General features: G+C 41.2%; 1 protein-coding gene, 1 long non-coding RNA gene and 1 other non-coding gene across 5 annotated transcripts; 1 reads left to right on the top strand and 2 right to left on the bottom strand.

Annotated features, from left to right (window-relative positions):
• Positions 1 to 66,938: 66,938 nt before the first annotated feature.
• LOC141012205 (uncharacterized) lies at positions 66,939 to 68,198 on the bottom strand. The gene is made up of 3 exons (XR_012180372.1): positions 68,160 to 68,198; positions 67,374 to 67,436; positions 66,939 to 67,288 (listed from the first exon to the last, which is right to left on the bottom strand). It is a non-coding gene; the product is annotated as an uncharacterized lncRNA (long non-coding RNA).
• A 5,488-nt stretch (positions 68,199 to 73,686) lies between these two features.
• trnag-ucc (transfer RNA glycine (anticodon UCC)) lies at positions 73,687 to 73,758 on the top strand. Its single transcript has one exon. It is a non-coding gene; the product is annotated as a tRNA-Gly (tRNA).
• Positions 73,759 to 78,897: 5,139 nt separating this feature from the next.
• On the bottom strand, positions 78,898 to 142,565 carry LOC141012146 (uncharacterized). Of its 3 annotated transcripts, XM_073485550.1 has the most exons (9): positions 142,362 to 142,565; positions 139,821 to 139,973; positions 134,109 to 134,826; positions 133,704 to 133,845; positions 132,217 to 132,389; positions 125,464 to 125,580; positions 125,064 to 125,269; positions 95,725 to 95,794; positions 80,716 to 80,785 (listed from the first exon to the last, which is right to left on the bottom strand). In XM_073485550.1, the coding sequence occupies exons 2-9, from the start codon at positions 139,863 to 139,865 to the stop codon at positions 80,760 to 80,762; spliced, it is 1,497 nt and encodes a 498-aa protein (XP_073341651.1). In that variant the 5' UTR covers positions 139,866 to 139,973; positions 142,362 to 142,565; the 3' UTR covers positions 80,716 to 80,759. The 3 variants fall into 3 exon arrangements, with proteins under 3 accessions (XP_073341649.1, XP_073341650.1, XP_073341651.1); XM_073485548.1 differs by lacking the exon at positions 95,725 to 95,794 and having other exon boundaries at positions 78,898 to 80,785; positions 125,046 to 125,269; XM_073485549.1 differs by lacking the exon at positions 95,725 to 95,794 and having other exon boundaries at positions 78,898 to 80,785.
• Between the last annotated feature and the right edge of the window lie 1,614 nt (positions 142,566 to 144,179).

Raw genomic sequence — 144,179 nt, 5'->3', positions numbered from 1 at the left:
TCACAGTGGAACAATCATGACCAACTGTGATGTCACAGTGGAACAATCATGACCAACTGAGATGTTAGTGGATCGAACAGTGCAGATTTGATGCCACAGTGAAACCACAAAACCCAATGTGATGTCACAGTGGAACAATTATAACCAACTGTGATGTCAGAGTGCATCAAATAATGCAGCTTTGATGTCACAGTGGAACAATTATAACCAACTGTGAGGTCACAGTGTAACGATCATAACCAACTGAGATGTTACAGTGTCTCAAACAGTGCAGCTTTGATTTCACAGTGAAACCACAAAACCCAATGTGATGTCACACTGGAACAATCACAACCAACTGTGATGTCAGAGTGGTTCAAACAGTGCAGCTTTGATGTCTCAGTGGAACAACATAACCAACTCTGATGTCACAGTGGAAAAATCATAACCAACTGTGATGTCATTGTGGAACAATTATAGCCAACTGTGATGTCACAGTGGATCGAACAGTGCAGCTTTGATGTCACAATGGATCGAACAGTACAGCTTTGATGTCACAGTGGAACAATCAGTGCAGCTTTGATGTCACAGTGGAATATTCATAACCAACTGCAATTTCACAGTGGATCAAACAGTGCAGCTTTGATGTCACAGTGGAACAATCCTAACCAACTGTGAGGTCACAGTGTAACAATCATGACCAACTGTCATGTCACAGTGGAACAATCATGACCAACTAAGATGTTAGTGTATCGAACAGTGCAGATTTGATGCCACAGTGAAACCACAAAACCCAATGTGATGTCACAGTGGAACAATTATAACCAACTGTGATGTCAGAGTGCATCAAATAATGCAGCTTTGATGTCACAGTGGAACAATTATAACCAAATGTGAGGTCACAGTGGAACGATCATAACCAACTGAGATGTTACAGTGTCTCAAACAGTGCAGCTTTGATTCCACAGTGAAACCACAAAACCCAATGTGATGTCACACTGGAACAATCATGACCAACTGTGATGTAAGAGTGGATCAAACAGTGCAGCTTTGATATCACAGTGGAACAACATGACCAACTATGATGTCACAGTGGACCAAAAAATGCAGCTTTGATGTCACAGTTGAACAATCACAACCAACTGTGATGTCACGGTGGAACAATAACAACCAACTGTGATGTTACAGTGGATCAAACAGTGCAGATTTGATGTCTCAGTGGAACAACATAACCAACTGTGATGTCACAGTGGAACAATCCTAACCAACTGGGAGGTCACAGTTGAAAAATCATGACCAACTGAGATGTTAGTGGATCAAACAGTGCAGCGTTGATGTCAGAGTGGATCAAACAGTGCAGCTTTGATGTCACAGTGAAAACACAAAATCCAATGTGATGTCACCTTGGAACAATCATAACCAACTGTGATGTCACAGTGGAACAATCATAACCAACTGAGATGTTACAGTGTCTTGAACAGTGCAGCTTTGATGTCACAGTTTAGCGAACAGTGCAGCTTTGATGTCACAGTGAAACCTCAAAACCCAATGTGATGTCACACTGGAACAATCATAACCAAATGTGATGTCAGAGTGGATCAAACAGTGCAGCTTTGATATCACAGTGGAACAACATGACCAACTGTGAGGTCACAGTGGAACAATCAGAACCAACTGAGATGTTACACTGTCTCGAACAGTGCAGCTTTGATTTCACAGTGAAACCACAAAACCCAATGTGATGTCACACTGGAACAATCACAACCAACTGTGATGTCAGAGTGGTTCAAACAGTGCAGCTTTGATGTCTCAGTGGAACAACATAACCAACTCTGATGTCACAGTGGAAAAATCATAACCAACTGTGATGTCATTGTGGGACAATTATAGCCAACTGTGATGTCACAGTGGATCGAACAGTGCAGCTTTGATGTCACAATGGATCGAACAGTACAGCTTTGATGTCACAGTGGAACAATCAGTGCAGCTTTGATGTCACAGTGGAATATTCATAACCAACTGCAATTTCACAGTGGATCAAACAGTGCAGCTTTGATGTCACAGTGGAACAATCCTAACCAACTATGATGTCACAGTGGAACAATCATAACCAACTGTGATGTCACAGTAAACCAACCAGTGAAGCTTTGATGTCACAGTTGAACAATCATAACCAACTGTGATGTCAGAGTGGATCAAACAGTGCAGCTTTGATGTCTCAGTGAATCGAACAGTGCAGCTCTGATGTCACAGTGGATCCAACAGTACAGCTTTGATGTCACAGTGGAACGACATAACCAACTGTGATGTCATAGTGGATCAAACAGTGCAGCTTTGATGTCACAGTGGAACAATCCTAACCAACTGTGAGGTCACAGTGGAACAATCATGACCAACTGTGATGTCACAGTGGAACAATCATGACCAACTGAGATGTTAGTGGATCGAACAGTGCAGATTTGATGCCACAGTGAAACCACAAAACCCAATGTGATGTCACAGTGGAACAATTATAACCAACTGTGATGTCAGAGTGCATCAAATAATGCAGCTTTGATGTCACAGTGGAACAATTATAACCAACTGTGAGGTCACAGTGTAACGATCATAACCAACTGAGATGTTACAGTGTCTCAAACAGTGCAGCTTTGATTTCACAGTGAAACCACAAAACCCAATGTGATGTCACACTGGAACAATCATAACCAACTGTGATGTCAGAGTGGAACAAACAGTGCAGCTTTGATATCACAGTGGAACAACATGACCAACTATGATGTCACAGTGGACCAAACAATGCAGCTTTGATGTCACAGTTGAACAATCATAACCAACTGTGATGTCACGGTGGAACAATAACAACCAACTGTGATGTCACAGTGGATCGAACAGTGGAGCTTTGATGTCACAATGGATCGAACAGTACAGCTTTGATGTCACAGTAGAACAAACAATGCAGCTTTGATCTCACAGTGGAAAAATCCTAACCAACTGTGAGGTCACAGTGGAACAATCAGTGCAGCTTTGATGTCACAGTGGAACATTCATAACCAACTGCGATTTCACAGTGGATCAAACAGTGCAGCTTTGATGTCACAGTGGAACAATCCTAACCAACTATGATGTCACAGTGGAACAATCATAACCAACTGTGATGTCACAGTAAACCAAACAGTGAAGCTTTGATGTCACAGTTGAACAATCATAACCAACTGTGATGTCAGAGTGGATCAAACAGTGCAGCTTTGATGTCTCAGTGAATCGAACAGTGCAGCTCTGATGTCACAGTGGATCCAACAGTACAGCTTTGATGTCACAGTGGAACGACATAACCAACTGTGATGTCATAGTGGATCAAACAGTGCAGCTTTAATGTCAAAGTGGAACAATCCTAACCAACTGTGAGGTCAGAGTGGAACAATTCTAACCAACTGTGAGGTCACAGTGGAACAATCAGAACCAACTGAGATGTTACACTGTCTCGAACAGTGCAGCTTTGATTTCATAGTGAAACCACAAAACCCAATGTGATGTCACACTGGAACAATCACAACCAACTGTGATGTCAGAGTGGATCAAACAGTGCAGCTTTGATATCACAGTGGAACAACATGACCAACTATGATGTCACAGTGGAACAATCCGAACCAACTGTGAGGTCACAGTGGAACAATTATAACCAACTGTGAGGTCACAGTGTAACGATCATAACCAACTGAGATGTTACAGTGTCTCAAACAGTGCAGCTTTGATTTCACAGTGAAACCACAAAACCCAATGTGATGTCACATTGGAACAATCATAACCAACTGTGATGTCAGAGTGGAACAAACAGTGCAGCTTTGATATCACAGTGGAACAACATGACCAACTATGATGTCACAGTGGACCAAACAATGCAGCTTTGATGTCACAGTTGAACAATCATAACCAACTGTGATGTCACGGTGGAACAATAACAACCAACTGTGATGTTACAGTGGATCAAACAGTGCAGCTTTGATGTCTCAGTGGAACAACACAACCAACTGTGATGTCACAGTGGAACAATCATAACCAGCTTTGATGTCACAGTGGAACGACATAACCAACTGTGATGTCATAGTGGATCAAACAGTGCAGCTTTAATGTCACAGTGGGACAATCCTAACCAACTGTGAGGTCAGAGTGGAAAAATTCTAACCAACTGTGAGGTCACAGTGGAACAATCAGAACCAACTGAGATGTTACACTGTCTCGAACAGTGCAGCTTTGATTTCACAGTGAAACCACAAAACCCAATGTGATGTCACACTGGAACAATCACAACCAACTGTGATGTCAGAGTGGATCAAACAGTGCAGCTTTGATGTCACAGTGGAACAATCCTAACCAACTGTGAGGTCACAGTGTAACAATCATGACCAACTGTGATGTCACAGTGGAACAATCATGACCAACTGAGATGTTAGTGGATCGAACAGTGCAGATTTGATGCCACAGTGAAACCACAAAACCCAATGTGATGTCACAGTGGAACAATTATAACCAACCGTGATGTCAGAGTGCATCAAATAATGCAGCTTTGATGTCACAGTGGAACAATTATAACCAACTGTGAGGTCACAGTGTAACGATCATAACCAACTGAGATGTTACAGTGTCTCAAACAGTGCAGCTTTGATTTCACAGTGAAACCACAAAACCCAATGTGATGTCACACTGGAACAATCATAACCAACTGTGATGTCAGAGTGGATCAAACAGTGCAGCTTTGATATCACAGTGGAACAACATGACCAACTATGATGTCACAGTGGACCAAACAATGCAGCTTTGATGTCACAGTTGAACAATCATAACCAACTGTGATGTCACGGTGGAACAATAACAACCAACTGTGATGTCACAGTGGATCGAACAGTGCAGCTTTGATGTCACAATGGATCGAACAGTACAGCTTTGATGTCACAGTAGAACAAACAATGCAGCTTTGATCTCACAGTGGAAAAATCCTAACCAACTGTGAGGTCACAGTGGAACAATCAGTGCAGCTTTGATGTCACAGTGGAACATTCATAACCAACTGCGATTTCACAGTGGATCAAACAGTGCAGCTTTGATGTCACAGTGGAACAATCCTAACCAACTATGATGTCACAGTGGAACAATCATAACCAACTGTGATGTCACAGTAAACCAAACAGTGAAGCTTTGATGTCACAGTTGAACAATCATAACCAACTGTGATGTCAGAGTGGATCAAACAGTGCAGCTTTGATGTCTCAGTGAATCGAACAGTGCAGCTCTGATGTCACAGTGGATCCAACAGTACAGCTTTGATGTCACAGTGGAACGACATAACCAACTGTGATGTCATAGTGGATCAAACAGTGCAGCTTTAATGTCACAGTGGAACAATCCTAACCAACTGTGAGGTCAGAGTGGAACAATTCTAACCAACTGTGAGGTCACAGTGGAACAATCAGAACCAACTGAGATGTTACACTGTCTCGAACAGTGCAGCTTTGATTTCATAGTGAAACCACAAAACCCAATGTGATGTCACACTGGAACAATCACAACCAACTGTGATGTCAGAGTGGATCAAACAGTGCAGCTTTGATATCACAGTGGAACAACATGACCAACTATGATGTCACAGTGGAACAATCCGAACCAACTGTGAGGTCACAGTGGAACAATCATGACCAACTGTGATGTCACAGTGGAACAATCATGACCAACTGAGATGTTAGTGGATCGAACAGTGCAGATTTGATGCCACAGTGAAACCACAAAACCCAATGTGATGTCACAGTGGAACAATTATAACCAACTGTGATGTCAGAGTGCATCAAATAATGCAGCTTTAATGTCACAGTGGGACAATCCTAACCAACTGTGAGGTCAGAGTGGAACAATTATAACCAACTGTGATGTCACGGTGGAACAATAACAACCAACTGTGATGTTACAGTGGATCAAACAGTGCAGCTTTGATGTCTCAGTGGAACAACATAACCAACTCTGATGTCACAGTGGAACAATCATAACCAACTGTGATGTCATTGTGGAACAATTATAGCCAACTGTGATGTCACAGTGGATCGAACAGTGGAGCTTTGATGTCACAATGGATCGAACAGTACAGCTTTGATGTCACAGTAGAACAAACAATGCAGCTTTGATCTCACAGTGGAAAAATCCTAACCAACTGTGAGGTCACAGTGGAACAATCAGTGCAGCTTTGATGTCACAGTGGAACATTCATAACCAACTGCGATTTCACAGTGGATCAAACAGTGCAGCTTTGATGTCACAGTGGAACAATCCTAACCAACTATGATGTCACAGTGGAACAATCATAACCAACTGTGATGTCACAGTAAACCAAACAGTGAAGCTTTGATGTCACAGTTGAACAATCATAACCAACTGTGATGTCAGAGTGGATCAAACAGTGCAGCTTTGATGTCTCAGTGAATCGAACAGTGCAGCTCTGATGTCACAGTGGATCCAACAGTACAGCTTTGATGTCACAGTGGAACGACATAACCAACTGTGATGTCATAGTGGATCAAACAGTGCAGCTTTAATGTCACAGTGGAACAATCCTAACCAACTGTGAGGTCAGAGTGGAACAATTCTAACCAACTGTGAGGTCACAGTGGAACAATCAGAACCAACTGAGATGTTACACTGTCTCGAACAGTGCAGCTTTGATTTCACAGTGAAACCACAAAACCCAATGTGATGTCACACTGGAACAATCACAACCAACTGTGATGTCAGAGTGGATCAAACAGTGCAGCTTTGATGTCACAGTGGAACAATCCTAACCAACTGTGAGGTCACAGTGTAACAATCATGACCAACTGTGATGTCACAGTGGAACAATCATGACCAACTGAGATGTTAGTGGATCGAACAGTGCAGATTTGATGTCACAGTGAAACCACAAAACCCAATGTGATGTCACCTTGGAACAATCATAACCAACTGTGATGTCACAGTGGAACAATCATAACGAACTGACATCTTACAGTGTCTTGAACAGTGCAGCTTTGATGTCACAGTTTAGCGAACAGTGCAGCTTTGATGTCACAGTGAAACCTCAAAACCCAATGTGATGTCACACTGGAACAATCATAACCAACTGTGATGTCAGAGTGGATCAAACAGTGCAGCTTTGATATCACAGTGGAACAACATGACCAACTTTGATGTCACAGTGGACCAAACAATGCAGCTTTGATGTCACAGTTGAACAATCCTAACCAACTATGATGTCACAGTGGAACAATCATAACCAACTGTGATGTCACAGTAAACCAAACAGTGAAGCTTTGATGTCACGGTTGAACAATCATAACCAACTGTGATGGCAGTGTGGATCAAACAGTGCAGCTTTGATGTCTCAGTGAATCGAACAATGCAGCTTTGATGTCACAGTGGATCCAACAGTACATCTTTGATGTCACAGTGGAACGACATAACCAACTGTCATGTCATAGTGGATCAAACAGTGCAGCTTTAATGTCACAGTGGAACAATCCTAACCAACTGTGAGGTCAGAGTGGAACAATTCTAACCAACTGTGAGGTCACAGTGGAACAATCAGAACCAACTGAGATGTTACACTGTCTCGAACAGTGCAGCTTTGATTTCATAGTGAAACCACAAAACCCAATGTGATGTCACACTGGAACAATCACAACCAACTGTGATGTCAGAGTGGATCAAACAGTGCAGCTTTGATATCACAGTGGAACAACATGACCAACTATGATGTCACAGTGGAACAATCCGAACCAACTGTGAGGTCACAGTGGAACAATCATGACCAACTGTGATGTCACAGTGGAACAATCATGACCAACTGAGATGTTAGTGGATCGAACAGTGCAGATTTGATGCCACAGTGAAACCACAAAACCCAATGTGATGTCACAGTGGAACAATTATAACCAACTGTGATGTCAGAGTGCATCAAATAATGCAGCTTTAATGTCACAGTGGGACAATCCTAACCAACTGTGAGGTCAGAGTGGAACAATTATAACCAACTGTGAGGTCACAGTGTAACGATCATAACCAACTGAGATGTTACAGTGTCTCAAACAGTGCAGCTTTGATTTCACAGTGAAACCACAAAACCCAATGTGATGTCACATTGGAACAATCATAACCAACTGTGATGTCAGAGTGGAACAAACAGTGCAGCTTTGATATCACAGTGGAACAACATGACCAACTATGATGTCACAGTGGACCAAACAATGCAGCTTTGATGTCACAGTTGAACAATCATAACCAACTGTGATGTCACGGTGGAACAATAACAACCAACTGTGATGTTACAGTGGATCAAACAGTGCAGCTTTGATGTCTCAGTGGAACAACACAACCAACTGTGATGTCACAGTGGAACAATCATAACCAGCTTTGATGTCACAGTGGAACGACATAACCAACTGTGATGTCATAGTGGATCAAACAGTGCAGCTTTAATGTCACAGTGGGACAATCCTAACCAACTGTGAGGTCAGATTGGAACAATTCTAACCAACTGTGAGGTCACAGTGGAACAATCAGAACCAACTGAGATGTTACACTGTCTCGAACAGTGCAGCTTTGATTTCACAGTGAAACCACAAAACCCAATGTGATGTCACACTGGAACAATCACAACCAACTGTGATGTCAGAGTGGATCAAACAGTGCAGCTTTGATGTCACAGTGGAACAATCCTAACCAACTGTGAGGTCAGAGTGGAACAATTATAACCAACTGTGAGGTCACAGTGTAACGATCATAACCAACTGAGATGTTACAGTGTCTCAAACAGTGCAGCTTTGATTTCACAGTGAAACCACAAAACCCAATGTGATGTCACATTGGAACAATCATAACCAACTGTGATGTCAGAGTGGAACAAACAGTGCAGCTTTGATATCACAGTGGAACAACATGACCAACTATGATGTCACAGTGGACCAAACAATGCAGCTTTGATGTCACAGTTGAACAATCATAACCAACTGTGATGTCATTGTGGAACAATTATAGCCAACTGTGATGTCACAGTGGATCGAACAGTGGAGCTTTGATGTCACAATGGATCGAACAGTACAGCTTTGATGTCACAGTAGAACAAACAATGCAGCTTTGATCTCACAGTGGAAAAATCCTAACCAACTGTGAGGTCACAGTGGAACAATCAGTGCAGCTTTGATGTCACAGTGGAACATTCATAACCAACTGCGATTTCACAGTGGATCAAACAGTGCAGCTTTGATGTCACAGTGGAACAATCCTAACCAACTATGATGTCACAGTGGAACAATCATAACCAACTGTGATGTCACAGTAAACCAAACAGTGAAGCTTTGATGTCACAGTTGAACAATCATAACCAACTGTGATGTCAGAGTGGATCAAACAGTGCAGCTTTGATGTCTCAGTGAATCGAACAGTGCAGCTCTGATGTCACAGTGGATCCAACAGTACAGCTTTGATGTCACAGTGGAACGACATAACCAACTGTGATGTCATAGTGGATCAAACAGTGCAGCTTTAATGTCACAGTGGGACAATCCTAACCAACTGTGAGGTCAGATTGGAACAATTCTAACCAACTGTGAGGTCACAGTGGAACAATCAGAACCAACTGAGATGTTACACTGTCTCGAACAGTGCAGCTTTGATTTCACAGTGAAACCACAAAACCCAATGTGATGTCACACTGGAACAATCACAACCAACTGTGATGTCAGAGTGGATCAAACAGTGCAGCTTTGATGTCACAGTGGAACAATCCTAACCAACTGTGAGGTCACAGTGTAACAATCATGACCAACTGTGATGTCACAGTGGAACAATCATGACCAACTGAGATGTTAGTGGATCGAACAGTGCAGATTTGATGCCACAGTGAAACCACAAAACCCAATGTGATGTCACAGTGGAACAATTATAACCAACCGTGATGTCAGAGTGCATCAAATAATGCAGCTTTGATGTCACAGTGGAACAATTATAACCAACTGTGAGGTCACAGTGTAACGATCATAACCAACTGAGATGTTACAGTGTCTCAAACAGTGCAGCTTTGATTTCACAGTGAAACCACAAAACCCAATGTGATGTCACACTGGAACAATCATAACCAACTGTGATGTCAGAGTGGACCAAACAATGCAGCTTTGATGTCACAGTTGAACAATCATAACCAACTGTGATGTCACGGTGGAACAATAACAACCAACTGTGATGTCACAGTGGATCGAACAGTGGAGCTTTGATGTCACAATGGATCGAACAGTACAGCTTTGATGTCACAGTAGAACAAACAATGCAGCTTTGATCTCACAGTGGAAAAATCCTAACCAACTGTGAGGTCACAGTGGAACAATCAGTGCAGCTTTGATGTCACAGTGGAACATTCATAACGAACTGCGATTTCACAGTGGATCAAACAGTGCAGCTTTGATGTCACAGTGGAACAATCCTAACCAACTATGATGTCACAGTGGAACAATCATAACCAACTGTGATGTCACAGTAAACCAAACAGTGAAGCTTTGATGTCACAGTTGAACAATCATAACCAACTGTGATGTCAGAGTGGATCAAACAGTGCAGCTTTGATGTCTCAGTGAATCGAACAGTGCAGCTCTGATGTCACAGTGGATCCAACAGTACAGCTTTGATGTCACAGTGGAACGACATAACCAACTGTGATGTCAGAGTGGATCAAACAGTGCAGCTTTGATATCACAGTGGAACAACATGACCAACTTTGATGTCACAGTGGACCAAACAATGCAGCTTTGATGTCACAGTTGAACAATCCTAACCAACTATGATGTCACAGTGGAACAATCATAACCAACTGTGATGTCACAGTAAACCAAACAGTGAAGCTTTGATGTCACGGTTGAACAATCATAACCAACTGTGATGGCAGTGTGGATCAAACAGTGCAGCTTTGATGTCTCAGTGAATCGAACAATGCAGCTTTGATGTCACAGTGGATCCAACAGTACATCTTTGATGTCACAGTGGAACGACATAACCAACTGTCATGTCATAGTGGATCAAACAGTGCAGCTTTAATGTCACAGTGGAACAATCCTAACCAACTGTGAGGTCAGAGTGGAACAATTCTAACCAACTGTGAGGTCACAGTGGAACAATCAGAACCAACTGAGATGTTACACTGTCTCGAACAGTGCAGCTTTGATTTCATAGTGAAACCACAAAACCCAATGTGATGTCACACTGGAACAATCACAACCAACTGTGATGTCAGAGTGGATCAAACAGTGCAGCTTTGATATCACAGTGGAACAACATGACCAACTATGATGTCACAGTGGAACAATCCGAACCAACTGTGAGGTCACAGTGGAACAATCATGACCAACTGTGATGTCACAGTGGAACAATCATGACCAACTGAGATGTTAGTGGATCGAACAGTGCAGATTTGATGCCACAGTGAAACCACAAAACCCAATGTGATGTCACAGTGGAACAATTATAACCAACTGTGATGTCAGAGTGCATCAAATAATGCAGCTTTAATGTCACAGTGGGACAATCCTAACCAACTGTGAGGTCAGAGTGGAACAATTATAACCAACTGTGAGGTCACAGTGTAACGATCATAACCAACTGAGATGTTACAGTGTCTCAAACAGTGCAGCTTTGATTTCACAGTGAAACCACAAAACCCAATGTGATGTCACATTGGAACAATCATAACCAACTGTGATGTCAGAGTGGAACAAACAGTGCAGCTTTGATATCACAGTGGAACAACATGACCAACTATGATGTCACAGTGGACCAAACAATGCAGCTTTGATGTCACAGTTGAACAATCATAACCAACTGTGATGTCACGGTGGAACAATAACAACCAACTGTGATGTTACAGTGGATCAAACAGTGCAGCTTTGATGTCTCAGTGGAACAACACAACCAACTGTGATGTCACAGTGGAACAATCATAACCAGCTTTGATGTCACAGTGGAACGACATAACCAACTGTGATGTCATAGTGGATCAAACAGTGCAGCTTTAATGTCACAGTGGGACAATCCTAACCAACTGTGAGGTCAGATTGGAACAATTCTAACCAACTGTGAGGTCACAGTGGAACAATCAGAACCAACTGAGATGTTACACTGTCTCGAACAGTGCAGCTTTGATTTCACAGTGAAACCACAAAACCCAATGTGATGTCACACTGGAACAATCACAACCAACTGTGATGTCAGAGTGGATCAAACAGTGCAGCTTTGATGTCACAGTGGAACAATCCTAACCAACTGTGAGGTCAGAGTGGAACAATTATAACCAACTGTGAGGTCACAGTGTAACGATCATAACCAACTGAGATGTTACAGTGTCTCAAACAGTGCAGCTTTGATTTCACAGTGAAACCACAAAACCCAATGTGATGTCACATTGGAACAATCATAACCAACTGTGATGTCAGAGTGGAACAAACAGTGCAGCTTTGATATCACAGTGGAACAACATGACCAACTATGATGTCACAGTGGACCAAACAATGCAGCTTTGATGTCACAGTTGAACAATCATAACCAACTGTGATGTCATTGTGGAACAATTATAGCCAACTGTGATGTCACAGTGGATCGAACAGTGGAGCTTTGATGTCACAATGGATCGAACAGTACAGCTTTGATGTCACAGTAGAACAAACAATGCAGCTTTGATCTCACAGTGGAAAAATCCTAACCAACTGTGAGGTCACAGTGGAACAATCAGTGCAGCTTTGATGTCACAGTGGAACATTCATAACCAACTGCGATTTCACAGTGGATCAAACAGTGCAGCTTTGATGTCACAGTGGAACAATCCTAACCAACTATGATGTCACAGTGGAACAATCATAACCAACTGTGATGTCACAGTAAACCAAACAGTGAAGCTTTGATGTCACAGTTGAACAATCATAACCAACTGTGATGTCAGAGTGGATCAAACAGTGCAGCTTTGATGTCTCAGTGAATCGAACAGTGCAGCTCTGATGTCACAGTGGATCCAACAGTACAGCTTTGATGTCACAGTGGAACGACATAACCAACTGTGATGTCATAGTGGATCAAACAGTGCAGCTTTAATGTCACAGTGGGACAATCCTAACCAACTGTGAGGTCAGATTGGAACAATTCTAACCAACTGTGAGGTCACAGTGGAACAATCAGAACCAACTGAGATGTTACACTGTCTCGAACAGTGCAGCTTTGATTTCACAGTGAAACCACAAAACCCAATGTGATGTCACACTGGAACAATCACAACCAACTGTGATGTCAGAGTGGATCAAACAGTGCAGCTTTGATGTCACAGTGGAACAATCCTAACCAACTGTGAGGTCACAGTGTAACAATCATGACCAACTGTGATGTCACAGTGGAACAATCATGACCAACTGAGATGTTAGTGGATCGAACAGTGCAGATTTGATGCCACAGTGAAACCACAAAACCCAATGTGATGTCACAGTGGAACAATTATAACCAACCGTGATGTCAGAGTGCATCAAATAATGCAGCTTTGATGTCACAGTGGAACAATTATAACCAACTGTGAGGTCACAGTGTAACGATCATAACCAACTGAGATGTTACAGTGTCTCAAACAGTGCAGCTTTGATTTCACAGTGAAACCACAAAACCCAATGTGATGTCACACTGGAACAATCATAACCAACTGTGATGTCAGAGTGGACCAAACAATGCAGCTTTGATGTCACAGTTGAACAATCATAACCAACTGTGATGTCACGGTGGAACAATAACAACCAACTGTGATGTCACAGTGGATCGAACAGTGGAGCTTTGATGTCACAATGGATCGAACAGTACAGCTTTGATGTCACAGTAGAACAAACAATGCAGCTTTGATCTCACAGTGGAAAAATCCTAACCAACTGTGAGGTCACAGTGGAACAATCAGTGCAGCTTTGATGTCACAGTGGAACATTCATAACGAACTGCGATTTCACAGTGGATCAAACAGTGCAGCTTTGATGTCACAGTGGAACAATCCTAACCAACTATGATGTCACAGTGGAACAATCATAACCAACTGTGATGTCACAGTAAACCAAACAGTGAAGCTTTGATGTCACAGTTGAACAATCATAACCAACTGTGATGTCAGAGTGGATCAAACAGTGCAGCTTTGATGTCTCAGTGAATCGAACAGTGCAGCTCTGATGTCACAGTGGATCCAACAGTACAGCTTTGATGTCACAGTGGAACGACATAACCAACTGTGATGTCAGAGTGGATCAAACAGTGCAGCTTTGATATCACAGTGGAACAACATGACCAACTTTGATGTCACAGTGGACCAAACAATGCAGCTTTGATGTCACAGTTGAACAATCCTAACCAACTATGATGTCACAGTGGAACAATCATAACCAACTGTGATGTCACAGTAAACCAAACAGTGAAGCTTTGATGTCACGGTTGAACAATCATAACCAACTGTGATGGCAGTGTGGATCAAACAGTGCAGCTTTGATGTCTCAGTGAATCGAACAATGCAGCTTTGATGTCACAGTGGATCCAACAGTACATCTTTGATGTCACAGTGGAACGACATAACCAACTGTCATGTCATAGTGGATCAAACAGTGCAGCTTTAATGTCACAGTGGAACAATCCTAACCAACTGTGAGGTCAGAGTGGAACAATTCTAACCAACTGTGAGGTCACAGTGGAACAATCAGAACCAACTGAGATGTTACACTGTCTCGAACAGTGCAGCTTTGATTTCATAGTGAAACCACAAAACCCAATGTGATGTCACACTGGAACAATCACAACCAACTGTGATGTCAGAGTGGATCAAACAGTGCAGCTTTGATATCACAGTGGAACAACATGACCAACTATGATGTCACAGTGGAACAATCCGAACCAACTGTGAGGTCACAGTGGAACAATCATGACCAACTGTGATGTCACAGTGGAACAATCATGACCAACTGAGATGTTAGTGGATCGAACAGTGCAGATTTGATGCCACAGTGAAACCACAAAACCCAATGTGATGTCACAGTGGAACAATTATAACCAACTGTGATGTCAGAGTGCATCAAATAATGCAGCTTTAATGTCACAGTGGGACAATCCTAACCAACTGTGAGGTCAGAGTGGAACAATTATAACCAACTGTGAGGTCACAGTGTAACGATCATAACCAACTGAGATGTTACAGTGTCTCAAACAGTGCAGCTTTGATTTCACAGTGAAACCACAAAACCCAATGTGATGTCACATTGGAACAATCATAACCAACTGTGATGTCAGAGTGGAACAAACAGTGCAGCTTTGATATCACAGTGGAACAACATGACCAACTATGATGTCACAGTGGACCAAACAATGCAGCTTTGATGTCACAGTTGAACAATCATAACCAACTGTGATGTCACGGTGGAACAATAACAACCAACTGTGATGTTACAGTGGATCAAACAGTGCAGCTTTGATGTCTCAGTGGAACAACACAACCAACTGTGATGTCACAGTGGAACAATCATAACCAGCTTTGATGTCACAGTGGAACGACATAACCAACTGTGATGTCATAGTGGATCAAACAGTGCAGCTTTAATGTCACAGTGGGACAATCCTAACCAACTGTGAGGTCAGATTGGAACAATTCTAACCAACTGTGAGGTCACAGTGGAACAATCAGAACCAACTGAGATGTTACACTGTCTCGAACAGTGCAGCTTTGATTTCACAGTGAAACCACAAAACCCAATGTGATGTCACACTGGAACAATCACAACCAACTGTGATGTCAGAGTGGATCAAACAGTGCAGCTTTGATGTCACAGTGGAACAATCCTAACCAACTGTGAGGTCACAGTGTAACAATCATGACCAACTGTGATGTCACAGTGGAACAATCATGACCAACTGAGATGTTAGTGGATCGAACAGTGCAGATTTGATGCCACAGTGAAACCACAAAACCCAATGTGATGTCACAGTGGAACAATTATAACCAACCGTGATGTCAGAGTGCATCAAATAATGCAGCTTTGATGTCACAGTGGAACAATTATAACCAACTGTGAGGTCACAGTGTAACGATCATAACCAACTGAGATGTTACAGTGTCTCAAACAGTGCAGCTTTGATTTCACAGTGAAACCACAAAACCCAATGTGATGTCACACTGGAACAATCATAACCAACTGTGATGTCAGAGTGGACCAAACAATGCAGCTTTGATGTCACAGTTGAACAATCATAACCAACTGTGATGTCACGGTGGAACAATAACAACCAACTGTGATGTCACAGTGGATCGAACAGTGGAGCTTTGATGTCACAATGGATCGAACAGTACAGCTTTGATGTCACAGTAGAACAAACAATGCAGCTTTGATCTCACAGTGGAAAAATCCTAACCAACTGTGAGGTCACAGTGGAACAATCAGTGCAGCTTTGATGTCACAGTGGAACATTCATAACCAACTGCGATTTCACAGTGGATCAAACAGTGCAGCTTTGATGTCACAGTGGAACAATCCTAACCAACTATGATGTCACAGTGGAACAATCATAACCAACTGTGATGTCACAGTAAACCAAACAGTGAAGCTTTGATGTCACAGTTGAACAATCATAACCAACTGTGATGTCAGAGTGGATCAAACAGTGCAGCTTTGATGTCTCAGTGAATCGAACAGTGCAGCTCTGATGTCACAGTGGATCCAACAGTACAGCTTTGATGTCACAGTGGAACGACATAACCAACTGTGATGTCATAGTGGATCAAACAGTGCAGCTTTAATGTCACAGTGGAACAATCCTAACCAACTGTGAGGTCAGAGTGGAACAATTCTAACCAACTGTGAGGTCACAGTGGAACAATCAGAACCAACTGAGATGTTACACTGTCTCGAACAGTGCAGCTTTGATTTCATAGTGAAACCACAAAACCCAATGTGATGTCACACTGGAACAATCACAACCAACTGTGATGTCAGAGTGGATCAAACAGTGCAGCTTTGATATCACAGTGGAACAACATGACCAACTATGATGTCACAGTGGAACAATCCGAACCAACTGTGAGGTCACAGTGGAACAATCATGACCAACTGTGATGTCACAGTGGAACAATCATGACCAACTGAGGTGTTAGTGGATCGAACAGTGCAGATTTGATGCCACAGTGAAACCACAAAACCCAATGTGATGTCACAGTGGAACAATTATAACCAACTGTGATGTCAGAGTGCATCAAATAATGCAGCTTTAATGTCACAGTGGGACAATCCTAACCAACTGTGAGGTCAGAGTGGAACAATTATAACCAACTGTGATGTCACGGTGGAACAATAACAACCAACTGTGATGTTACAGTGGATCAAACAGTGCAGCTTTGATGTCTCAGTGGAACAACATAACCAACTCTGATGTCACAGTGGAACAATCATAACCAACTGTGATGTCATTGTGGAACAATTATAGCCAACTGTGATGTCACAGTGGATCGAACAGTGGAGCTTTGATGTCACAATGGATCGAACAGTACAGCTTTGATGTCACAGTAGAACAAACAATGCAGCTTTGATCTCACAGTGGAAAAATCCTAACCAACTGTGAGGTCACAGTGGAACAATCAGTGCAGCTTTGATGTCACAGTGGAACATTCATAACCAACTGCGATTTCACAGTGGATCAAACAGTGCAGCTTTGATGTCACAGTGGAACAATCCTAACCAACTATGATGTCACAGTGGAACAATCATAACCAACTGTGATGTCACAGTAAACCAAACAGTGAAGCTTTGATGTCACAGTTGAACAATCATAACCAACTGTGATGTCAGAGTGGATCAAACAGTGCAGCTTTGATGTCTCAGTGAATCGAACAGTGCAGCTCTGATGTCACAGTGGATCCAACAGTACAGCTTTGATGTCACAGTGGAACGACATAACCAACTGTGATGTCATAGTGGATCAAACAGTGCAGCTTTAATGTCACAGTGGAACAATCCTAACCAACTGTGAGGTCAGAGTGGAACAATTCTAACCAACTGTGAGGTCACAGTGGAACAATCAGAACCAACTGAGATGTTACACTGTCTCGAACAGTGCAGCTTTGATTTCACAGTGAAACCACAAAACCCAATGTGATGTCACACTGGAACAATCACAACCAACTGTGATGTCAGAGTGGATCAAACAGTGCAGCTTTGATGTCACAGTGGAACAATCCTAACCAACTGTGAGGTCACAGTGTAACAATCATGACCAACTGTGATGTCACAGTGGAACAATCATGACCAACTGAGATGTTAGTGGATCGAACAGTGCAGATTTGATGCCACAGTGAAACCACAAAACCCAATGTGATGTCACAGTGGAACAATTATAACCAACCGTGATGTCAGAGTGCATCAAATAATGCAGCTTTGATGTCACAGTGGAACAATTATAACCAACTGTGAGGTCACAGTGTAACGATCATAACCAACTGAGATGTTACAGTGTCTCAAACAGTGCAGCTTTGATTTCACAGTGAAACCACAAAACCCAATGTGATGTCACACTGGAACAATCATAACCAACTGTGATGTCAGAGTGGATCAAACAGTGCAGCTTTGATATCACAGTGGAACAACATGACCAACTATGATGTCACAGTGGACCAAACAATGCAGCTTTGATGTCACAGTTGAACAATCATAACCAACTGTGATGTCACGGTGGAACAATAACAACCAACTGTGATGTCACAGTGGATCGAACAGTGCAGCTTTGATGTCACAATGGATCGAACAGTACAGCTTTGATGTCACAGTAGAACAAACAATGCAGCTTTGATCTCACAGTGGAAAAATCCTAACCAACTGTGAGGTCACAGTGGAACAATCAGTGCAGCTTTGATGTCACAGTGGAACATTCATAACCAACTGCGATTTCACAGTGGATCAAACAGTGCAGCTTTGATGTCACAGTGGAACAATCCTAACCAACTATGATGTCACAGTGGAACAATCATAACCAACTGTGATGTCACAGTAAACCAAACAGTGAAGCTTTGATGTCACAGTTGAACAATCATAACCAACTGTGATGTCAGAGTGGATCAAACAGTGCAGCTTTGATGTCTCAGTGAATCGAACAGTGCAGCTCTGATGTCACAGTGGATCCAACAGTACAGCTTTGATGTCACAGTGGAACGACATAACCAACTGTGATGTCATAGTGGATCAAACAGTGCAGCTTTAATGTCACAGTGGAACAATCCTAACCAACTGTGAGGTCAGAGTGGAACAATTCTAACCAACTGTGAGGTCACAGTGGAACAATCAGAACCAACTGAGATGTTACACTGTCTCGAACAGTGCAGCTTTGATTTCATAGTGAAACCACAAAACCCAATGTGATGTCACACTGGAACAATCACAACCAACTGTGATGTCAGAGTGGATCAAACAGTGCAGCTTTGATATCACAGTGGAACAACATGACCAACTATGATGTCACAGTGGAACAATCCGAACCAACTGTGAGGTCACAGTGGAACAATCATGACCAACTGTGATGTCACAGTGGAACAATCATGACCAACTGAGATGTTAGTGGATCGAACAGTGCAGATTTGATGCCACAGTGAAACCAGAAAACCCAATGTGATGTCACAGTGGAACAATTATAACCAACTGTGATGTCAGAGTGCATCAAATAATGCAGCTTTAATGTCACAGTGGGACAATCCTAACCAACTGTGAGGTCAGAGTGGAACAATTATAACCAACTGTGATGTCACGGTGGAACAATAACAACCAACTGTGATGTTACAGTGGATCAAACAGTGCAGCTTTGATGTCTCAGTGGAACAACATAACCAACTCTGATGTCACAGTGGAACAATCATAACCAACTGTGATGTCATTGTGGAACAATTATAGCCAACTGTGATGTCACAGAGGATCGAACAGTGGAGCTTTGATGTCACAATGGATCGAACAGTACAGCTTTGATGTCACAGTAGAACAAACAATGCAGCTTTGATCTCACAGTGGAAAAATCCTAACCAACTGTGAGGTCACAGTGGAACAATCAGTGCAGCTTTGATGTCACAGTGGAACATTCATAACCAACTGCGATTTCACAGTGGATCAAACAGTGCAGCTTTGATGTCACAGTGGAACAATCCTAACCAACTATGATGTCACAGTGGAACAATCATAACCAACTGTGATGTCACAGTAAACCAAACAGTGAAGCTTTGATGTCACAGTTGAACAATCATAACCAACTGTGATGTCAGAGTGGATCAAACAGTGCAGCTTTGATGTCTCAGTGAATCGAACAGTGCAGCTCTGATGTCACAGTGGATCCAACAGTACAGCTTTGATGTCACAGTGGAACGACATAACCAACTGTGATGTCATAGTGGATCAAACAGTGCAGCTTTAATGTCACAGTGGAACAATCCTAACCAACTGTGAGGTCAGAGTGGAACAATTCTAACCAACTGTGAGGTCACAGTGGAACAATCAGAACCAACTGAGATGTTACACTGTCTCGAACAGTGCAGCTTTGATTTCACAGTGAAACCACAAAACCCAATGTGATGTCACACTGGAACAATCACAACCAACTGTGATGTCAGAGTGGATCAAACAGTGCAGCTTTGATGTCACAGTGGAACAATCCTAACCAACTGTGAGGTCACAGTGTAACAATCATGACCAACTGTGATGTCACAGTGGAACAATCATGACCAACTGAGATGTTAGTGGATCGAACAGTGCAGATTTGATGCCACAGTGAAACCACAAAACCCAATGTGATGTCACCTTGGAACAATCATAACCAACTGTGATGTCACAGTGGAACAATCATAACGAACTGACATCTTACAGTGTCTTGAACAGTGCAGCTTTGATGTCACAGTTTAGCGAACAGTGCAGCTTTGATGTCACAGTGAAACCTCAAAACCCAATGTGATGTCACACTGGAACAATCATAACCAACTGTGATGTCAGAGTGGATCAAACAGTGCAGCTTTGATATCACAGTGGAACAACATGACCAACTTTGATGTCACAGTGGACCAAACAATGCAGCTTTGATGTCACAGTTGAACAATCCTAACCAACTATGATGTCACAGTGGAACAATCATAACCAACTGTGATGTCACAGTAAACCAAACAGTGAAGCTTTGATGTCACGGTTGAACAATCATAACCAACTGTGATGGCAGTGTGGATCAAACAGTGCAGCTTTGATGTCTCAGTGAATCGAACAATGCAGCTTTGATGTCACAGTGGATCCAACAGTACATCTTTGATGTCACAGTGGAACGACATAACCAACTGTCATGTCATAGTGGATCAAACAGTGCAGCTTTAATGTCACAGTGGAACAATCCTAACCAACTGTGAGGTCAGAGTGGAACAATTCTAACCAACTGTGAGGTCACAGTGGAACAATCAGAACCAACTGAGATGTTACACTGTCTCGAACAGTGCAGCTTTGATTTCATAGTGAAACCACAAAACCCAATGTGATGTCACACTGGAACAATCACAACCAACTGTGATGTCAGAGTGGATCAAACAGTGCAGCTTTGATATCACAGTGGAACAACATGACCAACTATGATGTCACAGTGGAACAATCCGAACCAACTGTGAGGTCACAGTGGAACAATCATGACCAACTGTGATGTCACAGTGGAACAATCATGACCAACTGAGATGTTAGTGGATCGAACAGTGCAGATTTGATGCCACAGTGAAACCACAAAACCCAATGTGATGTCACAGTGGAACAATTATAACCAACTGTGATGTCAGAGTGCATCAAATAATGCAGCTTTAATGTCACAGTGGGACAATCCTAACCAACTGTGAGGTCAGAGTGGAACAATTATAACCAACTGTGAGGTCACAGTGTAACGATCATAACCAACTGAGATGTTACAGTGTCTCAAACAGTGCAGCTTTGATTTCACAGTGAAACCACAAAACCCAATGTGATGTCACATTGGAACAATCATAACCAACTGTGATGTCAGAGTGGAACAAACAGTGCAGCTTTGATATCACAGTGGAACAACATGACCAACTATGATGTCACAGTGGACCAAACAATGCAGCTTTGATGTCACAGTTGAACAATCATAACCAACTGTGATGTCATTGTGGAACAATTATAGCCAACTGTGATGTCACAGTGGATCGAACAGTGGAGCTTTGATGTCACAATGGATCGAACAGTACAGCTTTGATGTCACAGTAGAACAAACAATGCAGCTTTGATCTCACAGTGGAAAAATCCTAACCAACTGTGAGGTCACAGTGGAACAATCAGTGCAGCTTTGATGTCACAGTGGAACATTCATAACCAACTGCGATTTCACAGTGGATCAAACAGTGCAGCTTTGATGTCACAGTGGAACAATCCTAACCAACTATGATGTCACAGTGGAACAATCATAACCAACTGTGATGTCACAGTAAACCAAACAGTGAAGCTTTGATGTCACAGTTGAACAATCATAACCAACTGTGATGTCAGAGTGGATCAAACAGTGCAGCTTTGATGTCTCAGTGAATCGAACAGTGCAGCTCTGATGTCACAGTGGATCCAACAGTACAGCTTTGATGTCACAGTGGAACGACATAACCAACTGTGATGTCATAGTGGATCAAACAGTGCAGCTTTAATGTCACAGTGGGACAATCCTAACCAACTGTGAGGTCAGATTGGAACAATTCTAACCAACTGTGAGGTCACAGTGGAACAATCAGAACCAACTGAGATGTTACACTGTCTCGAACAGTGCAGCTTTGATTTCACAGTGAAACCACAAAACCCAATGTGATGTCACACTGGAACAATCACAACCAACTGTGATGTCAGAGTGGATCAAACAGTGCAGCTTTGATGTCACAGTGGAACAATCCTAACCAACTGTGAGGTCACAGTGTAACAATCATGACCAACTGTGATGTCACAGTGGAACAATCATGACCAACTGAGATGTTAGTGGATCGAACAGTGCAGATTTGATGCCACAGTGAAACCACAAAACCCAATGTGATGTCACAGTGGAACAATTATAACCAACCGTGATGTCAGAGTGCATCAAATAATGCAGCTTTGATGTCACAGTGGAACAATTATAACCAACTGTGAGGTCACAGTGTAACGATCATAACCAACTGAGATGTTACAGTGTCTCAAACAGTGCAGCTTTGATTTCACAGTGAAACCACAAAACCCAATGTGATGTCACACTGGAACAATCATAACCAACTGTGATGTCAGAGTGGACCAAACAATGCAGCTTTGATGTCACAGTTGAACAATCATAACCAACTGTGATGTCACGGTGGAACAATAACAACCAACTGTGATGTCACAGTGGATCGAACAGTGGAGCTTTGATGTCACAATGGATCGAACAGTACAGCTTTGATGTCACAGTAGAACAAACAATGCAGCTTTGATCTCACAGTGGAAAAATCCTAACCAACTGTGAGGTCACAGTGGAACAATCAGTGCAGCTTTGATGTCACAGTGGAACATTCATAACCAACTGCGATTTCACAGTGGATCAAACAGTGCAGCTTTGATGTCACAGTGGAACAATCCTAACCAACTATGATGTCACAGTGGAACAATCATAACCAACTGTGATGTCACAGTAAACCAAACAGTGAAGCTTTGATGTCACAGTTGAACAATCATAACCAACTGTGATGTCAGAGTGGATCAAACAGTGCAGCTTTGATGTCTCAGTGAATCGAACAGTGCAGCTCTGATGTCACAGTGGATCCAACAGTACAGCTTTGATGTCACAGTGGAACGACATAACCAACTGTGATGTCAGAGTGGATCAAACAGTGCAGCTTTGATATCACAGTGGAACAACATGACCAACTTTGATGTCACAGTGGACCAAACAATGCAGCTTTGATGTCACAGTTGAACAATCCTAACCAACTATGATGTCACAGTGGAACAATCATAACCAACTGTGATGTCACAGTAAACCAAACAGTGAAGCTTTGATGTCACGGTTGAACAATCATAACCAACTGTGATGGCAGTGTGGATCAAACAGTGCAGCTTTGATGTCTCAGTGAATCGAACAATGCAGCTTTGATGTCACAGTGGATCCAACAGTACATCTTTGATGTCACAGTGGAACGACATAACCAACTGTCATGTCATAGTGGATCAAACAGTGCAGCTTTAATGTCACAGTGGAACAATCCTAACCAACTGTGAGGTCAGAGTGGAACAATTCTAACCAACTGTGAGGTCACAGTGGAACAATCAGAACCAACTGAGATGTTACACTGTCTCGAACAGTGCAGCTTTGATTTCATAGTGAAACCACAAAACCCAATGTGATGTCACACTGGAACAATCACAACCAACTGTGATGTCAGAGTGGATCAAACAGTGCAGCTTTGATATCACAGTGGAACAACATGACCAACTATGATGTCACAGTGGAACAATCCGAACCAACTGTGAGGTCACAGTGGAACAATCATGACCAACTGTGATGTCACAGTGGAACAATCATGACCAACTGAGATGTTAGTGGATCGAACAGTGCAGATTTGATGCCACAGTGAAACCACAAAACCCAATGTGATGTCACAGTGGAACAATTATAACCAACTGTGATGTCAGAGTGCATCAAATAATGCAGCTTTAATGTCACAGTGGGACAATCCTAACCAACTGTGAGGTCAGAGTGGAACAATTATAACCAACTGTGAGGTCACAGTGTAACGATCATAACCAACTGAGATGTTACAGTGTCTCAAACAGTGCAGCTTTGATTTCACAGTGAAACCACAAAACCCAATGTGATGTCACATTGGAACAATCATAACCAACTGTGATGTCAGAGTGGAACAAACAGTGCAGCTTTGATATCACAGTGGAACAACATGACCAACTATGATGTCACAGTGGACCAAACAATGCAGCTTTGATGTCACAGTTGAACAATCATAACCAACTGTGATGTCACGGTGGAACAATAACAACCAACTGTGATGTTACAGTGGATCAAACAGTGCAGCTTTGATGTCTCAGTGGAACAACACAACCAACTGTGATGTCACAGTGGAACAATCATAACCAGCTTTGATGTCACAGTGGAACGACATAACCAACTGTGATGTCATAGTGGATCAAACAGTGCAGCTTTAATGTCACAGTGGGACAATCCTAACCAACTGTGAGGTCAGATTGGAACAATTCTAACCAACTGTGAGGTCACAGTGGAACAATCAGAACCAACTGAGATGTTACACTGTCTCGAACAGTGCAGCTTTGATTTCACAGTGAAACCACAAAACCCAATGTGATGTCACACTGGAACAATCACAACCAACTGTGATGTCAGAGTGGATCAAACAGTGCAGCTTTGATGTCACAGTGGAACAATCCTAACCAACTGTGAGGTCACAGTGTAACAATCATGACCAACTGTGATGTCACAGTGGAACAATCATGACCAACTGAGATGTTAGTGGATCGAACAGTGCAGATTTGATGCCACAGTGAAACCACAAAACCCAATGTGATGTCACAGTGGAACAATTATAACCAACCGTGATGTCAGAGTGCATCAAATAATGCAGCTTTGATGTCACAGTGGAACAATTATAACCAACTGTGAGGTCACAGTGTAACGATCATAACCAACTGAGATGTTACAGTGTCTCAAACAGTGCAGCTTTGATTTCACAGTGAAACCACAAAACCCAATGTGATGTCACACTGGAACAATCATAACCAACTGTGATGTCAGAGTGGACCAAACAATGCAGCTTTGATGTCACAGTTGAACAATCATAACCAACTGTGATGTCACGGTGGAACAATAACAACCAACTGTGATGTCACAGTGGATCGAACAGTGGAGCTTTGATGTCACAATGGATCGAACAGTACAGCTTTGATGTCACAGTAGAACAAACAATGCAGCTTTGATCTCACAGTGGAAAAATCCTAACCAACTGTGAGGTCACAGTGGAACAATCAGTGCAGCTTTGATGTCACAGTGGAACATTCATAACCAACTGCGATTTCACAGTGGATCAAACAGTGCAGCTTTGATGTCACAGTGGAACAATCCTAACCAACTATGATGTCACAGTGGAACAATCATAACCAACTGTGATGTCACAGTAAACCAAACAGTGAAGCTTTGATGTCACAGTTGAACAATCATAACCAACTGTGATGTCAGAGTGGATCAAACAGTGCAGCTTTGATGTCTCAGTGAATCGAACAGTGCAGCTCTGATGTCACAGTGGATCCAACAGTACAGCTTTGATGTCACAGTGGAACGACATAACCAACTGTGATGTCATAGTGGATCAAACAGTGCAGCTTTAATGTCACAGTGGAACAATCCTAACCAACTGTGAGGTCAGAGTGGAACAATTCTAACCAACTGTGAGGTCACAGTGGAACAATCAGAACCAACTGAGATGTTACACTGTCTCGAACAGTGCAGCTTTGATTTCATAGTGAAACCACAAAACCCAATGTGATGTCACACTGGAACAATCACAACCAACTGTGATGTCAGAGTGGATCAAACAGTGCAGCTTTGATATCACAGTGGAACAACATGACCAACTATGATGTCACAGTGGAACAATCCGAACCAACTGTGAGGTCACAGTGGAACAATCATGACCAACTGTGATGTCACAGTGGAACAATCATGACCAACTGAGGTGTTAGTGGATCGAACAGTGCAGATTTGATGCCACAGTGAAACCACAAAACCCAATGTGATGTCACAGTGGAACAATTATAACCAACTGTGATGTCAGAGTGCATCAAATAATGCAGCTTTAATGTCACAGTGGGACAATCCTAACCAACTGTGAGGTCAGAGTGGAACAATTATAACCAACTGTGATGTCACGGTGGAACAATAACAACCAACTGTGATGTTACAGTGGATCAAACAGTGCAGCTTTGATGTCTCAGTGGAACAACATAACCAACTCTGATGTCACAGTGGAACAATCATAACCAACTGTGATGTCATTGTGGAACAATTATAGCCAACTGTGATGTCACAGTGGATCGAACAGTGGAGCTTTGATGTCACAATGGATCGAACAGTACAGCTTTGATGTCACAGTAGAACAAACAATGCAGCTTTGATCTCACAGTGGAAAAATCCTAACCAACTGTGAGGTCACAGTGGAACAATCAGTGCAGCTTTGATGTCACAGTGGAACATTCATAACCAACTGCGATTTCACAGTGGATCAAACAGTGCAGCTTTGATGTCACAGTGGAACAATCCTAACCAACTATGATGTCACAGTGGAACAATCATAACCAACTGTGATGTCACAGTAAACCAAACAGTGAAGCTTTGATGTCACAGTTGAACAATCATAACCAACTGTGATGTCAGAGTGGATCAAACAGTGCAGCTTTGATGTCTCAGTGAATCGAACAGTGCAGCTCTGATGTCACAGTGGATCCAACAGTACAGCTTTGATGTCACAGTGGAACGACATAACCAACTGTGATGTCATAGTGGATCAAACAGTGCAGCTTTAATGTCACAGTGGAACAATCCTAACCAACTGTGAGGTCAGAGTGGAACAATTCTAACCAACTGTGAGGTCACAGTGGAACAATCAGAACCAACTGAGATGTTACACTGTCTCGAACAGTGCAGCTTTGATTTCACAGTGAAACCACAAAACCCAATGTGATGTCACACTGGAACAATCACAACCAACTGTGATGTCAGAGTGGATCAAACAGTGCAGCTTTGATGTCACAGTGGAACAATCCTAACCAACTGTGAGGTCACAGTGTAACAATCATGACCAACTGTGATGTCACAGTGGAACAATCATGACCAACTGAGATGTTAGTGGATCGAACAGTGCAGATTTGATGCCACAGTGAAACCACAAAACCCAATGTGATGTCACAGTGGAACAATTATAACCAACCGTGATGTCAGAGTGCATCAAATAATGCAGCTTTGATGTCACAGTGGAACAATTATAACCAACTGTGAGGTCACAGTGTAACGATCATAACCAACTGAGATGTTACAGTGTCTCAAACAGTGCAGCTTTGATTTCACAGTGAAACCACAAAACCCAATGTGATGTCACACTGGAACAATCATAACCAACTGTGATGTCAGAGTGGATCAAACAGTGCAGCTTTGATATCACAGTGGAACAACATGACCAACTATGATGTCACAGTGGACCAAACAATGCAGCTTTGATGTCACAGTTGAACAATCATAACCAACTGTGATGTCACGGTGGAACAATAACAACCAACTGTGATGTCACAGTGGATCGAACAGTGCAGCTTTGATGTCACAATGGATCGAACAGTACAGCTTTGATGTCACAGTAGAACAAACAATGCAGCTTTGATCTCACAGTGGAAAAATCCTAACCAACTGTGAGGTCACAGTGGAACAATCAGTGCAGCTTTGATGTCACAGTGGAACATTCATAACCAACTGCGATTTCACAGTGGATCAAACAGTGCAGCTTTGATGTCACAGTGGAACAATCCTAACCAACTATGATGTCACAGTGGAACAATCATAACCAACTGTGATGTCACAGTAAACCAAACAGTGAAGCTTTGATGTCACAGTTGAACAATCATAACCAACTGTGATGTCAGAGTGGATCAAACAGTGCAGCTTTGATGTCTCAGTGAATCGAACAGTGCAGCTCTGATGTCACAGTGGATCCAACAGTACAGCTTTGATGTCACAGTGGAACGACATAACCAACTGTGATGTCATAGTGGATCAAACAGTGCAGCTTTAATGTCACAGTGGAACAATCCTAACCAACTGTGAGGTCAGAGTGGAACAATTCTAACCAACTGTGAGGTCACAGTGGAACAATCAGAACCAACTGAGATGTTACACTGTCTCGAACAGTGCAGCTTTGATTTCATAGTGAAACCACAAAACCCAATGTGATGTCACACTGGAACAATCACAACCAACTGTGATGTCAGAGTGGATCAAACAGTGCAGCTTTGATATCACAGTGGAACAACATGACCAACTATGATGTCACAGTGGAACAATCCGAACCAACTGTGAGGTCACAGTGGAACAATCATGACCAACTGTGATGTCACAGTGGAACAATCATGACCAACTGAGATGTTAGTGGATCGAACAGTGCAGATTTGATGCCACAGTGAAACCAGAAAACCCAATGTGATGTCACAGTGGAACAATTATAACCAACTGTGATGTCAGAGTGCATCAAATAATGCAGCTTTAATGTCACAGTGGGACAATCCTAACCAACTGTGAGGTCAGAGTGGAACAATTATAACCAACTGTGATGTCACGGTGGAACAATAACAACCAACTGTGATGTTACAGTGGATCAAACAGTGCAGCTTTGATGTCTCAGTGGAACAACATAACCAACTCTGATGTCACAGTGGAACAATCATAACCAACTGTGATGTCATTGTGGAACAATTATAGCCAACTGTGATGTCACAGTGGATCGAACAGTGGAGCTTTGATGTCACAATGGATCGAACAGTACAGCTTTGATGTCACAGTAGAACAAACAATGCAGCTTTGATCTCACAGTGGAAAAATCCTAACCAACTGTGAGGTCACAGTGGAACAATCAGTGCAGCTTTGATGTCACAGTGGAACATTCATAACCAACTGCGATTTCACAGTGGATCAAACAGTGCAGCTTTGATGTCACAGTGGAACAATCCTAACCAACTATGATGTCACAGTGGAACAATCATAACCAACTGTGATGTCACAGTAAACCAAACAGTGAAGCTTTGATGTCACAGTTGAACAATCATAACCAACTGTGATGTCAGAGTGGATCAAACAGTGCAGCTTTGATGTCTCAGTGAATCGAACAGTGCAGCTCTGATGTCACAGTGGATCCAACAGTACAGCTTTGATGTCACAGTGGAACGACATAACCAACTGTGATGTCATAGTGGATCAAACAGTGCAGCTTTAATGTCACAGTGGAACAATCCTAACCAACTGTGAGGTCAGAGTGGAACAATTCTAACCAACTGTGAGGTCACAGTGGAACAATCAGAACCAACTGAGATGTTACACTGTCTCGAACAGTGCAGCTTTGATTTCACAGTGAAACCACAAAACCCAATGTGATGTCACACTGGAACAATCACAACCAACTGTGATGTCAGAGTGGATCAAACAGTGCAGCTTTGATGTCACAGTGGAACAATCCTAACCAACTGTGAGGTCACAGTGTAACAATCATGACCAACTGTGATGTCACAGTGGAACAATCATGACCAACTGAGATGTTAGTGGATCGAACAGTGCAGATTTGATGCCACAGTGAAACCACAAAACCCAATGTGATGTCACCTTGGAACAATCATAACCAACTGTGATGTCACAGTGGAACAATCATAACGAACTGACATCTTACAGTGTCTTGAACAGTGCAGCTTTGATGTCACAGTTTAGCGAACAGTGCAGCTTTGATGTCACAGTGAAACCTCAAAACCCAATGTGATGTCACACTGGAACAATCATAACCAACTGTGATGTCAGAGTGGATCAAACAGTGCAGCTTTGATATCACAGTGGAACAACATGACCAACTTTGATGTCACAGTGGACCAAACAATGCAGCTTTGATGTCACAGTTGAACAATCCTAACCAACTATGATGTCACAGTGGAACAATCATAACCAACTGTGATGTCACAGTAAACCAAACAGTGAAGCTTTGATGTCACGGTTGAACAATCATAACCAACTGTGATGGCAGTGTGGATCAAACAGTGCAGCTTTGATGTCTCAGTGAATCGAACAATGCAGCTTTGATGTCACAGTGGATCCAACAGTACATCTTTGATGTCACAGTGGAACGACATAACCAACTGTCATGTCATAGTGGATCAAACAGTGCAGCTTTAATGTCACAGTGGAACAATCCTAACCAACTGTGAGGTCAGAGTGGAACAATTCTAACCAACTGTGAGGTCACAGTGGAACAATCAGAACCAACTGAGATGTTACACTGTCTCGAACAGTGCAGCTTTGATTTCATAGTGAAACCACAAAACCCAATGTGATGTCACACTGGAACAATCACAACCAACTGTGATGTCAGAGTGGATCAAACAGTGCAGCTTTGATATCACAGTGGAACAACATGACCAACTATGATGTCACAGTGGAACAATCCGAACCAACTGTGAGGTCACAGTGGAACAATCATGACCAACTGTGATGTCACAGTGGAACAATCATGACCAACTGAGATGTTAGTGGATCGAACAGTGCAGATTTGATGCCACAGTGAAACCACAAAACCCAATGTGATGTCACAGTGGAACAATTATAACCAACTGTGATGTCAGAGTGCATCAAATAATGCAGCTTTAATGTCACAGTGGGACAATCCTAACCAACTGTGAGGTCAGAGTGGAACAATTATAACCAACTGTGAGGTCACAGTGTAACGATCATAACCAACTGAGATGTTACAGTGTCTCAAACAGTGCAGCTTTGATTTCACAGTGAAACCACAAAACCCAATGTGATGTCACATTGGAACAATCATAACCAACTGTGATGTCAGAGTGGAACAAACAGTGCAGCTTTGATATCACAGTGGAACAACATGACCAACTATGATGTCACAGTGGACCAAACAATGCAGCTTTGATGTCACAGTTGAACAATCATAACCAACTGTGATGTCATTGTGGAACAATTATAGCCAACTGTGATGTCACAGTGGATCGAACAGTGGAGCTTTGATGTCACAATGGATCGAACAGTACAGCTTTGATGTCACAGTAGAACAAACAATGCAGCTTTGATCTCACAGTGGAAAAATCCTAACCAACTGTGAGGTCACAGTGGAACAATCAGTGCAGCTTTGATGTCACAGTGGAACATTCATAACCAACTGCGATTTCACAGTGGATCAAACAGTGCAGCTTTGATGTCACAGTGGAACAATCCTAACCAACTATGATGTCACAGTGGAACAATCATAACCAACTGTGATGTCACAGTAAACCAAACAGTGAAGCTTTGATGTCACAGTTGAACAATCATAACCAACTGTGATGTCAGAGTGGATCAAACAGTGCAGCTTTGATGTCTCAGTGAATCGAACAGTGCAGCTCTGATGTCACAGTGGATCCAACAGTACAGCTTTGATGTCACAGTGGAACGACATAACCAACTGTGATGTCATAGTGGATCAAACAGTGCAGCTTTAATGTCACAGTGGAACAATCCTAACCAACTGTGAGGTCAGAGTGGAACAATTCTAACCAACTGTGAGGTCACAGTGGAACAATCAGAACCAACTGAGATGTTACACTGTCTCGAACAGTGCAGCTTTGATTTCACAGTGAAACCACAAAACCCAATGTGATGTCACACTGGAACAATCACAACCAACTGTGATGTCAGAGTGGATCAAACAGTGCAGCTTTGATGTCACAGTGGAACAATCCTAACCAACTGTGAGGTCACAGTGTAACAATCATGACCAACTGTGATGTCACAGTGGAACAATCATGACCAACTGAGATGTTAGTGGATCGAACAGTGCAGATTTGATGCCACAGTGAAACCACAAAACCCAATGTGATGTCACCTTGGAACAATCATAACCAACTGTGATGTCACAGTGGAACAATCATAACGAACTGACATCTTACAGTGTCTTGAACAGTGCAGCTTTGATGTCACAGTTTAGCGAACAGTGCAGCTTTGATGTCACAGTGAAACCTCAAAACCCAATGTGATGTCACACTGGAACAATCATAACCAACTGTGATGTCAGAGTGGATCAAACAGTGTAGCTTTGATATCACAGTGGAACAACATGACCAACTTTGATGTCACAGTGGACCAAACAATGCAGCTTTGATGTCACAGTTGAACAATCCTAACCAACTATGATGTCACAGTGGAACAATCATAACCAACTGTGATGTCACAGTAAACCAAACAGTGAAGCTTTGATGTCACGGTTGAACAATCATAACCAACTGTGATGGCAGAGTGGATCAAACAGTGCAGCTTTGATGTCTCAGTGAATCGAACAATGCAGCTTTGATGTCACAGTGGATCCAACAGTACAGCTTTGATGTCACAGTGGAACGACATAACCAACTGTGATGTCATAATGGATCAAACAGTGCAGCTTTAATGTCACAGTGGAACAATCCTAACCAACTGTGAGGTCACAGTGGAACAATTCTAACCAACTGTGAGGTCACAGTGGAACAATCAGAACCAACTGAGATGTTACACTGTCTCGAACAGTGCAGCTTTGATTTCACAGTGAAACCACAAAACCCAATGTGATGTCACACTGGAACAATCACAACCAACTGTGATGTCAGAGTGGATCAAACAGTGCAGCTTTGATGTCACAGTGGAACAATCCTAACCAACTGTGAGGTCACAGTGTAACAATCATGACCAACTGTGATGTCACAGTGGAACAATCATGACCAACTAAGATGTTAGTGGATCGAACAGTGCAGATTTGATGCCACAGTGAAACCACAAAACCCAATGTGATGTCACAGTGGAACAATTATAACCAACTGTGATGTCAGAGTGCATCAAATAATGCAGCTTTGATGTCACAGTGGAACAATTATAACCAAATGTGAGGTCACAGTGGAACGATCATAAGCAACTGAGATGTTACAGTGTCTCAAACAGTGCAGCTTTGATTTCACAGTGAAACCACAAAACCCAATGTGATGTCACACTGGAACAATCATGACCAACTGTGATGTAAGAGTGGATCAAACAGTGCAGCTTTGATATCACAGTGGAACAACATGACCAACTATGATGTCACAGTGGACCAAAAAATGCAGCTTTGATGTCACAGTTGAACAATCACAACCAACTGTGATGTCACGGTGGAACAATAACAACCAACTGTGATGTTACAGTGGATCAAACAGTGCAGCTTTGATGTCTCAGTGGGACAACATAACCAACTGTGATGTCACAGTGGAACAATCATAACCAACTGTGATGTAAGAGTGGATCAAACAGTGCAGCTTTGATGTCTCAGTGGATCGAACAGTACAGCTTTGATGTCACAGTGGAACAATCCTAACCAACTGGGAGGTCACAGTTGAAAAATCATGACCAACTGAGATGTTAGTGGATCAAACAATGCAGCGTTGATGTCAGAGTGGATCAAACAGTGCAGCTTTGATGTCACAGTGAAAACACAAAATCCAATGTGATGTCACCTTGGAACAATCATAACCAACTGTGATGTCACAGTGGAACAATCATAACGAACTGAGATCTTACAGTGTCTTGAACAGTGCAGCTTTGATGTCACAGTTTAGCGAACAGTGCAGCTTTGATGTCACAGTGGAACGACATAACCAACTGTGATGTCATAGTGGATCAAACAGTGCAGCTTTAATGTCACAGTGGGACAATCCTAACCAACTGTGAGGTCAGAGTGGAACAATTCTAACCAACTGTGAGGTCACAGTGGAACAATCAGAACCAACTGAGATATTACACTGTCTCGAACAGTGCAGCTTTGAATTCACAGTGAAACCACAAAACCCAATGTGATGTCACACTGGAACAATCACAACCAACTGTGATGTCAGAGTGGATCAAACAGTGCAGCTTTGATGTCACAGTGGAACAATCCTAACCAACTGTGAGGTCACAGTGTAACAATCATGACCAACTGAGATGTTAGTGGATCGAACAGTGCAGATTTGATGCCACAGTGAAACCACAAAACCCAATGTGATGTCACAGTGGAACAATTATAACCAACTGTGATGTCAGAGTGCATCAAATAATGCAGCTTTGATGTCACAGTGGAACAATTATAACCAACTGTGAGGTCACAGTGTAACGATCATAACCAACTGAGATGTTACAGTGTCTCAAACAGTGCAGCTTTGATTTCACAGTGAAACCACAAAACCCAATGTGATGTCACACTGGAACAATCATAACCAACTGTGATGTCAGAGTGGAACAAACAGTGCAGCTTTGATATCACAGTGGAACAACATGACCAACTATGATGTCACAGTGGACCAAACAATGCAGCTTTGATGTCACAGTTGAACAATCATAACCAACTGTGATGTCACGGTGGAACAATAACAACCAACTGTGATGTTACAGTGGATCAAACAGTGCAGCTTTGATGTCTCAGTGGAACAACATAACCAACTCTGATGTCACAGTGGAACAATCACAACCAGCTTTGATGTCACAGTGGAACGACATAACCAACTGTGATGTCATAGTGGATCAAACAGTGCAGCTTTAATGTCACAGTGGAACAATCCTAACCAACTGTGATGTCAGAGTGGAACAAACAGTGCAGCTTTGATATCACAGTGGAACAACATGACCAACTATGATGTCACAGTGGAACAATCATAACCAACTCTGATGTCACAGTGGAACAATCATAACCAACTGTGAGGTCACAGTTGAAAAATCATGACCAACTGAGATGTTAGTGGATCAAACAGTGCAGCGTTGATGTCAGAGTGGATCAAACAGTGCAGCTTTGATGTCACAGTGAAAACACAAAATCCAATGTGATGTCACCTTGGAACAATCATAACCAACTGTGATGTCACAGTGGAACAATCATAACCAACTGAGATGTTACAGTGTCTTGAACAGTGCAGCTTTGATGTCACAGTTTAGCGAACAGTGCAGCTTTGATGTCACAGTGAAACCTCAAAACCCAATGTGATGTCACACTGGAACAATCATAACCAACTGTGATGTCAGAGTGGATCAAACAGTGCAGCTTTGATATCACAGTGGAACAACATGACCAACTTTGATGTCACAGTGGACCAAACAATGCAGCTTTGATGTCACAGTTGAACAATCCTAACCAACTATGATGTCACAGTGGAACAATCATAACCAACTGTGATGTCACAGTAAACCAAACAGTGAAGCTTTGATGTCACAGTTGAACAATCATAACCAACTGTGATGGCACAGTGGATCAAACAGTGCAGCTTTGATGTCTCAGTGGATCAAACAGTGCAGCTTTAATGTCACAGTGGAACAATCCTAACCAACTGTGAGGTCAGAGTGGAACAATTCTAACCAACTGTGAGGTCACAGTGGAACAATCAGAACCAACTGAGATGTTACACTGTCTCGAACAGTGCAGCTTTGATTTCACAGTGAAACCACAAAACCCAATGTGATGTCACACTGGAACAATCATAACCAACTGTGATGTCAGAGTGGATCAAACAGTGCAGCTTTGATGTCTCAGTGAATCGAACAGTGCAGCTTTGATGTTACAGTGGACCAAACAGTGCAACTTTGATGTCACAGTGGAACAATCATAACCAACTGTGATGTCAGAGTGCATCAAATAATGCAGCTTTTATGTCACAGTGGAACAATCATAACCAACTGTGATGTCAGAGTGCATCAAATAATGCAGCTTTTATGTCACAGTGGAACAATCCTAACCAACTGTGAGGTCACAGTGGAACAATCATAACCAACTGAGATGTTAGTGGATCGAACAGTACAGCTTTGATGTGACAGTGGATCGAACAGTGCAGCTTTGATGTCACAGTGGATCAAACACTGCAGCTTTGACGTCACAGCGAAACCACAAAACCCAATGTGATGTCACAGTGGAACAATCATAACCAAGTGTGATGTCAGAGTGGATCAAACAGTGCAGCTTTGATATCACAGTGGAACAACATGACCAACTATGATGTCACAGTGGACCAAACAGTGCAGCTTTGATGTCACGGTGGAACAATCCTAACCAACTGTGATGTCAGAGTGCATCAAATAATGCAGCTTTTATGTCACAGTGGAACAATCATAACCAACTGTGATGTCACGGTGGATCAAATAATGAAGCTTTGATTTCACAGTGGAACAATCCTAAGCAACTGTGAGGTCACAGTGGAACAATCGTAACCAACTGAGATGTTAGTGGATCGAACAGTACAGCTTTGATGTGACAGTGGATCGAACAGTGCAGCTTTGATGTCACAGTGGATCGAACACTGCAGCTTTGACTTCACAGTGAAACCACAAAACCCAATGTGATGTCACAGTGGAACAATCATAACCAACTGTGATGTCACAGTGGATCAAATAATGCAGCTTTGATGTCACAGTGGACCAATCCTAACCAACTGTGATGTCACAGTGGATCAAACTGTGCAGCTTTGATGTCACAGTGGATCGAACAGTACAGCTTTGATGTCACAGTGGAACAACATAACCAACTGTGATGTCGCAGTGGATCATACAATGCAGTTTTGATATACACTGTAGAAATACAAAGTAGCAATACACATCACATAGTAGAAATACACAGGACACAGTAGAAATACACAGTAGAAATACAAATCACACAGTAGAAAAACACAGTAGCAATACACATTACACAATAGAATTACACAGCACACAGTAGAAATACACAATAGAAATACACATCATACAGTAGAAATATACTGTAGAAATACACATCACACAGCAGAAATACACTGTAGAAATACAGAGCACACAGTAGAAATACACAGTAGAAATACACATCACACAGTAGAAATACACTGTAGAATTACAAATTAGCAATACACATCACACAGTAGAAATACACAGCACACAGTTGAAAGACACAGTAGAAATACACAGTAGAAATACACATCACAGTAGAAATACACATCACAATAGAAATACACAGTAGAACTACACACCAAACAGTACAAATACACTAGAAATACAGAGCACACAGTAGAAATATACATCACACAGTAGAAGTACGCTGTAGAAATACACATCACTGATGCTAATGCTATGCAGGGTTGAGGTGAAGTCTGAATAAGTGAGTCTTGAGTCTTTTGCAAAAGATGGCGAGTGACTCTGCTGTCCTGACATTGGTCAGGAGTTCGTTCCACCACTGAGGTGCCAGAACAGAGAAGAGTCGGGCTTTTGCTGGGCGGTCTTTGTTTGCTCTTAGCAATGGTGGTACCAGCGGGCCAGCTGATGTAGTAGAGCGAAGTGCTCGCGCAGGGGCGTGTGATCTGATCACTGTTTGGAGGTAGATGGGTGCAGTTCGGTTGACGGCACCATGGTCTTGAATCTGATGCGGGCCGCGACAGGAAGCCAGTGGAGGTCACGGAGGAGGGGGGTCACATGGGAGAGTTTGGGTAGATTGAAAATGAGGCACGCTGCAGCGTTCTGGATATGTTGCATAACAGTGGTAAGAGAATCCATGTGATGTGATTGCAGAGCCTAGCGATCTAGTGTATAGTGAAAACAGAAGCGGTACTAGTACTGAGCCTTAAGGGACACCAGTTTCCAGGGAGCAGGGTTTGGACAAGGAGCCATTCCACATGACCTGAAAGGTGCATTCTGTCAGGTATGATGCAAGCCAGGTTAAAGCAGGGTCCAGCGATGACAAGTTCAGCCAGAGTGGAGAGGAGGATTTGGTAGTTGACTGTCAAACGCAGAGGATAAGTCGAGGAGGATGAGGACTGACGAGTGGGACGAGGCTCTGGCGGCCCAGAGCGACTCAGTCACTGTGAGGAGGGCCGTCTCAGTGGAGTGAGCAGTCCTGAAGCCTGACTGATTAGGCTCAAGGAGGTCGTTTTGCGAAAGGTAGGAAGAAGGTTGGTTGTAGACGGCACGTTCCAGGGTTTTAGAGAGAAATGAGCGAAGAGATACAGGTCTGTAGTTTCGGATGTCAGCGGAGTCTAGGAGTGGCTCTACTGTAGCTGTCTTGAAAGGAGCTGGAATATAGCCAGAAGTGAGGGAGGAGTTGACCAGGGTGGTGAGGTAAGGCAAGATGTTGTGTGAGATGTTTTGGAGAAGAGAGGAGGGAATCGTGTCGAGGGAACAGGTGGTGGCCTGGTTAGACGTAACTAGTGTGTGAACATCTTCAGAGGAGAGGGGGCTGAAGCAGGTAAGGTTGTTATAGGTGAGGGTTGGGGGAGGTGCATTCTGGTAGGGCGTAGGAGTAAATGAGGAGCTGATGTCTTTTACTTTTTTAGCAAAGTAACTTGCAAAGTCATTAGCAGTGAGGGAGGATGGAGGGGGAGTGGTAGGAGGGGTGAGGAGCGAAGAGAATATGGAGAATAGTTTCCTGGGGTTGGAGGCAGAGGAGTTGATCTTAGACAGGTAGAAGGCAGATTTGGCTGCTGAAACAGTTGATGAGAAGTCAGACAGGAAGTGGTGGTAGTGAGCAAGGTCATCAGGATGATGAGATTTTCTCCATTTTCTCTCTGCCGCTCGTAGCACCGTAGCACTGTTTGTCTCGGGGAGTGTGAGAATGAGTAGGCGGCTGAGAGGGCAGTGTTTTCTGGAGTGATCCAGGTCTCCGTGAGGGCCAGGAAGTGGAGGGTCTGCAGGGAGGCATAGGCTGAAATGGTGTCTGCCTTCTTGACTACAGACTGGCAGTTCCATAGCCCTCCTAGTACTTCAACTTCAGTACCGGTGGAGAATGTTGGGTAGCAGAGATTGGCTGGGTTACAGCCTCCAGCAATGGGTCTCCGGTGAAATCTCCTCCGGTTAGATGTCCTGACAGGGAGGGCATGGGACCAATGGCTGCGAATGGTGGTGGAAAGTGGGTTACTTAGACTTCCTCGACAGACTCCCACAAAGAGACTCCCTAAGTCTTCATTCGACTGTCCTGACGCTGTAGTGACTAGCCTTTATGGGCTAGATTTGCCTCATGCAGACTTAGCTCCGCCCAACAATTAAGGCTATTCAACACACCTGGCTAGACAGAAACTCACTTGATAGCTACTTAGCTTCAATGTACTTGCAACAACTGACACAAAGTATCTACACAAAAGTAAATATTACAACTAACTTTCTTCACAGAATGCCTATACACTGAGTCTACAAGTTCTCTTTACTCACCAGTAGCAGTTCAGTTTCATTCAGCTGGACAAAATGTATCGACAACATCAAGCTAACAGAGTTACCAACATGTACAGCAACTTGCTCTACATACATTTCAATCATCCAACATCTCAAACACTAGTTGTTGTCGTCGGGAACTTATCTCTACATGTACAGCTAATAAAACACACTTTTGTCCATAAAATCAATAGTATTTTGGCGGCGCTCTGCACAACACAACCTACCACGGGTTCAGTAACAGCAGACTGTTGACTAATTACGGGGTGCATCCGTGAAGTTGAAAAAAGAAAAAAAGAAAGAAGTAGAGAAATACACATAACAAAAGTGGGGCTGGACCGTGGGATAACCATGAAACAAAAACACATCAGGTACCAACAACGCCATACAAAGAGGAGGGGGGAAAAAATTAATAAATTTTGCCAAGTGTATAGTACTGCTCAGATCACTGATACTAAGTATTCCAGTCATAAGACTATCCCTGAAGAATTAGAATGAGAAAGGGTTGCAAAGCCTTTCGACACCCATAGGAAAACATGCCCACCTACATGTAAAGTCTCTCAAATATCACATTATTAAGAAGTACCATCAGTCACCACCTGAATACACATTACCACAAGTCACACATCAGTGTCCATATTCAGATAGAATAAAAAACAAAAAATTAGATCCCCTCAAAATATAAGAAACTCAAATACATGCACTCCTGCACAAAGGCATTGCACAATATAACCATTAGCGACCAGCAAGAACTTTCTGGTGCATGTTTCAAATAAGCCTTACTACAGGTCTGACAGCTCTCCCATACCTCGTTCTCACACCCAGCGTTGTGTCACTGAAAAGGTTACGCCCTGTCCCTGTCGTGACTACAGAACCTGCATTGGAAGACAGCATGTCAACTGGAGGTGTGGGGACAGTAGGGTTGGGGTCAGTCAGTTCTGCAGAACAGTCATTGTCCACAGTCGGGTCAGAGGGCCCGGACTGGTCAGGTTTGTCAACAGCCCCCACCAAGTCATCAACGGCATCATCAGCTGCAGCAGTCAACTGGTCTCCAGCGGACTCCAGAGACTGGGAGCTGAGAGAACCATGAAACAGTCCTGTCCTCAGGTCCAGAGTCAGGCAGCATAGAAGGACCCTCAGTGTCCACATCCAGTACAGACTCATCCACGTCACTGGTAGAGGAACCACAGTCCTCTGGTTCAGTTGGTACAGGTAGGAAATTCACAGGCATGGTAAGATTCCTGTGAACCACTCTCGTGGTCTGTTGCACAGTTCCTGAGTCTGAAGGTATGAGTGTTCTCATCCTTCTCCACAACAGTATAGAGGTGTCCCTCCCAGCGATCAGCAAGTTTCCTCCGGCCTCTTTCTCCCTTGTTAGCCAGAACGACTCTGTCTCCAACAGCCACAGGTGCACCTTTCAGCCTGCAATTGTAAAGGTCAGTTTGCCTCTCCTGCTGTTTCGTGGTTGAGATCTTGGCAATCCTGATAGCATCTGCCAAATCACGCCTGAGACACTGTACATAGGCATCATAGTCCACCACTTGATCATCCAAAAGCACTGACCCATTATGTCCACAGACAACCTGGGGGTTCTGCCAAACATGAGTTGAAAAGGAGCAAAGCCCGTGGTTTTGTGTACTGTGGCATTATAGGAGAAGGTGAGAGATCTCAGCAGCTGGGGCCACCGTTGCTTGGCCTTAGGTGGAAGGGCTCTGATCATATTTCCAAGGGTGCGATTGAATCTTTCCACTGCTCCGTTGCCCATGGAGTGGTAAGGAGTCGTATGAGATTTCCACCCACAACCTGGAGCATCTCTGCAATCAGACTGCTCTCAAAGTTCGCCCCCTGATTGGAGTGCACTCGCTCGGGAAAGCCGTAGACACAAAAGAAATTGTTCCAGAGCTGCTGAGCAACAGCCTTAGCTGACTGATTAGGACAGAGGTAGGCCTGAGCCAACTTTCTTTAGGTGGTCCTTAGCTGACCAGAAATCAATGCAAACCAACGCAAGAGGTCTAGAGGACTTAACACTCTCGAGTGGCGCTCTGGCCTCAGGCTCATGGGATTTGCTGAACACACAGCTACGGCAGCGCCTCACATACTCTCTGATATCCCCTTCCATCCCATGCCAATAGAATCGCTGCCTGGCCAGGTAGAGTGTCCTCCTCTGCCCTTGATGACCAGCCTCGTCATGGACTCCTTTGAGAACTTTCTCTTTTACAGCAGACGGTACAACATACTGGTAAGTCTTTCTCTTCATCACAGCATCCTTAGAAGTGCGATATAGCACACCTGTTTTGACGGTGAGCTTGTCCCAGTGTCTGAGGAGCCGCAGAGCATCAACCGGTTCATGTGGACGTTCTTGTCTTGATGGTCTTCGTTGTCGTTCCACAAAGTGAAGAACCCGACTCAAGCAGGGATCAGCACGCTGCTTAGCCATTAGCTCATCTCTAGGCAGAGGGCGGACATCAGACAGGTCAGGTGGCTGAATGGACTGAATGAGCTGAGGCAAGTGGAAGGCATGAGGAGGTGGGCACTCGCAATCCAAGGACTGACCCAGGACAGCAGACACTGCCTGTGCGGAGATAGAATGACCACAAGGAACTGCCACGTTTCCGGAGGCTACAGCAGACGGTTGGTGCAGCTGCAGCCGGCGCACTGGATCACAACACAGACGGAAAGTGTCCTGGACACAGCCAGGGTCTAAGGCACTTGCTTCCTCCAGGAGTGCACCATAAGGAACTTTTGTGAGACCATGAAGCACACTTGGCTGCACAAATGGTTCACGGCTGAGAGCGTCCGCCACCACATTTTTAGGGCCAGGGATGTACCTGATTTCAAAGTCGTATGGGGCCAACTTCAACACCCATCTCTGCTCACAGCCATCAAGTTTTGGCTTAGTGAGGACGTGCCAAAGGGGGTTGTTGTCGGTCCACACAGTAAACGGGTGACCCCTTAGCCAATGGCTGAATTTATCACAAACAGCCCACTTTAGCGCAAGGAATTGAATGTTCATTTCTCTACCATAAGCCGTCTCCAAAGGCGTTTCAGACAATTTGGCAGTTCATCCAACCGGCCTCACAACCGCAGACCATGTGTAACCACACCAGCCCAGGACCTCCACATCCAGCATGTTCACCTCCAAGATCGTCTGAGACCAGCCACCCGGAAAGCTGCTGCAACAATTGGTTTGCATAACCAAAGAATTTCTGCACAAACTGTCAGAAACCGTCCCAGGGAAGCTCATCTGCATACTCGTCGTCCTCATCGGGGTCTCAACCTGACTGCAGTTCGTCGTCGTAACCGACTTGAGTGGGCAAATGCTCACATTTGATGGCGTTTGGCACGTTGGAGAGGTGTTCTCGTCACAGATGAATCCTGGTTTTCACTGTTCAGGGCAGATGGCAGACAGCATGTGTGGCATCGTGTGGGTGAGCGGTTTGCTGATGTCAACGTTGTGGATCGAGTGGCCCATGGTGGCAGTGGGGTTATGGTATGGGCAGGCGTATGTTATGGACAACGAACACAGGTGCATTTTATTGATGGCATTTTGAATGCACAGAGATACCGTGACGAGATCCTGAGGCACATTGTTGTGCCATTCATCCACAACCATCACCTCATGTTGCAGCATGATAATGCACGGCCCCATGTTGCAAGGATCTGTACACAATTCCTGGAAGCTGAAAACATCCCAGTTCTTGCATGGCCAGCATACTCACCGACCATGTCACCTATGTGCGCTCTAGATCGGCGTATACGACAGCGTGTTCCAGTTCCTGCCAATATCCAGCAACTTCACACAGCCATTGAAGAGGAGTGGATCAACATTCCACAGGCCACAATCAACAACCTGATCAACTCTATGTGAAGGAGATGTGTTGCACTGCGCGAGGCAAATGGTGGTCACACCAGATACTGACTGGTTTTCTGACCCCACAGTAGAAATATACATCACATGGTAGAAAGACACAGTAGAAATACAGAGCACAAATAAGACATACACTCTAGGAATACAGAGCAGAAATACAGAAATACACAGCACACAGTATAAATACAAATCACACAGTTGAAATACACATCACAGTAGAAATACACATCACACAGTAGAAATACACTGTACAAATACAGAGCATACAATAGAAATACACATCGCACAGCAGACATACACAGTAGAAATACACATCACAGTAGAAATACACAGTACATAGTTGAAATACATTGTAGAAATACACAGACAGTAGAAATACAGAAATACACAACACACAGTATAAATACAAATCTCACAGTTGAGATATACATCACACAGTAGAAATAGACAGTAGAAATACACATCACACAGTAGAAATACACTGTAGAAATACAGAGCACACAGTAGAAACACACATCACACAGCAGAAATACACAGTACATAGTTGAAATACACTGTAGAAATACATACAGTAGAAATACAGTAGAAATACACAGTACATAGTAGAAATACAATGTAAAAATATGCATCACGCAGAAATATACTGTAGAATACACATCACACAGTAGAAATACACTGTAGAAATACACATCACACAGTAGAAATACACAGTAGAAATACACAGTACATAGTAGAAATACAATGTAAAAATATGCATCACACAGTAGAAATACACAGTAGAAATACACAGCACACAGTAGGAATACACAGTAGAAATATACATCACACAGTAGGAAAACACAGAAATATACATCACACGGTAGAAAGACAGTAGAAATACAGAGCACAAATAAGACATACACTCTAGGAATACAGAGCACACAGCAGAAATACACATTACACAGCAGAAATACAGAAATACACAGCACACAGTATAAATACAAATCACACAGTTGAAATACACATCACAGTAGAAATACACTGTAGAAATACAGAGCACACAGTAGAAATACATATCGCACGGCAGAAATACACAATAGAAATACACATCACAGTAGAAATACACAGTACATAGTTGAAATACATTGTAGAAATACACAGACAGTAAAAATACAGAAATACACAACACACAGTATAAATACAAATCACACAGTTGGGATATATATCACACAGTAGAAATACACATCACACAGTAGAAATACACTGTAGAAATACACATCACACAGTAGAAATACACAGTAGAAATACACAGCACACAGTAGAAATACACATCACACAGTAGGAAAACACAGTAGAAATATACATCACACGGTAGAAAGACACAGTAGAAATACAGAGCACAAATAAGACATACACTCTAGGAATACAGAGCACACAGCAGAAATACACATTACACAGCAGAAATACAGAAATACACAGCACACAGTATAAATACACATCACAGTAGAAATACACAGCACACAGTAGGAATACACAGTATAAATACACATCACACAGTACGAAAACAGAAATATACATCACATGGTAGAAAGACACAGTAGAAATACAGAAATACACAGCACACAGTATAAATACAAATCACACAGTTGAAATACACATCGCAGTAGAAATACACAGTAGAAATACACATCACACAGTAGAAATACACTGTAGAAATACAGAGCACACAGTAGAAACACACATCGCACAGCAGAAATACACAGTAGAAATACACATCACAGTAGAAATACACAGTACATAGTTGAAATACATTGTAGAAATACACAGACAGTAGAAATACAGAAATACACAACACACAGTATAAATTCAAATCACACAGTTGAGATATACATCACACAGTAGAAATACACAGTAGAAATACACATCACACAGTAGAAAAACACAGTAGCAATACACATCACACAATAGAATTACACAGCACACAGTAGAAATACACAATAGAAATACACATCATACAGTAGAAATACACTGTAGAAATACAGAGCACACAGTAGAAATACACAGTAGAAATACACATCACACAGTAGAAATACACTGTAGAATTACAAATTAGAAATACACATCGCACAGCAGAAATACACAGTAGAAATACACATCACAGTAGAAATACACAGTACATAGTTGAGATACATTGTAGAAATACACAGACAGTAGAAATACAGAAATAGACAACACACAGTATAAATTCAAATGGGTATGTGACGTGACATGGCAATTTTGCTGTCTTCAGTGTCAAACATGTATATATTAAAATATATTTGTCAAAAACCCTCTTAATATTGTGCAGAAGATTATGCTTTATGTGAACATACTCAACATTAAAACAGTTCATCACTCATTTTTTCAGAATTTTCAACCAAACACAACAAAACTCATGTGGTGTGACTGTCCGACACTCGTTTCTCAAAGTAAGAACTTGAATAAAGCTAAGAAAAATAAATGCAAAAATTCTCAAAACAATACAGAAAAATAATACAGATGTCTAATTGTGAGCCTACTCTTTTCAAAGTCCAAGCATAATGTTTTGAGTCAGTTCTGATCAAAAAGATTTTGTCACACAAATCAAAATCACATGGTGTGACACTATTTTGGGATAATTCAACGGGCAACTGTTTTGACATCCTTGGGAATGAGAGGTCCTTCTTCAGCAAGGTTGTTCAGTACTATTAATACCAGACCATGACAGGTTTCTGAGGTGAGTTATCATTTTTATGTTTTCAATAAGTCAGATTTTGTTGGCACTCTGACAAAAGTCCCACTTCCAGATGTCTTTTGGTGTGACACATTTTTCATAGAAATGCAAAAGAAATTGTATTTTTTTGTCATAATAACATGTAAATCTATGTTGCTTTGTTATAGCTAGCATCTTGTTAGGATGTTAATGTGTAGCTACAAGACTCAAGGTTGTGCTAAGTGCAGAAAACATAATATGGTGTGACACTTTATCATATGGTGTGACATGTCTGCCTGTCAGGCCATATGATTTTGATTGTCACACTATATGATACGAATTGTAATTTCCTGCAGATATAACAATAAATAACAAAGTCTAATGTATGTTTTGTCCTTTTAAACATTTGTTTGCATCCATCATCACATAAAAGCTGTAATTATCCACAATAGATTGTGTTTAGTTTAGTTTTATTTGGTGATACAGATTTCTAGTTGATCAGACAGACACAGCAGACCCCTTCACAGAAACCTTAGAATGCTGTTTAAGTCTAAACAATGTTTTGTCTTCGTCTTAAACCATACATTCCCTTTTCTTTTGTCAGCTTGAGGCAAATAATGACAGCCTGCGAGGAGAGAGGAGTTGCTGAGGCAAAGAAAAGAAAACGACAACGGTCTTTTTCCATTCGCTGACCAATAGGAAGGTCTGAGGGAGGATTTTAGAGGGTGCCTTCATTGTTGATTCAAAAGGCCTTGGGGCAGATTTCTTGAAGCCTGGCAATACATGATATCTAAAATATCATTGGACTAGAACACTGTAGGCAGTGCAACTAAGAGGAACGCAGTTATGAAATGCAGAGAATCTCATCTCATCTCAACCCTAATTAATATTTCCTGCCATATGAGTGATCAGTACTCACCAATAGGTAGGTTAATACATGTTTTGCATTGACACATGGCGACATGATCATATGGTGTGACACTATATCATGTGGTGTGACATTCCAAATTGCGAAAATAACATACCTTTATTAATGATAAAATGTGAAAATGTTCATGGAATACATAGAAAATAGTACGAGCAAGAGTCACAAATATTTTTATAATTTTATGGCAAGGTTTGTCACAATAAATAGAAAATACGTTGAAAGACTGACGACTTAGGTCTCACATTGAGCAATGATTTAGAAAATAATACACAAATTTATTTAATTTTCACAAAACTATAATGGATCACAGTTTAGTTATGATAAAGGACTTTGATAAAGTGAGTAACTTAAGAAAGGTATGATCCATTTTCATTTTATATTCAATTCTTTTCATGTCACACCATATGACGATTTTAGGCACTAATGCAACAAATTGTCACATAACTTCTGATTCCAATTGAAAATCTAAAAACAACATATGTTTCTATACAGATGAGAGTTAGTGGAACAAAAGTCAATCATTTTTATGCCTGTTATTTGAAGTTTTTGAAAAAACACTTTTTTCTGGTGTATATGTCACTGACCCATATACATCACACATTAGAAATACACATCACACAGTAGAAATACACTGTAGAAATACAGAGCACACAGTAGAAATACACATCGCACAGCAGAAATACACAGTAGAAATACACATCACATAGTTGAAATACACAGACAGTAGAAATACAGAAATACACAACACACAATATAAATACGAATTACACAGTTGAGATATACATCACACAGTAGAAATACACAGTAGAAATACACATCACACAGCAGAAATACACAGTAGAAATGCACACAGTAGAAATACACAGTACATAGTTGAAATACATTGTAGAAAATACACAGACAGTAGAAATACAGAAATACACTTCATCAGTTAACATGTTTACAGGGGACCACATTTTGCATAAATTAGCAGATATTAGCATACTTCACACATTTTCATATGTGACAAATGGGGACCCATTTTTACATAACATGGCAAATTATGTACTTTCTAATCAAGTCAATTCCCCAGGATATTGCATTTGCATAGAAATTAATAACTTCTGTTAAAGTTCAAATTTTGGAATGGTTAGATGTTGATGCTGACCATTGTTCTGGCCTCTTTAGCCATGACTCAGTGACCACCAAAACTCACAATGTCATCACTAATGCAAGACACAGAACCCTGTAGTGTAGTCTCACAATATAACATAAGTAATGTTAGGATCACATCACTCTGGTCAGGTTATGTCCTTTAGTTTATCATTAAGTAAGCGAGCTACTAGCCGTGGGATGTGAACAAATACCTTATTATTACAAACATGGAGTACAACCACATTTGATAATACTTTGTTTAGCAGCACCTAGATTCATGCAGAATGCCTGACATTAGATTTTAATTTAATTTTTAAAAAGATTAGGAACCACTATGCCATTGTTTTGGGGTACTAAAGGTGATTATTAAGGGGTGGATAATGTTACAATTTTACACTATAAGCCAAGCAACATAATGTAAGTACCTATGCTATGTTGTATCTATGCAATGAAGGTGCAAACAGGATAATTATATTAGCAGTCATACTAGAGGCATTGTTCTCACTTTTCTGATTGGGTTATTGTCTGAACATGTTGTCTGGGGTAATTTCAGTGCTAAGACTTGAGTAGTGAATTATTGTTCAGACATTGTTGCCCAACCCATATATGCCATACAAACACTAAAATCTGCCTAAAAAGGTATTGAGTAAGCAAATCTACGTTCTGATCAGAAAGACAATTTATAAGACCAGAAAAGGGACCTCGTTACTTAACAGATTTTTTTGCACACAAGTAGAAAATATCCATAAATAGCAAGAAACTTATGTAACTTCAAGCACACTTTCTGTTGATATTTGGGGCACATTCTCTGTATGCGTTTGTTTATCATTTACAAAGGGTATTACTTAAGCCAGGTCATACAACAATGAAAGCAAATCATATTACATCCATACAGGATTAGTAATACACAGCTGTTAGCTGGTGGTTGTTTGACAGATATACCACTTCTTCCCCCAAAAGCCAAACACATCTTAAATCACAGCCAAACCAGTAGAGCTATCAGTCAACTGTGCTGTTACTTAAATGGGGGATGGACGTGTGAGATTCACAACGGTGTCAAGTCATTTGATGTGGCTGCAGAAGCACTTCTAATAAGCATGAAAGAGGAGGATATCACATCAATACACAAGATTAGCAAGACGGGTGAGGTCATTCAGACATTAAACTCATTTGGTCAAATGCTCTAGTTGGATGAGCTTATGACAGCATGTCATGGCACTGTAAAAAAAGATGGTGTTGTGAAACTGGAAGCATGCCCATTAAAGTAAGAATCCATTGGCCATTTTAAACCTCATTTTGGGGCAAAGTCACAGAACTTTAAGTGGTTTTCATCAGAATTGACTGAAAAAACAAAATTATTATTATTAGTTTTTTCTACTACATGCAGTTTTAATGTCCAATGACCACTGGAAGTGGAACTGGAAGTGGCTCTCTCCACATTCATTTAAATATGAGCAGGGTATTGTTAGCCCAACATAGCTGCCATGGGGCTTTGACAAGATGGCTGCCAAGTGGTAAGGCCTGCCTGAAAGGACCTTACTCAGGCAGCAAACATGTAGCATCACCCTTTTATATTTACAAGGATTTAAATGTAATTAATTTTTATGATTACCAGTTATATATTTTTTAGTTCTCCAAGAAATCAAACTCGAATTGCACAACTTAATGTTTTTAATGAATCCAGGTGAAATTGCTGAAGTTGTTTGATGAGTTGGGACTGAGACTCAAATCAACTTCTCTTACAAATAGCACATTTAAACTAAAATGGTGCAATAAATGAAACATTGAATGTTAACAATGCAAAATGTTTAAACTGCTTTGCAAATAAACAAAAACTAACCAAAACATTAACATTCAAAAAATGGTGCATTTGTTTTTAACTTAAAGAACTTTCAAGTAAGTTGATTTGCTTACAATTCTATTTTTAAACATAGGAAAATAATTTAACATTCAACAACTTCAGGAACATCAGTGTTTTGCTGAGAAATCAGACTTTAGGGAAAAAACAATGCTTCAGTGCCAGCCTTTTCATTGTATTCTCCATACTATTTAAGCTGAATTTTCCTTTCGAGGGTCGTAATGCGGTTATAAACATAAAATTTCAAGTTCTGCCAATTCCGACTCTTCAGAGCTTCTGGTTCAACCCTTAAACATTTCTCGCATTCACTCTTTGATGGTACAATACCAGAATGGATGAATTGATTCATTTGCCTCACTACTGCCTTCACTTCTGCTGGCTGCCAGGGTGTTCTTTTACCTGTAAGTGAGGACAAAAACAAATGTTTAAATAAAAGTAAATTGAAGGAGCTACAGTTCCTATAAGTTGTAAGTCTTGTATCAGTATATGTATACCTACATCTATAGTAAAAGTGAAATTATGAGGCTGTTCAGACCTGGTATTACCATATGTCCTAAGTGATCTGATATAAACAGCTCTGTCTGTCAGTTCACAACTGACAACTGTCAGTTCACAACTGACATTAACATGCGACCACTTGTGATCAGATCTCACTTTACTGCTCTATATGCAGATTAACACCTACATCACCAAATCACAAATAATTTGTCAGAGACAGTGTTTCACAAAGTTTCTCCCAATTCAACAATTCACAAAATTGAGCATTTTTTTGAGGGAGTCTGGGGACTTTCTCCATGGGTGAGAAGCCTACATTGGTTACTGTTTACTGTATTTGTAATATTTGACATGTTCACCGTCAATACAATGTTGTATGGTAATGGCAAGATGGTAATTTGAGGGGCAGAGGTTGCATTAGACTTTGTCAGTGTCCGCCATTTTGGTGAACAAGGTCCTTAAATATCATAATATAGTTTTGTGGTCATTTGATATACGAGGTAAAAAAACAAAACTTCAGAAAAGTGACCACATGTCCTTAAATTCTGTCAGTTGATTTGATAAACCTGATAGATATTCCATTTCAAACACCATTTCTCTTTGTACAAATGGCGGCAGCAGTAGTGCCCCACTGTTGAAATTTAACCGCCGCTGCTATGGAGAGGAGAGGAGGAGAGGGGAGAGTGTATAGAGGGCTGTGTTTTACCTCTGACATTTATTCTATTAATTATTTTGCATTATGGACGCTTCATATCAGCCCTCTACAGAGGACATCAGTTGAACAGGCGGTCCTTCAATCTGGTCCGGGACACATGTGCTTACACAGTGCTAAAAGAACATGGTCACTTGTGACCAAGACCACCTCTGACTGTGGTCTGCGTCACCAAATCCTGAGGCATTCACAACTGTACTTGGAGCTGTCCACTTATGAACAGGTCACTCACAACAAATAATACCAGGCCTGAGCAGCTCGTTTGTTTTAGTGCTGCATCACTAGACTAACGAGCAGCTTCTTTCCACAGGCTGTGAGACTCCTCAATTCATTCTCAACTCCACCATGAAAAATAGTTTCCATTTTATGACTAATCTAACCAGATAACGGAAATTCTGACCTGATGACCAGCATTAAAAATGATTATAATAATGTAAAAAGGTAGAATGTCACTGTTGTAGTTGGTTGAGGAGAAGCTGATTTTGAAATATTTTGTTTAGGACAGCAACCAATGGTTATTTTCATTCTGAATTCACCTGCTGGTTGTTTTCTCCATTAATCCTTCGGCTCACTGTGACCACAGTTCTCAATATTTTCACCGATCAGAGGCCAAAGTGACACCTTCACAATGTTTGTTTAGCCCAAACAACAGTCCAAACCTCAACATTATTACAAATACATTGAAATGATTTAAAGGAAACACAGCAAATGTTATACCAGCTGTAAATGATTTTACAGGAAAAATAACTGAAACCACTATCAAAATTGTTATCAATTAATTTTCTGTCAATCAACTGATTAATCAACTATAAGCAATATATGTAAACACTGCTGAATACTTGAATTTATAACAAACCATATTGTATAAGGCCTTCATTTATTTTTGTGCAAAAAAAAAAAAAAATTTCAGTGTAACTGGTAATAACTATAGCTGTCAGATAAATGTAGTGGAGTAACAAGTGCAATATTTGCTTCTAAGATGTAGTAGAGTGGAACTTTAAAAGTAGCATGAAAGGAAAAGGCTCAATTTAAGTACAAGTACCTCAAACTTGTAATTAAATACATTACTTGACCAAATGTACTAGGGTGCCACCAGACTGAGGCATGCAAAGATGGTACCATCTTTTTTAAAATTTATTTTACACACCCAAATCTACTGATGTGACTCCACATAAATGAAAAAAATGCTTCAAAATTCACCTTTGGAAGAAGGTTTCACGGCACCGACTCCAGATGCTCCGTCCTCTGCTGATGGTTGTTTGCGTCTCTTGTGTATTGGTGGGACGTTCTCCCCCTCATCAGCTGCAATAGTTTCCTCTGCTGATGGTTCTATGAAATACAAAATATTTTTAGTCAGACAATACTTCAATTGCGCTGTAACAATGAGGACCATAAAAACAATTGTGTCAAAAAATTTCAGTGCTATAAAAGATTCAAGTTTTAAAATTCTGTATTTGTATTCATCATTTGCAAATACTTTTGAAGTTCTTTCTTCTTCACTGTCACAGAATTATATCCAGTATTTACCTGAAATAAAGGTTCAGTTAAACCTCTCTTTTAAACACTTTAATCTATTGAAGCTCACAGGAACTCAAGCTCTTACTTAGGCAGAGGTGTTAATGTTGCCTACAAAAAGGCATGTACACGTAGATGCTGCACTGACTGCTTCGGCTCATTACTGCAATACATCAATTTCGCCACCATATTAGACTGGGCAAGACTGGCCTGTAAATGGATATAAGTAAATGGCAGAGCTGAGTTTTTTATGATTAAAAAGCACTATAACATTTGAATTTCTCAACTAATTTCAATGAGCCATTTTTATATTGAACGGTTTATTACTACTCTTTTTTTACTACTCTCAAAACCAGTTGAGAAATTAGAATGCTATAGCGCTTTTCACCCAGAAAAACAACAGTTCCCTTGTTTATTTGTATTCGTGTACAGGCGAGTCTTGCCAGGTCAAATATGGCCGCGACGTTGAGGTACAATCCAGCAGCCAATGCAGTGTCCATATTTCTATATCTATGGTTGAGGAGGTGGGCGTAGTAATCTGATCTTTTACTTTTACTTTACCTATACTTAAAGTAAAATAAATATCACACTAAAAATAATCTGATACAAGGAAATATCTTTCACTGCAAATGTTACTGAAGAATTTAAGCAGAATCGGGATAATGTAATTAAAATATTGTCAGTAAAAGTAATGGTTGCAGTAAACTATCCCAGGTTGTGACTGTTTTACCTGATCATCAACAGTGCTACTGCACCACCAAACTCAGGGTTGAAAAGATGGTAGGAATCTTTTGTTTATTTTCAAACGCTTTTCATCTACTGATGTTGTGTAAAAATTCACCTTTGCAAGAAGGTCTCACATCACCATTTCCAGAATATGCGACATCCTCTGCTGATGGTTGTTTGCGTTTCTTGCGTGTTGGTGGGATGTTATCCCCTTCATTAGTTGCAACATTTTCTCCTGCTGAAATACATAATTTAGTCTGACATGTTTTTCAGTTGTGCTGTAACAATGCTGACCATAAAAAGTGTCAAAACATTTCAGTGCCATAAAAGATTAAAGTTTTAAATTCTATATTTGTGTTAATTTGCAAATGCATTTGAACGTTGTTAGGAAATGTACCATAAAAAAAGACATCTCTAATATGAATAAGACAAAAACAAATTGTACAACGACCTACTTAAAAACTAAGTAACACATACCATCAACAGAAGGTGAATGGTTTCCTTCCTCTCTGCACCCATCTTCATCATCACTACCCAGAACTTTGTCTGCAGGAGACATACCAAGCTTATAAATCTGGTCAAACAAAAAGAATGGTAGACAAAGGAAAATGGAAATCAAACACACCATTTGGATCTATTGTGACTTCATCCAAATTCTTGCCTTGGAACTCAACCAATCTTCCCTGCTCAAGTGCCATCAAAATTTTAGTGATCTTCGCGAGTTGCAGCGTCTTCTCAGGGAGTCGATACAACTCACGATGTAGTCTGATGTTGTGGCCAAGAAAGTTGGCCAGTTGGTCCATCTCCGTGTCTGTCATGTTCAGGACTGTTGAATGGGTCGTAGCACGCTTTCGCAGTTTGGTTGATGGCAATGCCTTGGGACACTTTGCACCACATGCATTTGCAAAGCCACAGATGCAGTCTGAACCACGGAAATGTGACATAGCTGCAGGTCTCACAAACATGTAACAATTGTCTTTAAGAACCCCGCAAGCCTCTCTCTGCTGAACAAGGATGTCCAATACATAGTTGCCTCTGTGACGAATATATTCTAGCTGTTGTTTTCTCTCTTTGGATCCCTTTGGAAAGCTAAGAGCTCTTGACACATCCATTTTATCTTGGTGTGCACTTTCAAGATGCCTTGCAATTTTGGCATATGGCTTACTGCAATAGACACAGAAGTGTTTCTTATCGTAGACTCTTTTGCCATTTTTTTTTTTTTGGAAAGCACCAACAACTACGCTGCCATTGGGGTCCTGACTTGAGCAGGGTTCTTCTTCAATAGTGATGACAGATGCAATGTAGTTAATGTCCAAGTCAGGTGTTCTGCTGCCACATATGGTGGGACTCTCCATACCACAGTCATCCGTACATCATAAAGAAAGTATTTTCTTTGTTTGGGATCATGGCTTTCATCACTGTCTTCAGAATCCGAGTTGGGATCTGGCACATATTCTTCCTCACTGTCTGACGTAGTATCATATAGTTCCGAAAACACGAGTGACATTGTAAGTCATTATACTGTAAGCAATCCAACAATAATTACGAAACCATTTTGAATAAGAACAGCTTTTAACATTTTACACTTAAATCTGACTTGAATCATTTAAAAAATTAGCACATTGAAAAATAGCGAAAACAAGATTTTAGATTTAGAATTCACATAAAAAAGGTAAAACAAAGAAAGATTGTTTTGTGTACTGAAAGGCAGAGAGACAAAAAAAGCAATCAATTCTCAATTTAAACTCAGAGCTTGACAGTGTTGGAAAAATATACCTTTAAATCATGAAATATGAAAAGCAATTGGTCAATTTGATGTAAACACTCAATAATATTCATTTCCTTAAGGACATAGCTCTAAAGATAAATACATGCCTACACACCAGACTTCAGAGGAAAACAATCACCCAATTCTACTGCATTTTTTCCTACAATTACTTCAGCTATTGTGTGCTGTCACACATCTTGGAAACAAGACGCTTACTGGGGATATTTCACACACCACGTTGTCATCATCTATGGGGACCAGTTGTCGCCAGGTCATCAGAAACCTCACATTAAGTTTGTACTCGTAGACCAGAGTAAAAGTGCACTGTGGGGACGTCGTGAATGTCCCCGATTAGAGCAATATTTCTGCCCAAGGAAAATGTCTATTAAAGTTCAGATCCGTCTTACATGTCCCTTAATCATCTGCCTTCTGGGTGCAGTAGATTAAACTGTTTGGCTGGCCTGATTCACAAAAGATTTCCCTCATAATTACCTTACTTGTTGCATTTACTTGGTTAAAGATAACAAAAGAAGACTCACAGAGACTCCAGAAGTTAACATCAACTATGAACGTACCTGTTGATAAGTGTCCTGTGGACAGGAAGCGTCAGTTATCTCCGTCTCTGTCACGACCGCATGGTGGGAGCCCGTGACAGAAGGAACATCCCTTGTGGTTGTGGTCATCTGCAATGATTTGATGGAAGAAATAATCAAAAATATGTTAAGCAATTGGTCAATTTGATGTAAACACTCAATAATATTCAATTAGAGTAATACATTTCCTTAAGGACATAGCTCTAAAGATAAATACATGCCTACACACCAGACTTCAGAGGAAAACAATCACCCAATTCTACTGTATTTTTTCCTACAATTACTTCAGCTATTGTGTGCTGTCACACATCTTGGAAACTAGAAGCTTAGTGGGGACATTTCACACACCATGTTGTCATCATCTATGGGGACCAGTTGTCTCCAGGTCATCAGAAACCTCACACAAAGTTTGTACTCGTACACCAGAGTAATAGTGCACTGTGGGGACGTCGTGAATGTCCCCGATTAGAGCAATATTTCTACCCAAGGAAAATGTCTATTAAAGTTCAGACCCTTCTTACATGTCCCTTAATCATCTGCCTTCTGGGTGCAGTAGATTAAACTGTTTGGCTGGCCTGATTCACGATAGATTTCCCTCATAATTACCTTACTTGTTGCATTTACTTGCTTAAAGATAACAACAGCATTAAAAGAAGACTCACAGAGACTCCAGAAGTTAACATCAACTATGAACGTACCTGTTGATAAGTGTCCTGTGGACAGGAAGCGTCAGTTATCTCTGTCTCTGTCTCTGTCACAACCGCATGGTGGGAGCCCGTGACAGGAGGAACATCCCTTGTGGTTGTGGTCATCTGCAATGATTTGATGGAAGAAATAATCAAAAACATGTTAAGCCATTGGTCAATTTGATGTAAACACTCAATAATATTCAATAAGAGTAATACATTTCCTTAAGGACATAGCTCTAAAGATAAATACATGTCTACACACCAGATTTCAGAGGAAAACAAACATCCAATTCTACTGTATTTTTTCCTACAATTACTTCAGCTATTGTGTGCTGTCACACATCTTGAAAACAAGAAGCTTAGTGGGGAAAATATTACAGAAATGAAAATAGTCTCCTACAGGTCCTATACAATTATGTGTTTTACTTTTGATTTCAAAATGTATTTCATTTACATTGCAGGATCACATTAGCAGATGACAAAATGGCAATCACTGATTGTGCAAGCCTGTATGTCAAATTTAACAAGTATATAACTATAAAGCATTATAGTTAAGGTTTAACTGAAAATCTTACCACCTAGTTTTCTTCTATGATATATAGATATATATTCTCTGAATTGTATTTCCACTGGCATGATTTAGGTTACACGTCCACTACGTTCTTAATTAATATTCCAAGCAAAACCTGGCTTGCTACACTGTTTAATAACTATAACCAACCAACATTAAAATCGTTTGAAATGAACTGCGCCTTGTCTGGAAAGCATGGCTCTAAAACCTTCGCCCGCTTCAATCTGGTTGGATTATCGTCGCCCACATTTAGCAAGTGCTAATTTATGATACACCTGTGTTCGGCTAGCGACCTTTAAACAAGAAAGCCGACAGTTTTAGTAAATAAATAAATGGCTACACAACGCATCAAACTGTCATGTCATTACGCTACGGTATATTTCAAGAAAATACTTAATACTTACTGAACACGCCGCTTGTTATACCCTGTTTCATCGACTTCAGCGGTGGCACGGAGCTGTTGCTGTGGCACAGAGCTGTTACACTGCCAGTTGTATGATAGTCCAGTTCCTGTTAGATTTCACATTAAAAGCTTACCGGCGGAAGTCACAATGTAATGGCGATTTAATGAAGGGAATGTGCTACTCAGCAAATTAAACGGGTTTCCTAGTCTGGTCTGTCACAAATCATTTTGCATAAGAGCAGATATTGATATCTCATATCTCAATTAACATATTTGTTTTCCTCTTTTCACTGCTTTTAGAAATGGAATCATGGACAATATAGAAAATATATACAAAACAAAAAATATACAAAAAAACAACAACTCTTCAATGTCAAAGTGAGAACAGATCTACAAATTGAGGTAAATTAATTAAATATATATAATGTAAAATTAGTGACTGCATAAGTATTCGCCCCTTAAAGTCAGTATTTAGTAGATGCGCCTTTGGCCTCAATCACATCAGAGTCTGTGTGTGTGGATAGATCTTAATCAGGCCTGCACATCTGGACACTGCAATTTTACTCCATTCTTCTTTGCAAAACTGCTCAAGCTCTGTCAGGTTGAACAGGGATCGGGTGTGAACAGCCCTTTTTAAGTCCAGCCACAAATTCTCTATTGGATTGAGGTCTGGGCTTTGACTGGGCCACTCCAAACCATTCAACTTGTTGTCTTTAAACCATTTCTGTGTAGCTTTGGCTGTTTGCTTCGGGTCGTTGTCTTGCTGGAAAATAAATCTTCTCCCATGTAGTAGTTGCGGACTGCATCAGAATGTCCTCCAGGATTTCCCTATATTTTGCTGCATTCATTAAACCCTCTACCTTTACAAGTCTTGCAGGTCCTGCTGCTGAGAAGTATCCCCACAGCATGATGCTGCCACCACAATGCTTCACAGCGGGGATGGTATGTTTGTGGTGATGTTCAGTGTTTGGTGTCGGCAAAACATAGACCCAGTCTGATAGCTAAAAAGCATCATTTTGGTCTCATCAGACCAAAGAAACTTCTTCCAGTTCACCTTGGAGTCTCCCACATGCCTTTGGCTGAACACTAGTTGAGATTTAATGAGCTTTCTTCAACAGTGGCTTTCTCTTTGCCACTCTACAATAAAGCTTTGACTGATGAAGAACCCGGGCAACAGTTGTTGTATACCAAATTTTCAGCTTTCCCCCATTTCTGAAAATGTTTTGTTTTGTATATTTTTTGTATATAAGAGGAAAACATCCAAGGGGGTGAATAATTTATACATGTATACAAATATATATACAGTATATATATACACACACACACACAAACATATATATATACACACAAACAAATATATATATATATATTTTTATGTGCACAAACAAAAGATCAAAAAACAAAATATAAAGGATTCATTTTACCACATTCTCTCAGACAGTAGTCAATAACCGTTATGTTAAAGGAGCAGCAATTTACGTAATATTTGCTCTGTTTATTTTTGTAGTTTAAAGAAATCCCTTCACATGCATAGCAATCTGTAACAATGAGCTGACACTAGCTTTCTGGAAAAATTTAATAAATAAAACTTAAACACACTGTCAGTAAAATATTGTTGATTTGGCCATTTATTTAGCCTCTGTAGTTAGCCAGAGCTAATTAGCTATATTATGCAAGATAATTATAACTTGTTAACTTCATCAGTGAGTTGACCACTTGTTATATATCAGATGAAAAAATTCACCTCACCTTGTGGTCTTTGTCACTCCTCTGTGCTCATCTAGCATTTACCACCGCATGAGTCGGCATTGTGTTGGTCTGTAAGAGGCTCTGTCAACGATTGACATTTCATACAGTTTTTAAGCCACATTTCACTTTACACTGCTTAGATCCTGATGGTTTTACCAACAAGTTTTGACAGAGTGTACTATTAGTCTGGTGGCTAGGCTTAACCCAGTCACTTTTGACAAGGATTTTAAGCAGCGGAGACCAGGGATGGTTGAAACAAAGGGACTGTTATGTTTTGAGGTATGTTAAGGAGGACCCAAGTGCAGAAACACACACAGGTACACACAGGAAGCAGTATTGGGGGAAACAAAGGGCAAGCTTTTAATAAACAAGCTGAACTACAAAGAGAAAAATACAGAAAAAGTCAAAGTCAGGTCGGGGGGAGACCAGGAGGTCAGGGTGACGATCAGGAGGCCTGCGGCACCTGGGAACTGGCAGGCCCTGGAGCAGACAGGAGACTAGCCGGCTGATGGCTAGCAAACACTGAAACTGCTGGATGGCTAACAAGCTGAGATTCTCCACCTCTGAAATCAATTCTGCGGCGCTCGGACCCTCCCTCAACCAGGGCCTACAAAACAGTTCTCCCTCAAACACAGCTTTGGCCTGTAGCATTAGCGCCATGTCCATCCTGCCATTCAATGCAGCCTACAACTTGTCTCCAATGTCTAAAAATTGTGCGCTGATGTTGTCTGCTGGGTCCATTATGGTCAGATCGTTCTGTTATGTTTTGAGGTATGTTAAGGAGGACCCAAGTGCAGACACACACAGGCACACCCCAGGTTGTGTTACAATCTAACCGGGCAGTGGGGTAGGTTGTAAAAATGGCACTCCTTGCATTTGACATCAAATAATGAATTCTGTGATATAGTTGGAGAAGTTGAAAACATTGCTATTTGTAGTAGACAAATGAGGGTACTTTGTGTCAAAATTTGACCACAAACATGCTGCAAGTTATAGGAGCTGAGACAAAAAGTGTTACAACCATCCCTGGTCTCCCCTACTTTTACCTCTGAATTTTACCCATTAATCACCATTGCCTTCTCTCTATCCTGTATGTTTCCTGGAGATACTGAGGCGATGGTGTGGACACCTCAGCTTGACTGTCAGCACCAGCTAGCAGCTAAACAGAGCTAGCAAACTGGCTAGCTGGTTTACCCCTGCTGTAGCTGCTGGCTGTCCAGGTTATCCGCCTGAGAGACTGCATCCTTTCCCGCTGACATCCAAATGGATCGTCCAGAACTGTTCAGGGCTTAAGGCTTACCATTCAGGGTCTGATTAATAAACTACTTTACCGTTAGTCAATCTGACCTAGCTTTTCCTGCAGGTGAGCTGCTAAATAATTTTAATAAATCATGCTCCACCATATTAGATACATATTACCCCATTCAAAAGCAAAAAATCTAGTTGCCTCTCAATGTCTTGGATCAATAAAAATATGTGAGAGCTTAAGCGAAAATGTTGCAAGGTCTGATTGGTGTGGAGAGAATAAAAACTGACAGTTCATCTGGATATGCTCAGGTCTCTTTTGTGAACAAAACACAATCCAACCCCAGAATGTTGGTCAACATTGTGAGCAGTGTCATGGATCCTGCTACGGGTGGGATTTTGGATGCCACCCCTCAGAAATGCAAATCATTTCTTTCTTTCTTCACTCAAAAAATCATCAATATTCGACAGTGCATCTCTCCCCCAGATTCCCCAATCATAGTCAAGAAGCCATGTTCATTCTCACCCTGTTCATTTGATCCTATTTTGTTAACCTCTCTAACTGATCTGGTAATGAAGATCAAATCCTGTCATTTAGATATTATCCCTGTAAAAAATTTATTTATTTATTTATTTATTTATTTATTTATTTATTTAACCACAGTTAGCCCCTTTATTTAAAAATGTTAAACTGCTATCATCAGAATCTGTTCCTGAATTTTTTTAAGACTGCTCTGGTTCAACCACTTTTAGAAAGACCATCTTTTGAGTTCTCTGATCTTAATAATTTTAGACCCAGTCTAAGCTCCCAATTTTAGCTAAGGTTTTAGAAAAGATTGTAGCAGATCAACTGCATGCTTTTATCAATGAAAACAACATTTTTGAGAAATTTCAGACCAGTTTCGGGAAAAATTACAGCACTGAAACTGCACTTCTTAAAGCTCTGGTCTACGATTTGAAAGGTTTGAAAAAAGCATCCCCCCCCCACACACACACCCCTCCCCTCTGTGCTCCTTAATCTCCTCCCCTCCGACGTCATATCGCTCTCCGCTCGGAGCCTCCCACGACACACACACCATCTTTAGGAACAACAAACCGGGTAACGAGTAACGATGTCGCATTCAACAGGTGAAGTTATTACAATGCATGTTGAAACTAATGTAAATCTTGCAAGTCATTACAATGTCCACAGCTAAGCTCCACAGCCAAGTTAGCATAACGTCATTAGCATGTTATAGCTACGTTACAGCTACGTAATAAGTTAATATTTATCATCAGCTAAGTTAGCTCTGGTTCTGGGATAACAAGGAGAAAGCTAACAAGAGACCAAGAGACTAACAGATGCTGCCATTAGCTTTAATCATAACGATCGCTTTCACATTGTGGCTGAAAACTAAACCTGCATGAGCCTCGGACCAGCTGTGTGCGTCCCAGCTGTTGTCTGAGTAGCACCACGACACAAATGTGCCTGTAAACTGTAATCTCTTGTTTATGATCGATAAGACACACAAATACACACATCGTAATGCGTATATGATAATCCATCATATTGATTTAGCAAAGGCTTTGTTGAAAACAAATGGACAAGACCGGGAGGAGGGTTAGCAAAACAGTTGAGTAGTGACCGGGTGAGAGGTACATCCGGACAGGATGATTGAAACCCCAACCTGAAGCGGAGGGTTTCATTTACTTTTCACTTGCTGCTTCATTTAGCTGCCACGAGCAAATAAATAGGCTGATTTGGTGTAAACGTGATAGCAATGTTAGCTTGTTGTTAGCTTACAATGCTAACATAGAGGCTAACGTCTCCGTCGAACAAATAAACAAGTATTGACAATACTGCAGAGACAGAAATTGTCTCGACACCGTCTAATAACACAGAAAAAAACTAACGGCAGCTTTCACAGTCATAAGCCAGCATCGGCATGAAAGTTATCTGTGTCACATCATCCACAATAAAGATGAAAGATTACCTGTTCAACAGAAACTCCGCTGTATCAGCATCGGGTCCATATCTTCACGGACCTTTCGCCACCGTTCAAATGATGACCCAATGTTTATTTGGGTTTGAGCCCTCTTTATTTCACATCTCCACTTTGTGTCTTTTCAGTGCCAGACTTTCACTTTCTTTGACTCTTTGTCGGTGGGGCAAGCAGAGGCTGCTGAACTGCTCAGGGCAAAACAAACCTCTTGTCTGCTTGTAGTTTCAAATGCGGAAGTGGGTCGGGACCAGACGTGAGCAGGAGCAGGAGAGTGAGCGAGGGGATTGGATGGGAAAATTGATCCAATAGGAGCCATCTATTGGTCAATTTCTTTGCAGTTTTGCAGGCGCTAGAGAGAATGGATTTATTTGGTTCCTTTTACTCTTCACATTGTGTAGGTCGTACTATAGGGCCATAACCACCATCTAAATAATGTTATATAATATAATAATAATGATAAATCTTTCAAATCATAGACCATAGCTTTAAGCTTTTAAATGACTTGTTGCCATCAAACAATGCTGGCTATAAATCCAGAGTTGTCCTCCTAGATTTAGATGCTGCATTTGACACTATTGACCATGACATCCTTTTGGACAGTCTCCCAACCTTGATGGTTCTCAATGACACGGCTCTTTAGTGGTTTAGGTCATGTCTAAATGACAGACATAGGTATTGCTGATGCCAGGTCCGGTGCAACAGATGCCTATTGTGGGGTCAGTGCTCAGTCCAATCCTTTTTTCAATTTATATGCTCCCTCGGCCACTGCATACACAGACATAATATCAATTTCCATTTGACAACACATATGACACTGACATCTTTTTAAGCTGCGATCCAATAAATAACTATCAGAACCTACTGAATTGGCCCCATGACATCCATAAGTGGATGTCACGTAATTTCCTTCAGCTTATTGCTGATAAGACAGAGCTATTCGTCATAGGATAGTGCAAACTTTCAAATATCAAACAGTCCCACTCAATAACTCCACATTACACAAGTCTCTGAATGATTTTTTTTTTATCAAACCCTCAGTTTAGACAAACATGTCCATTCAGTAGTCCAATCTGACTTCCACCATCTCAAATATTTCTAGGATCAGATAATTCCTCTCTAACAAACATCTAGAAACTGTTATTCATACATTCATAACCAGTCATTTAGATTATTGCAATTGCTCTGGCATTAGTAAAAATTCACTCTCCCATCTCCAGTTCATTGTAAACTCTGCAGCCAGAATCTTTACTCAGACTAGAGTAAATGACCACATCACAGCAATCCTGGTTTCCCCTACACTGGTTACCTGCAGGGCCGGCCCTGGGCTTAGGCAGTATAGGCGAATGCTAAGGGCGCCGTCATCCATGGGGGGCGCCGCAAACGGGGGGAGAAAAAATAATAATAATAATAATAATAATACTATTTTTTACCAGCGCTATTACTTATATTATTTCGAAATATTATATAAGCCCACAGCAACATAACTTCATAGCAAAGCCTATTAAATAATGGAGAGGCCTTTCTTCTGGGTTCCTGGCTCGTTGCACTCTACCTGCCCTCTGTGAGGGTGGGGGGCCGGGTCGAGAGGCGAGCTGCTGAATCCGACCCGACCGTAACCCAAGAGAGACGTTTATTGATACTGTAGCGGAACTACTATGTCCAAAAGACTGAAACCATCCGGTGCCCAGGGAAGGAAAAGAAGGAAAGCAGAGGAAGAAACACGTGAAAAGAAAGAGGTACAGTAACGTCAATGTGATGAAGTGAATGAATATAATAGTTTAATGATGGTAGTTACCGTTGTTGGAGCAGAGTGTTAGCTTGCTAGCTTACTTCGGACGATAGTAGCATTGTTTAATAATCAGTAAATAGCTGAGTTGACGTAAGTTAATGTTACTCCACCTTAAATTCATCATTTGGGCATTTGGGCATTTGGAAAGTTAATGTTAGGCCTGTTCAGGTGCTATTTTAACCTGTTGGCTGTGTTTCCCTGCTTGTATGTCAGTTAAAATGCTATTAGTTTTCCATCCCCTTTATAAGTAATAGGTCAGTTGTAAGACTTTGGTTTATTGTGTCACAGTTTGTGTTTGTTAAAGTTTACATCAGTGTTAAAGTGCAGTTAAAGTGTATTACTGTTAATACTCCATACCTTAGCTTTCCCATATCATTCATAGGCTACATATATATATATATAGCTATATATAAGTTTCACTGCACTTTACTTTAGTCTATATTAGTCTTATGTACAGCACACACCAAGCATCTGTTTTTTATTAAAATGTAACATCCAGTGGTCACATATACTTCTCTTCTCTCTTCAGATGCACTTTTAAAATATTTCACCACCACCCCCAATGACACAGCATCAGGTGCTCCTGTCCTCTACCTCAGCACAGCAGAGTGACACAGCATCAGGACTAAAAGCTGCACCAGTAGACCTGCTGACTGGCCATCTCTTCTAACTGACAAAGTAAGAAAGGAGTTAGTTCACAGAGGACCATTTCAAATAAAAAACAGTTACACATTTCCCAAAAACAAAGATGGGAGAAAGTGTCCACATGACTTTTTTTACCAGAGTCTTAGTCAGTGGGGAAGAAATCAAAAGAAGCTGGCTGATGTACTCAAAAAGAATGACAGCTTGCACTGCTTCTGTTGCAAAAGGTTTCCTCCCAAAGAATACAGACTGTTTTTATTTTGTATGTAAATAGAATATTCTTTAATATGTTTGTGCAATACCTTATTTATGTTATATTTTTAATTTATCACTTGAGTCTTTCTTCAGTTTTTATTTGGTGTGATATTTTTGACTTAAAAGAAATAAAATCTTGAATACATACATGTAGTTTCTGTGTGAGTGTATGAAAATTGATTGTGAAATTGACTGCGATGCAAGGGGGCGCCAGCCAAAATCTTGCCTAGGGCACCAAATTGGTCAGGGCCGGCACTGGTTACCTGTTTCTTTTAGAATTGATTTTTAGATTGTATTGATTACTAACAAAGCCATGTGGGGCCTTGCTAAACCATCTTTATTTACCTTATCGCCCTATGTTGCTATGTTTAACTCACAAAGGCCAAGAGGTCCTGGCTGCAGACCTCCACTGTGAGGTCGCTACCGCCGCAGGCTCCACTCTCAGGCCGCCTCCACTGTCAGGACAGGAAATGCACGGGATACATTTCAAAATAAAATCGCGAATGCACTTCCGGTTGAATCGTTTTCCTCACAAATGCATTAATTAGTAAACAATATGACGTAAAATCTATTAATTCCTTGCCTATAATATAAATCGTTATATCGTATTTATATAGTAAACTTTTTTGTTTGTCGTTTTTGGTCCGTGTTTTCCTTTTATGTTGCGCATGAGCCCCAACGTGGGCATTTTGATTTATTCTGTCCAAATGTAGGACAAAAAGCCAGACTAATATACACTGCACTGCGTAATTTTACAACCTAGTCATTACGAAAAACAAACGGTGGGTGATATGACTCGGGGCTCAATAGTCTATTTGCAGCCGACTACAAAGCTGAGGATCTTGAAAAGAGAAGGTCAAATAGTTGATAAATGAAAACAATGGAGGGCAGGAATAAAATTGCTCAGTGCACAAATTGTCTTTTAAGTTATTACTCATATTCATAAGCCAACATCTCATAAGATGTCATTGGCCTATACATTTTATTGTGCACTATACAGTACTTAACTGACTTTTTATCATTTAACTTTGACTTTATTGCACTGATCTTTTTCTATATATTTTTTCAATTTTTTTTCCTGTTGTATTATTCTGTATTTTTATTCTTTACCACCATAAATTTCATGTTTGGTTCTATGTCTATGCTAATTATGTTCTTGTTCTGCTGGAACACCCAAGTAGCTACCACTAAATACTACCCTTACTCTTGATCTCTACAGTATAATCCAAGTGAATTATTAAGTGATCCATGAGACAAACAAAAAACACACCAAGTCACAACATGAATAAATGTTCTGTAGCCCTTTATTCTTTATTCTAACACAAACTCACTCATCTGTGTGACATTCACAATAGGCCAAATAATTTCTTCTGTCCATTATTTCTTCGCAGAATTTCCACATGTCCTCAGTATTGTAAAACGTGAACTTGAAGGGCTCCAGGATTGTTTCCTTTTCATGCTCATCCACCTCTTCTTTCCACACCCTCCCATATTGCAGAGCAGCCTCAGCCTGTTTCTCCTCCCCCAAGCACAGAACATCAGGCAGGTCCACTTAAGCAGACAACAGTTGTCTGTTGGCCTCAACCCACTCTGCTGCATGTCTGCAATCGTGAAGAATGCGATCTTCAACCGAGTCCTATGGAAAAGACAGAAAGAAAGATGTCTGTACATAGCTGCTGCACCAACAGTATCTGACCAATAGATACTGTGAAAAAGCTTACCCCTTCCACTGGTGTGTCCACATCGGCAGGTCTGACTGAGACCTCAGCCTGCTGCTCTTCTTCCTGAAAATATATAGATAAGCAAAATGATCAGTTGTAATATTCAAAACACAAGCTCCAAAAAGAAGAAAAAGAAAAGATCCCATCAGTCAGTCTGGAGGTCAGAGGGCCCTTCTCAGACGTCACTCTAAATGTGTATTTCCTTCCTCAGTATCAAAAATAAAAGTACTGATGGTGCAGAAGCTACTTCTCAGTAATTTCAGTTACTATTTGTTTTGTTTATATACTGTAGTATACAACAGAGGTGGACAAATAAAAAAGTAAAAATGTGCCATGTAGTCCTGCCACATTTTGATTCCACTTGTGCACTTAAACAGGTGATATCACTAATTAGCTAGTCGACCTCTGGCAAAACATCATGGTGTGTTGCATCGTGTTGGCAGCTTGGCTGTCTCACATATCACGTTTGTGAGTTCAGAAAGACACGTTTTCAACTTTGTGACGATGCCCAGTTAATGCAAGGAGAGTTTACAAAAATGTTTTATAACGTTACATACAAACAAATGCGAACAGTTACTTTAGGTTATGCACCATACAGTTAATAATCCCTGATAATTTACGGTGTTGATGCTAACCGCCATTAGTGAAAGTTAACTTTGACGTTATCTAACTAATTTGCATCATTAATGACTTCTATAACGTTATTATTTTACGGCACCTATATTGACGAAGAACACAAGAAACCATGCATTTACTTTCTGTGGATAATAAAAATCAGCAAGTCACCGCTACTCGGAACACATGCTCACTCGCTGGTCTCTCTCGAATGAAAATGCAGGTGAAATCCAGATTTAAATGTCGTCACTTCCCGTCCTGACAGTGGAGGTGTCCTGACAGTGGAGCCTGCACCGGAAGCGACTTCACAGTGGAGGCCTGCAGCCAGGTGCCTCTCCACAAAGGTGATTAAGCCTTTGCAGTTAGAGCTCTACCACTTTGGAACGACCTGAACGGCCTGCAGAGATCAGGGCTGCAAAATCAGTCTCATCTTTTAAATCACTTAAGAAACCCCACTTTTCAGTGATTTTATCTTCTTTATTATTGCATGTTCTACTGTCTTACGTGTATTCTGTTTTTATTGCTTTTCACTTCTTGTATTCACCTTTGTTAAGCATTTGTGACAGTGTTTTGAAAGGTGAATACAAATGAAGTTTATTAGGGCCCGAGCAGGGAACCTGCAAGGACCCTATTGTTTTTGTAGTGATTATTATTAGGGCCCGAGCAGGGAACCTGCAAGGACCCTATTGTTTTTCGAATGATTCTTATTAGGGCCCGAGCACGAATCTCGTGTGAGGACCTATTGAAACTGTAAGGATTCTTATTATTATTATTAGGGCCCGAGCAGGAAACATGCGAGGTCCCTATTGTTTTTCGAATGATTCTTTTTTTTTTTTTTGTTATTTGTTTTTCTTTGTCGCAAATGATCGCATTTTTCACTGCCTGAACATACCCCAAAACTCACCAAACTTGGAATATAGATCAGACCTGGCGAAAAATTTTGTAATCTGCTGTCAATGTGAATTTTCACCACTAGGTGGCGTTATAATCAAGGAAAGTGCGTTTTGCCTTATAACTCCCACATACTTTGTTGCACATTCAAAAACCTTATATCCACGCGTTCTGTGAATCTTGCTGAATCTCCTGATATAGGCCACGCCCATTTCCGCCTACCGTTTTTTTTCGCTAGCTCACAAAATGTCGCAAACCTACTTTTTGGAAACTCCTCCCAGGCAATTTCACCAATTTGCACGAAACTTTGCACACATCATGTGTGGACCCTCCTGACAAAAAGTTATTAAAAGAATTTTGATATGCCAAAGAATACTCAAGTTATAAAATAACGACTTCCTGTAGATTAGGGTCAAAACAGGAAGTGTTGCATATCTCCACAATGGTGTGTCCAAATGACATGACGCTCAGGATCCTACTTCCCCATGAGCTCCTAAGGCTCTGCACAAAATATTGGCACCAGTGTGCTTTCATTCCAGGTACATTTGCATCAAGACACACTGTATTGTATGTCTTTTTTTATGTTCTTTTCTATGTTATGACAGATAATGTGTTGTAATTATTCAAAATAACACAATTACCACTGTCGGGTATTCATATGTATTCACTTTACAATAATGGTTGACTGAACAGAGTATTTTGTTTCTTAGGCTGGCAATGCAATGCAGTGCACATGCAAATGTACATGCTGGAGGGAGCATCAAGGTGGAACATGGGCCAGGCCAAGGAGGCAGTAGCTGTGGAGGGGGCCTCAACCCTCAGAACCTTCGATGTCCAATTGATGTCTCACCTCAACAACATGAGCCAGCGGGTCCTTGGTTGTGCTCTGGTTCCAGAGTTCACCCCACCCGGGAAACCTACTGGTAAGAGAGATCTCAGAGCAACACTGGTAGACCAGAGTATTACATCCCCTCCTCCTCTTCTTCTTAGGCACCCCCCTACTCAGAGGACGTGCATTTCTTGGGTGCGAAGATTGTGCTATAAATGTAGGAGATGGATGTGCGTATGTATGTCCTTTTTTCCTTCTTTGTGTTTATACTGGTTACAGGGGAGCGCATTGCTGTGGAGTATCTATTGGCCCAGAGCAACAGAGGTGACCTGCTTGCTCCAAAGCAGATGCCTGAAATCCCCTCACAGGTGCTTGAGGAGGACGAGGATGAGCCAGATGCCACTGTGTGCATGCCAGGTGATCTTGGGGCTGGTGATCCCAGGGATGAGGCTGAGCCGGACGCTGCTCTCTGCCAGTCAGCTGAGCTTGGGGCTGGTGATCCCGATCCTCCAAGTGCTGTGGAAGACCAGGTGTTGTTGGAGGGTGACACTGAACCCGGACCCCTCGTCACAGAGGTCAATAACACTTTCTGTAACACCTTACTCAAAAACACAATATTTAACTAAGTAAATCTGGTTACATTTTAATAAGATAAATGAATGTAAAATTAGCATTGCTAATAAGAAAAAAGAGTGTAAATTTTTTGCTTGTTTTTTCTTTTTCTCCCTCATCACTTTTCAGACCAGCCAATGTGACTCGAGAGGCGTTGCGGGATGGGAGGCAGTTGATGCCCTAGCAGCCTACCTAGTTGGCTTGAACCGGACAATCATGGCCTTGTCAGCCAAGGAGGAGGCGGACATAGTCCACTTGTACACAGCTCTCCATGCCATGGACAAAGCACCTTCAAGGTACAAAATAGTAATTATTTTGTACACCATAATTAAACAAACATTCCATGGAATGAATGAAGCATGTGGATGTCTCTTTCGGCGTTTAGGTACACCCAGAAGGCTAAGAAGAAGGGACGTGCGTCAGGAGGACCGTGGAGAGCACCCGGGAAGCCGAGTGGCTCTGCCCCTGGACAGCAGGCGGCGGAGAGGTGCTTGACCACAATTTTCTATCAGTTTGGTTCAATACAAATCATTGAAGAGAGAGACAGCACATTTTATTACAATCCCTATTGACATTGTCACCTGGTTCTTCATGACTTTACATCCTTGTTCACAGTCCAGATTATATCATCTTTCTCTCCCACAGACTTTACATGACTCACGGCCAAGTAGCCCAGGACCCTGAATTACACAGGGTCAGTGAGTGTGTTTGCCTCAGACTTGCCAAAGAGTTTGAGCAAGCACGTAACAGGCCAAAGGACACAAAGGGCAAAACCATGCCCATCCCTCAGTCCATTGTCTGCGTCTACAGCCACATCAGACAGCTGCTGGAGGACAACAGGGTTGTCCTGGACCAGACCAACTTGGTTCTGGTGCCGGTTAACAACACCACTGTCTCTTCATGGTGTGTGTTATTTCGTTTACCTTTCCCATACAGTCAAGTCAGTATATAAAGATTTAACATCAAGAAAAACCTCCACCTGCATGCTTGTTACCTTAGGGGGATAGGTTCACATGTATAAAATAATGAATGTTTGTCTTGTAGGCTGCTTAGGAGGGACAAGAGGAAGGACAGGGACATGCTGCTTCAAGGCACTGTGCTCCCCAAACAGCTGCACCTGGCCAAGGAGTCTCTCCCTGCAGTTAACACCCTTCCGGCTGCCCCTATGCAGCATGCACAGGAAGTGATGACATTTGAGGAGCCTGAAAACCATGAGGGGGAAGCTTTTCCCCGTCAGCGCGCTCTGGCGGCAAACAGGCCTGTGTTCTATCCGCTATTCCCACCTCCCCCATTCCCTCCACAATTCCAGCAGGCTCCTCTTTACCATCAAGCTCCTCTTTACCACCAAGCTCCGCCGTTCCAGCCTGGTCCTCCGTTCCAGCCAGCTCCTCCTTTGCAGCAAGCTCCTCCTTTGCAGCAAGCTCCTCCGTTGCAGCAAGCGTGCCTTCCACCTCAGCCAAGGCAACGTGCCTGGAGACTCCATAATGCTGCCCAGGAAGATGAGGAGCTAGTGGCTAGGGGCGAACCACCAAGGAAAAGGCTGGCAAAGGAGCACTACCACTACACCTGCAAGGTGTGTGGCCAGGAGAAAAATAAAAGGACTGGACACACCCAGCTGAAGGGGCGGTGGTACTGTCCAGCCTCAGGACTGACCCTGGATCAGTGGAGTAACAGTTTATAACAGTCATTTTTAATTTGTTACCAGCTGTTACCGGCGCGTAATGTCAGCAAATGCTGGTATTGTTTTCAGTTCGAGTGTCTGTTATTTTGGAAAAAAGTGGTTCTGACGACATACGACTCTGCTGTCTGTCTGTCTGTCTGTCTGTCTGTCTGTCTGTCTCTCTGTTGTCTGTCTGTCAGTTTCTATGTTGACTACCTGTCTGTCTGTCTGTCTCTCTGTTGTCTGTCTGTCAGTCTCTCTGTTGACTACCTGTCTGTCTGTCTGTTGTCTGTCTGTCTCTCTGCTGTCTGTCTCTGTCTGTCTGTTGTCTGTCTGTCTCTCTGCTGTCTGTTGTCTGTCTGTCTGTCTGTTTTCTCTTACTGTGTGGTGAAATGTTACAATGTTACAATGTAACAATAAAGTTTAATAATTGTATCTGAGCCAAGAACAGCCTTCACATTTTTATTTAATTTCCTCTTGAAAAACAGGACGACAGTGAGTGTCAATCATTGAATAAACTAAAGCCAGGATTACTTGCAGAATCATTTTACATTTATTCACAAAACCCAACACTCTTTGTCTCAACCAAAGATTTTTGAAAAGTAGTTTCTTTGCTCAATTTGGAATTTGTTTTATTCACTTGTGCTGCACAGATGTACTGAGCTAGTCTCTCAAATAATTGAGTTTACCAAAAAAAGGAGGGGAAACATGATGGGAGAGTTATTTACATTTACAGTTATACACCGTTAATACATTGTTTTCGTGCATGCTGCCACCTACAGTAGGCTTTAGGAATGTCCAAAGCGCTGTGGTAGATTGGGATGTTGCCACAGCACAGGTTCGAATCCCACAAGAGACATGAAAATTAAAGTGATGATAAACCTTGCAATAAGTGCAGAAGTGTGTGTAAACAATGTTGAGAAGATAAGAGAGTAGAGGAAAAAATGGATATAGTGTACATTTTCCTCCTTTTTCCTCCTTTTCCTTGCCCCTCTTTCCCCCCCCTCCTTCTTCTCTCTTTTCTTTTTGCCCCCTACCGGGCAGTCCCTTTTGCCCCATTTGCCCCATTTTTGGCCGAGTGGTTAAGGCGATGGAGAAATCCATTGGGTTCTCCCCGCGCAGGTTCAAATCCTGCCAACAACGCCACACTGTTTTGAACAGTCGACGTCAATTTGCACAGCTTACTACAAATTGTCACCGCAGAGCTGCGAAAAAATGCAAGTTTCTGCATGGGAGAGGCAGCGCAAATAGAGTTCATCCTTGACCGAAAATGTGGTGGAATGTACAATGTTAGTAAATTGTTACCCTTAAGCAGTTTGACTGAATTCCTTGTGGGTACAATCTTTACTGACTAAATCCAATTGTGTGTTTATCTTTGGAGATTAGAATCTGTTGAGAAAATGGGAAATACTTTTATGTACCCAATGTTCTAAGCAGAACAATGTTCTGTAGCAAGCACTTATGTTTACATGAATGCACAAGGAAACACAGGGCTGGGAAAGTGCTGCTCTGTTCACAAAGACACATTGTTTGGTGTGAAGCTTGTATGATGTCTTGTATGAAGCCAAAATGATCTTCAGTCTGTACTGTGTTACAGTAAGGTGCAGTACAAGTTCTACTCATTAAGGTAAACCACATCATTGTTTTTTCTTCAAACCCAAATTTCTCATGCTGATGTTCTTGGGAAAATCTCCTCCTCCCCAACAGCGATGGTGGTATAGTGGTGAGCATAGCTGCCTTCCAAGCAGTTGACCTGGGTCCGATTCCCAACCATCGCAGAGGCTCTCTTCCACTTGACAGTATTTGTGCTGTGGTGTGAAAATGTTATCGCAGTCTTTACTGCTGTAGTGGCAAGCCCAGCTGTCTTCCAAGCATTTGACAAAGCTTTGATTCCTGGCCATCTAAACTGTTTTGTTTTTTTCTGTTGCTTTGGGATGTAACCCTGTTGCATATCATTCTAACCTCCAGCGTGACATCCCATTGGGATGTGTCCAGTCCATTGTGACGTCACAGTTGGATGTGTTCCGTCTTTGGTGACATCACAATCGGGCCTGTGAAGTCAATGTGTTCAAACTAATGTGACATCACTCTTTCATTGGCTAGGTCCACTTTGTTGCAATAAGTTTTGTAAAGACTCGTCATCAGAATTTACAATCTTTTTCAACAAACACGTCGTTCACCAAACTTGATATGCTCGTTTCAATTTCTCAGGTCACTATTTGAAAGCTGGGAAGGGGGGTGCAGCGCAGTGGTAGAGCATGTGCTTTGCATGTATGAGGTCCGGGGTTCAATCCCCGGCATCTCCAACAAGTCCTGTCATTGCGCTAGTACTGTCAGTTAAGTTTGAGGCTACTCAGTCTACACGCTGGAAGAATTGGAGCACCACTGGAATGGGTGACAGAGACATGCTAATTAGAACCTTGCTGTCAGCAGTATCGTTTCACACATTCAAGGACCACAAAGCATGTTCTGTTTCTTTGACTATTTGCCTGAGGGGCACAGAAAATGACAAACACTTCCAAGAATGAGAAAGGGGGCAAACATATATGCTGGTAGTTAATCCCAAGGTCTGGGTTGGGATTGGCGGTATACGCCAGTCCTAACTAAAGAGTACAACTGCCCTGACAAATATGGCTGAATGAAAGATATCACTTTCTGTGAATGTGTTTGTCAGATTAAATGGTAGTGAATTGCACAAGAAAATTGTTCAGGCTACACATTTTTAGTACCTAGACAACAGTTTCTCATTGGGCCAGTTGTTGTTGCCTGCTTGACCTTTACTATCATCATCATCATCATTATTATCATATTATTATTATCAAATTAATCAAGGAGTATGGTCTAGACCTGCTCTATTTTGAAAGTGTCATGACTTTCGTTGTGAAATAAAGATGGACTGATTGATTGATCGATTGATTGGTTGGAACTAACTAGTAACTAGTAACTACAGCTGACACATAAATGTAGTGGGTTAAAAGTTGGGTTAATTTACCCAAGTCATCTTAGCCATCATCACACAGCTGCCCTGAGAGATTTGGCAGGAGCTGCCACTGAGTGCTGGGCAGTTTTTCAAACAACATGTAACCAAGTTACTTTATAAGATCTGTAATTCCTCCAGTTATGTTGACATGGTAAAATCATTCAACAATGAGGCAGAAACCTCAGAATAAAGTCTTGCAATATACACACTTCTCACAAGTGTACATTAAGTGACAGAGAGATATGAAGACATCATGGACAACTTTTATCTTGATTGTTATTACTTCTTCCTAATTTTGGATCAGACTCCTGCTCAAACATGTACATTGTTGAAGTATTTGGTTGAGAAGCAGTTATCGTAGTAACATATATATATATATATCAATATGTATATGTGTATGTATCTATAGATGATGATTATGAAAGCGAAATGGAACAGTAGCGCTGCACACACATCCAATGTGTCCAGCCTGCTACACTGCTCTGTCAAACTCACTGTGTTCTTTACAGTCAGCTCCCCCTGCTGGTCTATAAGGTGCCTCTGCGCCTCCAGGCCTTGGGTCAGCCTCCTCAATATCATACGGCTTGAAAATCTAAATGTCAAATGCAAAGAAGGCAAAACCGTTATGTTGTGATTCCCTTTTTACCCATTTAGGCTTTTGAATGTTAAATTTGACTTTTTTTCATTATTACTTTATATTTATCATTTATTATTATTTTACTTTTTAAAATTTGCTTTTTCAATTTACTTTTTATTTTCAAGATTAATCGAGGCCTGATTATTCCTAGGATAGTAATACTTTAATACATTTTAATTCAATCTCTTGTCATTTTCGAACTGGACTTTTAATTTGAATTATGACAAGTTATCTTCCATAGCAGAGCAGTGTGAGCATATGCAGTTCCAGAACTGAGGAATGTCAAAGTGTGACATTGATTAATGCACTTTACTACTTATAGTTAGTAAACGCATTGGTTATAAATAACTGCTGTAAGTTATTTATTACTGAAAGTTGTTTAACTTGTGTTGGCCATAAATGTTGCCAGTGACCTGTGATTTGGAGTGACAAAATATATTGTATAGACTGAATAATGGGCGGAGTATTATTAACTCAACTACTTATTTAAAGCCCCTGTGTGTAGAAATACCATGTGATTTCTGCAAATAACATTTATTTTGTTTGAAAAAAGGAGCATCAACTGCCCTTTCCCAGCAGTCCTCCTTTTTTCGGACTCCCCAGAGTAATTTTCTTTTCTAACACGTAAGGGCTTTGCTGTGAGAAAATGTGCAGTATTAATGATTGTATTTAATCATTTTATTTAATACAGTCATAATATTTTACCACTCTTCTATTCAATCTCTCCAACATCTACTTATGAGCAAACTAATAGTACCTAATAGTCCACGATATCAGTGTGAGGAAATATACAAATTACAGTCATTTATCATACATTATGATGACCATGTTAACAGTGAAGGTCAAACCACATTACCAGCATATATTGGTGTTTTTCTTTTTTGTGTGTGTCAATCACCAACCTCACAAACCACATCCTTCTATTTCTACAAAAGTAAATCACGCTACAATTCTGTTGTTGTTGTCTTATTGAGGCCCTTACAATCCTTTGTTGCCTATTAACATTATTGTGCGTTAATAAGACTATTCAAGTATTAATAACAACATTATGAACGTTTTGTTGGATTAGAAGACATTTAAGCACTTTTACTTAAATGATCAACTTATAGACTGCTGAGAATAAAAAAATATATTAGTATTTTTCTTATGATTTTTTATAATAACATTACAACGTCATTTATTGAGTCTTACTGTTAGAGTTGGGTACAGTTCACATTTGAACACATACTAACACTGGTAATGGTGCCTGGAATTCAGTACCAGTACCCAGTGGTTCATTTTCTCACTGTAATAACAAAAATGTAATTTCAGTTGTAAAAATGTAAGTCAGCAGTTCATCCTTGAGTCCAACTCATTGGACACTTCCTCCAAATTTGGAATTATTCCCTCAAGGCATCTCTGAGATATCGGGTTCATGAGAATGGGATGCCATGAGGTCACAGTGACCTTGACCTTTGACCGCCAAGATCTAACTACTTCATCCTTGAGTCCAGGTGGACATTTGTTCAAAGTGTGAAGAAATTCCCTCAATGGATTCTTGACATATCACATTCACAATAATGGGATGGACAGACAAATTGACGAACGGATGGACGATCAACCCTAAAACATGATGCCTCTGGCCACAGTTATCACTGGCACAAAGGCATACCAATATATATATAACTGTCAAAAGGACCACTAACAACAAGAAGTAGGGGGCAGCAAGATTTCATGGCAGCGTCTAGTCTGTCCAATCAAGAGAAGAAGAAACACTGGCATTGTCATGTTGTTGTCAAAGCAGCATGGCTTGTATACTGTAACCCCGAAGATCTGTGGCACTCAGTATTTTATTCAAATCCAAATAACTTATGTATGTGACAGAACTGCATTAATACCACACAGAATCAAAATTTGGTCGCAAGAAAGTGAAAACTAGTGGGTTTTTTGAAAATGACAGATTCTTCATATACTGGTAAAAAATGACTTCCTGTTATTAATTTGATGACTGTAACCATTCAGCAACAACTATTTAAATGAATGAATGTTGCCAAGTTTCCTTCGGGTATCTTGGATGTTCAGGACAAATTTAAACTCAGTCCAGTGAAATTTAGGGTTAGGGCTCAGAGGGCCAAGCTGAGTACAACTATAGGATTTGGCAAGGTCCCATGAATTAAATGGAAGTTTCATCATGACTATATTCAAAAAAATCCATGACATGAACTTGGAAAAGTTCTGGATTTTGGATGAGTTTGCATGGAATGACCCTTTAGCGGTTCGTCCAGTTATCAGAAGGTTGCTGGTTTTCCCCGGCTCCCCCAGCTTCATATCCAAGGATCCTTGAGGAAAATACTGAACCCCAAGCAGTTAGTAGCAGTTAGTAGACTGGAAAAATCTATTTAAATAATTAATCATACACTTAACAACAGTGAATTATGTTTTTTGCAGCTATCAAATCTAAAACAAGAACAATGCCTTGTTCAATTATTAAATGTATAATGTATGACTTATTAACAATTAGCTACAATATGCTTTTCACAGCTCCCCCACCTGGAATGAGCACTGCATGTGGTCAAGGCTGATCAAATGTGAATAAACAATAAATAAAGTGTTGTGCTTCACCACTAAAATGTTGTATGTCTATGTAATTTTTATACACATTTAGTGCTGATTTCCAGATGAGGAGCTGCAAAAAGCAGAATAAGTGCACAGTTAACGACTAATACATGAATAAGAAAGTTGTTTTTAACTTCAATAAAACAAGAAAAAAGCTTAGAGATGGTTTAACAATGGCAGAATAGGTAGGCAGGTTAGTAGGACTTAATAAATGTGTTTGTAATGCAATTATAACAGCAGTCCATAAAATATGTCTATATGTCTTTTAGTGCTTATTAAAATTTATAATCTAAAAATAAATGTGTTCATGATTCTATTATTGACACTTGTATAGCCTTATTCACACACTTGTGAATGTGCATCTTAAAAAGGACTTTAATGGCTTTAAACCTATTAAATCTATACCTAAGGACCTTAATATAAACCATTACCAAACTGGTTAATGGTGCAGAATAGATTGTAGAGGGAATATTAACTCAGTAAATAAAAACACCAGCAGTTTTGTTATTGTATACTTCTCATGTAACCTGTTTGAAAACTATTTTGGTCATTGAACAGACCAATAGTTTGGTAAGTCCTGCTCTTGGACAGAACTGGATTTTTCCCCCCATCATTGACATGAAATTGACTTAGAAAAGAATCTTTTAATTCAAAGCATGAGAAGGAGGAACAATTACAGCAAGTAAAAGAAGTGTCACTGTTCATATTCTCTTTTTTTTTTAGGACAGACCTGAAAAATGTGAATTATCCTTTAATTAATCCTTTAAGGATTTTAGATGAGAAATCTTTAGGACTTAGGTAATAAATCTAGACAACCATGAACAAAGTATTCCTGTTTAAATGAAATGGCAGTAAATAGGTTGATTCTAAGGACTGTATTGTAACCTGACTGACAAAACCTCGGAGTCAGCAGGTTGCCAGATGTATTGCAGCTTTCTATGTAAGCTGCTCAAAGAATTTCACTTAAGTTGAACTATGTGCTTTGATAAAACCAGTGCCCTTTCCATGTGTATCTAATAATACAAGAATATCAAGCTGTATTTCAGGTACAGCAGGGAAGCATCTGAAGTTAAATGACTTTTCACTATACAGTCGACCACATGTGTCTGCCATTATGCTGTGTCTTCCAATTATCTCTTTTACTTAAATACAATTAAAATTATCCCACAATCATGGATAAATGTAGATAACAGTACATAGTCACTACATCACAATCCAACCAGTCATAAGCCATCATGATGCATTACCTATGATCAACAGTATTGAATGGTGTTTCTGATATTTCACTAATTGTCCTAAACATTAATTCTTAGTATAATGAATAGTGAATCTGTGAAGGTGAATGTTAGTGTTTTGGAGGGATTCTTGGGCTGGTCCTGGTCTTAATGGATGAGGTAGTCTTTGTCTGGGTGAGGCCCTTTGCAGAGCCCTTGGAAGTCCTACAATAGTTACTGACAGGTGCACTGTCCTCAGTCGAGTCCTCTGTGGTGCCTTTGGAAGAGTTTTTTGCGGCACTGTTGGAACTGTGGATAGAGCAACTGCGGGCTGGTGAAGTACACTTGTTTATGTCCTTGACAGTAGCCTTGTTAGTGTCTTTAGCTGTGTGCTTGGCAGAATAACTGGCTAATGAGTCAGTGTGTACATGGTTAGATGTCACTGAGTTGATAGCAGCTTTAGTTACAGTAGGCCTGGCAGTAGCAGCTCTGGCAAAAGTCCTTGAATCTGTAGTCCTGGTATTTGGCTTAGGGATTGTGGATGACACAGACTGATTCCTCTGACGCCTTTTTTCTCTCACGCGTCTGCATATGAGCTCACTGACAGGACTGAGGTCATAGTTTGTGATGACGTTGGTAAAGTTGACCCTTTCTTGAGAGGACTCCAGACCAGTGACCCTCGCCAATCTTAACTTCCCAACATTTACCTTGTCCTGTAGGTCTCCGCTAATGCAACCCTCTAGTGTCATCTCTCCAACATGGCCACATCTCTCTTGTCCAAGTTCTTGAATGTGGTTGCCAGTGATTTCATCCATATGATTCACATACTCTGTACTAACATCTCTATCACAGTCAGCCTGTCTCTGTGGGATCTCACCAATATGGCAGTCACTCTCCAATGGGACATCATGATTGCTGCATTGCAATGTCCTGCACTTTTTTGATGAGTTACTGTCCAAAGATGCCCAATTCAGAGGGGTAGGGCTGGTGTCTGGTGGGAGGCCCCTCCTCCTTCTGGACAACCTCAGGACCCTAGGGTTCTCACTTAGCTGTCTGATGACTAAACTATTAGTCAATGATGTTTGAGCTGTGGTCCTGCATGAATGTCTTCCTGAGTTCTTGATACTACTTGAGGTCTTGGGGTTTCTATAGTAGTTAGAGACTGTTCGGTGGTCAAGAGGAAGGTGCTGATTGCGAGGCAGGTCTTGGTTGCTATGCAGGGATCTGCTTTGGGAATGGCCTCTTGGTTTACAGGTTCTGCTACGTCTTGTGCAGGGCCTGGGGGATCGTCTTCTACCAACCACTGTGCTAGACTTTAAGGGAGGGACTGACCTGACATAGGAGGTTCTTTGTTCAGAGAATCCAGTTACCATGGTAACCTGCAAAAGAAAAAGATCATAACAGCTTTTGTTAAGAAACAGCAATGTTCCAGCAAAAGGCATGAAGCCTTCCTAGAAAGAACCCTTCTTATACAATTAAAGGCAGAAAAATTGGGCACACTGACTCTGTGGGCCTCTCCAATGGTTCCTTTTGGTATGTGCAAAAAGGGCTGGTTGAAGTAGAATATAGAGGGTGGAGTGATAAATAAGCACACTCCCACACAGTCATTTCAATGGTTTAATTGCTCTGAAACAGAAAAATAACTTGACTATATCTAATAACTAAGCAGTAGAGGCTGAAATTTTTTCGAGAATTCTGTGGGTTTTCTTCTTTAGAGGGATGGATTTGAAAAGACTGTTGATTTTGTGAACTATTACATAATTGGTTTTGACATGTCCTTCCTTCATTGAATGAAGCTTAATAAAAAAGTCCTTGCTGCTTTTGTAACTTGGCTAGCAATTCCTCATCCGTCCTGAATTTCTTATCTTCTGACAGATTTCTGAATTTCTCTGCATGTTTTGTCCTGAAGCAATGGCTGAAGTTGTAGTCTTTTAATATGGCAACATGTCTGTGGCTCAGTCCCCTCATGATGACACTGTGACTTCAAATATCACTCACGTCAATCACCTGTGACAGGAGCAAGCATACTCACGACACAAGCGTTTCAAAATAAAAGCCAATTTACATGTTATTTCATTAGATTTTTATTAATTTCATGAGTAAAATGGTGTGGTTTGTCATCGACCTTGCTGTGGACCCATAAAGGGCGATTAGTTAGATTACAATGTTGAATATTTTAGTTCAAATTAAAATTGCTGTCTGTTTACTAATTTTTTTTTCAAATTACAATCTCTACCTCCTTTTTGTTTTCATATAGATTTTGTGATTAAAATTACTATAGTGAACACAACTGTGCTTTCAGGTGACCTGGAGACGTGGTGTCTGCCACACACACTCAGCTTTGTATATCTTCAGCACCTGCACGCTAGGTGACAGCAGAGTGCTGTTGACAGGATTTTACTTTATACCCCATTTGACCACAATGTGCTCAGCAATGGCAGAGTGCTGCTGTCCGTATTTCGGCTGGTTGACTCCACAGGAAGCGGATGTATGTAGTCTAATGCTGTGTTAATGACTGCTTCAGCTGATATTTAACTTTAACAGCTCTTCTGTGAACTAAATTAAACAAACTAAAGATGTGTAACATTAAGTTACTGTTCGTACTTGCATAAGTACAGTATATGTACGGTATATGTTTACGCCCAGCTTGAAAGCAGTATGGAGATCACTGCTGCTGCTGCTGTCTGCTACACACACACACACACACACACACACACACACAATGTGAAGAAATAAAGCAAATTTTATTGGACTGTATCCTTTCCCGGTAAATGGTTCGAGGGGGAAAAACCCTCTCCCCTACTTACTACATAGATAGATAGATCTTTATTGTCATTCAACACACTCTCTATTGAGCAGCGATAGAATGACACAAGCAGTTTTTGTGACAGGTGGTTCTTTCTGAGGAGTCTCAGAAAGTAAAGTCTCTGCTGTGCCTTCTTGATGGTCACTGAGGTGTTCGCACTCCACGACAGGTCCTCCTCAATCTGGATGCCCAGGAACCTGAAGTCAGAGACCCTCTCCACATAGTCCCCGCTGATGCACAGTGATTGGATACTTTCCGTTTTCTTCCTCCGGAAGTCCACGATCAGCTCCTTCATCTTGGTGGTGTTAAGGGCCAGGTTATTTTCCCTGCACCACCCAGTCAGCGGCTCCACCTTAGTCCTGTAGGCAGACTCATCCCCCTCCGACCCACTACTGTGGTGTCGTCTGCAAACTTAATAGTGGTGTTGCTGGAGTGGGCAGGGGTGTAGTCATGAGTGTAGAGGGTGTAGAGTAGGGGGCTCAGCACACAGCCCTGTGGGGAGCCGGTGCTGATGCTGATGGATGCTGAGAGGTGGGAGCATACTCTCACCCTCTGAGAGCGATTTGTCAGGAAGTCCAGGATCCAGTGGCAGATGGAGGAAGACAGTCCCAGCCCTGTCAGTTTGGGCACCAGTCTGTGAGGGAGGATGGTATTAAACACAGAGCTAAAATCAACAAAGAGCAGCCTTGTATAGCTCCCCTGCTGCTCTAGGTGGCTCAGAGCAGTGTGGAGGGCTGTTGCAATTGCATCCTCTGTAGACCTGTTTGCCCTGTACGCAAACTGGTGAGAGTCCAATGCAGGTGGCAGACTTGAGATGATGTGCCCCCGAACCAGAGTTTCAAAGCACTTCATAATGATCGGTGTAAGTGCCACTGGACGGTAGTCGTTCAAGCTGCTGACTGCTGTTTTTTTTTGGCAGTGGAACAATAACAGAGGACTTCAGACAAGGTGGGACAGTGTACTGGAACAGGGACTGGTTGAAGATCTTGGTAAAGACAACAGCCAGCTGGTCTGCACAGGTCTTCAGTACACGTCCAGGAACGCCATCTGGTCCAGCAGCTTTCCTCGGGTTCACCACCCTCAGTGTGCGCCGCACCTCATGTTCCTCCAACATGAGGATGTTGTTGCGGGTTGAGGGGTGTGATGTGGCTGTATGCGGTTGCTCCGCTTCGAAACGAGCAAAGAAGATGTTCAGTTCCTCCGCCAGCGAGGCGTCTCCGTCAGCCACTGCGAGGTTGCTGGATTTGTAGCCGGTGATATGCTGCACCCCCTGCCATACCTGCCTTGTGTTGTTGCTGCTGAGATGTTCCTCTATTCTCCTCTGATATGCTGTCTTGGCTTTTCTCAGGCTGGCTCTGGCAGCACTGTACTGTGCCGCATCACCACACCTGAAGGCCCTGTTTCTCTCCTTCAGCAGGGTCCTGACCTCTCCAGTCATCCAGGGCTTTTGATTTGGATAGACCCGGATGCGCTTCTCGATGGTAACAGTATCCGTGCAGAACTTGATATAGCTCAGGACGGATGAAGTGTAGTCCTCCAGGTCCTGCTGTTCAAAGATGCCCCAGTTTGTTCTCTCAAAGCAATCCTGGAGCTGATGAGAGGTGTCCTCAGGCCAGATTTTAACAGTCTTAGTTGTGGGGGGAGCACTTTTCCTGAGGAGGGTGTATGCTGGGATTAACAGCAGGGACAGGTGGTCAGACTGGCCCAGGTGTGGTAGTGGCTTAGCCCTGTAGCTACTCTTGATATTGGAGTAAGCCTTGTCCAGAGTGTTTTTCCCCCTAGTTGCACACTTAATGTGCTGGTGGAATTTAGGGAGCACAGTTTTCAAATCTGCATGATTAAAGTCCCCAGCAATGATGTGCACAGCCTCAGGATACGTGCTTTGTTGACTGCTAATGGAATCATGTAACAGTCTGAGAGCCAAGCTGGCATTAGCCGCCGGTGGTATGTAAACAGCAGTTAGCATGACAACATTAAACTCCCGTTGGAGGTAGATGGGCCTGCATTTCACAGTAACGTTTCACAAACCTCTAATTTGCGGTTGAATGTAGAGGATGGATTATGAGGCTGATCCACGTGCCCACATTTCCAGGTATATGCACTGTTTTATAAATGAGATAAACTCTGCAGAGAATCCACACCAAATGTTTGCGTACATATAAATGAGGAAATGTATGTACCCCAAAAAATATTCTGATTTATAAAACCTTGTGTATTCCTGCCAGAACACAATTTCCATTTATACACTGCTCAAAAAAATCAAGGGAACACTTAATTGTCACAGTTTAACAATAAGTAAGTTAAAGAGAAGGTAGAAGGGCATCAACCCAGCAGCAGGACCGGTATCTGCTCCTTTTTGTGAGGAGGAACTAGAGGAGCACTGCCAGAGCCCTATAAAATGACTTCCAGCAGGCTACTGGTGTGCATGTTTCTAACCAAACTGACAGACCCCATGAGCATCCGCTAAAGAACACCAGAATTGGCAGGTACGCCAGTGGCACCCCGTTCTCTTCACAGGTGAGAGCATGTTTCCACTGAGCACATGTGACAGGTGTGAAAGAGTCTGGAGACCATGTGGTGAACGTTATGCTGCCCATTATGCTAGCCCTGCTGCCTGGTTTGGTTTTGGGTCAGTGATGGCCAGGGGAGGCATATCCTTGGAGGGTCGCACAGCCCTCCATGTCATAGCCAACCCTGACTGCTCTGAGGTACTGGGATGAAATCCTCAGAGCAATTATAAGACCTGGTGCAGTAGCCTCATGTGGCCAGAGTGCGTAGTAAGTTCCTGGATGACGAAGCCATTGAAGCCATTGACTGGCCCTCTTCCCTGACCAAGAAGTCCAACTGAGCACCTATGAGACGTTATGTATCGGTGCAATCCGATGAAACCAAATACCTCTACAGGCTGTCCAGGAGCTCACTTATGCCGTGATGCAGGTCTGGGAGGAGATCCTGCAGGACACCATCTGCCAACTCATCAGAAACATGCCCAGACTACTGAGTCACAATATGAGTTGCTGAGATAAAATTCACAAAAGTTGGATCAGCCAGTTATGTTCAGTGTGATTTTGAATCCAGTCCTCAGTGGGTTGATGATTTTGGTTTCCATTGACCATTGTTTTGTCATTTTGTTCTCAACAAATTATACAATGTACATCAGTAAAGATTTTCAACTTGAATGATTCGTTCATCAAGATCTGATGTGTTTATCCAAAATCAACTTGGAAATGTGCACTCGTGGATCATCCTCTTATTCCGCCTTCCACACACCCACATTCAACCATACCAGCAATCAGACCCGATCACCTTGCCAAAATGATTGTGACAATCAGTGCTATGCCCCACCCTAAGATATCATTTAAAAATGTATGCAGCAAAAATCCATATAACGGGCGTAAATGGTGTCCGAGACGAAAAGGTCCATAAAACTACACGAAAACTTTGTAATATTCCTCCATACTGCTCGTCCGCTGCAATCCAAGTGTCCTGAAGTAGTGACATCCAGAGTTTACTCGAAACGATGTCATTTAGTACATTTTTCTAGCCTAAACAGTCACTATACCATATTTGCCTGGATGCACGCTTTCACGTGCACGTGAGTCTCCTTCACAGCCGCACAACAACTCCCACAACAGATCAACGAGAACTTGCGATAGATGTGAGTTTGTGAGTTTCAAAGTTCCAAATCACTAGTGCAGGCAGATCCCTCTTGTGTTTGTGTGTCGCTCGGTCGCTCACAGCTGGATGTAAATACCGGTGTGTATCTATCGCGAGTTCTCGTTGATCATCTGGCACGGCTTCCGTAGTGGAAGCGGCTGTGAGGGAGACTCGCGTGCACATGGGAGCATGCCTCCAGGCAAATATAGTATAGTGACTGTCTGGATGTCGCCACTTCAGGACACTTGGATTGCAGCGGATGAGCAGTATGGAGGAATATTACAAAGTTTTTGTGTAGTTTTATGGACCTTTTCGCCTCGGACACCATTGAGGCCCGTTGTATGGATTTTTGCTGCAGGATGGTAACCCCGCAGGTCTCCAGCTGCACTCTGAGGAAAAAAAAGAGAGAGAGAGAGAAACAAGTTCTTCAAAGCTAAGGATTGTGTTTGCCCCATTAATATCTTGAAGAGTAGTAACAACTTTATCTTCCCAAGCTTTGTTAGTAAATGGCTTCCCCCCAGATAGAAGATGATTATTGTTTCATAATGTAGAAGATTTACACGACATAGTCTTAAATTTCAGGATTTTTTCTGCAGCTCTAAACACTTGTAGCACATAGGTTACAATTGGTCCACTATACAAACCACATTTTTTGGTTGATAGACCTATATAGAGAAAGTCCTTCAACTTCATCAGTGCTATTAACTCTTGCTCTATATTCTTCAGTGACAAAACTTTATCCTCCTCCATCCAATCCAAGTAAGACTTTTCAATACAAATGCCCAGTGATACAGGTTAATATTTGGATATGCTAATTCCCCTTTCAGTCTTTTTGAACTGGAGAACTGACCACTTTATATTAGGTCTTTTACCATTCCAAATATAGTCTCTTAGTAAGGAGAGCAGTTTTTGCCAAAATCCTGCAGGGAGTGCAAGTGGGATCAAAGAGGAAATAAAATTAATGCGGGGTAATATATTTTCATTTTGACGACAGATATACGAGCTGGGAGACTTCCGGTTGAGATCCGGTATGTAGTGGTTGCACTAGTCTCGCTCTCCCGCTATCTTTTTAAAAAACACTACGCAACACTACTCGGTGGATGGTGGAATCGGAAGGACGTGCATGACCGAGCTCTGCACCCGAGCCTGTCTGATCAAAAATATACCGAACTAAAATGATTTCAGAGTGAGATTTTGAATAGAATACTGACATTCTGAACAAAAGACTCAAAGCTGAACTGATCCATTGCAAATCCTCCTAAACAAGTAGGCTGCAGGCTACGCCGTGAGAAATGCTCTCCACGCCACCAGACACGTTACGCACCACATGTCAAACAATAGAACAATGGCAGGTGAAATGGAGAAGATACTCCAGGCGATTGAGGCCAGCAAAAAAGAACTCCTGACAAATCTTCAAGGAACAGAAGCTAAAGTCATTAATCTTGAACCGTCCATGTCAAACTTGGCAGACCTAAACACCGCAATGGAAGAAAGAGTGAGTAAAATCGAGGATGAATTGGCTACCGTGCAAAGTTCCATAAAAAAGCTGGAGACTATTGTGGCCACACTTCAATCAAAAGTGGATTATATGGAGAATAAGAGCCAACAGTCAAACCTGTTGATTGTTGGATTCCCGGAGGGATCAGAGGGAGCCGACATCGGGGCCTTTCTGAAACGCCTGATTCCTGGTCTACTTGGAGCGAATAACTTTCCAGAGCCGATAGCCGTGGAGAGGAGCCATTGGAACAGGTGATCCACAGAAATCTCGACCCATCATAGCGAAACTCCTGAATTATCAGGATAAGCTGAAGATTTTACGGCTATCACGTGAGCATAGGGAGCTTCGGTTCAAGGATAGGAGAATCACACCTAAAGCAGCAGAGGACTTTCTGAAATTAACATTCCAGGGCTGCGAAAGTGATTCCTCAATGGAGGAGGACAAGGAGCCTAGCTGTGATGCGTAAATGTATACTAGGTCTATTGTAAAACATCCTCCTGATAGTAGAAAGACTGCTTTGATTTGCTGTTTTTTTTTTTTTTTGCCTTGAAATCCTTGGTTGTGCCATGTAGGCAAGCCTGATGTAGTCCTATTATCTTACTCCCTCCTATATGGATTTATTAATGGCCTTGAATAACCTATTATGTCCCGTTAGAATCACGGGTTTATTAACAGTGACAGTAGGCTAATAATATAACCGGGAAGAGGGGAGGGAGAAAGGAAAGAAAAAAAAAAAATTCTGGTGTTTATGAGTTTGACCACCATCGATGCTTTATAGGGTTAGGGTTTGTTTAGTTTCTTGTTGTATTTGAAAATAACAGTTCTTGCTATGCTGTGGTGATAATCTGGCAGACACTGGCTCCTTCCTTCAGGGATTAGGGAATGGTTGGGCAAAACGCTTGTTCCTCTGAACCGGGTTGGGCCTATTACTATGTGGGTGGGCGGGGGTGGATTTGGTGTTTCACCCACCTTAAAGGTGAAGTTTGTGTGTTTTTTTGTTGGCAGTGTTTTTTTGGTTTCTTTGTTTTTTGTGATGTTTTTGTGTTTAGTGTAACCATTCATGAAATAATTAATAATGCAACAACCTGTAAAGTTGAATATACGCACAAACAAAATATTTCTCAACATTTGACTTATGCCATTAAATAACTCTATTTTAACATGCTCATGGAACATCAAAGGCTTCTCTTTTTAAAAAAAGAGAAAGTATCTATTGGAATGCTACAGGAGACTCACTTAACAAATGAGGAACATTTAAAATTAAAGAGTGGTTGGGTTGGACAAGTGTTTCATGCTTCATATAACAGCAGAAGTAGAGGGGTTGCTATATTAATCCATAAGGAAGTCCCACTTAAAGTTGAATATTATGAATCAGATCCAGATGGTTGCTTTATTTTCCTACATGGTTCCTTGTATGGAGACATGATAAGTATTTTGTATGTTTATGCAGCTCCTAATATTCAACTGAGTATATTTACAAAACTAACTTCCCTGCTTGTTAAGTAAAGCTGTCCTAATACACTTATTGGCAGTGATTGGAATTGCATACTGGATGGGAAATTAGACAGGGAACCCAATACTGCCTCATCCATTTTAAACCCTAGACAGAAAACTATTCATAGAATGATAGAAGAGGTTGGCCTGACAGATGTTTGGCGTTTGTTTAACCCCAGCAATAGAGACTATACATTTTACTCCAATCCACATAGGACTTACTCTAGAATAGATTTTTTTTTGGTTCCTCAAATTTCTGTCGAATTAATTGAGAAATGTTATATTGGTTCTATTCATATCTCAGACCACGCTCCTGTTTTCTTAGTAATGTCTATTTTAAATAACAAGTCAAAGACATACACCTGGACATGTAATAGATCTATCTTATCTGATACAGATTTTTGCTCCATGGCTCAAAGGGAATTGCAGATGTTCATCCAGGAGAATGATACTGAATACACAGATCCCTCAAATCTATGGGATACGACTAAAGCCTTTTTAAGGGGCATAGTTATATCATATTGCTCAACCAAAAAAAAGAAAAAACTGAAGGAGCAGAGACGCCTCGAGGTACAGTTACAGGACGCTGAATCTGAACACAAACGTAATGGAGGTAAACCAAACTGGGATAAAGTTTTGAGAACTAGAACAGCTCTCAATACACTTTTCTCTCAGAAAGCAGAAAAAGGGTTGTTTAAACGAAAACATAAGATATATGAATATGCTAATAGATCTGGGCAGTACTTTTTCCAATTTAATAAGCAATAAATCCCTAAATACATCTATTTCCACAATTAAGGACAATAATGGTCAGCTTTTTCATACTAACTCTGAAATTGCTAATGTTTTCAATGATTTTTACTCCTCCTTGTATTCCTCAGAGGAATCTGGGGGTATAGAGGATAAGATGAATGGTTTCTTTAAACGTATAAAACTCCCCAAGGTTTCTGATGAAGATCGACATATGTTTGATATGGATATTACAAGTAAGGAGGTTGAAGATATGATAGACACTTTGGCTTCAGGCAAGGCTTGCGGACCAGATGGTCTTCCACCAGAAATATACAAAGCCTTTAAAGGTATCTTCTCCCCCCTCCTAGTAAGAATGTTTAAACATACCTTATCCATCAAGAAACTCACACAATCATTACAGATGTCTACTATTAATGTTTTACTTAAGGAAAATAAAGACTCAAACAACCCGGCATTGTCTAGACCTGAGTTCACTAACAGGCAGGCGGACCGCGGTCCACGGACCTGGACCTATAGTCAATAAATTATTTAAGTATTTCAAATTTTGACGGGGCGCTTCTATTTTGACTGGTGCAGCTTTTCTAGACTTTACGGTACTGGTTTAGCGGTTCAGAAAATCCACTGAACAATTGCATGCGAGTTAAGCCATACCACGTGATGCTACTCAGCCAATCAAATCTGTGCATTACAGGCATTAAACATTGCGACTCTGAATACAGTCAGATGAAAGAGGTGGGAAGCGAGTGACAGACGGAAAAACGAGTGAGCAGTACAGGGAGAGAAGACAGAGAGAAACGAGTGAGCAGTAGAGAAGACAGAGAGAAATTAGTGAGCAGTAGAGGAGACAGAGACACGAGTGAGCAGTAGAGAAGACAGACAAACGAGTGAGCAGTAGAGAAGACAGAGACAAACGAGTGAGCAGTAGAGAAGACAGAGACAAAACGAGTAATTAGTAGAGAAGGCAGAGACAAAACGAGTGATTAGTAGAGAAGACAGACACAAATGAGTGAGCAGTAGAGAAGACAGAGACAAACGAGTGATTAGTAGGGAAGACAGAGACAAACGAGTGAGCAGTAGAGAAGACAGAGACAAACAAGTGAGCAGTAGAGAAGACAGAAACAAACGAGTGAGCAGTAGAGAAGACAGTGAGCAGTAGAGAAGACAGAGACAAACGAGTGAGCAGTAGAGAAGACAGAGACAAAACGAGTGAGCAGTAGAGAAGACAGACAAACGAGTTCGGGTGAGTGTGTCATTGTGCATGCTGATTATGTCATCAAGCATGCTGATGATGTCATCAAGCCGAGACGGGTGCTGCTAAACTCAGCTCGGATTGACCAACAAAACTAATGATTTTAATGTGATCTTCCATCTATGTTTTGCCTCTGCTGTGTAACCAAAGGTGTCGGAACACTTGTCCAACTTAACCTGGCTGCCGTCCTGCGAAATAGGATACCAGTTTAGCAGCTTTTCCGACTTTCCACCTAAAACGCTGCCAAACAATTCAAGCATGCAGCGGGACAAAGACACAGCCAAAGGCTTGCTGGGAAAATCGGAACAACCTCAATCGATGCCTGGAGATGTTATCAAAGACGCAGTAAGCAAACAGATAGACACATTATTTCAGGACTGTGATTTCATCTGCAAAATCAGTAAGATATTGCTGGATTCCCTGATTGAACCCATAAAAAGGGCTATTACTGACTCCATCACGGAATCAGTTAAGGACTCCTTGAAGTATGAATTACAAAACATGGTCGACAAACTCGATGAACTACAAAAAAATATGATGACATGAAGGACATTTTAGACGAGCAAGAACAGTACTCAAGACGAAACTGTCTTGTCATTTTTGGTGTTCCAGAAAATGATCGGGAAAACACTAATGAAGTCATAATGGGCATAATTAAAAACAATCTCAACGTAGAGGTGCAATCTGGAGAAATCGACAGGAGCCACCGCCTCAGACCTAAATCCCACAAAAAGGACAAACTAAGGGGAATCATCGTTAAGTTTGCCCAATATAACATCAGAGATAAGGTCTACAAAGCAAAAAAACGGCTCAAGGGATCAACAGGCATAGATATCAGGCATTTCTTACCATGTGCATTAAATGGGATTTGATGATATAATCAGTGAGGGAAACTGTGATGTGCCCGAACAGCATTGCTTTGAAAAGTTAAAATGTAAGCGCTATACAACGGATAAATTCAAATCTATTAAATGCAAAAATGACCACTCATACTCTCTGATGCATTTAAACACTAGAAGCCTGAATAAGCATTATGATGATTTACTATCCCTCTTGGCCAGCCTAGACCACAGGTTTGATGTAATTGGATGTAGTGAAACTTGGATTAATGATAAATCATATCTGAACATCCTCAACCTGAATGGATATGTATTATACAATAGAAATAGACCTGGCAGACCAGGAGGAGGTGTATGTTTATATATAAATTCACTACATTCCGTGAGTGTCTGTGATGACCTAAATGTTGATGATGGGTACTCAGATTCCTTATTTGTTGAGATAAATATAAATAATGGAAAGAATATAATTGTAGGGGTAATTCACCGACCACCAGATTCTGATTTGAACAGTTTCAAGCTTAAATTCAATGAATTATTAAACTGCATAAACAAAACAAATAAAAACTGTTTTATTCTTGGGGATTTTAACATTGATCTAGCTAAAGAGAACAGTGCTAAAAATGATTTCATAAATACACTGTACTCTTCATCCTTTTTCCCCACTATAAATACAAGAGAAACAGAATCCAGTAAGTCAATCATCGATAATATCATCTCAAATACTCACAATGCTTGTTTTGACTCAGGTGTAATTTTGTCAGACATCACTGATCACTTTCCTATAGTACTCTTCATAGATCTTACAAAAAAGATGAATGAGTCCCCGTTAAAAACAAAAGTGAAAGTACTGAGTGAAAGTAACTTAATGAAATTATCTGAAAACCTCAGATTTAAATCATGGGATTCTGTTTATAGCTGCAAAACCCCAGATGCGGCATATAATGCCTTCCTTGATGAAATAACTGACTCTGTAAACTCCACTATACCTGAAAAGACCAGCAAATGTGACGCAGGGGATCAGAAAGTATGGCTTACGCGGGGCATTTTGAAGTCAATTAAAAAAAAAAAAAAACACTTTACAAACGGTACATTAAAAATCCAACCGGTGAAAACAAAGATAATTAAAGCTGCAAGCAGCGATGAACGGGCCCTCGCAGTCCACGCGTGTCGCGGCATGCTGCTGTGGCTACATGCTGCTGTCAGGGCATGCTGCTGTCGGGGCTTGTTCAGGCAACAACTCCGTTGAGGAATCAAAAGTGAAGGCAGTCAAGCTGTTCTTTCGTCATTTAGCAATAAAAGCACCCCCTATTGGCCGATTTGCTCCAAATTTTTCACAAACCGTCATCGGGCCATGGAACACAATTAAAAAAGCTTCAGTGTTAATGGGACTGTATTTCATCAAAATATGGAAGACTGTCTGTTTGACCATAATGTGCAGGAAATTGTTGTGTTATATTTTGGGCGTTCTTTGGACTATCACAATTCTTTTACTAACTTTTTGTCAGGAGGGTCCACAGATGTGGAAAGTTTGGTGCAAATGGAGAAATTGCCTGGGAGGAGTTTAAAAAAGTAGGTTTGCGACTTTTTGCGAATGGAATTGTAGTGTGAAAGTGGGCGTGGCCTACATCACACAATTCAGCTGTATGCAGGGAACACGTAGATATAAGGTTTAACAATGTGCGCCATATTATGTGTCCTCAGGAGGGCATTGACAATAATTGTACCAAGTTTCATATTAACCTGAGTAACCGATGTGGAGATATAAAATACTTCAATTTAAAGAGCGCCACCTAGTGGTCATCGCCAAATATTTTTAACAGACGCTTAGGGGATCATGTGGAACAAGTATCCTGAGTTTCATGTCATTTGGACAAACCAATGTGGAGATTTGCAACACTTCCTGTTTACAATGAAATCTGCAGGAAGTTGTTATTTAATAACTTGAGTATTCTTTGGAATATCAAAATTCTTTTAATAATTTTTGTCAGGAGTGCCACAGATGCTGTGCGCAAAGTTTCGTGCAAATTGGTGAAATTGCCTGGGAGGAGTTTGAAAAAGTAGGTTTGCGACATTTTGCGAATTTGCGGAAAAAAACGATAGGCGGAAATGGGCGAGGCCTATATCAGGAGATTCAGCACAATTCACTGAAGGCGTGGATATAAGGTTTTTGAATGTGCGACAAAGTATGTGGGAGTTATAAGCCAAAACGCACTTTCCTTGATTATAGTGCCACCTAGTGGTGGAAATTCAGAACAACAACAGATTATAACATTTTTCGCCAGGTGTGACGTACATTCCAAGTTTGGTGAGTTTTGGGGTATGTTCAGGCAGTGAAAAATGCGATCATTTTGGCAGAAAAAAATATATAATAATCATTCGAAAAACAATAGGGTCCTTGCAGGTTCCCTGCTCTGGCCCTAATAATAATAATCATTCAAAAAACAATAGGCTTCTTGCAGGTTCCCTGCTCCAGCCCTAATAATCACTACAAAAACAATAGGGTCCTTGCAGGTTCCCTGCTCGGTCCCTAATAATCATTCGAAAAACAATAGGGTCCTTGCAGGTTCCCTGCTCGGGCCCTAATAATAATAAATAATAATCATTCGAAAAACAATAGGGTCCTTGCAGGTTCCCTGCTCGGGCCCTAATAATAATCACTACAAAAACAATAGGGTCCTTGCAGGTTCCCTGCTCGGGCCCTAATAATCACTACAAAAACAATAGGGTCCTTGCAGGTTCCCTGCTCGGGCCCTAATAATCCTTACAGATACAATAGGTCCTCGCATGAGATTTGTGCTCGGGCCCTAATTATGGGAAATCCCTAGCACTACCACTTGAAATTTAAGAAGGACTGATATATCAGCATATAGCCATTTTCAGTTGTCTCCTAACGGTTTCAAGTACCTTTGCATTTTTGTGTCCTATAATTTTGAAGACATGATTAAAATGAATTTACACCCAGTGGTGAGTGAAATTAAAAAAGACCTTCAAAGATGGAATCCCTTATCAATTTCACTACTTGGAAGGGTTGCTATTATAAAAATGAATGTCCTGCCAAGATTACTATACCCAATGCAGATGTTGCCGAATTATATTCAAGTTAAATTTTCCAAAACATTACATAGTATGATTAGCAAATTTGTTTGGAAACATAAGCGTCCCAGATTTAAATTAGAGAAATTGCAGTTACCTGTTGATAAAGGAGGACTAGCACTTCCCAACATAATGTACTATCACTGGGCTTCTCAGATTAGATACATTACAGAATGGATAAAAAATGATCCCAACTCAACATACCTGGATTTAGAAATTACTGGTTGTGCATCTGTTATCTCAGATTTGCCATTTGTACATAATGCAACCACACAACAGGGAATGAAAGAAAATTATATTATTAGAAATACTCTTAAAACCTGGCATCAGATACGTAAGCACTTTAGAATAATAGATCAGTATTCTATACTTGCTCCTATTGTATGCGATCCTGATTTTGTACCCTCGTGTTTAGATCTAGGATATAAGACCTGGAATGATGTTGGAATTACTAAGTTACAGGACCTTTTTCTAGATGGAACTCTCAAATCCTTCTCTCAAATTATGTCCGAATTTGATCTTCGTTGAGCACAATTCTTTCGCTACTTACAACTTAGGCGCTATCTCCAGTCTATACCAACATATAAGAATGATTTGCATATTAACCAGTTGGAAAGAATATTACTGAAAGCATCTTCTTTACAGAAAAAGGTTATAAGCTATGTTTATGATCAAATATTTGTTAACATCCCTTTTATTAATAGTAAAACATCTTGGGGGGAAGAATTTGGGTCCTATATTGATGATGACATGTGGCGGAATATTTTATTGAATGAAAAAAAAAAAAAAATACATGCTCCAACAAATCCTGTGAAACCCAATTCAAGATTATTCACAGATTACATGTCACCCCAAATATCAGATGTAAATATGATGCCATGTGCTCCCCATTATGTTTGAAATGCAAAAACAGTTGTGGTACATACCCGCTGAGAAGGCAACGTCTGTGGACGTCCAAAACAGGTTGATGTCATGTCCTTTGGGCCAGGCCATGATCTGGACGTCCATTGACAACAAGAATTAGTCGATAAATAACGTTGAGAAAGACGTCCAGTCAGGCCATAATATAGACATCCAGAATTAGTTGAGAATAGACGTTCATACTGGCTATGATCTGGACGTCCACAGACAGCCAGAATTAGTCGACAAACGACATATTTATTTTTTAAAATTTATTATACTATTTTAATCCCACAAGGAGAAATTCTTTTTATCACTCACATTACACATGCATGCACACACACACACACAGTGTATAGAGGAGAATGAGTGAAAGGGCTGCCACCTGCAACGGCACCCAACAAGCAGTGTTAGGGGTCGGTGCCTTGCTCAAGGGCACCTCGGCAATGCCCAGGATGTGAACTAATATTCTCCATTACTAGTCCACATCATACTTTTTTGGTCCGAGTGGGACTTGAACCGGCCACCTTTGAGTCCCCAAGCCCCTACGGACTGAGCTATTGCCGATATATATATATCTATATATATATCTATATATATATATATATAGATATATATATATATAGATATATAGATAGAGAGATAGATAAAAATGTCTATACAACGTCCAGAAAAGATGTATAAAAAACTTTCATTCTGGCTCCCGAGAGGACGTCTTTTAGACATCTTGGATGTCCATAAATGACGTCTAAAAGACGTGATCTAGACCACTTTTTGCTCACTGGGTATAGTCACTTAATATGGTCATGCCCCAAAATTGAAAGTTTTTGGATAGCTGTCCAAAACGAGATCAATAAAATTCTTGGGATAGCTATACCTTTAAATTCACATAATCTTGTACTGGGACTAGACTTCAATTATGGCTGTGGATACAAGTACATTCTTAGAGTTGCTCTTTATGCAGCACGCCTCACAATATCACAAAAGTGGTTTGACGAAGATCTCTGGATATAAAAACTTGGTATGAAAAGCTAATGTCCATTTTACCACTGGAGAGATTATCACATGTGCTAAGAGGCACTCTTGAGCAATTCGTAGACTGGTCCCCATTGTCCATATTCTTGAAAGAAAAATGGTCAGATGTTATTAGCTTGGGAATTACAAATAGACCTCCTTATGTGCAACATTATCACAGACTATCTACCAAAATATAAGGTTGTTATCATTATTGTTTGGTCATCATCATTTATTATGTCTTGTTATTGCTTTTATTTTTATTCATTCATTTATTTATTTATTTATTTTATTTATTAGGGCCCGAGCACGAATCTCTTGCGAGGACCTATTGTATCTGTAAGGATTATTTTTTATTCTTCTTTTTCCTTCCATTCGACTGCATATTTGGAGGCTTTAACATACCCCAAAACTCCCCAAACTTGGAACATATGTCACATTGGTGTGCTGCTATCTGAATTCAAAATGATTGGGGGTAGGTGTGGCCAGGGAACTCCATAGCGCCACCTTACATTGTTTTTCCCTGCGACAATTTTCTTGGATCATCATGAAATTCGCAGGAGTCGTGGGTCTCAAGGATTTAGGCAGGAATTATTTTTGTCGGAATTTTTGCCGCAACAGGAAGTCGGCCATCTTGAATGGCGTGCGGTGATTTTTATTTTTCCGACACTGTTTTCGGGACTTTAGGATGTTCGCAGACTCACCAAATTTGGCCCGTAGCTTCTTACCCAGGAGTACGTTAATTCGATACCACAATTGCCCTCATGCGCGGCACGACAGCTCAGTAGCGCCACCTAACGCCCCCCTTACAGGTTTTCCCATTCATTTTTTTTCATGTCTATGCCTCGTACTTTATTTAACTTGTCCTACAGATTTAACGCCACAGACTTCACACTCACTAAATATCATCGTCAGACCTTGATGATGAAAAGTTGTAAAGAGCTTTCGCCTCTGATATACCTGGTGGGCGTGGCAGTGCGGTGACCCCTTATGGCTGCTCCCATTCTGTAGGAACCCATTTCTAAGCCTCGTACATTGTTTAACTTGGCCTACAGATTTTATGCCACAGACTTCCCAGTCACTAAGCATCATCCTCATGCCTTGATGATGAAAAGTTGTGAAAAGCTTATGCCTACCTTATTCCTGGTGGATGTGGCAGTGCGGTCAATTTCGATGACCCCCTTATGGCGTTCCCCATTCTATACGGACCCAAGTTCTATGGCTTGTAGTTTAACTATCTTGTCCTACAGATTTAACACCACAGAATTCACATTCAATCAGCAAGTGACAAGCAAGTGAGGACATCGACAAGATGACATCTAAAGCGGCTAAACATACAAAAAAAGACAACGCTAAAAAGGACGACACTCCTGCCACATGTAGTAGCCCGTGTGTCGCTAGCATAGCCAGCCTGCTAGAAGAGCACAGGGCAGCGATTTCAGGCAACTTTAAAACGGCTTTCACGTCTCTGGAGGAGAAACTGGTTCAAACCGAGGCCACAGTAGAAGACCACGGCCAACGCATCGCCTCAGTCGAGACCAGTGCTAACAAATTGGAGCAGAGGATGCACATGCTGGAGAAGAAGTGTGCGGCGCTGGCTGATAGCAACACCAAAATAGCAGCTAAGGCGGCCGATCTTGAGGGCCGGAGCTGGAGGAACAACATTAGAATCATCGGCTTACCGGAGTCTATCGAGGGTCCCCGACCTACGGCCTTCTTTTCGGATCTGCTTGTTGAGGTATTTGGCAGACAAACATTACAGTCTCCCCCTGAGCTGGACAGGGCACATAGAGCGCTCACTGCCAAGCCGCTTTCACCGCTGCCAAACGAGGGAGCTGGTTATCCGAGAGGCCCGCAAACAGCGCGGTAAACTTCAGTTCCAGGGGAAGCCGATCTGGATCTTCGAAGATTACACTCCTGAGGTCCTCGAGCAGTGCACAAGATACCGTGAAGTTTTGTCAAGCCTGTACAACCTGGGGTTGAAGCCATCTCTGCTGTTCCCAGCTAGGCTAATGATCACGCTGAAAGATGGGTCCCGTAAGGGATTCTCCTCTCCTGCAGAAGCCTCCGACTTTGTGGACTCTTATCAACGGGAATCACCAACCCAACCTGACACGCCATGAGCCGAAGCCGAAGACGGAGAATGGTCATGATTGGTATATCACCTGGTCTCACCTATTACATTAAAACCATAGGGAACTCTTATGTATGGAAGCCATAACAGGTAAACGGTTCGGACACTTATCTGTATTCTATCAGGGTCGACTTGTTTATAAGAAAGGTGGACCGGGGATGGCTGTTAAGAGCCGACTTTACTGATGCCGTTTGGCATCATACATGTTCACTGTTAAGATTAAGCTCATTCAGGAGTTGTTACTTTACTGATACTCTGTTGGGACAGCTTCATTACCTCTTTTTCTTTCTTTTCAGTTATTTTTCTCCATCCTTAGTGCATATCAGTTTATTAATACTACTTTTACTTCATGTGGTACTTTTATGGCATCCTACATGTAATTACTTAATTTCTTCAAAATATTATTATTATTATTTTACTGCACTAATGCTTAACCTTTCCATTTCTTTTTATTTTATTTTATTTTTTTTATTATTATTTTTTTCCTTCATTTGTTCCTCTAAAGCTCTTTTACTATGCAGACTATTAAGACTGCCCTCAAGAGGCGTCATACACTTGATTAGATTGCTTCACTGTTATATAGTGTTGTTAAAATAATAATAAGATACTGTTTCTAGTTCATGCTAATAATGGGGTTACAGTTGTCGTGCATGGGAACCGAGACTTTGTGAAAAGGTGGGAGACTAGACTAAGGTTAGTTAGAGAGTGCCAACGTGCTTGGCAAAAAGGTGCTACATAGGTACCATGGGATTAAAAGGGAGGGAGGATGGGAGGTGGGGTGGGACGGAATGGGAAGGACAGAAGTGGTTAGGAAGGACAACTTCATCCATTTACTGCTCTAACTTGGACTCTTGTTTTTTTCGTCACTTATATTTAACTTTTTTTATGTTTGTTTTATTTACCTGTTATAATTTTCCTTATCTGTTTTGCCAGGCTGCTCTTACCGTATTACTGATTCGAGGCAACACATACCAGATATCATACTATGACTAGCACGACTAACACAGGGGCGGGCGGCGGACAGGTGGTAAGGATGGTCTCGTTAAATGTTGGTGGCATGAACGCAGCAATAAAGCGCACAAAAATCTTCTCACACATTCAAAGCTTAAAAGCAGACATAATGCTTCTTCAAGAGACACATTTACTTAACACCGATCATCAGAGGCTTTGTAGACCTTGGATAGGACCGATATGTCATTCAAGATTCAACCAGAAAACTAGGGGTACAGCCATATTAATTAGGAAAAATGTTCTTTTTACCCCTGGAGATGTCTTTGCAGACACGAATGGCCGCTATATTATTGTGTCTGGCACACTATACCAGAAACCTGTTATTCTTGTTTCTGTATACGCCCCTAATTGGGAGGACCACGCTTTTATGAAAACTTTTTTATCTTCTCTCCCAAAACTCTCACGCATTAATAATGGGAGGAGATATGAATTGTGTCATAGACCCCCTGCTTGATAGGTCTAGCCCCAAAAGTACAGTGCCTTCCAGAATGGCTCGGACTCTCTCTGCCTTCATGGAACAATACCGGTACATTGACCCATGGCGGTTTCTGAACCCCTCGGCAAAGCAATACTATTTTCTTTCGCATGTACACCGGACCTACTCGCGCATCAACTATTTCCTCATTGACAAGACTTTTATCTCTTCCATAGTTTCCACTCAGTATTCGTCAATAGCTGTGTTGGATCATTCTTCTATAACTCTTGATCTCCGATTTGAACTGAAACATAAGAGTTTTAGGTCTTGGCGCCTAGATCCTCTTTTATTACCCAACTCTGACTTCTGCAAACAGGTCTCTGAAGCCATTGACTTTTTCCTGGAGACTAATAGATCAGAAGACACACCTCCTGCGTTGCTGTGGGAAACTTTGAAGGCATTTATTAGAGGCAAAATTATTTCGTATACAGCTCATACTAACAGGTGTCGCAGAGCACGGCAGAAGGAATTCGAAGATTCTATCGCCAATATAGATGCCCAACATTCAGTTAATCAGTCACCTGATCTTTATAGGGAGAGATTGAAACTTCAAACTGAACTTGACCTTTTGTCAACAAGAGAGGCCAAACAATTACTGCTACATTCCCAAGGCGTGTTTTATGAATCAGGAGACAAAGCTGGCCGTCTGCTTGCCCAACAGTTGAAATCTAGGAATGCTTCAAACCAGATAACACAAATTCGTAATAATACAGGTACAATTACCTCTGACCCTGGTGAGATTAACCATACTTTCAGGGAATTTTACTCACAGCTTTACACGTCGGAGTTCCCAGACAGTGGGATTGAACTGTCACAATTCTTTGCGCAGCTAGACATGCCCAAAATATCTTTAGAGGATCAACAATTACTTGACAGCCCTTTAAAACTTTCAGAGATTACAGAAGCAATTAGATTGATACACAATGGAAAATCCCCTGGGCCTGATGGGTTTCCAGTGGAATTTTATAAAAAAATTTAAAAAATAGTCCCCACTATTGCTAGAGATGTTTCAACAATCGCATCAACAGGGCGCTTTGCCACCCACTCTTGCACAGGCTTCTATTTCTTTAATCCTTAAGAAAGACAAAGATCCTCTTAATTGTTCATCATTCCGTCCAATATCACTTCTATCAGTTGATGTTAAAATTCTTGCCAAGGTATTTGCCCATCATTTAGAATTTATCGTACCCTCAATTATATCTGAAGACCAGACGGGGTTTATTAGGCAGCGACACTCGTTCAGGAATATTCGAAGGCTACTCGACATCATTCACACTCAACCTTCTCCCTCAGACGCGGAGGTAGTCATATCCCTTGACGGCGAGAAGGCCTTCAACAGGGTAGAGTGGACTTACCTGTTCTCCACACTGAAAAAGGTTCGGCTTCAGTGACAGCTTTGTTTCCTGGATTCGTTTGTTCTATACTCCTCCTCAAGCATCAGTATGTACAAACACCCATCACTCTAAATTATTCCTTCTCTCTCGTGGTACATGCCAGGGGTATCCGCTCTCCCCACTTTTATTTGCAATTGCCATTGAGCCACTTTCAAAAGCACTGAAATCCGAAACAAGATTCCTTGGTATCCAGAGGTGGGGAATGGAGCACAAAGTTTCGTTATATGCAGACGATCTACTCCTGTATGTGCGTAACCCTGAGTCTAGTATACCACATATAATGTCAATTCTGAACTCCTTCGGGACATTCTCTGGGTATAAGTTGAACATTCAAAAAAGTAAATGCTTCCCCATTAACCAGGCAGCCTTAACAATGTCAATGGTGTCTATTCTATTTCAGTTCTCTAAATTGGGGTTCAAATACATCAAACAAAAAGAAGCAATGAGTACTATTCCTGCTATTAGGAGGGACAATGGGTGTATCCTGACTGATCCCAAGGGGATTAATGCGGCCTTTAGAGACTTTTATGTAAAACTTTATACTTCAGAGTCAAAGGAGGACAGAAAAGACATTACATCCTTTCTATCAACTCTTACTCTGCCAGTGTTGTCAGAGGACCAGCTTGAACATCTTGAATTACGTATTACTATTGAGGAGATAAGAGACGTTATTAAACACCTTCCTTCAAGTAAAGCACCAGGTTTAGATGGCTTCACGGCCAAGTTTTATGAAGCTTATGCTGAGGAACTTGCACCATTACTCCTATATATCTAGACACCTATAATGAAGCTCTCGAGAAGGGAAAACTCCCTCCCTCATTATCTGAGGCCATTATCACCCTTATGTTGAAGGAAGGAGAAGACCCTTTAGACTGTAAAAAATTTAGACCTATTAGTTTGACCTCCTGTGACATCTAAAATTTTAGCTAACCGTCTGGACAAGGTAATAGCCTCCTTGATCCATCCTGACCAGGTTGGCTTTATACGTTCGCGCTCCTCAGTTGACAACATCAGAAGATTTATTGATATTATGTGGGCTACTCAGGATAACACCTCTCCCATGGCCGCTATCTCGCTGGACGCCGAAAAGGCGTTTGACAGGGTGGAGTGGCATTATCTGCTTTCCACCCTGAAATGTTTCGGCTTCAGCAAAAAGTTCATAGCTTGGATTAGTCTCATATACACTCACCCCAGAGCATCAGTGCTTACGAACGGCATCATCTCCCTCCCATTTGAACTGGGAAGAGGCACGAGGCAGGGAGACCCTCTCTCTCCTCTGCTTTTTGCAGTTGCACTTGAACCGCTAGCGGTTGCTATACGTAGAGAACCTGCATTTCCAGGCATACAAATCGGTAACAAATGTCATAAATTGATGATGTATGCAGACGATATCCTTTTGTTTGTCACAGATCCTGAACATTCTCTTGCATCCCTATTTAATATTATTGACAAGTTCTGATCCATTTCGGGTTATAGAGTCAACTGGACAAAATCTGAGGCTCTTCCTCTCACACCATATTGTCCCAAATCCCTCTTCCAGTCAGGCACTTTTGCCTGGCCTAAGAAAGGCATTAAATATCTCAGTTTAACATTCCCCCCCATATTGGCGGATCTGATCAAAACAAATTTTGCCCCCCTATTGGACAAACTGCGGGCTGATATGGAGCGGTGGTCTCCATTGTATCTTTCTATGTGGGGCAAGGCAAACATCATTAAAATGATCTGTGCTCCGAAATTTAACTACTTGCTACAGGCTCTCCCAGTCCGAATTCCTTTGCACTATTTCAAACAATTTGATTAACTTTGTAATACATTTTTATAGAATAACAAACGCCCTAGGATGAACCTGCGAAAGCTGTAGAGGCCAGTGGACAGAGGACGATTAGGTGTGCCCAATTTGCTGTTTTACCATTATGCGTTCACCATGCGTTCACCAGGCATATGGCACAGTGGTCTTTGCCCCTGGAGAGAGCCCCCCCGTGGTTCCACCTCGAAAGCGCTGTGTCCTCCCCCCTTACACCCATAGCATACATCACAGCTAAATTAGCCCAACAGAATCAGTCACATCCCATTTTGTCCCTTATTCAGTGGGTCTGGAAGAGAGTAGCTAAGATCTTTAAATTTGATCCATATTTGCACCAAAATCCCAAGCTCTGTATAAATAAATCTCCCTTCCTCTGGAAGTTCTGGTTGCAAAAAGGGATTAGGGTGCTCGGAGACTTGTACCATGATGGGACATTAAAATCTTTTGAGGCACTTAGACAGGAATTTTACTTACCACGTAATCAACAATGGAAGTATTTTCAGTTAAGACACCTCCTGGTGCAGGTCTTCGGCTCCCCTTCATTAGTCCCACCGAGCGGTGACATGTTAGAGAAGGTCCTAACAATTTTTGGGCGCGGCCATGAAGCCTCTGCTTACTACGCTATGATCCTTACGGCCTTGGACTAATATATTGTCCCTTAAAAGGACATGGGAAACTGACCTAAAGGTGTCATTCAGAGATGCAGAATGGGGCAGAATTCTTAGAAACGGGAAAAAAATGTCAAGGGAACTGCGAACGCGACTTATCCAATTCAAAATACTGAATAGAATTTATTGGACACCATCCAGGCTGCATAAGGTTGGTTTGGTTGACAACTCGGAATGCTGGAGGTGTCGGGATAAAAACGGTACTCTAGTGCACATGCTCTGGTGTTGCCCAAAAATTCAGGCATTTTGGTCTTCCCTACATGCAATCGTAGAGAAAATTATCGACCAGAATATCCTGTTCACCCCTAGTCTGTTTATTTTGGGTGACCCCTCTGCATTAAGTGATCTGACCCCTCCACTTTCTAACTGGACCCAGACTGTCCTCATGTTAGGCCGGAAACTTCTGGTCAAAGAATAGAAAGCCCCCTCTGCACCAGCATTATCTTTGTGGCACACCTCTCTTGGTCAGCTGGCTGCCCTAGAACAATTGTCCTATAGGTTGCTTGATAAAGTGGAGGACTACAACTTGAAATGGGGGAAGTATCATTCGTACACATTGGACATCTAATGGCGTTCCAGCTCATAAACATAGCATTTAACTAGAAAACGTGACTGAGGGATACATTTTGATAGAATACTGTAGAAAACTGTTCCTGATGGATGTTTGTATGTTTACATTTTCTGGAAAACTAAAAAAAAAAGAACAAAATTTTACAGCTACGACAGAGAAAATTAAGACAGACCTACAAAAGTGGGGCCATTTGCCTCTCTCTTTAGCAGGGAGGGTACAGACAATTAAGATGAATGTATTACCAATTCCCATCTTCCTGCCCAGATCTTTTTCTAAAACTGTTGACTCCATCATCTCCACATTCATATGAGCAGGCAAGAACCCTAGAACCTGTAGACCCCTCCTACAGCGGAGTAGATTGTTAGGCGAACTGGGCTTACCCAATTTCCAATGTTATTATTGGGCTGCAAACATGCACAGGCTGCTGCTATGGTTCACTTCTCCACAGAGCAGCTGGTGCCAACTTGAGACTGCCTCTTGTATCTCCTCTTCACCACAGGCTCTGGCATGTAGCACACTACCCACTCCTCTCTCACAGTACACGGATAACCCCATTGTTACCGCCACTTTAAAGATATGGGCACAAATTAGGCGACATTCTAAGTGGTCCACTCTTCCACAGTCCACCCCTATCTGTAATAACTACCTCTTCTTGCCAGCTAGTATTGATCCAAGGTTCATGACTTTTGCTAAAAGGGGCCTACGATATTTGGAGAACCTGTATGTGGGTGGGTCTTTTACTAGTTTCAATCAGCTGCGTGCCACATTTGGGCTAAACCAGTCAGATTTTTTTCAGGTATTTTCAATTATGGGACTTTCTGAGGACACACTCTCCAACATTTCCTTAAATCCTGCCTTCCAGTGGCTTAGACCTTATACTACCCGCTGACGCTTTATCTATGGGACATGTCTCTTACTTATATGAACTTGTCTTGCCAACTAGTGAAATCATGGCTGAGAAAATTAAAGCAAACTGGGAAAGCGAATTACAGATTAACCTTTCTGATCACTTCTGGGGGAAGACTTTAGAAGCTGTGAACTCATCCTCCTCTTGTGCCCGGCTTAGCCTTATTCACTTTAAAGTGCTGCAAAGGGCTCACTATAGCAAAGCCAAACTTGCCAAAATTTACCCAGATACGGTAGAGGATAAATTTAATAGATGCTCACTCTCCCCATGTGACTTAGCACACATGTTTTGGCTGTGCCCCAAACTGGTTGGGTTCTGGGAAACATTCTTTAAGACGGTCTCTGACATATTACAGACCCAGATTTCACCATCCCCCCACATAGCTATCTTTGGGAGACCGGAGGACAGTAACACTATGACAAAAATCAAATTAATGTAACTGCTTTCTTTTTTCTTTTTTCTTTTTATCCCAATATCCTATTATCTTTTGGCAAGACCAAAAAATATGCATATGGGCTACATCCATGTGTCCACATAGTCTCCAGCATGGTTGCTGGTTACATACAGTTTCCTTCCTAATGTTTGGAGTTATAAAAAATCTGACCATATTTTTCCAATTGAGTCTTCCTGCATGACAACAAACCTCTGTATAGGGTTGAGATTACTTTACATTTTTTTCCTTCATAGGCTTTCAAAAACACATCAATTCATTCACAATCAACTTCATTATCAGTGTCAGTTTTTATCTCCTTCTCATAATAATCCCTTATCTGTTGGTATCGATATTGTTCATGTTCATCTAGTCCAAATGTATCCCTTAACTTTTCAAAACTCTGCAGCTTCCCCCGCTCGACCATGGTACATATCGCTGTAATGCCTTTTTTCATCCATTGTCATTCGGACCAGGTGCAAACCTCGAATCAGATGTGAACCAACTCAAAATCTTTGTCTCTTTCTCCAATTTATGTCTTTCAACAACCTTGTTCCATATTTCAACTGTAATTTTAGTTATTGAATCCAATTGGTTACCTAACTTGCGTAATAGTCCTTTGTGTGCTATTAAGTTTCGTATTTCAATGTCTTTTTGCCCTAATTCTATACTTTTCCATCTTGCAACATACTCACCCTTGCACTAATATATCAGAGGTCTTATTTGTGCAGCGTAAAAATATTCCCTAAGGCTTGGTAAAGCCAGCCCTCCTTTGTCCTTTGGGAGCTGCAGAGTTTTGTATCTGACCCTGGGTTTCTTTCCTCCCCATATAAACCTTGATATCCACCTATCCCATTCCATGAATTGTTTTTGTGGGATCATCACTGGCAGTGATTGGAACAGATATAAAAGCCTTGGTAGAATGTTTATCTTAATTATCTTTATCCTTCAGCTAAAATCCAAACTAATTATTGACCATCTCTCCAAGTCCCTCCTAATTTCTCGATTTATTTTTGTGTAATTCGCATCATAAAGCTTGTCTAATCCTTTTGTGACATTTACCCCTAAATATTTTATTGATTTAGCATTCCACTTAAGGTTGTATGTTTCCTTTATCTCTTGAGATGGAGAATAATTTATTGACAAAATCTGTGTTTTTGTGACATTAATTTTGTATCCTGAGTAGATTCCGTAGTTCTCTAATAGTCTCATAATTTTTGGAAAACTTTCATTAGGTTGTTTTAGGAAGATTAATATATCATCTGCAAATAACCCTATCTTGTGCTCCCCCTGTCCTATTGTCACCCCTTTAACTTCTTCCTCCTGCCTAATCATCTGAGCTAATGGTTTGACAAACAGTGCGAAGAGACTTGGTGAGAGGCAACAACCCTGCCTCGTTCCCCTTCCCAGATTGAATCGATTCATCAATTGCCATTTATTTTGATCCTTGCTGTTGGCTCCTGATATACTGAACTAATACAGTTTACAGATTCCTCATTAAATCCAAATTTTTCCAATACCTTATACAGAAATACCCAATTCACACTGTCGAAAGCCTTTTCCGCATCTATGCTTACCAAAATTACACTTTCTCCCTTCTTTTGTACCTTTTCAATGACATGTAGAGTCCTTATTTTATCTTGTGTTTGCATTTCTTTAATAAAGCCAGTGTGATCCTCATCAATCAAATCCTGCATAAATGTCTCTAACCTCTTGGCTATAATGGAGGTGTAGAGTTTGTAATCTACATTTAAAATTGATATTGGTCTGTAATTACAACAATATTCCTTATCTTTACCTTCCTTTGGAATGACAGAGATATTAGCCTCTTTCCATGAGGGAGGGATCCTGCCTTTCTTAAGACTATAGTTAAATGATTCGCATAAAAGTGGGGTTAACTCCTCTTTAAATGTTTTATAAAAGGAGGCACCCAATCCATCAGCTCCTGGTGATTTCCCTGATTTTGCCTGACTAATTGCCTTTTCTATCTCTTCTACTGTTATTTTTGAGGTCAACGTCGCATTCTGTTTTGTATCTATTGTTGGCAAATCTAATTGGTCTAGAAACTCCCTTAAATCCTCTTCACCCATGAGGTAGGCTGTGTATATAATTTGCTGTAATATTCCACAAATATTTTTTCTATTTCTTCTGGTTCATATAGGATTTTATTGGTTGCAGGGTCTCTTATTTTATGTATATTATTTAATGCTTGCTGTTTCTTTATACGTCTAGCAATACTTTTAGTGACTTTAGATCCTCCCTCATAGTAAGTTTGTTTTATAAACCTAGCTTTCCTTTCCACCTCTTCCAACAGGATATCATCTACTTTTTTCCTAACTTCTCTAACCTGGTTAAGTATTACCGGATCTTTTGTCTGTTTATGATGGTGTTCCAACTCTTTCAATTCTTCAATTTGTTTCTGATACGTTTCTAATCTGGCTTTTTTAGCGAAAGCTGTGTACAAAATCAGCCTCCCCCTTATTACAGCTTTTAGGGCATCCCATAAAATTGTTGGATCTACTTCCCTATTATCATTCTGCTCCCTGTATCTAATTATTTCCCCTTTTTAATTCTTCAACTAATCCCTTATTGTTCAGTATACCTTCGTTAAGTCTCCATACCGTATTTTTCCTCTTGTTGTTCAGATTAATTTCTAGGTAAATTGCACTGTGATCTCATATATATCAGTTACCCCTATCCTGCACTCCGTCACTTTATTATTTATTCATTAGAAAATAATCAATTCTGGAGTACATTGCATGAGGGGCCGAGTAGTGGGTATAGTCCCGATCAGCTGGATGGAGTTCTCTCCATACGTCTAATATATCCATTTCTGACATCACCGTCTTCATATATCTATTAACTTGTTTTTTGCTTCTCTTCATACTTGTTGTGTCTAACCTGTAGTTTAATACCACGTTGAAGTCCCCGCCACATACCAATGTCCCTTCCGTTTCCAAATTTATAAGATCAAATATTTCTGAAAAAATGTTTTCCCACTTTCCGGAGGAGCATACACATTAAATAGTATCACCAGTTGGTTTTCTAATTTACCTTAAATCATGATATATCTTCCCTCCTTATCAGCAACTTCCTTGATCAATTCAAACTTTATCATGTTAGCAGTCAGTATTGCCACACCCCTCTTATGATTTTGTCCAAAGGAACTGGCAAATGAATTCCTGTAGCCTAACTTTTTAAACTTTTCGTGCTCCTCTGGCGATAAGTGTGTCTCCTGTAAAAAAATAATCTGCATCTTCTCTTTTCTAAACTTAGTTAAAGCTTTACCTCTTTTTTTTTATCATTCAAGCCATTGATATTCAGTGACACCACCATTATATCATTATATTGCATTGTTTATAGGGGTGGGCGATATGGGCAAAAAATAATATCTCGATATTTTTGGGGATTTTGGCGATAACGATAATCAGTCGATATCCTTTAAAATTCAAGAATATTTGCGTCCAGACAGATCCACTGAAAACGACTGAAAACGCTGTAGTTCATGTTCCAGGCCTATAGGTGGCACTTAAAATTCACCAAAAATGGAGAAGAAGAGACGGAGCGAGCATGCGCAAAAAGTTTGCGCGCTGTAAACAAACAGACAGTAGACGGAGAAACCAAACAAAAGAAGAAGAAGACGAAAATGGCTAGTGCAAGGAAACCAGAATCGTTTGTGTGGACCGCTAATGAGGTCGAACTGCTGCTGCGACTCACACTCGACTACAAGGCGAGTAAATTGCAAGAAACACGAACACAAGCATGTAGTCCGCCATTGTTGTTGTTGTTGTTATGAGACGTCGCGGGGTTCAGAGGTCGAAGGCAAGAGGTCGAGGGGTGGGGCGAATCCTGCCATGCTGTAGAAAGCGTTGCTGCACCTTGTATTAAGTGGATGTGAGGAGTTTCCGCGTGCGTTTCAATATTTTTGGCGAAGTAATTTAAATACTCGATAATGGAAATTTGCACATCGTCAAAAAAAAAAAAGACGATATTATCGCCAACGATATATATCGCCCACCCCTAATTGTTTATATCCCTTGAAATGATTCCTAACCCCTCCACTGTAATATTATGAACCCACATTTTCCTACAAACAAAATATGAACAAACACAGAAACTGAAACTGAACTCCCAAGCAAAAAAGGGCCTTATTCCCCATAGGCCCTGTCTCCCTGTTGGTGGGAGTGGGGGATAACCTTTTGTGTGCAAAGGCCCCCCCCCCTAGTAATTTGGGGTAGACCTGAAATAGGTCTTCCCATCCTACTAGATATGTCCAACAGTCACTAGTTTAATAGGTCTTCTTGTTGATTCTTATGTAAACATTAGAGAAGTCTTGTGCTTCTGGGGGAGGGGGGTGGTTTTAAAATTCCCCATTTTAAGTCTATTTCAGTGGAACCCTTTTTGTTATATGAAGTACAATAAAATTAAATAAATTAAAAAAAAACATCTAACACAGAAATAAAATAAGAATCAAAATCACAACACAGAAGTTAACTATAAATCAAATAGTCCCCCTATAAATAACTTCTGTATTGTCAAAATAAATTGGTTATCTGTTCCGTTTTCGTGGCTCTGTTTACTCACCCAACCACTGTAGAAGCTTTAACTTAAAAACAGGAGACATTTAGTTCTTCTGGGTTCCCTGTGGATTTTCCCCCTTACACCCCCCTCTCAATTGACCTTATCTTCATCATTTTTTATTTTTATTTTTTTCTCTTCATCTTGTAAACTCTTGTAGCCTTTCCCTCACTCGGCTCCCTGCGTCTCGGTGTTCCTCCGGGGCGGTGGTCCCCCAGTTTATCCCCGACTTCTCCCCAACGCGTTGCCATGTAGAGGTCCTTTAGGATACACTCCTCCAGTGGGGGGTCGCTGCTGCGCCTCTCCGGTACCTCCAGCACTCTGTTCCTCATGTCTCGCGCTGCTTCTTCAGCGTTGTTGTAGCTCTTGGGTCCCTCCGACCAGTGAATCCTTATCCTACTCAGCAGCGTTTGGAAGCGGATCTTTTTACTTTTTAGAGTCTTTTTAATCTCAGAGTAGGATTTACGTTTCTTCATCACCTCTATGGGATAATCGTGGTCAAAAAATATCTGTCTCCCAACGATTTGTATTTTCTCTTTCAAGGCTTTAGACAGAATATTTTCTTTGTCTCGTATTTCAAAAAGTTGACTACTATGGACCTCGGGGTTGCTCCCGGTGGTGATTTCTTCCCGAGGCTTCTATGTGCCCGCTGTATGTGCAGTTCAGTTCCCACCGGTATCCCGAGCTCCCGGCGTAGGAGCCCGTCCACAAGCTCTGGCACAGATTCGTTGTCCTGTTCAGCCACGTTATAAATTCTCAGATTGCAGCGTCTTCCGTGTCCTTCCACTTCGGTCAACTTCTCTTGCAATTTCGTTTGCTGTTTTAGCATCCATGTTCCACTCTTCCAGCTCTGAAAGCCGTTCCTGTGTCTCAGTAATATCCTTTCACTGCTGTTGTATTTCCGCAATGTTTTCTGCCATTTTGCGGTTTGTTTCATCTGTGAAGCCAGCAAACTCTCTCCTCACCTCTTCTCTGCCATCTCCCTCCGTGCCCCCGGAAGTCCATGTAACTGCTTTCATCTCACTAATTGCACGCAGGAGAACTTTGTTACAGTGGAAATCATCCCTACCCCCTTTGAGATTGAGATTGGGCCTTTGGTCTCGTTCAGCCCCTTCCCCTGACGTGGATGTAAAGTAGCATCAATCTCAATCTCAATCTGGGTCGCTTCTGAACAAAAGGGTTAGAGTGCTTCACCGAGACCTAAAAGAGCACCGGGGATTACTTTTTAACTTTTGGGATTGAAACGTGGATTTATCTTGGATTTTGCAAACTGCTGTGCTGCACTGAAGAGCCTGTGAGATTCAACCAACTAGCTTACCGGACACCCTACCACCTCACCGGGCCCAGTATTTGGGCCCGTGCCGGTAAGTCTCGCCTCCTCTCACCATCTAAACAGTCTGCTATATGTGCCTCTTCAACGCCGTGGACTCCATCTGGAGTCCTCGTGTGTAAGTCTTCACTGTTAACGTTACACTAGCGATCCAGCTAGCCGCTAGGCAAACAAGCATAGGCTACTCCAAACACCGTTGCTGCCGGAGCTTTTTTCTCTCTTTTCTCAGCCACCATCTGCTCCACCCAAGAATGTCCCCACTCACCCCGGAGGATCATGAGCTGTCCTGCTTGAGGTCAGAGCTACGCTCCATTGCGACCCTCCTGGACGATGTCCTCCAGCGCCAATCCTCGCTCCTCGCCCGGGTGGAAGCGCTGCAGCAGGATGGTCCCAGCCCGGCCAACGCTGTCCACCGCACATCGGATGCTCCGTCTTCCTCCTGGGCGACCGTTGTTAGGATGGGGAGACCGGTCTCTCTCCCCTTGTTCTCCCCTGACATGGAAGAGTGTGACGACGATCCCATCCCGTTGTCCAACTTCTTCACCCCACTGGAGAAGTTAGCTGAGCTACCGGCTACATGCTCACGCACTGCTCCGGAGCAATCAGTCCTGCCAAACTCCCGACACAGAAAGCGTCGCATCCCTCCAACTAGCCCACTGATGTCCCAGGGTAAACGTCCAAGGTGTTCATCCCCTTCATCGGTATCCTTCTCAGAAATCTGGCCTCCTCTCCCTGCCCCGCAGCCATCGTTTCCACGGCCGAACGTGGGTCCGATCCCCTCGACGCTCAATGATGACGTCATCTGCGCAGGTGACTCTAATCCCTCTTCTACTGTTCCGGATTCCCCTGGCATCTCATATCTGTCTCTGTCCTCTAAATTGTCGGTCTATGACAATGGCTGCAAGAATCAACCTCCTGAAATCCTCATAATTAGTGATTCTATCATCAGAAATGTGCATCTCCCAGGCTCCATCACTTACTGTCTCTCCGGCAGGATTACTACTGACTTCATAGAACTGATACCTGTCCTCATTGATCTCCATCCGTCTGTTCACACTGTTCTGTTGCACACCGGCACAAATGACGTCATGTCCAGACGCTCCTGCAAACTTTACCATGATCTTGAGTCACTGATTCACACTGTTGAAAGCCTCGGGAAAAGGTGTGTTCTCTCTGGCCCTATTCCCACCCTGCTCAAAAGCTCAGAACGTTTTAGTCGACTTTTCAGTCTGCACACGTGGATGCAGAACTTCAGCACTGCAACAGGCCTGGGTTTTATTAGCAATTTTGAGTATTTTTGGACTGAACGTGATCTCTTCAAATTGGATGGTTTACACTTGAACAGGAAAGGGTCTGAAAGATTAACAAGCAATTTTATTAACTTCATTGCTTTTAGCCTGAAATGATGCTTTTCCCAGCAAGACCCTGCCCTGCACACGTTGTCTTCCTGTCACAGCACTGTCTCTGATAGTGCGGGTCCTGCTGTCATCTTTAGTGTCTGCACTGTCTCCGCTTCTGGCTCCCTTACTCCACCTAGTTCTTTTGCAGCAGCAAAACCTGTAGCAGATCCTCATACCTCTTTTCCAATGTCAATTCCAACTCCTATCTGCTCTCATATCCCTATGAGAGTTACTGACAGGCGTTGCATCCTGTCAAAACGCTCTCACTGTCCTCATGGCAACAACCCTGATCCCAGTAAAGTTAATCGTTCCAACACTCGTGGGAGGGTCACATCTAACCTGATTAGTATAAAAACAGTTCCTGTCCCTCCAGCTCTTCCCCCTGTCGACCTCAGTTGTGCTTTACTCAACATTAGGTCACTCTCCAGCAAGACATTTTATATTAATGATTTTATTACTCACTATGGTTTGCATTTATTTTTCCTCACTGAGTGTTGGCTTTCCTCCACTGCCAGTGCTGTTCTTATTGAGGCGTCTCCCCCTGACTATAGCTTCTTATTCTCCGCTAGGAAAGACAAAACGGGTGGGGGACTTGCGGTTATCTTCTCTAATCAATTTCCCTGTACAGTATGTTCACTCGGTGATTTTACATCTTTTGAGTACCTGGCCATGCTTACTGGAAACCGCCAACATATCCTGGCATTACTCATTTATAGACCACCCAGGTTTAATCCCATTTTTTTAACAGAGTTCTCTGAATTTTTATCTACCGCTCTGATTAAATATGACAAAATAGTTCTGCTCGGTGACCTGAATTTTCACATTAATGATGTTTTGGATTCCAAAGCAACGGAATTTCTGGATCTTCTTTCGAGTCTCAACTTCATCCAACATGTCACTGGCCCCACTCATAATCTCGGTAATACTTTGGATCTAGTCTGTACAAAGGATATTACCGCTGGCCCCCCTTCTATTTTTCAGGTCCCGGTCTCGGATCACTCTTGTGTCTTTTTTAACCTTCTCACGCATACACAGACTATTCGCTCTGAATCTAACCCTCACTCTTTTCGTTTCATTAACAACCATATTAAGTCCCTTCTAGCTGATCATTTGCCCGATAAACTGGAGTCACTCTCCAACACGTCCGTGTCTGTCAACAACCTTACAGATGGCCTAAACACTGCACTGTCAGAATCACTTGAGTCCTTTGCTCCTCTCAGACCTAGTAGAGGCACTCGAACTAAATCTGCACCTTGGTTCTCCGACCTCACTCGCTCTTTAAAACGGTCTTGTCGTAAACTTGAAGACAGATGGCGCACCTGTAAATCAGAGTCCTCTCGCCTCGCCTGGACTCTTAACTTTAAACATTATAAACATGCACTTTCTGCTGCCAGATCTTCTTATTTCTCCAATTTGATCGAAACCAATAAGAACAATCATCGGGTCCTGTTTAATACTGTGGCCAGGCTTACACACTCTTCACCGGTTCTGAGCTCTTCTTTCACAGCTAATGATTTTCTAGATTTTTTCACTGACAAAATCTCCCAAATAAGGAACAATATCATTAGCCAGCAGCTCTCTAGCACCGTGTCCAGCCAGTGCTCTGTGTCCTGGTCCACAAGCTCACTCTCTCAGTTCAAACCCATTTCTGCTGAGGCCTTGGCCTCAATGGTTGCCGCCTCAAAGCCAACAACGTGTTCACTAGATCCCATCCCTTCTGACCTCCTTAAGGAACTCCTTCCTATTCTGAATGCCCCTATACGTGCCATCTTGAACACTTCCCTCTCTGAGGGGTGTGTCCCCTTAACCTATAAATCTGCTATCATTACACCACTCCTCAAGAAACCCAATAGCGATCCACTGGTTCTTGCCAATTATCGACCTGTCTCCACTCTCCCTTTCTTATCTAAAATACTTGAGAGAATTGTTGCTGATCAACTGACTGTCCACCTTTCTACCAATAATCTCTTTGACAATTTTCAGTCTGGTTTCCGCTCCTGCCACTCTACTGAGACTGCCCTAACTAGAGTAGTTAATGACCTACTTGTCACTGCTGACTCTGGATCAGCCTCCGTACTTTTAATTCTTGACTTAAGTTCGGCCTTCGATACCGTAGATCATTGTGTGCTTCTACACCGACTGGAGCATTACGTTGGTATTCACGGGCTGGCGCTCTCATGGTTCCAGTCCTACTTATCTAGTAGAACCCAATGTGTTAGTTTCAATAACTCTTTGTCAGAATGTTCTACAGTTACCGCTGGTGTGCCCCAGGGGTCTGTCCTGGGGCCTCTGCTGTTTTGTATTTACATGCTCCCTCTGGGTAGGATAATTGCCGAATATGGTATACAGTTCCATTTCTATGCTGATGACACACAGCTATACATCCCACTACAGCCTAATGACCCCTCTCAAATACAAAATCTGGAAACATGTGTAAGCCGAATCAAGATCTGGATGAGTCAAAACTTTCTCATGCTTAATACTGCTAAGACTGATTTGCTGGTGATTAAGCCTAATAACTACAAGTACTTCTCTGACAGTCTTTGTCTTAATATTGATGATTGTTCAATCTCTGAAAGCACGCACATTAGAAACCTAGGTGTTATTTTTGATCCGACCCTGACTTTCCAGACTCACATCAAGGAAATCACCAGGACGGCTTTCTTTCACCTGCGTAACATTGCCAAAATCCGCCCTGCTCTGTCCCGGCGTAGCGCCGAGGTGGTTCTCCATGCCCTTGTGTCTTCCCGTTTAGATTACTGTAATGTCCTTTTTTCTGGCCTCCCCATCTGTACTACTAGGAGCCTTCAGCTTGTGCAAAATTCAGCCGCCAGACTTTTAACAAAAACAAGTAGGTTCTGTCACATAACTCCTGTCCTGGCATCACTACATTGGCTGCCCATTCAGGCTAGAGCCGATTTTAAAGTTCTTCTCTTAACTTATAAGGCTTTAAATGGACTTGCACCATCTTATTTAACTGAACTACTTTCTCCCTACATTCCGCCACGTCCTCTTCGTTCTCTTAGTTCAAACCTCCTTGTCATCCCATCAATCAATAAAAAGTCAGCTGGTGGCAGGGCCTTCGCCTACCGTGCTCCTTTTCTATGGAATGGCCTCCCACTAGGTATCAAAGAAGCTACATCCACTGCAATTTTTAAGTCCCGTCTTAAAACACACCTTTTTACTCAATATTTTGGTTTAAACTAATTCTTAACTGTTTTATCATTTTCCTGTGGTGTTTTAATATTGTTTTATTGTCTGTTATTATTGTACTTGATTTTATTGTAAAGTGTATTGAGACCATGTACCATGGTGATTTTGCACTCTAAATAATAAATTGATTGATTGATTGATACCCCCATCTTTTAAATCCTGGATAGGTGATGTTATGTCCTTCCTTAAACTGGAAAAAATTAAATTTTCTTTGAGAGGGTCATCTGATAAATTTTACTCTTATTGGCAACCATTAATTAGTTATTTAGATCTGATTCCTGCAGGGGAACTTTCTCAGTAGTGCTATGTTCTGACCCTGTCTGTTGTCTTGCTGACTATTTGTTGTGTTGCTGCCTGTCTGTCGCCGTCCTGTCCCCTGCCTTCATCCCATGCACATGTATGGAGGTGGGTGCCATAAAAGCTGGTGTACCAGTAGTCCTGGCCTTTATAGTAATTTATATACTTGCTCATTCATCTGTTTTTTTATTCTAAGACTATTCTACTTGTTATATTGTACACTTATTTTATGTTTATTTATGTGAATGTGTTCTCTTTTTCTTAAGTTACTTCCTGTCATTTATTTTACTTATTCATTTAAGTTTATCTTTATTTATGCATTTATTTATGTATTCATTGTATTATTATTTTCCTGCTTACTATACCAACAACTAAGTTGTCCTTTGTTGAAGGGGTCTGTCGGAGGGTTGGCAGAAGGACCATGGGGTCCCGAGCCGGGATAGAAAAATGGAAAAAAGCTGAGAATGCCTTATGTTCCATACCCTTGTGTTGTACACTGTCCTGCTGCATTTTCTTTAATAAAATATGGCAAAAAAAAAAAAAAAGATATACGAGCTGGAAATGATGCTGGTAGGTGTCTCCACCTCTTAATATCTTTTTCTATAAAAAACAAACAAACAAAAGAAAATTAATTATTCTTAGCCACCAACTCAAGGGATGTGGCTAAGAATAATAGAATAATAAGAATAAGAATAATAACTATTGGTCCGTATTGATCAGCATCAGGGCTGATTTTGACAGATTTACTTTGTATCCTGAGAGAAGTCCAAAACGTTCTAGTGTCTTTCAAGCATATGGAAGGATTTGTTGGACATCTGCCATATAGATCAATGTGTCATCCGCATACAGTGATATTGAATGTGCTATTGCACATATTGTTATAGGGGAGAACTCAATGGAGCTTCTTATTAAAAGTGCAAGTGGTTCAATAGAAATAGTAAAGACTAAAGGTGATAAAGGGTCCCCCTGCCATATGCCTCATCCTATGTCAAACAACTCTGAGAAGCCTCCTCCCACACACAATCGGGCTGAAGGATTAACATATAACGTTTGAATAATATTTATAAATGTATTGCCAAACTTAAATTCTTTCAATACCCTCCAAAGATACGTCTATTCAAGGCGATCAAATGCCTTTTTGGCATCCAGAAGTCACAAACCACATGCAGGCGGGATTTTTATGAGACGCACTTAGTATGTGTAGGAATCGGCGAATATTATCAGAAGCAAGACGTCCTCGAATGAAGCCCGTTTGATCTGGATGAATCTGGATGAATTATTCCCTATTACTGTGTCTGCTAGCTAGGGCTTCAGAAAAATATCTTAAGGTCGGCATTTATCAACAAGATTGGGTGGTGATTGGCACACTCCTTACCGGGCGTATGACTGTAATGACGGCTGTGTTTAGGTCTCTGTGGAAAGAGCCAATTTCAATAGCGCAGTTTATTGTTTCCAACCATACTGGTCATAGTATATCCCAAAGTGCTAAATACAGTTCGACAGGTATGCTGTCTATACCTGCCGTACGTCCATTGTTTGTAGCTTTGACTCCTTTAAGTTGTTCATCCAATGTAATAGGGGAGTCTAAAGTTTTTGTGTCCTCTCATGACAATTTAGGGAGGCTCAATCCACTAAAAAAAATTTTAATAGTCTCATTTATTTCTTCAGTCGAAGATACTTCTCCATGTTTAGCACATCTTAATATGGCAAAAGCATTTTAGCCGCTTGTTGTATGAGAGTTAGTGCCAAAAGATGGCTTGGTCTGCTACCTTCAGCATAATACTTAGTTTGGTTATATGAATCATTTATTCTGCCCTACTGCTTAATAAATCATTCAATTCTGCTTGTTTGATTTTAAGCTTGTTTTCTTTTGTCAGTTGTTGCAGTTGAACCTCCACCTAGTAGCCCTATTTTGGGTTTTACCATAATCAAAATATATATAATAGGGCTGTGATCAGATATATACAGTGGTGGCCGAAATTATTAGAGCACCTGGCATATTTAAGAGGTTTCAGTTGTTGGCCATTAAAATACCCATAAAATGAATGAAATATCTACAAAGTCATCATTATGCTCTATAAACCATAGAATAGTGCCATCATAAGGTGATTTAGGTAATTTTCCTTACAAAAAACAAGCTAGGCCTTTTTCACTGTCAATGTCACACAATCATGTTCCTTCACAGAAGAAGCCAAATTACTTGTGTAATCATTGTTAGGTGTGACTGTGGTTAAATTGATGGTGATGCAAGAGTCTTAGGACACAGCTGTGTGATTCTTTTGAATGTACAAGGCCTACTCTGCTCATTTAGTGATTGCTAACATCAGGGTTTTGTCACTGAGGCCACACCACCAATTGGTATAAATTCAAAGCCTCTAGAAGTAGTCATGAAGCACATGTTGCTCTTTGAACATGGCTAAGGTGAAGAAGAGGCTAACGAGTGAGCAACGGGTTCAAATAAAGGCCCTTTTGGATGCTGGCTGGAGTTACTGCCACATAGCCAAGTACTTGAGATGCAGTCCAAGCACTGTAAAGTACACTTTAGACCGCCATGATGCCACCGATTCACACCAGAACCGAAAGGGGAGAGGTAGAAAAAAAAAACTTTCAGACAGACAAGTAAAGCATCTCAAAATCTGAGAAAAGAACAAAAGAAGAACACAGAAGAACACAAGAAATGGACAAAGGAAGATTGGTATAAAGTGTTGTGGACTGATGAGTCCAAGTTTGAACAGTTTGGCAAGAGTGTATTGTAGGAACACATGTCCATCGCCTCTGCATTACATTGAGGCCCTGTTGTTCTTGTTAACTCCTTTCATATGGATGAAGACGATTTACAGGCTACAGGCTGCCACCTTATCTCCTGGCAGAGAGGACAGTGTTTTCCTGGACCATAAAGACTTCAAATGAGGACAGTTTTAATTAATTTACAACTAAACTCCCATTTTTGAACTTACTTTCCCCTCCAAACAGATAAATTTTTCCCTCACAGGTCAGTCTGAGCGAACATGGAGTTACCTACTAGAGCCACATCAGGAGGGACCGGAGCTATCTGGTCATCAGAGACCGTGTTAATACAGAGTCTTTACATTTGCAAATTAAGTAACACATCTGATGCCTCTCTCTCTCTCTCACCCTCTCTGTCTCTCTGACTTCTGGTCCACAAACACACTCTCCAGAGTGGACACCAGACACCTTCTGACGTGTTGTGCTATGCTATTACTCTGTCTTCTGTTATTTACGACACATCTGGTCTCACTATCTGTGGGACTTTCCATTCAAATGGCCTCTGTATTCTTCCAGATTTCAGACCATTTCTAATTAACCATTAAGTCAGTATCTCACCCTCTTAGTTCTAACACATTATGGAACAGTAAAAGAAGTTCATAAAACTGATCTTTTTTCCGTTTCTCTACGATTAAGATTGACTGAGATCAAGTTTTAATGTTTAATCTGTCCTGTGTTCGGTGGAACCACAGCACCTCCTGATGGTGAGTCCTGGTACAGTTGGACGAGAAACATTCTGTTTAATATGTTCATGGTTATAACCAGTAAATGTCTCTGATATGTCTTTGTTTAACAAGTATTAAGCTAGAACTAGGAGAAATATGTATAAATGATTTTAATCACGTCATAATCCTTTTCATGATAGACAAAGTACATCTATTGAGCCATGGTGAGATTCTGTGAAAGGTGAAGCACGGTTTAGTTTAGTGAGTTTCTGTGAATCTTCACACCTCCACTAAATCTTGGAGACAAAAGCCGGCAAGCACCGCCCATGACACGCCTGCCGTTTGGAGATAGAAAAACAGGGAGACATCGCTTCTCCCGAGTCCAGTTTTTTTAGTAGTTTTCAGTTTTTAGTTGTTGTTTAAGTTTTTAAGTTTAAGTTTTCTTTTGTTTTAAGTTTTTCTTTTGTAACTTATTTTTGAAGCTCTTTACTTTGAAACACGCTCCAAGACAGCGATCTCAGCAGAAGTGCTCACGCGTTGATTTTTCTCACTTTTATATTTTTCGCAGTATTGATTAGCTTCTTTTATTAAGTTTGTACCAGAACAAAGTTCTGTTTTAATTTGTTTTATACAGTTAAGTATCGTAACCTGCTTTTGAAGAAGTGAACTTAATTTAGATTACCTTGCATTAACTAACAATGGAAGATCCGCCTGATCAACGTATCATCCTCAGTTATTTTATTCAAGAAGTTAGATTTAGTTTACAAAGTCAGAGCCTGAGAACCACTTGAAGAAACGAAGAAGAACATCTTTATCACAATCATCATCACGACACTACAGCAACTTGCTGTGTCCGAGACCGTGCAAGCGGTTTTCCAACGAAAGACAGACTCTTTGACAAGCCCCCAGCGATCGCTAGCGGTACCATCCCGCTGGGCATTGAGCCAAGATCTGCACTGGATCGGTACGGGACCAGCTGCCCTCTTCCTAAGACAGCGGACCGAGGTGCCCAACCGACTGATACCGGACGAGCTGACCCTCGGCCATTGGACCGGGACTGCCAGCTAGAGCCGCAAATCACCTGAGGAAACCCGCCGCCGCGGACTCCGCAACTCTGCTAAGAAAGTAGGCTCTCCATCACTCATAACAGCTGGATTCACACATGATACATGAGATGGTGTCTATGGCTCTGATTCTGATCTTTTAGCTTAAGCGAAATTCGGTTAGGGTCTTGTTAGTTTTAAAATTACTCCCGTAATATTTAAATGCTTCAACCTAACTCGTGATCTCACCATCAGCCCATATTCCACTGGTAACCCATTATTTAGTTATTCCATATTTCCTGTTACCTGTTGTTATTCATTTAAATTGCTATTTCATTTATTTAATCTGAATTATTTAGTCAATAAACATATTTAACCGTATGTCGTTGTCTGTGCATGTTTGTTTTTAAGGTGGAGAACCGATGGATATGTGTAGAATTCACTACTTCATTTATGAGATTGAATAAATTGATCTGAAATTGATTAGAATTGATACAAGTTAAACTTGTCCAGTCGAATTTGATTAATTACCTCCGGATTATTCAAATAGACAAAACAACGGCGGTGGTGCCCCATTAACGAGTGTTTAAATTACATTTATTATTAGTGTATCTCCTACAGTATGTTCGACGGAGGAGGGGGAGAGGTATAAAATGAGTGTTTCTTGCCAACACGAAGGGGGTAGTATTATGGTGTGGGGTGCCATTTCAGCTTCAGGAAAAGGTGACTTGGTGAAAATTGATGGCATCATGGATAAGAGAGTATACAGTCCTGCTCACCATTATTGGCACCCCTTCATTTTTTGCATAACCTCTACAGTATCGTCAGAAATAAATGGAAATGTACCAAATTTATATCATCAGGATCTTTTAATTGGAGGTCCAAAGTAATTTAACAAAGAAAATTGTTTTTTCAACTTACATATTGTAATTTCAAAGAAGAAACAGAAAAAACAGCATGTGCAGCAATAATGGCACCCCTCTTTAATATCTGGTTGCACACCCTTTGGCAGTGATGACAGCCTCCAAATGTTTCTTATACGCTTCTATAAGCTTCTTGCACTTCTCAGCTGGTATTTTCTCCCACTCTGTCTTTGCAAATTGTTCAAGCTCTTGAATGTTTGCAGGTTTCTTTTCCCCAATGGCAGATTTCAGCTCATACCAAAGATTTTCGATCGGATTGAGATCAGGACTCATGGCTGGCCATTTTTAAAACAGTCCATTTTTTCCTTTTCAACCATTCCTGCGTGCTTTTGGATGTGTGCTTTGGGTCTTTGCCTTGCTGGAGGACCCATGATCTTCGACTCAAACCAAGTTTTCTTACACTGGGTAGGACATTTCGCTCTAAAATCTCTTGATAATTCTCTGATTTCATGATTCCTGTGATACGGTCAAGGCCTCCAGTACCAGATGCAGCAAAGCAGCCCCACAGCATTATGGATCCTCCACCATGCTTAACTGTTGGTAGGGTGTTCTTTTCCTTGTAGGCTTCATTGCGTCGTCTATAAAAAAAACTGTTGGTGTGCATTGCCAAAAAGCTCTATTTTTGTTTCATCTGTCCACAGAACATTTTCCCAGAAGGATTGTGGTTTGTCCAGGTACTCTTTGGCAAAGATTAGTTGTTCCTTTTTATGTCTTTTCCTCAGCAGTGATGTCTTCCTTGGCCTTCGCCCATGAAGCCCTGTTTGGTTTAGTGTGCGGCGTATGGTACTTGTTGAAACCATGACTCCAGACTGTTCCAGGTTGGCCTTCAGGTCTTTGGATGTTTGACGTGGTGTTTTTTCCACCATTCGCACCAACTTTCGAAGACTTCTCTCATCAATTTTTCTCTTCCCCCCACGCCCAGGGAGGTTCTTGACAGTTCCATGCTTGGCAAACTTCTTAATAACATTACGCACTGTTGAAACAGGGACACCAAGGTCTTTGGAGATGGCCTTATACCCTTTGGAGGTCTTGTGTTTGCCAATTATCGCACTTCTGATGTCCTCAGACAGCTCCTTTGTCTTCACCATTGTGACAAAGGAACAGGGGATAACAGATGGCTTTTTAAAACAGGGAAGTCATCATTCATTGGCTAATTCATGTCACATGGGCACAGACAATTTATCATAGGTGATTTCTCATTTGTGAACACAATGTGTTTCCATACTGGTTTACAGCAAAGGGTGCCAATACCAGTGACACAGCAAGCTTTAAGGTTTTCTATTTTTTCCTCCCATTGTTTATTGTTTTAAATTGTTGTTTATCATTTGCTCTTTTGTATCAAACACAAGTTCTCTATAGAAAAGAAATGTTTCACTTGATTCATTTTTTTCAGAAGATATTCCACATTATGTACTTAAACTTCATGGGTGCTAATAATGGTGAGCAGGACTGTACCACAACATTCTGGTGAGGCACAGAGTACCATCTGGGAGTCGTCTTATTGGGCCTGGATTTATTTTCCATGAGGACAATGACCCTAAACATTCTTCTAACTATTGCCGGAACTACCTGCGACAGAAGGAATCTGCTGGAACATTGAAAATGATGGACTGGCCTCCTCAAAGTCCGGACCTCAACCCCATTGAGCAAATTTGGGGCAAGTTGGAAAATAAACTGGACAGATCTATTGTACATTCAAAGGAAAGCCTTTGGCTTGAGTTGCAGAAGGCATGGGATAGCATTAGTGTTGAAGTTCTCAGGAAATATATTGACACTATGCCAAAGAGATGTGCTGCTGTAATTGCTGCCAAAAGTGGACATAAAAAAATATAAAAGTTAAAAGTGGACAAAAACAGTAGGACTCACTCCATCTGATATTTGTTGTGCTCAGAGCAACCATCTGTATGATTCATGAACATTATGAAATGAAATCATGTTTTTGAGGCAAAAAAAAGGTCAATATTTTAAGATCTGTCAGGTGTTCTAATAATTTTGGCCACCACTGTATGTCTGGGCTAAAATTCTACTGAGTGCACTAGAGGAACAAAGAATGTAATCTATAAGGGAGACAGTTTTATGTCTTGTGGAGAAAAATGTGTAGTCTTCAACAGATGAATTAGAGTAGATTTTTGTTTTCATTTTAATGATTGGATCAATCTATTTATATGAATATATATGTATTTATTTATATACTTTCTTTTATTTCGCTTTTTATTGAGCTCCTAGGCATCTTTTTTATTTATTTATAATGTCAACAAATTTCATTATGCATGAGAGGAGAGTTATCGCTTAGCTCTGGAGAGTAGCTAGCAGACTCCTTGTTGAATCCAAATGCAGTACCACTAGGTTTTACCTATAGGACGTGTGTCTTTGATCATCATCATTTAAAAACAACAGACACCAAATAAAAATCAGCAATAAAATCCAAGTGCACCAAAAAGCTTCTCTTCTGATTCACTCCTGATGGTGCTAACAACCTAAGTTTTGATTGCACTAGATGCTGGATGTGTTGTGTTGCCATCACTGTGTCTTTGCTTTTAATGTTGCTGCTCTGTCATCTTAAAATTGTGATCAACAGGATAAAGAGAACACTTTCTGCCCCACAATAAACTGAACAGTCTCAGTGTCAAACTCAACCTACATAATTGATGATACAACCAGATACCTTTCAGACAGAGAAGTGTGTAGAAAGGATGATCAGACCTTGTTAGTCTTCCTGACCTGTAGGGAGAGCTGGCGAGGTCTTAGGAGGTGTCTCTCAGGTTCCACTCTCCTGTCCTCCCCCAGCCCCTCTCTCCTCCTCCTCTGCTGTTCCTCCTCTTTCCTCTCTCTCTCCCTCCTCCTTTGTGCCCGGGCAGTTAGAGGACAGAAAGAGCTGACTGCTGCAGAGCCTCCACTCCCCTTCAGAGATCTAGAGTCTCGCTGCACTGAATGATAGCAAGGCAGATGCGGAGGCACAACGACAGACACATGGAAAGGCAGGGAAATATATATTGATTTAAGCAAAGAGAATGCGAGTGAAGCATTTTGTTCAACAAATGAATCTACCTTTTTGTTGTCTCATACCGATAGGTCAGTAGATAAGTACCTGTTGTTTTACTGAATATGTTTATGTTCTTACCCTCAGCTACAGTTCTGTGATTGGTGTTATGACAGGAAGTAAGATGCTCAGTGCCAGCCTTCTCTTTTGCTCGTCCCCTCGCTAAGAAGGCCACGTTGCTAGGCAACGCTGCTGAACCTGAAGTGAAAGAAGAAAATGCTTTCATTGTTTTTAATGTGTGATATTCCTCGACAAATAATTATTTCCAAGTGTACGACCAAAAATAAACACATTTTTGTCAGGAGCACTGTTATGCTCATCTGACAGAGATCATAAAATACAGCAGTAGGCTATAAAAAATAATTGACTTCTATCTCCTTCTGTCTTCCTCCTGCATCTCAGATGGGAGGGACTAAGACAGGGCCACACTGCATACTACTCCTGCATGCTTTCAGCAACACAAACCATTCAAATATCAAAATGTTTAGCACTTTAAGGACATTTATGCCTGTATTTAACTTTTACACATCTTTTTTTTTATTTGAAAATATTAAAAGGTCACATAGAAAACAGACAATTCATTTTTAAATATAAAACAGACTTGTAGAAAAGTGCAGAATAAAAGTCTCTCTTTTCCTTAAAAACATTAATATGACTGTAAATTTTTTGTCTAAAATGATTGTTTTGTTTATCTCTGTGTAAGAATTCTGACAGTTGGTTCCAGCTTCTAAAAGATTTGTCAGCCAATTGTATAACGCCATTGGTATCACGTGGTGTCTGTGTGTGGTCAGCATTAACAGTTTTGGTAGTTGCCAAAAAGTCTACAGTAGTTCTACAGTATGTGCCCAATCATACATTTGCAATCTAGCGTTAACAACGTTAGCTAGTGCACAAACTGGCAACCATTTGAGGGGCCAGATGACTGAAACAACAGCGGTGTTGTGACATGAATGCAGTAGAAGGCAGACGATGGAGCATCACATTTAATTGCTGAATGTTATCAAAAACACCTATAAGCTTTTCTCAACAAAATTTCACCATCAAAAATGAACTGGAATAGGAAAAACAAGGTTGGTGGTTCCCCAACTGCGGCTACAAGCAACCTTTACTACAGCTACTACTACTTTAGCCTTTACTATTACTACTGCTACAACTGTATAGAACCCAATCTGGGTCAAAAGGTTTGTTAATTTGAAAAATAAGTGCAAATAAAGTTTTTTTTAATAAATCATTTATTTTCATATTTCACTCAAATATGTTTTCCTTTCTAAAAGACCTTGCCTTCATGAAATGTGGGTTCTTTGAGAAGTATGACTCAACACTTTATATACAATGTTTTCATGTGTTTGGAAAAACTGATGCTCATGACAAAATAAGCTATTTTAAAGCACACATGGCAATGATTGACATATAAGAGCAGAAAAATATGCCAGATTGTGAAGTTTATATACAAAAGAATTTAGAAGTATCGGCTGCCATATCACCAGACCAGGCTATGAGACTCAACACTCAAGCTTATCCAAAATTCAAGATGAAATTTTACACTTTGATCTGTTGAAATTGATGGTAGGGCAGGTGTGGTGATTAGAAATGAATAATTATTAATAGTAATTATTAAAATTCATAATAAATTATTTAAATGGGGCACCGCCCTGGAATCAGGGTACAATAACCAGATTGAAAACAGTCTCAAAAGAAGAGTTTACTTTAAAGGTAAATATTTGTAAAATATTTAGAATTAAAGGAAAAGTGAAGGAAATGAATCCGAACACCTACCATCACAACCAGCTGTTACCACAAAACATATGCACAAAATAATTACAAAAAACTGCTCTGTACAATATAATATAATTTATTAATGTTAGCAAATTGATCAATAATCAATAATACTTCAATCAACAAACATCTATCATTCAACTACAGCAGCTAAACTATGAAACTAAAACAAACTCAGGCAACAAACAAGCATGCAGTGTTTGTATGTGTGTGTGTGTGTGTGTGTGTGTGTGTGTCAGAGAGACAAAGAAAGAGAGCCAAGATGGCGGGCGTAGAGAGTGAGCCAAGATGGATGAGAGCCAAGATGGCCGACGCGACTCTTGGAAGATGACGTCATGGAGTGTTCAAGCCACACAAGGCTTGAACAAACCCATGGCGGAACACCTTGTTCTCACGTGCACTTCTGGATACACACAAGATGGCGTCGAACGTAGTGGTAACACACTGTTTCCAAAAGGGTAGTGGTGCTACCATGGGACATCCGTATCTAATGTTATAGCGGTGCTACCACAGGACACCTGTATCTAATGTTATAGCGGTGCTACCGCGGGACACACGTTATATAATGTTATGGCAAGGTCATTAACCATAAGTCTCCAACAAATCATAAGATTACATGTATGTGTCACTCCAAACGTGTGTACGGCTGGGTTAGTGGAGAGAGAGAGACAAAGAGAGAGGAGCTAATGCTCGGAGAATAGCAAAGAGGGAGAAACAGCTGTGGAGACACAATACTCGCCTTCCTATCACTCAGCGGCTGGTGAGCGAACTCAGACTCGAATCACATTTGGCTGATCCTTGATAGGAATGCGGCTTATTGTACGCTCACATGGTAGCAAAGCTAACACTTTAGCTCCACAGAGTGGAGAGGCTTGAATCAGCTTGTGATGAGCACAAAGAAAAGCAGACGACAAACAGTGTTTTACAGTGCAAACCTTGCAGTAAAAAGGACCTGGCGCTCCACAAACTCACAGCACAATGTAGCTAAAAAGCATACAATACACGCAAATGTCTAATATCTGCCCAGACACTTATTAAGCCTCACTTGTAGTGCTTGTGACCTTTTATCCAGCTTCCTCGGCATGGATTAAAGGCATGGAGTGTCCTGAGATGGCTGTTCAAACAGCAGAGTTGACGTGGGCAAAAATAACGGGTCAAAGCGGGCATTTTCTGAGGGGAAACCTCCTTCTGCTGGGATGAGAGACTGGGTTGCGCAGCTCTTCTCTGGATCTGGAATGTGTTTGGTAAACACGGGGCAGTTTTGGCTCGTCCAGCGAGGTTAAACACTACAGCCTAGGCGGGTGAAATCCAAACGTTTGTGTGCTCCCTTTTAGTAACAGCTGTGCACCTTTTGGCCCTGATTTGGTTCCATACAACTACTGCTAAAAATGCTGTTTCTGCTACTACATCCACTTCAACCTTTAATACTAATGCTACTACAACAGCTTTTACCAAAACTAGAGAAGGCAAGTTCTGAAGAACTTGCGGTTGTGAATGCTCCCTGTTGAGCAGCTGACGCCAAATGCGCAATGCTGGCTGTGAAAACTTTGAATAATGTCCAGAATATATGAAATATGTTGCATATTTTAAGGTTTTTGAAGAGCTGACGCCAAATGCGGATTGCTGGCTTTGAAAACTTTGAATAATGTCCAGAATATCTAAAAACTGAAATAATTTAGGGTTTTTTCGAAAAGCTAAGGCTTGAATTTATTTGAAGTCTTGTCTGAAGACAATGAAGCTTCCTAATAGTTGGGTGAGAATGAAGGATTAAAAATAGAATATAAGCTGTGAGCCAAACAGGAGTATGAAGAGGTGTGACAGTGAGAATGAATCAAATACTCTGAATGGGACTGAAAAGTGAAATAAATGTCAATGTATCAGTGATTGGGAACATTTAAATATTTAGATGGAGATTCTGGCTTGAATGAAGGAAAAGATAATAGTTAAATATAGTTAAAATGTTGGAAAATATAGTCTGTATATCACTGTGTGTATTAAACTGACTCATTGATAAATCTGTCTCTCTCTGTGTTGGCCCAATTGATCTCGGTTGCCACAGTGATGGTAACCAGGGTGGTCAAGGTTTTTTGTGTGTGTGTGGTCAAAATTGTGTCTTGTGGAGCAGTTCAGAAAAGTGGATGTGTTTGCCTGCCTCCAGATATTTTTCCTCTCAGTTTCATGGGGGTTAATGCGGCAGTTGGTCGGTGTTCCTGTCAGTTAAATGCCCACTGAGCCAAAAGTTTTTGTCCGATTGCCTCCAGAGAACCATTCTAGCGACCAGCACGAGTTTTCCTACAAGCTGATGTCGTCATTTTTCTGCTGGAGTGAAAATTCTGGAAGCAAGCGTGAGTTGAAGATGAGGTTTTCTGAATTTTTTTGAGCTGCTCCCCACTCTGTCAGTTGGCTCCTCCACTCTGGCTGTCAACATTCCACCCCATACACACCAATGCAAAAATCTGAAAGTGGCTGAAAAGCTACCAATGTTTGAACTGCGACTGTGCAAAAAGTGTGAATGCTGTGAGAAAGATAAATACAGGCTTGAATGTAGACAAATAGTGGAATATTTCAGAGTTCGAATGGAGTTTCTATCTGGAAGTGTGAATGACTAGATGAGCTTTGAAAATGCTTGAAAAAGTGTGAAATGTGGGATTTTTTGAACATTCCATCATCTGCTTCAATGGGAAAAAATGGCCGACAAACATTGAATATCTCTGAAATTATGAATGATATGAATGAGAAAAATAGACGCGGTTGATTCCCAATTGAGATGAATATTTGGTGTTTGAATGGAGTGAATACGTTGAAAAATGTTGAAGGAGTTAAGGGCCTAACTTTCTGACCCGGAAGATATAATAATAAAACAGAAGAACATATGTTGTGAATGCCTCCTGCATTCACAACCAATAAAAATAAAGAATTCCATGCGTAGAAGAACATATGTTGTGAATGCCTCCTGCATTCACAACCAACTAACGAATCTCCGTCTTGGTGATTGTCAACAGCAGCAATACGATGGTGATGATAATGTGGTTGACATCTTTTTGTTAATTTCCTTTTCAAGACATCAGCCAGGAGCAGATTTAAACCAAGCTGGATTAGCATGGCTTTTATCCCAATTCTCTTCCTCCCTTCCTCGCCAGTCTAAACGCTCAGGTTGAATGGTCTAATAGTGCAGAACGCTATGATGGTCTCAAAGACCGCTGCTCTGAATCCAAAACACCTGCTTTTGTAGAATAATATAATCAAAATAAGTAATCATTGAATGATAATAATATAATCGATATAATAATCGGTTGATAATAACGGCTGTGTGTGTTAAGTAATAATCATGTGTGAAGAAATCATGATAGATGGATAAAAATTTATGTTATTCCACATTAGCTGATTGAATAAGCACCTAACAGTTGAAGCGCTGTAATGTAAAACCCTATGATTGTGGAATGTCAGCGGAGACTCAGGCTCAAGGCCATATTCTGCAGAGCGCTTCTGTAGAGCCTAATGAAAATTTGGGTCGACGTCATCTTAGTCTATCTCAGAGGTCTTACTGCAGGCTTGCTCATACTGAAGGCAGCTGAATTCACTCAAGGACGAACACATCATTAGCGAGCATCAGCCATATTGCTCCAAAGAGAGTTTAAAGCATAACGAGCATCCACCATGTTGGTCCAGAGGAAGTTTAAAGCATGTCCCTGGTAAGGAGACAGTCGCAATAGATGTTAGCTGAGATAAGAGCACATAATTAACCCCATGTAAGGAAAACTGCTGTGTCAGCAAAATTCAATGAGGAGTTGAACAAAGAAGAGATGATTGGATGAGTCATGGGGCCCACCGCCCCGTCTTAGTGAATATAAGGAAAGCACTCTTTTTTTTAAATGGGCTTTTGTCTGTTTGAACTCATGTTTTTGCTGCTGGCAATAAAAGCATTATCGCACTCAGTTTTGAGGACTCCTGGAGATGATTTTTATTGGTGACTTTTGAAACTCTAAAAAACCTTTTTGAACAAACAAAGAATAAGAAGTCGTTACACGACACTTTCTTCTCTAATGATGATGACAGTATTTCTGCCATGGGCACTACATGTTTTAGCATTAAAGCCGAAAAACAGACAAAAACAAAAATGTGGCATAATTTGGAGACGCTACCAGCCGCTGCATCTTCATGCCATAGCTGGAAAGTTGGCAGGATTTGTTTTGCTATGTTGGGAGGCAGTCCAACTGCAGAAACTTTTGTGACATCCAGTTTTTGACTTCACATAACCAGTAGTGTAATTGTAATGTAATGTAACTTTAATACAGTAAAACAATAAATATTTAGCCTTTATTTAACCAGGTTAGTCCCAGTGAGATCACAGAGCTCTTTTACATGGGAGACAAGCCAAGAATTACAACAGCAAATTAACAGAAAAAAGCTCAGTGAAATAATCAGATCAAACATTTTTTGCACACAGACACTGGACATCACAGACAGACATTGGAATCAATTGATTTCACCATGGTTTTAAAGCTGTTCAGTGGTAAAATAATCTGAGATCGTTCCATGTGGTGGGTGCCGAAAACCTTAACATTTTCTTTACCTATACAGTTCGGACTTTGGGAACAACAAATTGCAAAACGAGAAGGGAACGAAGACTGTTATTTCCACATTTCAAGTTTAAAAGAGAAGACAAGTAAATTTGAACATTTGACTTTGATGCAGTAGTGATAATACCACAAAAAAACTAGCTCAGTGTTTCTTTGTTATTTGGACTGGAGACAGGAAAAGGCAATAGTACTCATTCTCTTTCTCTTTCATAAAACTAGGGTTGTAGCAAAACACTTTCTTACTGAACTTTGAAAGCACATCAAATCAGACTGAAGCTCATAATGACCTCTTATCACAAAGAAAGGATCTCTGACTACCCAGAAATGTTCAATGAATTTAAACACAACTGTGCATTGGTCCATCTTCAGCTTATATCAACAGTTCCTGTATACACAGCTGAGCTTTGTCACTGACTCAGCAACCAACTCTGTGACAAACTCAATTCCAGACAAAATATGTTGTGTGCTTGTAGCTTACCTCTCAAACAGAGAAAAGACAGGAAGTCTTCCGTCTTGGGTCGACGTCTGGTCAGACAAGTGACTACAGCCAGACTGTTGTCATGGTTACTTTGTGCTGATGTCATCAACACTGGTGGTCCTGGAGAGCTGGGAGGGGACTGGGCGAACTTCCTCTGTGCTTGCAGCCTTGGTCTGCAGATGCGCACACACACACACACACACACACACACACACATACGCATACGCACACGCGCACGCGCGCACACACACACACACACACACACACACACAGCCTTATAAACTGCCTCATAAAGTGGCAATAAGTGTATATTGAGACTTTGGCTTAGTTGTACAGCTGGAATCTGTTCTTTAAAGGAACAGCACAAATGCAATCACTATCATATTTTCCTCTGGCAGTCATTTTCTTGCAGTTAGGGCCCAAGCACCAAACAGTGCAACCCTCATGAAATGCAAGGAATTTTTCCCCTCTCTCTCTCTCTCTCTCTCTCTCTCTTTCTTTCTTTCTCTATGCCAAAGTAAATCATGTTATCGAGGGGCTAAACATACTCGAAAACTAAGAGAGACTTTTAAGAGAGGTGGAAATATGTTATGGGTTTCGGCGATGACACACGCAGGGGTGTGAGGGCCTGTTCATCACTGCTTGCTTTTTTAATTTGATAGGTTCTTGCCTTCAAACAAGCCCATGTACGAGGTGGGTGGTGGCAAATGCAATCCTCTATTGTGTCTCACTAGAAATGGTAGGCAAGAGCGGTGGTTCCCAACCATTTTACCGAATGGTAAAATGGTTGGGAACTGAATAAACTGACAACTCTCAACTAAGTGACTGGTATTACGATGTCCACGTAGACCTAGTCCACACGTACACGGGTATATTTTGTAACTTGTTTTTTTTCCTTTAAATATCTCCATCCAAACAACACACCTGAAAACACATATCTAATGCCAATTCACATACACTGGGAATTCATATCCATTTGTGTTTTTCTAAATATAAAGTTAAACAATATAACATCCATTCTGTCAATGTATTAACTCAAGTACCCCAATATCATAACACAGTTCACATTTGCCAATGATGCTACAAACAGAGATAAACGTGTGTCTGCATTATCGTTTCCAAAAATCCCTGTTTGTCATCCAGACGTATCACTGAAAACAAGAGTTGAATATCTTCACCCTGGAAGAGTTTTCCAAAAGGTCAGATTTTCAACCTAACACGCCGTTTACATGTGTGCAAGAGGACAAAAGGCTTAGTTTTAAGAAATCCCTGTGTACGTGTGGACAGGGCTATAAACTCACTCATCATTAGAACATACTGAGGGTGTGAAAGTAGTCAATGAACTAACCCTAACCCGAAGTGTAATACTGTGCTTCACTGAATAAAATTGTGTACACATTTCACTGAAGTGCTTACACAGTAGGCAAATCATGCACATAGGTATGCACATGCAAACACATGTACAAATGAACACTAGAACAGCTGACCTCTTGCTGGCAGGGTCATCCTTATCACGATGGATGGTAGCAGGCCGGCAGTGCTTTGTGGTGCGTGTTTGTAAGGCCCAGCCCCAGCTGGGATGAGCTGACAGGAGGGACTGACACCGGCTGATGCCATTTACCACAGAGTCTTGAGAGAACAGTTAAAACTTTAGTTAATCGCATAAAGCAGTTTTAGTGCAAAATCATCTGCACATGAACAGTACTAAAACAAATACAGTAAATGATACACCAAAAATAGTTTGTATTTAAATCAAAGAAAATAACTGATCTTGGATATGTTGTAAAAGGTGGGAGAGATAACAACTAAAACTAATATGATTTACACTATGATGCACACTTCCAACAAGTGTGACAAAGGCAGAAGAGAACAAGAGTACTGATGATACTGACCCCTGAGGCTGCTGGGAGTGTGTGACCTCAGTGTCCTGGCGGGAGCAGCCGTGCTCAGCAGTGTCTGTGTGTTGTCAGGTGTGCACGTGTTTTTCGCTGAGTGTTTGTGCTGAGTTCTTTGTGACCGATTACCACTTTCAATGTATTTGGAGTTCAGTAGTGACAGACTAGTTTTTGTTTTATGTGAGCGTAGTGTCCTGGTTGATACAGAGTTCTTAAGAAACATGTGTGTATTTTCTTGTAAGTGTGTGTGCTGTTCAGTGTGTGTCATTTTCCCGGTACACATTTTTGATTGTGTTTGCATGTTCTGAAGTGTGCGGGTACATTTTTTTTTTGGTGTGTAGGAGTCCTGAGACAAGTTGGTTTTTTTCCCTTTGTTGTGTTCATGAGGACGTAAGTGTTTTGAAATGTGCATATTTTGTGTGCTGTGTGTGTTTTTGTGTGTGCGTGTATTCTGAGTCCTGTGAGTGACTTTGTGTTGGAGCGTGTGCACACTCTGTCTTGTGCATGTGTTTTTCTGACTGTGTGTATTAGGTAGCGTCTGTCTCTTTCGTGGAGCACGCAACAGTGTTTTTTTTGATGTGCAGCTGTGTGTGCGTGTGTGTATGTGGGAGTGTTTGTGTGTGGTACGGTGTGTGTCTCTGAATTCCCTGAGGGACAGGAAAAGAACTTTGCGGACCAGACGCTCTTCACACCACGGCATCCCATCACTGATGTCCTGCAGAGCCACAGACACAGACCAAACACCATCAGCTTTGCTCACACTTCCATCTGAGGATCATCAAACACTTCATACTACAGTAAAATGTCAACTGGAAACTAAAAACAGATAAACAAAGGACTAGAGTACCTAAATAGTTGACATTTGCTATCTTGGCTCTTACTTGTCATTCCCTGCAAGTCTACACTAATCTCATTGTGTGATAGTAAACCAAAGGCATCAAACTAAGTGTCTGTGGGATCATCTGATGGCCTCACTAACTACAGCATTCAGCTGACCCACTTGATACAATGATTGGTCAGCTTTGTGGAGGTTTTAAATAGGGATGGCTCAATACCACTTTTTCATGTACGATACCAATAAGACAACATTGAGTATCTGCTGATACCGATATCAATCCGATACAGCCTTTCCCGTCTCTTAAACAACAAAGCTGTAGTTAATACATCTGTATGGAAGCACTTCGCTTAATTTCATAACATGCTTTATCTCTCAAACAAATATTCTACTTCTCTAAAGGAAGAAATCAGTTTTGCAGTAGCGCTGCTGCTTCTTATTTTGACTTTACACACTACATACATACTTTTTGCATTTTTCCCCGCAGTACCAAAGAAGAATCACTGCTAACAGAGTGGCTGCGCAAATTTTATTACAAACGCGTTTCATTTTCTATAACTTCTTCACAATAAAATCCCCCCAGTTATATAGTCATTTAAAAGCTTTTACTATGAAGCAGCATTACGTAAAAAGGTTTGTTTTCACCATCAATAACTAAACATGACTCCTAAAACAGCTGAAAGTGAACACATGAAACAGTAAAACAGCAGCAGATGTTTGCAAGTAGAAACAGGACAAGAGAAACGAAAGCAATTCAGTTAGAAGCTACAGATGTACAGAGAGCTGAACACACTGACTTTAAAAAATGTCTTTCTCTCAGGTTTCTTGCACAGACATGAGGTGAGACTATGTCACGCATAGTTTAAGCATTTATGGGAGAGTTTAGGCTAATAAATCTGATCGGACTACACATTTTCCCCTCTCAGATATCCGATCCAGTTATTTTGGCCTAAATCAGACCAATACCAATCAGGGCTCGAAATTAACAATGTCCCGATGTCCCGGGGACCATAAAAATTCCTACTGGGACACAAATATATTTTGTCTGGGACAATTCCAGGACAGTGAAAAAAAAAAAGTCAAAGTAAACTTCGAAATGGGTGTTATTTGCAAAGTCATTAAATATGAGTATCTAGACGTTACTTTGTCATTTGAATAATTTAATAAAAACATGTGAACGGCGAAACTATAGAAAGCTTACATTCTCGCGGCACCTCACGATTGGGCAGTTAGCCTGTTCGTGCAAATGCATTCTACGTCATCCACTCTGCTGCTGGCTGCTGCTTGACTCTCGTGTTCTTTTGATGGACTGACTGGAGAGGATCACTCTCTAACAAAATGCTCAATTCCCTCCTCCGTATATCTTTGCATGGCCCTGAGGTTGAGGACTATAATGCAGAGCAGGCAGTGGTGGCAAAGTGGCCAGAGAACACGCCGACCCATGTTCAACAACTCTGTGTGAGACAAGAACTCTTTTTGGGTCTTGAGGTGTATGTGTGAGAGAGTGACACATCAAGACAGAGAGAGGAGTGTTGTGTAGGAGGGGCAGGAGTAAGCAAAGTTAATGTGAAGGGGGAGATCTGGTGGGGTGGGTGAATGAGTGAGAGCAACATGATTGACATTCATAAATGATAACAGAAGATAAAATGATATTCCTATAGTACTACTGACTTGTGATGATAACTTGTAATTACAACTGAAAACAGTTGTTTATTAAACTCTATTATGGAACTTCTGTTTTTTGATTATCATTCATACCGCTTTTATTGCCAGATAGAGGGTTCCAATCATAAAACACAGAGACCATACAGCCATACCATATTGAATTGAAAAATAAATCAGAATTCTTTAATGTTGACATAATGATAAATTAGTCTGGATATTGAGAAACAATGAAACATGTCTTAAAACAACTCTCTTCCCTTCTACTCTGGGAGAGGCAACAGATCAGACTAATATGCATATGTTTAATAAAATAATAAGTATTTTAAACTTATATGGTGGACCAGAGTCCATGGTGTGATGATTAAGTGACAAAAAAGGATCAAATTATATGTATTCTGCATAATTGGGGGGCGACGACAAGAATTTAAATTTGGGACACTGTTGGCTATATCCGGGACAATACAAAGTAGAATTTGGGACAGTTGTGGGACACTGAGGAAAAAAGTTAATTTCGAGCCCTGATTCCAATACTGAATATTGGATCGGCGCATCCCTAGTTTTAAAGATTTGAACTTCTCTTTTTTCACATTTCACATATCTACTGTGACTTTTCTTGAGAAAATCTGAGTGCAACACTATTAATGTCTTCAAGCAGAGATTGTCTATTTACATCATATTTGCATCATTTGTCTGGACTACAAAGACATGCAAAAAACTCTTGGAGAAAGATTAGGAATGCACCCCAGAGGCTGCCGTGACAGTGGGCTTTTGACCTCATCTTCGCATTTGGTTTGGACCAACTGTTCTGTTTTCAGAACAGTTGGTCGAGGTTGGACTACAACTATGGCCCAACCCATATGGACTTTTTGTGGCAGATACTGATACCGATATTAGGGAGTAAAGATTTCCTATAACCGATATATAGGCCTATTAAATTTATATATATATACAGTTGCAATCAAAATTATTCAACCCCCACTGCAAATTAGGTTTATTGGCAAAATGCACAAACTAGCAGCTGTTTACAATAAACAAATCAAACAAGAACAATTTAAATAACTCAGCACAACTAATATTACAAGTGGTTTCTCCAAATTCAACACAAAATGCCACTTTTAATGACTACTGCAGTCTCAAAATTATTCAACCCCTTCATGCCAAGCATCTTTAGTACTTAGTAGAGCACCCTTTTGCTGTTATGACCTGCTGCAAATGTGATGCATAGCCAGACACCAGCTTCTGGCAGCATTCCTGAGGAATCTTAGCACAATCCTCATGGGCGAAGGCCTTCAGTTCACTGATATTCTTGGGTTTGCGTGCTGCAACCGCCTTTTTCAAATCCCACCAGAAATTTTCAATGGGGTTCAAGTCAGGTGACTGTGATGGCCACTCTAGTATCTTCCAGGACTTCTTCTGAAACCAAGTCTTGGTGGACTTTGAGGTATGCTTGGGATCATTGTCCTGTTTACTGTTAAGTGAACAAATGGCTCCATAGCGCCCCCTGGGATATTTCCAACTTGAAGCCCCGCCTCCTACATGCACACATATTAACGAAAGTCGGTACGCATATGTATCATGACCAGACGCACAAAAAACCCTCTCAGACACATACCCTCAGTCCAACAGGAAGTCCGCCATTTTCCTTCAAATTCAATCCTTCGCCATCACGCAGGAAGTCCTTATAACTTCAACATACAATTTCCCATCTACACCAAATTGGTCACACATGTACAGTGTTTCACCCTGAATACGACTATGCATCAATACTGTCTCATATCCATAGCGCCACCCATTGGACACAGGAAGTCACTGCAAATTTCACAGTTGTGTTTTGGTTGACACGTTTCCTATTTAGACAGGATGCGCGCGCCTTCCGACAGCATCACGGCCCAACGTATGTGGGTCAAGGGCCCGTTCATCACTGCTTGCAGTTTTAATAATGATTTTGTTTTATCTTGTTTTACTTTATTTATGATCTATCTACTTATTCATTTTATCAATTAAAAAGCAGTTTTAGACTTTTAACCTCCTTTAGTATTTTACCATTCTTTGTTTAAGAGTTTCATTATATTATTTTTATTTTACTGCCTCTAGTGTCCCCTCAGTGAAATACATCAACGATAGCGTTTCCTCAGTTCCGCAATACCTGTTGTTAGTGCCCTGTTTTATTTATTACTATTTGTTTATTTATTATTACTCACTCTTTTATTTTACTTATTGTGTTTTAAGTAGCTGGATACATGTGTGTGTATGTGTATGTGTGTGTGTGTGTGGGGGGGGGGTTGTTGTTTTAATTGTTGCTGTTTTAATTCTGTAAAGCACTTTGTGCTTCGATGTATGAAAAGTGCTCTATAAATAAAGTCTGATTGATTGACTGATTGATTGATGTTTTAAGTTGCGGATCACTGTATCCCGGTTCCACTTATTCCTATCAACTGTAGCGTAGCTGGTATTGTTTTCACCATGTCCGCCTGGCTCAATCCCAATGACCACACTCACAGACTTTGGCCCAATCTCATTTAACCCCCTTGCCCCTACCACTTAGCCCTATCCCTCCATTTTGCACATTCTCATCTAGGGGTAGGGTATTCTGAATCTTGCTGGGATAGAGGGGTTTTGAGTATGTTGCCAGGTGTGTCACTGAGATAAAATGAAGGCCAAGTTTGAAGATGGGTATGGTCTGACCACTGAATATTGAGTACTCATGTAATAATGTAGTAAAGACTACTGAATAGTAATAGTGCAGGTGGGAACTTGAACATGTTGACGGGCATGGCAGCTGATGTTATCCCCAGAAATATAATTAATGATTGATTTCTATGTGTGTGCATCATTTATTCATGTGGCCCCAATCGATTTGAGCAATCACTCTCTCTGTGAAACTTGAGGGGAAACACTGCAGTTGCCACGTGTGAAGCTGATACACAACAAACTGCTGTCAAAGATGCCTCTTCTAATATTTTTAAAATTTAAAAGCACTGATTTTTGTCATTTATTTTTCTAATTCATTTAGATGAGAATAGATTTGTTTGTGCTTTAACATTAACTTTGACATCATTTTTTTTCCCTTTTGATAAGAGTTTCAGTAAATTCTGATTTTATTCCCTTGTGGTTCTGCGTTGAAAAACTTTAAAGTCAAAATGATGCGGACCTTTTACTGCAACGTAACGTAAGCTCGACACCATGGAGAAGAAAGAAGTTTTACTTACATATTTTTTCTTGATGATATTACGTTTGGGTCTGTCTGTACTCATCTTTCCAAGCAGACACTTGAGGGAACATGAATTACAGCAGCCTCTTTCTTTTGCCTTGACGCTTCTAATTCGTTATCTCTGCAGGTGTGGAAATTCCACCACTCTGTCCTGAAAGAAAGGAGTCAAGAGATAAAAAAAAAACAAAATATAGACAAGCCTCAAGTGTTCTCAGACAATTGTCTCTTAAAATGTTATTTTCAACTGATGGCCAAGTCAAAAGTAAAGACACAAACAATTTTGAAAGAGGCTAGGCACAGCAGTCAGTACAAATAGGATAGAGGGTCAGATGAGTCATAAAATTGAAAGTCTTTTTCCATGGTGGAGTGCTGAGGGTCCCACAGCCTGAGGAAAGAACCTGCTCTGCAGTCTGTTGGTATGCAGCAAAGGGCTGCAGGTCGGACTTGAACCCTGGGCCACTGCAGCAAGGACAGAGCCTCTGTATATGGGTTGCATGCTGTACCAACTGAGCTACTGGGGCACCCCCAATCCTACACAGATTTGTTATCTCCAATGTAGCATCAGGGAATATCAGGGAGGAAAACAGGAAAATTCTGAAAACACACCGAAAGTGAATTTACTGCGTCCTTCAAGATTGAAACACACCGGACACATACCTGCGACATCACTGGTTTTGATGTGCACAATATAGATGCTAACATAGCAATCACTCCACTGCTCAACATACTATCTAATAAGTTGTCTAATAGCTAATAATGGTTGAAAATTGGAAATTTCCTGTTTAAGGAAGCTGCTTTGAATATGTGTAGTGGGAAGTCCCAAGGTCTGGAGGGGATCCCCCAAGAATTTTACTCAACTTTCTGGGACAGCCTGGGTCCTTTACCGTACACCAAGATGCAGTCTTTAGATTCAGGTTCTGAATGTGCCAACTATTGGCGCTTGTCCCTTTGTATTGTCCCTTTGAATTTGTACTGCTGAAACTGCAGCTGAGGTGTTTTCAAATCGTCTAGTTGTGAATCTTAAATTATTTTCACACCTCTGGCTTTGGCCACATGTGGGTCAAATATGGCTGCTGCTTCTTCTTTTTGCCACAACATAGATTGTCCACATGAGGTAACAAAGCAGCTACTGCCATCACTTCAGAAGCACTAAAGAAACTAACTTCTCTGCAGCTCTCAGTGAAGAAACTGACAAGAGGGCTCACACTAACTTTCAAAACAATTTAGCATATTTCCTTCAGAAGTGGAGATAATGTGGCCTGTGATAGGACAGCCTACATATCTTCACATCTTTTTTAGCCTCAGACTTTCTCCCAGGTCGGCTGCTCTTGTTGTCCATTGTAATAGTTCATAGGAATACTTCTTGTTTGGCATTTCTGATTGGCTGCTGTTTGTGATCAACAGCTACACCTAAAAAAAATTTCAACGCAACATTTCCAACAGTTGTACTTGTTCAACACTCATAAACATAACTTATGTTCACAATGATATCACATATAATAACAGATCCAACAGAACAGACACTGATATTCAGCCTAAGGTTGTCGTAATGGAATAGATTGTGATATTATTTTTTGGCCCACCCCGAAGTTCATGGTATTCTTTACTGTGCATCTAACACTGTGCATGGTATGAAAACTGAACCTGACACAGGCCATAAAGCAGGTGGAGGCCATGAAGCAGGTGGAGGCCACACAGCCTGTTTAACATGTAGGCTGCTGGTTTTATCCTGACAGGAGCTGGATCACAGGCTACTGATCTGCTCAACACATCCCTTCATTCATTACATAAGCAGAAATAACCAGATGGGAATGTGTTGGAAAGGATTTTATTATTATTATTATTATTATTATTTCTGTTGTTATTTATTTACGTCTGCCTTTACTGCGACATATTAAACATTCAGGCCATCATCATCAGGATGTGTCCACAGATGTGATGTCGGAGCTCATCAACATCTGCATCCCTACACCTCTGTGAGTACAGGCTGCTCCGTTAGGGCTCATCAACATCTGCATCCTACACCTCTGTGAGTACAGGCTGCTCCATCAGAGCTCATCAACATCTGCATCCTACACCTCTGTGAGTACGGGCTGCTCCATCAGAGCTCATCAACATCTGTATCCTACACCTCTGTGAGTACGGGCTGCTCCATCAGAGCTCATCAACATCTGCATCCCTACACCTCTGTGAGTACAGGCTGCTCCATCAGAGCTCATCAACATCTGCATCCTACACCTCTGTTAGTACAGGCTGCTCCATCAGAGCTCATCAACATCTGCATCCTACACCTCTGTTAGTACAGGCTGCTCCATCAGAGCTCATCAACATCTGCATCCTACACCTCTGTGAGTACAGGCTGCTCCATCAGAGCTCATCAACATCTCCATCCTACACCTCTGTTAGTACAGGCTGTACCGCTGTGACTGTCCACGCCTCATCACACTATCACAATGCAAGTGGACTGCGGACATCTAGATATTCTACTCATATTAGTCCCCAAGACAAAGCAGTTATCAATCAATAATCAATCACCCACCTCCAACAGGGATACCGGCCTACATCATGAGCACATCGACAACCACCGGCACACGAACCAAACCCCGGTGTAACGAGTAACGAGTCAGATATCCCTGTGGCTCTGGCTGGCCCACACTCATCTCACTGAGCCGTGAGGCTCGTCGTGCAGGCGGCTTCTCAGGGTGAGGAGGCGGCTCCGCTGTGCTCCTGTGAGCCGCTGAACACAACCGACACCAGCGGAGAGATTTTAATGCGCCTTTATTGTTTTAACTACGGTGGGTTCAGTCAATGAGGCCGCCTTCTCCTCGTTCTTCTTCGTCTTCTTCTTCTCCTCCGTCTTCTGCTTCTTCTTCTCCGTGAGTTTCCCACAGGCTGTACACTGTAACACTGCCCTCTACAGGCTGTACACTGTAACACCGCCCTCTAGGGTCTCGGAGTAGCTGTTTCACCTTCTCTGTAGCTCCAGTAAAGGGTCTCCTTTATCAACAGTGCGTCCACACTAAGCGAAGCCTGAGAGAGCCGTATGTCACTTCCGACGCAAAAGTTGTGATCTATAAAAAGTTGAATCTGTAAGCAACCATGCGTATGGAAAGTTTGGAGGGTAGAGGACCGAGGTGAAGTAAGTTTTAAGTTTTCACCCAGTGTTGGCAGCAGGAGGACGATTAGCTTTGTTTTCTTTGACAGAAGTGAAGGTTTTTTTGTTTGAAGCAACTTTTTTGATTGAAGTATTGTTGTTTTGTGTTTGGGCCATATTATGGGTAGGACATTTGTGTCTTTATAATTCAATCAAAAAAGAAGTTGCTTCAAACAAACAAAAAATATTTTCAATAAAAAAATCACTTCAATCAAAAAATAAACCTTTTCAATCATAGAAAAAATGTTCTTGAATGCAAAAAAATATTTGAGACTCAAAAAATTGCACTTGAACACTTTTTTTGGATTGAAAATGTTTTCTTTGATTGAAGTAATCTTTTTTGTGTTTGGACCATGTTATGAGTAGGACATTTGTGTCTTAATTATTCAATCCCAAAAAAGTTGCTTCAATCAAAAAAAAAAAATATTTTCAATCAAAGAAAAAACTGTTTCACTGCAAAAAATAATAATAATAATAATAATAATAAAAATCATTTTAAGTGTTGTTTTTTTTTATTGAACTTTTTTTCGATTTGAAGTGAAAAAAGTTTTGAAATCGTTTTTTTTTTTTAAAATCATTTTGACACAAACACTGCAGTGGGCGGGTGCTTCCCCATTGGTCAGACATGTTTGAGTGACAAGTGTCTACACCAACGACGTCTTTCTGACAAGCAAGTCATGGTCGCCAGCAAGCCAGGAAGCAGTGGTGGAATTGTTGGTAAGTAGATAAAACCATAGACATATATACATGGACGCCTCATTGAGCGGGTTGGCCCAAGTGTATCCGTCTGCGAAAAGATTTTTTTTAAGGCAGGATTTGACAATAATTTTATTATTCCTTAATGGGGAATTCATTTGTGAATCTCTCCATTCTGTAGGTTACTGAGGAGAGAGCAGTGCTGCTCCCTTGCTTTCTCTCTTGACATCAGCAGGGTCGTCAGCAGCATTGGCACAACCTGGGCTCTGGGAAACTGTGGGCCTACAACATTCTCCTGGAGCTCAGTTACTGGCCCTCTCTCCTACCTGCAACACCTCTTGATCTTTGTTTGGCATTCTGATTCCTTTATTCCACCCTACAACACCACGCACACTCCTACACCCATGCACTCACATCACTGATCATACAGACCACACACGCCATGATAACTTCTTTAAATAAATACTTTGTTAATTGGCTTTTGTGTGCATCTCCCTCCTTTGTCAT

The sequence above is a fragment of the Pagrus major genome, chromosome 17 (genome assembly GCF_040436345.1).
Source record: "Pagrus major chromosome 17, Pma_NU_1.0".
NCBI classification, from domain to species: Eukaryota; Metazoa; Chordata; class Actinopteri; order Spariformes; family Sparidae; genus Pagrus; species Pagrus major.
The sequence above is the reverse complement of the archived record's forward strand: the minus strand, read 5'-3'. Positions and strand labels throughout refer to the sequence as shown.

Coding starts and splice junctions, on each gene's coding strand:
- LOC141012146 (XM_073485548.1), bottom strand. CDS start 139,865: ATGAGTACAGACAGACCCAAACGTAATATCATCAAGAAAAAATAT. Junction 134,827..139,820: donor ATATCATCAAGAAAAAATAT/GTAAGTAAAACT, acceptor GTGGCTCTGCAG/GACATCAGTGATGGGATGCC. Junction 125,581..132,216: donor GTCTTTTCTCTGTTTGAGAG/GTAAGCTACAAG, acceptor CTTTCACTTCAG/GTTCAGCAGCGTTGCCTAGC.